Source organism: Staurois parvus, unplaced genomic scaffold, assembly GCF_062004578.1.
Source record: "Staurois parvus isolate SC_StPar_1 unplaced genomic scaffold, SC_StPar_1.0 ptg001116l, whole genome shotgun sequence".
Classification (NCBI taxonomy): Eukaryota; Metazoa; Chordata; class Amphibia; order Anura; family Ranidae; genus Staurois; species Staurois parvus.
The window spans coordinates 238,774-366,077 of NW_028318912.1; the positions used below are offsets into that span (position 1 = coordinate 238,774).

The window sequence follows — 127,304 nt, forward strand, 5'->3', positions numbered from 1 at the left end:
GATATAAGAGTAATCTGATGGGGATCCTGATGGGAACTTTGATGTAAGGGGGACTCTGATAGGGTCCGTGATGTAAGGGGGGACTTTAATAGCAACCCTGATGTAAGAAGGACACTCTGATGGGGACCCTGATGTAAGGAGGAACTCTGAAATAAGGGCGGCTGTGATTTAAGGAGGAACTCTAATGGGGACCCTGATGTAAGGAGGAATTCTTATATAAGAGGGCTGTGATTTAAGGGGGCACTCTGATGGTGACCCTGATGTAAGGGGGGAATTCGATGGAGACACTGATATAAGGTGAGACTCTGATAAGGATCCTGATGTAGGGCGGATCTATGGTGTAAGAGGGGTATCTAATGGAGACCCTGATGTAAGGAGGAACTCTTATATAAGAGGGCTGTGATTTAAGGGGGCACTCTGATGGGGACCCTGATGTAAGCGGGGAATTCGATGGAGACCCTGATGTAAGGGGAGACTCTGATAGGGATCCTGGTGTAATGCGGATCAATGGTGTAAGAGGGGTATCTAATGGAGACTCTGATGTAAGGAGGAACTCTTATATAAGAGGGCTGTGATTTAAGGGGGCACTCTGATGGGGACCCTGATGTAAGTGGGGAATTCGATGGAGACCCTGATGTAAGGGGAGACTCTGATAGGGATCCTGATGTAAGGCAGATCTATGGTGTAAGAGGGGTATCTAATGGAGACTCTGATGTAAGGAGGAACTCTTATATAAGAGGGCTGTGATTTAAGGGGGCACTCTGATGGTGACCCTGATGTAAGGGGGGAATTCGATGGAGACACTGATATAAGGGGAGACTCTGATAGGGATCCTGGTGTAATGCGGATCAATGGTGTAAGAGGGGTATCTAATGGAGACTCTGATGTAAGGAGGAACTCTTATATAAGAGGGCTGTGATTTAAGGGGGCACTCTGATGGGGACCCTGATGTAAGTGGGGAATTCGATGGAGACCCTGATGTAAGGGGAGACTCTGATAGGGATCCTGATGTAAGGCAGATCTATGGTGTAAGAGGGGTATCTAATGGAGACTCTGATGTAAGGAGGAACTCTTATATAAGAGGGCTGTGATTTAAGGGGGCACTCTGATGGGGACCCTGATGTAAGCGGGGAATTCGATGGAGACCCTGATGTAAGGGGAGACTCTGATAGGGATCCTGATGTAAGGCAGATCTATGGTGTAAGAGGGGTATCTAATGGGGATCCTGATGTAAGAGGATGGGGTCTCTGAAGGGGATCCTGATTTAAGAGGGGACTTTGTCAAGCATACAATGTGGCCACTCCCACTAAAACGTTTGGAGACCCCTGCTCTGGTGACTGAGTTTTTTGTGGCTCTTTATAGCTACAGTATACTGCTGAGGTATAGGTGAACCCCCAAGTCAATGTCTTAGCATGTTTGTCATCATTCCTTACTGTATACAGTTATCTTTATTCCAGGCTGACAACTCTAAGCCACTGCCTCACAATTATTAGCAGCATTGCCAGCCTGCCATGGGAGCTCCTTCAGTTTGCCATTGGGCTACTTCTCTGGTAGATCCAATGGGCAGCCCAATGGCAAACTGAAGGAGCTTGTCAAGCAGGTTGACCTCGCTGCTTCTAATGGCAAGGCTGTGACGTAGCGTTTTGAGCCTGTAAAAGAAAGTGCTGTTACTGGCAGAACGTCCAGGTAAGGAACCTTGCCACAAGTTCATAAAGAAAGGATCGGCTTAAGAAAATCATGCCAAATCAGAAAAAAAAAATCAATTTTGGGTGTACATATACTTTAAGTGAGTGTAAGGCCTAGTGCACACTGGGTGTTTAGTCCTGGCGCATGAGGATCCAGTGTTTAGCTGCAACTAAAGTGGCGCACAATCCAGCTCCATAGCTGCAACTAAACTGGCAGCCTGTCAGACTCTATGATACCTGCTGCAGTCGGACGGGTTGGGTGGTGCACCTAGCAGTACGTATGTCTGGTGCAGTATGTGCCCAGAGACGATTGCCCGAAACACAAGCAGTCTGCGTTTCGGGCATTCTTCCCACAGTGTGCACTGCTGTAAACCCATAATGTTTGACAGGGTGACAGGCTGATGGCAGCAGGGCTGGACGATGCATCGGAACCCTCCCTACATACCAGGGCCTAATGTGATCCTATTCCGCTCAACTTAGAACACAGCCAATTGAGGGGGGACATGCCCACCATCCTGTATAGACGATCAGTTAGAGACAGACATCCAAAATGTCAGCGAAAAGTCAAGTCTAGAAGTAAGTAAAGTAAGCTGCACCCTATTTACCAAGCTAAGTTAACCTTCAGATTTCAGACTGAACAACCTCTACTAGTAAGTTAACCTCTTCATGGTCATGGAAGCACTCATAGAAAGCTTATTGCTAGAATGAGGATTTTAGCACAAAATGAAAAAAATAAATAAATATATATACAGTTGCAAGAAAAAGTATGTGAACCCCTTGGGATTACGTGGAGTTTTGCATGAATTGGGCATAAAATGTCCTCTGAACGTCATCTAAGTCACAACAATAGAAGAACACAGTCTGCTGAACATAATACTACACAAACATTAGATGTTGCCATGGTTTAATTGCACATAACATGTAAACATTCACAGTGCAGGGAGGAAAAAGTATGTGAACCTTTGATTTAATAACTGATTGACCCTCCTTTGGCAGGAATAACCTCAACCAGACGTTTCCTGTAGTTGCAGATCAGACCTGCACAACGATCTGGAGTCATTTTGCACCACTCCTCTTCACAAAATTGTTTCAGTGTAGAAATATTCTTGGGATGTCTGGTGTGAATCGCTCTCTTAAGGTCATGCCACAGCATTTCAATCGGGTTGAGGTCAGGACTCTGACTGGGCCACTCCAGAAGGCGTATTCTGTGCTGTTGCAGCCATTGTTCTGTTGAATTACTTGTATGCTTTGGGTCATTGTCCTGTTGCATCACCCATCCTCTGCGGAGCTTCAGTTGGTGGACAGATGGTCGTACGTTTTCCTGCAAAATGTCTTGATAAACTCTGGAATTCATTTTCCCATCAATGACAACAATCCGTCCAGGCCCTGAGGCAGCAAAGCAGCCCCAAACCATGATGCTCCCTCCGCCATGTTTCACAGTGGGGATGAGGTTTTGATGTTGGTGTGCTGGGCCTTTTTTTCTCCTCACATAGTGTTGTGTGTTCTTCCCAAACAACTCAATCTTGGTTTCATCTGTCCACAGTATATTCTGCCAGTAGTGCTGTGGAACATCCAGGTGCTCTTTTGCAAACTTCAAACGTGCTACAATATTCTTTTTGGACAGCAATGGCTTCCTCCGTGGTGTCCTCCCATGTACTCCATTCTTGTTTAATGTTTTCCTTATTGTAGATGTGTCAACAAAAATGTTAGCATGTGCCAGAGATTTCTGTAGGTCTTTAGCTGACACTCTGGGATTCTTCTTTACCTCATGCAGCATTCTGCGCTGTGCTCTTGCATTCATTTTTACAGGACGACCGCGCCTAGGGAGAGTAGCAACAGTGCTAAACTTTCTCCATTTGTAGACAGTCTGTCTTACCGTGGACACATGAACATCAAGGCTTTTGGAGATACTTTTGTAACCCTTTCCAGCTTCATGCAAGTCAACAATTCTTGATCATAGGTCTTCTGAGAGCTCTTTTCTGCGAGGCATGGTTCACATCAGAGAGTGCTTCTTGAAACCAGTAAACCCAAAACAGGTGTGTGTTTTTTAAGGGCAGGACAGCTGTCAGCAACACATCCAATATCATCACACTGATTGGAGTCAAGGTTGGCTCACTCCTGGCTCCAATTAGCTCTGGGAGAAGTCATTAAGCTAGGGCCTCACATACTTTTTCCTCCCTGCACTGTGAATGTTTACATGTTATGTGCAATTAAACCATGGGAACATCTAATGTTTGTGTAGTATTATGTTCAGCAGACTGTGTTCTTCTATTGTTGTGACTTAGATGACGTTCAGAGCACATTTTATGCCCAATTCATGCAAAACTCCACGTAATCCCAAGGGGTTCACATACTTTTTCTTGCAACTGTATATATACACACAGTGAAGGAAATAAGTATTTGATCCCCTGCTGATTTTGAATGGTTACCCACTCACAAAGAAATGATCAGTCTAAAAATCGAATGTTCGGTGTATTGGAACACTGAGAGACAGAATAGCAACAAAAAAAATCAGCAGAAATGCGTCTAACAAATGATGACTGATTTGCATTTTCATCGAGCTCTTTGGCATCAACTCAACTCGCCGTGTTTGGATGAGGAGGAATGCTGCCTATGACCCCAAGAACACCATCCCAACTGCGAAACATGGTGGTGGAAACATTCTGCTTTGGGGGTGTTTTTCTGCTAAGGGGACAGGACAACTGCACCGCATCAAAGGGACGATGGACAGGGCAATGTACCCTCAAATCTTGGGTGAGAACCTTCTTCCCTCAGCCAGGGCATTGAAAATGGGTGGTGGATGGGTGTTCCAGCATGACAATGACCCAAAACACATGGCCAAGGCAACAAAGGAGCGGCTCAAGAAGAAGCACATTAAGGTCCTGGAGTGGCCTAGCCAGTCTCCAGACCTTATTCCGATTGAAAATCTGTAGAGGGAGCTGAAAGTTCGAGTTGCCAAACATCAGCCACCAAACCTTAATGACTTGGAGAGGATCTGCCAAGAGGAGTGGGCCAAAATCCCTCCTGAGATGTGTGCAAACCTGGGGGCCAACTCCAGGAAATGCCTAACCTCTGTGATTGCCAACAAGGGATTTGCCACCAAGTACTAAGTCATGTTTTGTGAAGGGGATCAAATACTTATTTCCCTCATGAACATGCAGATCAGTCATCATTTGTTAGACGCATTTCTGCTGAATTTGTTGTTGTATTCTGTCTCTCAGGGTTACAATACACCAAACATTTGATGTTTAGACCGATCATTTCTTTGTGAGTGGGCAAACATTCAACATCAGCAGGGGAGCAAATACACATTTCCTTCATTGTATGAACCTGTAAGTCAGCCTTTCTCAACCTTTATACCCCAGAGGAACCCTTAAAATAATTATGAGGTCTAAGGGAACCCCAGCCAAGAACAATTCAGTGGGGACAGTGGGTAAAATGCCACCATTACGGTGGTGGTCACAATGCCGCCCTTACAGACAGCTACAAAGATCATTGATGGAGTGCCACTGGCTCTTCCAAGTGGAATTGGCCCTGGGACTATGCGGTCAACAACAAATGGGAAGTCAGCCACTCACAGCTCAAGAAACCCCCAATCACCTCAGGAGGAACCCATGGGGTGCCACCAAACCCTGGTTGAGAATGGCTGCTGTAGACAATGCCATTATAGCTCCTGCCTAATATGTGAATACAGATGCAAACTCCTGTCAGTAATGTCGCCTCACTTCTTCCGTGATGCTTTTGTATAAGAGGTAAAGAGTTGGAGCCCCAATGTGGCCGTAGACATGCATGCATGTTCCACATGTTCTCAGGCACCACTATTGCCGTATGGGAGCGCAGACAATACAACTTGGCTTAGAAGAGTGTTTATTTCTATTAGAAAAGGGAGGTGGAAGGAGATGAGTGGCGCTGGCTGATGCGGTCGGCACCGCTGATTACCGGAGGGAACAATAGCAATCATTATGAGTTTCCTATCTTCTTGATTGATTGTTCTGCTTGTGAATGGCGGCTGGGTGCAGGTCTCATAAACAGGAGATCGAGAGACTGCAATCCCATGTTTATTGGCTAGACTAAATCGCCTTATGTTTTTTTGCAGCAATTTATTAAAAATCAACAACAACATCAGAACGGATTGGAAAAATTTTCATAAATTTGAAAACATGACAGAGAAATAAGCAAATGTTATCCGTTATTTCAATGTACAACAGGAAAGTAGAGTATAATAAAGAGTCATTTTATTACAATAGCTAAAAAAAATAATATATATACTGACTCATAATTAGTACATCCACAATAACGATCACAAAATAAATATTTATTAAATATATATTTATTTACGTATAATATTATACATAATTTTAATATAGGTAAAAAACCTAACTTTTGTTACCTATTAAATACAAAAAGTAATAAAATCAACATTAACTGTATATGTTAAAAAGAAAAAATGAACTGTAATATTGTATTATTTTATTAATAATTTTTGTTTAACATATTTACATTAGAATTTCTAACAGAAAATAATATTTGGTAACATTTAAAATTAATACCGAGTAAGAAATAATATTAAGTCTATATCAACTATGGGATGCCTTGTTTCTGCTGTAGATAAAAACTTCATCAATTGCAGAAATTCTGTTTTATATTTTATATTATTATTATTATTACATCGAGTTTATATAGCGCCAAAGGGTTTGCTCAGCGCTGTACAATAGGGGGGACAATACATGGCACAGTACAACAACAACAAACAACGTACGAGGGGTAAGAGGGCCCTACTCTTACGAGCTTACAATCTAGGAGGGAGGGGGTAAAGGTACAGTAGGAAGTGGCTGAGGGGGATGAAGTGGTGGGAGGAATGAGGGAGGATGGCCGTTAGGTGAGGGTGGGGTAGGCTTCCCTGAAGAGATGGGTTTTGAGGGAGCGCCTGAAATATTCCTTACAATTATATTTGGTTTACTTTGTTTTGTCACCCGCCCGCTTGCGGTTCTTGAAATATGGATCCTCTGTACTTATAAAACATTCTTGAATCTTGAATCAGTGGCTAAACTCATTACCCCACATCTGACAAGGAAGTCGGGAAAGGTTCAGGATGGCAGCCAATAACCTCTTGGAGATGGGGGGAAGGTGCATCCCATTGCCCAGCAATTGGGAAGCTAGCTGAACAGTGGAGAAGTGGAGGCCTGACCCATTGCCTAGCAATCAATATGCAAGTCACTGCTGGAATCAGACAACGAGAGCCTCTGGCAGATAGGTAAGTATATACGGTAGATTACCCAAGAAATGGTCACCAGGAGAAACAAACGAAGATACAGACCATATACTGAAAGGGATTTTAACACTTTTATTCTCCCCGAAAAATGTTTGGCTTTAGATACTCATGAAATGTATTTAAAATTATAATAAATACTTTGTTCAACATGCAGGCAAGTGATTCTCCCAGTATTGCTTGAAGCTCATCCAGAATTTCCTAGAATTTGGAAATTTTGATAGACCCTACAATGAATCCTCACATATTCTGCATCCTGATCAACGCTCATCTTAAGAAGTGGTAATATGTTTGCGTGGGTTTCCTCCAGCAAAACAAACAGGTAGGTTTACTATGTACTGTGTAGTGACAGTATGGTAGATAGATTAGATTGGGTGCTGCCTTGAAGGACAGGAAAGAAATGTGTAAGAAATTAAAGCTGAAGTCCAGACTTAACCTGGCCATAGATGGTTCGGTTTTTTTATTTAGTCAGGTGGCTGATCAAAAAAAAAAGAACATACAGTGCATCTAAAAAGTATTCCCAGCGCTTAACTTTTGCCACATTTTGTTATGTTACGGCCTTATTCCAGAATGGGTTCATTTTATTTTTCCCTCTGCATTCTACAAACAATACCCCATAATGACAATGTGAAAGACGTTCGTTTTGAAATCTTTGCAATTTATTAAAAATGAAAAACTACAAAAAAAACCCATGTACATAAGTGTTCCCAGCCCCCCCATGTACATAAGTATTCCCAGCCTTTGCTTAATCCTTTGTTGAAGCCCTTTAGCACCAATTACAGCCTCAAGTCGTTTGGAGTATGATGCTACAAGCTTGGCACATCTATTTTTGGGCGATTTGTTCCATTCTTCTTTGCAGGACCTCTCAAGGTCCATCAGGTTGGATGTGGAGTATCGGTGCACAGCCATTTTCAGATCTCTCCAGAGATGTTCAATCGGGTTAAAGTCTGGGCACTGGCTGGGCCACTCCAGGACATTCACAGAGTTGGCCTTTGTTATGTGGGCTGTGTGCTTAGGGTTGTTGTCCTGTTGAAAGATGAACCTTCGCCCCAGTCTAAGGTCCAGAGCGCTCTGGAACAGGTTTTCATCAAGGATGTCTCTGTACATTGCTGCATTCATCTAGTCTCCCAGTTCCTGCCACTGAAAAACTTCCGCACAGCATGATGCTGCCACCACCATGCTTCACTGTAGGGATGGTATTGGCCAGGTGGTGAGCGGTGCCTGGTTTCCTCAAGACATGATGCTTGGCATTCAGGCCAAAGACTTCAATCTTTGTTTTATCAGACCAGAGAGTTTTGCTTCTCATGGTCTGAGAGCCCCTCAGGTGCCTTTTGGCAAACTCCAGGCGGGCTGCCATTTGCCTTTTACTGAGGAGTGGCTTTCGTCTGGCCACTCTACCATACAGGCCTGATTGGTGGAGTCCTGCAGAGATGGTTTTTCTTCTGGAAGGTTCTCCTCTCTCCACAGAGAAACGCTGGCGCTATTTCAGAGTGACCATCAGGTGCTTGGTTACCTCCCTGGCTAAGGCCCTTTTCCCTTGATCACTTATTTTGGCCGGGTGGCCCGCTCTAGGAAGATTCCTGGTGGTTCCAAACTTCTTCCATTTATGGATGATGGAGGCCACTGTGCTCATTGGGACCTTCAATGCTGCAGAAATGTTTCTGTACCCTTCCCCAGATCTGTGCCTTGATACAATCCTGTCTCGGAGGTCTACAGACAATTCCTTGGACTTCATGGCATGGTTTGGGCTCTGACATGCACTGTTACCTGTGGAACCTTCTATAGACAGGTGTATGCCTTTCCTAATCATGTCCAAGCAACTGAATTTCCCACAGGTGGACTCCAATCAAGTTGTGGAAACATCTGAAGGATGATCAATGGGAACAGGATGCACCAGAGCTCAATTCTGAGTGTCAAGGCAAAGGCTGGGAATACTTATGTACATGTGTTTTTTTTCATTTTTTTATTTTTAATAAATTGCAAACATTTCAAAACAAACTTCTTTTACATTGTCGTTATGGGGTATTGTTTGTAGAATGTTGGGGGAAACATTAACCTAATCCATTTTGGAATAAAGCTGTAACATAACAAAATGTGGGAAAAATTAAGCACTATGAATACTTTCTGGATGCACTACATTCCCTCATCCATAAATGAGAGGTGGATGGGGGAGTCCTGCTTACTGCACTACTGTATTCTGAAAGATTAATGTACTCTGAAAGATGAATGTGACAGACTCCGGTCACCTCAACTGGGTATCTCCACCATGGAGCTGCTTTCCGAGCTCAGGAACACGAGGCAAGTGACTATAGCTGTAGCCATCCAAAAGAACTAAACAACACCAGTTTTTGGATTAGGAAGCCTCTGGCAGATAGGTAAGTTACAATGATGGTTCTCCTGCAGCCCCAAGTCCATAATCGGAGACTTCTCCACTGTCAGAATACACTGATCACCAATTGGCTGTAGTGCTGATCAAACTAAATATTCCAACATTGATGTTTTGAGGGAAGCCTTTCATTAGATCAGGTATATGTCATCACTCCCATACTGAATGATGTGAATTACTCAACTATTCTCTAGACCAGAGGTGTCAAACTGGATTTCATTGTGGGCAGCATCAGCATTATGGATGCCCTGAAAGAGCTGATTCTATCTTTAAGACTAGATATCAAGAGCACCCCATTCCTTCTTACATGAGAAATCAAGAGCTCCCCTATTATCAAGAGTCAAATCTTCCACATTTCCATATATCGTAGTGCATGAAGAAACTGGGGGCAAAGCTGGGAAGCAAATAGTGCACGGTCTGAAAGAGGACCAGAGGAGGGGCAGAGACGAGCCTCTCCGGGGCTTTATAGAAAGACTCATTAATGGTATTTTTTGCAGATCCTGGGACATAGCACTTGATGATTCTGCATTCTTTTCTATCTGATCTGCTTTGTGGCATTGTTTCCTATGGTGGACTTTTTTTCTTTTGTTCAGTCTGTTGTCTTTCATGAATGTCTAGCACAGATGGCTGTCGTTCCTGTACACTGAAGCCAATAGTGGGACCCAATCATGTGACCGGACTGGAGCAACTTCACAATAGGTACAGTGGGGCAAAAAAGTATTTAGTCAGCCACCAATTGTGCAAGTTCTCCCACTTAAAAAGACGAGAGAGAGATACTTATTTTCCACCATAATTTGCAAATAAATACTTTCCAGATCAGCCAATGTGATTGTCTGGATTTGTTTTCTCATTTTGTCTCTCATAGTTGAGGTCTACCTATGATGCCAATTACAGGCCTCTCTCATCTTTGTAAGTGGGAGAACTTGTACAATTGGTGGCTGACTAAATACTTTTTTGCCCCACTGTAAGTATAGGCATCTTTCGTTTAACAGGGTAGATGGAATAGGATTAAAATGGGCGTAGGAGTAGATTTAAACTTAGCTAAGTTTAGACTTGCCTTCCATATTAAATCCGACTTTTTTTTTATTGACTTGTGAATTTTGGAAAAATTAGGAAAGCACTGTTTATTACAATTCCCCTCTTTGCTCCACACAGTTTGGGGTTTGGTAGTCCTAATTATTGTTACAGCCCCATCACCGCAGTTTGATAAATGCCAAAACAAATAATGTGTGTTTCACTTTAAGCAAGCCTTCTAACAATCACGTCTACAATGCCGAAGAATGAAGGGGAGAGGTATCCAGACTCCACATAGCACAATGAATGATTGACGGGACTGTGAACATGGTGAGAGACGGCATAGCGAGCTACAAGTGGAAGATGGACAGCAGCAGGTGCCGTCACACCACAGGACATCGGACACATCTGGAGGAAATAAGGAGCGGATTTCTCACTTTTAAAAAGACCTCCACTAGAAAATAATAGCCGTAAAAATGGCAAGAAGATGTATGATCCTGTATAAAAAAATAAATTATCTGTGGCCCATATTCCTCTTTTTGTTAGATATTTGCAAAAGAGAACACTTCCAGAATCCTAGTTGTTTTCTGAAAAGCAGCATTCCCGATCTTCTGAAAAGCAGCATTCCCAATCTTCTGAAAAGCAGCATTCCCAATCTTCTGAAAAGCAGCTTTCCCGATCTTCTGAAAGCAGCTTTCCCGATCGTCTGAAAAGCAGCATTCCCGGTCTTCAGAAAAGCGGCATTCCCGATCTTCTGAAAAGCAGCATTCCCGATCTTCAGAAAAGCAGCATTCCCGATCTTCAGAAAAGCAGCATTCCCAACCTTTGAAAAGCAGCATTCCCGATCTTCTGAAAAGCAGCTTTCCCGATCTGAAAAGCAGCATTCCCGATCTTCTGAAAAGCAGCATTCCCGATCTTCTGAAAAGCAGCATTCCCGATCTTCAGAAAAACCACATTCCCAATCTTCTGAAAAGCAGCATTCCCGATCTTCTGAAAAGCAGCATTCCCGATCTTTGAAAAGCAGCATTCCCGATCTTCTGAAAAGCAGCTTTCCTGATCTTCAGAAAAGCAGCATTCCCGATCTTCAGAAAAGCAGCATTCCCGACCTTTGAAAAGCAGCATTCCCGATCTTCTGAAAAGCAGCATTCCCGATCTTCTAAAAAACAGCTTTCCCGATCTTCTGAAAAGCAGCATTCCCGATCTTCAGAAAAGCAGCATTCCCGATCTTCTGAAAAGCAGCATTCCCGACCTTTGAAAAGCAGCATTCCCGATCTTCTGAAAAGCAGCATTCCCGATCTTCTAAAAAACAGCTTTCCCGATCTTCTGAAAAGCAGCATTCCCGATCTTCAGAAAAGCAGCATTCCCGATCTTCAGAGAAGCAGCATTCCCGATCTTCAGAAAAGCAGCATTCCCGATCTTCTGAAAAGCAGCATTCCCGATCTTCTGAAAAGCAGCTTTCCTGATCTTCAGAAAAGCAGCATTCCCGATCTTCTGAAAAGCAGCATTCCCGACCTTTGAAAAGCAGCATTCCCGATCTTCTGAAAAGCAGCATTCCCGATCTTCTAAAAAACAGCTTTCCCGATCTTCAGAAAAGCAGCATTCCCGATCTTCAGAAAAGCAGCATTCCCGATCTTCTGAAAAGCAGCATTCCTGGCATTGAGCTGTAATTAAATTGCATCTAAAGCCAATACATATAAATTTAGGTTTGAATAAAGTGTCAGGTTTTTGTTGCCATGTACCCATTTCATAGATTTGTCCTTTCTGTTTGTCCAGGGGCTAGAAGTGATGGCAAAGCCAAAATCTTACAGTTGTCACTGGAACAAGAGGTAAAAGCAAATCTTCACTTTGGTTCTGCTGACAACTATCTAATATGGGAATTTCTCTTACTTTGCAGATAATTCCTATCACTTACTATTGTGTCTCAGGGACAGGAAGTGAAGGAAAATATTACCAATGGGATGAAGAAGTTAATGACCTTTGTAGCTGTAGTCTCTGTGGTGGGATTCATCTTCAAAGTTTACAGCAGAAGCACTGAAATTATTATTTGTAGCAGCTCAGTTCCTCCTTATGCCCCATAGCAGCTCATGTGTTCATGTTCTCCCTCCCAGCAGTGATGCAGGAGCCTTCTGGTCTTTAAAGCGAAGCTCCAGTCATTTTTGTAACAATTAAATTTTAATAAACAGACACTTTCCTGTCCCAGGATCCAGCAGTGTGCTCACCCAAGGTCCCCGGTGCAGGAATTTTAGCTGTTGGCAGAGCTTGCGGCTTCACAGCTGGGTGCCCACTGCACATGTGCGAGCTGTGCTGCGTATTGTGATTGGCCTTGCAGTCTTCTGGGACCTATGCCATGTCCCAGAAGACTTCAGGGAGGGATTATAGCTACGTGGGTCAGTGAGGGCCTGTTTGATAACTCATTTACTGCTTACTAAGAATATGTAAATGCTTGAGTGTCTTTAGCCTTGTCACAGGTTCACTTTAAAAAGAGGGTCCTCTCCTGTTGTATTCTTATATTGCTTAGTGACACCAGCAATGAGATCTCCATGTTGTAATTCCCAGGTTGGCTCCCTCCCAACAGGTGTGTCCCTACACCTGTTGTAAGTGGGACCCCTTGGTAATGGCTGCAACCAGTGTCCAGAGCTGGAGATCTATTAGTATCCATCAGTTGGTTTAACACTTTGTCATCTACCCAACACTAAAATCCAATTTTCTCGCATGGACCCAACCTTTAATGGAAAACTACAATGGCTTGGAAAATGTCAACATGAGATCTCCATGTTGTAATTCCTAGGTTTTCTCCCTCCCAACATAGTGTGTTCCTACACCTGTTGTAAGTGGGACCGCTTTTTAATGGCTGCAACCGGCGTCCAGACCTGGAGTCCTATTAGTATCTATCAGCTGGTTTAACACTTTGTCATCTACCCAACACTAAAATACCAATTTTCTCAAATGAACCCAACCTTTAATGCCAAAAAAAAATGGAAAACGACAATGGCTTGGAAAATGTCAACATGAGATCTCCATGTTGTAATTCCCAGGTTTGCTCCCTCCCAACATAGTGTGTCCCTACACCGGATATAAGTGGGACCCCTTGATAATGGCTGCGACCGGTGTCTAGACCTGGAGTCCTATTAGTATCTATCAGCTGGTTTAACACTTTGTCATCTACCCAACACTAAAATACCAATTTTCTGGAATGGACCCAACCGTTAATGGAAAACTACAATGGCTTGGAAAATGTCAACATGAGATCTCCATGTTGTAATTCCCAGGTTTGCTCCCCCCTATCATAGTGTATCCCTACACCTGTTGTAAGTGGGACCCCTTTTTAATGGCTGCAACCGGCGTCCAGACCTGGAGTCCTATTAGTATCTATCAGCTGGTTTAACACTTTGTCATCTACCCAACACTAAACTACCAATTTTCTCAAATGAACCCAACCTTTAATAGAAAACTACAATGGCTTGAAAAATGTCAACATGAGATCTCCATGTTGTAATTCCCAGGTTTGCTCCCTCCCAACATAGTGTGTTCCTACACCTGTTGTAAGTGGGACCACTTTTTAATGGCTGCAACCGGCATCCAGACCTGGAGACCTATTAGTATCGATCAGTTGGTTTAACACTTTGTCATCTACCCAACACTAAAATACCAATTTTCTCAAATGGACCCAACCTTTAATGCCAAAAAAAAATGGAAAACGACAATGGCTTGGAAAATGTCAACATGAGATCTCCATGTTGTAATTCCCAGGTTTTCTCCCTCCCAACATAGTGTGTCCCTACACCTGTTGTAAGTAGGACCCCTTGGTAACGGCTGTGACCAGCGTCCAGACCTGGAGACCTATTAATATCCATCAGCTAGTTTAACACTTTGTCATCTACCCAACCCTAAAATACCAATTTTCTTCTGGACCCAACCTTTAATGCAAAAAAAAAAAAAATGGAAAACTACAATGGCTTGGAAAATGTCAACATGAGATCTCCACGTTGTAATTCCCAGGTTTGCTCCCTCCCAACATAGTGTGTCCCTACATCTGTTGTAAGTGGGACCCCTTGGTAATGGCTGCGACCGGCATTCAGAACTGGAGACCTGTCAGTATCTATCAGCTAGTTTAAAACTTTGTCATCTACCCAACACTAAAATACCAATTTTCTCGAATGGACCCAACCTTTAATGGAAAACTACAATGGGTTGGAAAATATCAACATGAGATATCCATGTTGTAATTCCCAGGTTTGCTCCCTCCCAACATAGTGTGTGCCTACATCTGTTGTAAGTGGGCTCCCTCCCAACATAGTGTGTCCCTACATCTGTTGTAAGTGGGACCCCTTTTTAATGGCTGCAACTGGCGTCCAGACCTGGAGACCCATTAGTATCCATCAGCTGGTTAAACACTTTTGTCATCTACCCAACACTAAAATACCAATTTTCTCGAATGGACCCAACCTTTAATAGAAAACTACAATGGCTTGGAAAATGTCAACATGAGATCTCCATGTTGTAATTCCCAGGTTTGCTCCCTCCCAACATAGTGTGTCCCTACATCTGTTGTAAGTGGGACCCCTTTTTAATGGCTGCAACTGGCGTCCAGACCTGGAGACCCATTAGTATCCATCAGCTGGTTAAACACTTTTGTCATCTACCCAACACTAAAATACCAATTTTCTCGAATGGACCCAACCTTTAATGCAAAATAAACAAATTGGAAACCTACAATGGCTTGGAAAATGTCCAGATAAAAATTTTGGCGAGTTTATCAATAAGTAGATTGCATCTGGCGGTAGATTGCTTCACTTGTACGTGTTTATATAGAGTCTCGAGTCTCCTGGGGATGCTGACGTGATGTGATCTGCATTGTCTGCTTCCTCCGGTATGGCTAAATCTTCTTTCCTCAGGATATCCTCCCGTACAGACACATATATGAATTGGAAAGGGATCCTAAATCACAGCCCTGCAGCACCTTTCTCCCAGTTCCAACTGCTGGTGAAATATTAACCGTGACTGTCTGTTCTCCACGCTGCATTCCCACCCCGGAGCCAGGGACCTGCACCTTCACGGATCGCCTCCGGCAACCTCGTCCCCGTAGCCCGTGGCTTGGAATTATCAAATCTGCACCTTGGAGATTTTGCAATTGCCTCCTTGGTTTTTGGAATACTTGCCCTTGCTGGATTTAAAGGCTCTGCACTTCTCCTTGGCTTTTCCTTTTGGATTGAGAGCGAAGCTCCGACTAATGCAATGGAAAATGCGGGTGCCTCACATTTGAAGATTTGGATATGGGTGTGACTGGTAGGTAATTATTAGTGTGTTTGTGCACGGCGCTGACACCTGGACCAATGTATATTGGTTGTCATAATCCTCCCAGCCCTGGATCAAGTGCTCTGCAGCCCCTTCCAAGTGCAGCTCTCTATATATAGAGGGTCGTTTACTCCTGCACGGGTCCAAAGCAAATTTGTTTACTTCATTTTTAATACTGTGATCCCGATGTATAGGTGTGAACACGACCCCCGTAAAATGGTCTGACCCATAAAACCAAACCGTGCACCCCAAATCAGCCAGAGAGTATTGTGATCACTGACACTGGTACGAGAGGGAAAGTTGTGTGTGCACAGAGACGTACTGACACTGACCACATTCACTGGTGGTGAATACCCCCCCATTACTGGTGTATACTCTGTATTATTATACGGTGAGGTGTGATCGGTGTATACTCTGTATTATTATACGGTGAGGTGTGATCGGTGTATACTCGGTATTATCATACGGTGAGGTGTGATGTGATCGGTGTATACTCGGTATTATACGGTGAGGTGTGATGTGATCGGTGTATACTCGGTATTATTATACGGTGAGGTGTGATCGGTGTATACTCGGTATTATTATATGGTGAGGTGTGATCGGTGTATACTCGGTATTATTATATGGTGAGGTGTGATCGGTGTATACTCGGTATTATTATACGGTGAGGTGTGATCGGTGTATACTCGGTATTATTATACGGTGAGGTGTGATCGGTGTATACTCGGTATTATTATACGGTGAGGTGTGATCGGTGTATACTCGGTATTATTATACGGTGAGGTGTGATGTGATCGGTGTATACTCGGTATTATTATACGGTGAGGTGTGATCGGTGTATACTCGGTATTATTATACGGTGAGGTGTGATGTGATCGGTGTATACTCGGTATTATTATACGATGTGATGTGATCAGTGTATACTCGGTATTATTATACGGTGTGATGTGATCGGTGTATACTCGGTATTATTATACGGTGTGATGTGATCGGTGTATACTCGGTATTATTATACGGTGAGGTGTGATCGGTGTATACTCGATATTATTATACGGTGAGGTGTGATCGGTGTATACTCTGTATTATTATACGGTGAGGTGTGATCGGTGTATACTCGGTATTATCATACGGTGAGGTGTGATGTGATCGGTGTATACTCGGTATTATACGGTGAGGTGTGATGTGATCGGTGTATACTCGGTATTATTATATGGTGAGGTGTGATCGGTGTATACTCTGTATTATTATACGGTGAGGTGCGATGTGATCGGTGTATACTCGGTATTATTATACGGTGAGGTGTGATCGGTGTATACTCGGTATTATTATACGGTGAGGTGCGATGTGATCGGTGTATACTCGGTATTATTATACGGTGAGGTGTGATGTGATCGGTGTATACTCGGTATTATACGGTGAGGTGTGATGTGATCGGTGTATACTCGGTATTATTATACGGTGAGGTGTGATCGGTGTATACTCGGTATTATTATATGGTGAGGTGTGATCGGTGTATACTCGGTATTATTATATGGTGAGGTGTGATCGGTGTATACTCGGTATTATTATACGGTGAGGTGTGATCGGTGTATACTCGGTATTATTATACGGTGAGGTGTGATGTGATCGGTGTATACTCGGTATTATTATATGGTGAGGTGTGATCGGTGTATACTCGGTATTATTATACGGTGAGGTGTGATCGGTGTATACTCGGTATTATTATACGGTGAGGTGTGATGTGATCGGTGTATACTCGGTATTATTATACGGTGAGGTGTGATCGGTGTATACTCGGTATTATTATACGGTGTGATGTGATCGGTGTATACTCGGTATTATTATACGGTGAGGTGCGATGTGATCGGTGTATACTCTGTATTATTATACGGTGTGATGTGATCGGTGTATACTCGGTATTATTATACGGTGAGGTGTGATGTGATCGGTGTATACTCGGTATTATTATACGGTGAGGTGTGATCGGTGTATACTCGGTATTATTATACGGTGAGGTGTGATGTGATCGGTGTATACTCGGTATTATTATACGGTGAGGTGTGATGTGATCGGTGTATACTCGGTATTATTATACGTTGAGGTGTGATGGTGATCGGTGTATACTTGGTATTATTATACGGTGAGGTGTGATGTGATCGGTGTATACTCGGTATTATTATACGGTGAGGTGTGATGTGATCGGTGTATACTCGGTATTATTATACAGTGAGGTGTGATGGTGATCGGTGTATACTCGGTATTATTATACGGTGAGGTGCGATGTGATCGGTGTATACTCTGTATTATTATACGGTGAGGTGTGATCGGTGTATACTCTGTATTATTATACGGTGAGGTGTGATCGGTGTATACTCGGTATTATTATACGGTGAGGTGTGATCGGTGTATACTCGGTATTATTATACGGTGAGGTGTGATGTGATCGGTGTATACTCGGTATTATTATACGGTGAGGTGTGATGTGATCGGTGTATATTCTGTATTATTATACGGTGAGGTGCGATGTGATCGGTGTATACTCTGTATTATTATACGGTGAGGTGTGATCGGTGTATACTCGGTATTATTATACGGTGAGGTGTGATGTGATCGGTGTATACTCGGTATTATTATACGGTGAGGTGTGATCGGTGTATACTCGGTATTATTATACGGTGAGGTGTGATCGGTGTATACTCGGTATTATTATACGGTGAGGTGTGATCGGTGTATACTCGGTATTATTATACGGTGAGGTGTGATGTGATCGGTGTATACTCGGTATTATTATACGGTGAGGTGTGATCGGTGTATACTCGGTATTATTATACGGTGAGGTGTGATTGGTGTATACTCGGTATTATTATACGGTGAGGTGTGATCGGTGTATACTCGGTATTATTATACGGTGAGGTGTGATCGGTGTATACTCGGTATTATTATACGGTGAGGTGTGATCGGTGTATACTCGGTATTATTATACGGTGAGGTGTGATCGGTGTATACTCGGTATTATTATACGGTGAGGTGTGATGTGATCGGTGTATACTCGGTATTATTATACGGTGAGGTGTGATCGGTGTATACTCGGTATTATTATACGGTGAGGTGTGATGTGATCGGTGTATACTCGGTATTATTATACGGTGAGGTGTGATGTGATCGGTGTATACTCGGTATTATTATACGGTGAGGTGTGATCGGTGTATACTCGGCATTATTATACGGTGAGGTGTGATCGGTGTATACTCGGTATTATTATACGGTGTGATGTGATCGGTGTATACTCGGTATTATTATACGGTGAGGTGTGATGTGATCGGTGTATACTCGGTATTATTATACGGTGAGGTGAGGTGTGATCGGTGTATACTCGGTATTATCATACGGTGAGGTGTGATCGGTGTATACTCGGTATTATTATACGGTGAGGTGTGATCGGTGTATACTCGGTATTATTATACGGTGAGGTGTGATTGGTGTATACTCGGTATTATTATACGGTGAGGTGTGATGTGATCGGTGTATACTCGGTATTATTATACGATGTGATGTGATCGGTGTATACTCGGTATTATTATACGGTGAGGTGTGATGTGATCGGTGTATACTCGGTATTATTATACGTTGAGGTGAGATCGGTGTATACTCGGTATTATTATACGGTGAGGTGTGATGTGATCGGTGTATACTCGGTATTATTATACGGTGAGATGTGATCGGTGTATACTCGGTATTATTATACGGTGAGATGTGATCGGTGTATACTCGGTATTATTATACGGTGAGGTGTGATGTGATCGGTGTATACTCTGTATTATTATACGGTGAGGTGTGATCGGTGTATACTCGGTATTATTATACGGTGAGGTGTGATGTGATCGGTGTATACTCGGTATTATTATACGGTGAGGTGTGATCGGTGTATACTCTGTATTATTATACGGTGAGGTGTGATCGGTGTATACTCGGTATTATTATACGGTGAGGTGTGATGTGATCGGTGTATACTCGGTATTATTATACGGTGAGATGTGATCGGTGTATACTCTGTATTATTATACGGTGAGGTGTGATCGGTGTATACTCGGTATTATTATACGGTGAGGTGTGATGTGATCGGTGTATACTCGGTATTATTATACGGTGAGGTGTGATGTGATCGGTGTATACTCGGTATTATTATACGGTGAGGTGTGATCGGTGTATACTCGGTATTATTATATGGTGAGGTGTGATCGGTGTATACTCGGTATTATTATACGGTGAGGTGTGATGTGATCGGTGTATACTCGGTATTATTATACGGTGAGGTGTGATCGGTGTATACTCGGTATTATTATACGGTGAGGTGTGATGTGATCGGTGTATACTCGGTATTATTATACGGTGAGGTGTGATGTGATCGGTGTATACTCGGTATTATTATACGGTGAGGTGTGATCGGTGTATACTCGGTATTATTATACGGTGAGGTGTGATGTGATCGGTGTATACTCGGTATTATTATACGGTGAGGTGTGATCGGTGTATACTCGGTATTATTATACGGTGAGGTGTGATCGGTGTATACTCGGTATTATTATACGGTGAGGTGTGATCGGTGTATAGTCGGTATTATTATACGGTGAGGTGTGATCGGTGTATACTCGGTATTATTATACGGTGAGGTGTGATCGGTGTATACTCGGTATTATTATACGGTGAGGTGTGATGTGATCGGTGTATACTCGGTATTATTATACGGTGAGGTGTGATCGGTGTATACTCGGTATTATTATACGTTGAGGTGAGATGTGATCGGTGTATACTCGGTATTATTATACGATGTGATGTGATCGGTGTATACTCGGTAATATTATACGGTGTGATGTGATCGGTGTATACTCGGTATTATTATACGGTGAGGTGTGATCGGTGTATACTCGGTATTATTATACGATGTGATGTGATCGGTGTATACTCGGTATTATTATACGGGGAGGTGTGATCGGTGTATACTCGGTATTATTATACGGTGAGGTGTGATGTGATCGGTGTATACTCGGTATTATTATACGGTGAGATGTGATCGGTGTATACTCGGTATTATTATACGGTGAGGTGTGATCGGTGTATACTCGGTATTATTATACGGTGAGGTGAGGTGTGATCGGTGTATACTCGGTATTATTATACGGTGAGGTGAGGTGTGATCGGTGTATACTCGGTATTATTATACGGTGAGGTGAGGTGTGATCGGTGTATACTCGGTATTATTATACGGTGAGGTGTGATCGGTGTATACTCGGTATTATTATACGGTGAGGTGTGATCGGTGTATACTCGGTATTATTATACGGTGAGGTGTGATCGGTGTATACTCGGTATTATTATACGGTGAGGTGCGATGTGATCGGTGTATACTCGGTATTATTATACGGTGTGATGTGATCGGTGTATACTCGGTATTATTATACGGTGAGGTGTGATCGGTGTATACTCGGTATTATTATACGGTGAGGTGCGATGTGATCGGTGTATACTCGGTATTATTATACGGTGAGGTGTGATCGGTGTATACTCGGTATTATTATACGGTGAGGTGTGATCGGTGTATACTCGGTATTATTATACGGTGAGGTGTGATCGGTGTATACTCGGTATTATTATATGGTGAGGTGTGATGTGATCGGTGTATACTCGGTATTATTATACGGTGAGGTGTGATCGGTGTATACTCGGTATTATTATATGGTGAGGTGTGATCGGTGTATACTCGGTATTATTATACGGTGTGATGTGATCGGTGTATACTCGGTATTATTATATGGTGAGATGTGATCGTTGTATACTCGGTATTATTATACGGTGAGGTGTGATCGGTGTATACTCGGTATTATTATACGGTGAGGTGTGATGTGATCGGTGTATACTCGGTATTATTATACGGTGTGATGTGATCGGTGTATACTCGGTATTATTATATGGTGAGATGTGATCGGTGTATACTCGGTATTATTATACGGTGAGGTGTGATGTGATCGGTGTATACTCGGTATTATTACACGGTGTGATGTGATCGGTGTATACTCGGTATTATTATACGGTGAGGTGTGATCGGTGTATACTCGGTATTATTATACGGTGAGGTGTGATCGGTGTATACTCGGTATTATTATACGGTGAGGTGTGATCGGTGTATACTCGGTATTATTATACGGTGAGGTGTGATCGGTGTATACTCGGTATTATTATACGGTGAGGTGCGATGTGATCGGTGTATACTCGGTATTATTATACGGTGAGGTGTGATGTGATCGGTGTATACTCGGTATTATTATACGGTGAGGTGTGATCGGTGTATACTCGGTATTATTATACGGTGAGGTGCGATGTGATCGGTGTATACTCGGTATTATTATACGGTGAGGTGTGATGTGATCGGTGTATACTCGGTATTATTATACGGTGTGATGTGATCGGTGTATACTCGGTATTATTATATGGTGAGATGTGATCGGTGTATACTCGGTATTATTATACGGTGAGGTGTGATGTGATCGGTGTATACTCGGTATTATTACACGGTGTGATGTGATCGGTGTATACTCGGTATTATTATACGGTGAGGTGTGATCGGTGTATACTCGGTATTATTATACGGTGAGGTGTGATCGGTGTATACTCGGTATTATTATACGGTGAGGTGTGATCGGTGTATACTCGGTATTATTATACGGTGAGGTGTGATCGGTGTATACTCGGTATTATTATACGGTGAGGTGCGATGTGATCGGTGTATACTCTGTATTATTATACGGTGAGGTGTGATGTGATCGGTGTATACTCGGTATTATTATACGGTGAGGTGTGATCGGTGTATACTCGGTATTATTATACGGTGAGGTGCGATGTGATCGGTGTATACTCGGTATTATTATACGGTGAGGTGAGATGTGATCGGTGTATACTCTGTATTATTATACGGTGAGATGTGATCGGTGTATACTCGGTATTATTATACGGTGAGGTGTGATCGGTGTATACTCGGTATTATTATACGGTGAGGTGTGATCGGTGTATACTCTGTATTATTATACGGTGAGGTGTGATCGGTGTATACTCGGTATTATTATACGGTGAGGTGTGATCGGTGTATACTCTGTATTATTATACGGTGAGGTGTGATCGGTGTATACTCGGTATTATTATACGGTGAGGTGTGATCGGTGTATACTCGGTATTATTATACGGTGAGGTGTGATCGGTGTATACTCGGTATTATTATACGGTGAGGTGTGATGTGATCGGTGTATACTCGGTATTATTATACGGTGAGGTGTGATCGGTGTATACTCGGTATTATTATATGGTGAGGTGTGATCGGTGTATACTCGGTATTATTATACGGTGTGATGTGATCGGTGTATACTCTGTATTATTATACGGTGAGGTGTGATCGGTGTATACTCGGTATTATTATACGGTGAGGTGTGATGTGATCGGTGTATACTCGGTATTATTATACGGTGTGATGTGATCGGTGTATACTCGGTATTATTATATGGTGAGATGTGATCGGTGTATACTCGGTATTATTATACGGTGAGGTGTGATGTGATCGGTGTATACTCGGTATTATTACACGGTGTGATGTGATCGGTGTATACTCGGTATTATTATACGGTGAGGTGTGATCGGTGTATACTCGGTATTATTATACGGTGAGGTGTGATGTGATCGGTGTATACTCGGTATTATTATACGGTGTGATGTGATCGGTGTATACTCAGTATTATTATACGGTGAGGTGTGATCGGTGTATACTCGGTATTATTATACGGTGAGGTGTGATGTGATCGGTGTATACTCTGTATTATTATACGGTGAGGTGTGATGTGATCGGTGTATACTCGGTATTATTATATGGTGAGGTGTGATGTGATCGGTGTATACTCGGTATTATTATACGGTGAGGTGTGATCGGTGTATACTCGGTATTATTATACGGTGAGGTGTGATGTGATCGGTGTATACTCTGTATTATTATACGGTGAGGTGTGATCGGTGTATACTCGGTATTATTATACGGTGAGGTGTGATCGGTGTATACTCGGTATTATTATACGGTGAGGTGTGATCGGTGTATACTCGGTATTATTATACGGTGAGGTGTGATCGGTGTATACTCGGTATTATTATACGGTGAGGTGTGATCGGTGTATACTCGGTATTATTATACGGTGAGGTGTGATCGGTGTATACTCTGTATTATTATACGGGGAGGTGTGATCGGTGTATACTCGGTATTATTATACGGTGAGGTGTGATGTGATCGGTGTATACTCGGTATTATTATACGGTGAGGTGTGATGTGATCGATGTATACTCGGTATTATTATACGGTGAGGTGTGATATGATCGATGTATACTCGGTATTATTATACGGTGAGGTGTGATCGGTGTATACTCGGTATTATTATACGGTGAGGTGTGATCGGTGTATACTCGGTATTATTATACGGTGAGGTGTGATCGGTGTATACTCGGTATTATTATACGGTGAGGTGTGATATGATCGGTGTATACTCGGTATTATACGGTGAGATGTGATCGGTGTATACTCAGTATTATACAGTGCAGTATGATCGATGTATATTCGATGGTATTATAAATCAGTGTGGGAATTCTCGGCATGTTCTCCGTACTTCTCAGTATCTGGTGTACATACAGGCAGGACGACGTCCCGGTTTGCCGGTATAGAGTTAAGGTCTTTGTGGCGTCAGGAAACACGCGGTGACGTGACAATGGCATTTGCAGCTGGAAGGATCAGCTGGGATGGAGAAATCTCTTCCTCAGCTGTCTTTACCTTCAACTCCCAGCAGAAGATTCACACGTACGGCTCATAGTCACGTCAGAGCCAGACATCTGGATTCATAACTTGTAAGGTGTTGGAGCCAGAAGACCATCCAATGGCAGCCAGGCAACATGCATTTTCAGAAAGAATTCAATAGTAGTAGCCCCTACATTTCTCTCAGCATGTTTCCTTTAATATTTGTTTCACTAATAATTGTTGATGAGGACACGGGCCTCTTCCCCAGAACCCTGACCCGACGGTCAGCAGGTGGGGGTCTTGCTTGAAATAACAGCTCCCAGATACTTACTTCTGTTTGGCAATTAAGTGGTCAAAGATTCTCTTCATCTCCACTACACCCTTTTCCGAGATGAGGGTCTATATAAAAAGTCATGGTGTTCCTAAAAATACATACCAGACCCATATTCTTAATGAGGGTCTGGTATGGAAGTGAAGGGGGGGCTCCACATAAATGAAAAAAAAAGGAAATGCGGTGAAGTCCTGCCCAAATTCTATCATTCCAAATTCCATCCTGGTATGGGTTTTAAAGTGAAGCACATAAAAAAAATGTGCAGTCCACCCACCCCCTGCCTCGGAAAAATCCGTACCAATCCCTTATGTGAGAATTTTATCATTAGAGGGGTCACCGGCAGGAGGAAGGAGGTCCTGATTCCTCTCTATACTGTAGATCTTTATATTACTAGAGTGGTCACCAGAAGGAGGTCCTGATTCCCCTATATAGATCATTATTATCACTAGAGGGGTCACCAGCCAGAGGAAGGAGCCCCTCATTCCTCTATATTGATCTTTATACCTCTAGAGGGGTCACCAGCAGGAGGAAGGAGGTCCTGATTCCTCTATATAGATCTTTATTATCACTAGAGAGGTCACCAAGCAGAGGAAGGAGCCCCTCATTCCTCTATATAGATCTTTATACCTCTAGAGGGTTCACCAGCGGGACGAAGAAGGTCCCGATTCCTCTATATAGATCTTTATATCATTAGAGGGGTCACCGGCAGGAGGAAGGAGGTCCTTTTTCCTCTATATAGATCTTTATATCACTAGAGGGGTCACCAGCCAGAGGAAGGAGGTCCTGATTCCTCTATATAGATCTTTATATCACTAGAGGGATCACCAGCAGGAGGAAGGAGGTCTTGATTCCTCTATATAGATCTTTATATCACTAGAGGGATCACCAACCAGAGGAAGGAGGTCTTGATTCCTCTATATAGATCTTTATATCACTAGAGGGATCACCGGCAGGAGGAAGGAGGTCCTGATTCCTCTGTATAGATCTTTATATCACTAGAGGGGTCACCGGCAGGAGGAAGGAGGTCCTGATTCCTCTCTATACTGTAGATCTTTATATCACTAAAGTGGTCACCAGAAGGAGGTCCTGATTCCTCTATATAGATCTTTATTATCACTAGAGGGGTCACCAGCCAGAGGAAGGAGCCCCTCATTCCTCTATATTGATCTTTATACCTCTAGAGGGGTCACCAGCAGGAGGAAGGAGGTCCTGATTCCTCTATATAGATCTTTATATCACTAGATGGGTCACCGGCGGGAGGAAGGAGGTCCCGATTCCTCTATATAGATCTTTATATCACTAGAGAGATCACCGGCAGGAGGAAGGAGGTCCCGATTCCTCTATATAGATCTTTATATCACTAGATGGGTCACCGGCGGGAGGAAGGAGGTCCTGATTCCTCTATATAGATCTTTATATCACTAGAGAGATCACCGGCAGGAGGAAGGAGGTCTTGATTCCTCTATATAGATCTTTATATCACTAGAGGAATCACCAACCAGAGGAAGGAGGTCCCGATTCCTCTATATAGATCTTTATATCACTAGAGAGATCACCGGCAGGAGGAAGGAGGTCCTGATTCTTCTATATAGATCTTTATATCACTAGAGGGGTCACCGGCAGGAGGAAAGAGGTCCTGATTCCTCTATATAGATCTTTATATCACTAGAGGGGTCACCGGCAGGAGGAAGGAGGTCCCAATTCCTCTATATAGATCTTTATATCACTAGAGGGGTCACCAGAAGGAGGAAGGAGGTCCCAATTCCTCTATATAGATCTTTATATCACTAGAGGGGTCACCAGAAGGAGGAAGGAGGTCCCAATTCCTCTATATAGATCTTTATATCACTAGAGGGGTCACCAGCAGGAGGAAGGAGGTCCCGATTCCACTATAATGCTGCACCCCCTACCCAGAAATGCTGGTTCACGCACATGTACTTGATCCAACACAGTGGGGCCGCTCTGCCGGAGTAAAGCTGGTGGTCTACAAGTGGTTCAACAATCTTTGGCCACTTTGATGTGGGGCTTAAAGGACAGGTCAGAGTCTAGGATTACATCTAACACCCTGGCATGGGAGGGAAGGATATTTGTGCCATTGATTTTGATGGAAATGATGGGGCAGTGAGCACAGAGAGGGTAAAGAAATATTTTGAACTCTGTTTTTGAAAGACTGAGTTTTAGGAAGTGGTGTGACATCCATACTGATATGGCAGTTAGTAAATTAGTAATACGTAATGAGGCTGGAGGAGTGCCGAGATAGATGGGGTACATGGGAAGACATACTCCTGTCTCTGCGTTCCTACTCCACCATGTGCCTTTGACCCCTTCCACCTTGTATCTGATCTTCTCCTTTCTCCTTATTGTCTACTCTCCCTTGTCTCTCCTGGGCCATGGAGAGGCCAGAGTGCTTTAGATAAGAATGCATATCCAAGGACGACACGTGTGGACCTTTCCGCATTGCTGAGTAATTGTTTCTAAATTTAGGCTTCCTTTCCCTGACCCCTGCACCCTGTTCCAGCTGCACAGCTCGTTTTCACCAAGTCTACACAGTGCTGTGCACATCACACATTCCTGGATCTGTGCTGGCCGGGCTGCTGTCACTTCCAGGGCACGGTGGGAAAGATTGAGCATGACTCTGCACCCCACGTTACCTTCCAATGTTCCAATTCAAGAGCAATTTACCATTTTCTATGCGATCAGTCTGCATATTCGTGTTTTCAGTCTCGGATCGGGAGGGTTACCTATTGGTGGTGATAGTTCTGGCACCTGAAAAGGCAGGTGAAAATGCAATTCTAGCAAACAAGTGGAATCAGTCAGTAATCTACCAATTCTATCCAGTAAATGCTGCCACTGCATTTTTCCTTCATCTCACGATCCCCTGCACACACTGCTTCACAGAAGGTTAATAGGAGGACACCAGGAGTCTACTTTCCAAAACCCGTACTGTCCACTATTCTTCTCCAATCCATTTCTTCTTCTTCCCAGCCAGGCTTGAATCAGATTTGTAGCTGTTAGCACTGGAATTTTTTTTTTTATTAAGAGGCCGCATTACAAGCAGGCATTTTCCAGGATCACCAGGATCAGTTTCGACTGTACCCTTGGGTATTAATTTAGAATATCAGTTAGGGTTGGTGTCAAGGTTTTGGGTTAAGGTGAAGCTGGGGTTAAGGTTTTGGGTTAAGGTGAAGCTGGGGTTAGAGTTTCAAGCATATTTGGTTTTAACCATCGGGTTATATAACAGTTGTGCTCAAAAGTTTGCACACCCCCCCCGGCATAAGTGGTGCAATTTTGGCATTGATATTGAAAATATGACTGATTATGCCAAAAAAATTTCTTTAGAATAGTGATCATATGAAGCCATTTATTATCACTTAGCTTGTTGGCTCCTTTTTAAATCCTAATGATAACAGAAATCCCCCAAATGGCTCTAATGCAGGGGCGGACTGACAACTCATGGGGCCCCCGAGCAATAGGGGCCCCTGTGCCCTTGCCCAAACTCAAAAAAGCCTATGAAAAAGGTACTAGGGGCATCTCATGGGGCCCCCTACTGACCCCGGGCCCTCGGGCAGTGCCCGAGTTTCCAAATGGTCAGTCCGCCCCTGCTCTAATGAATAATTTCCCTCCCCTGGAATGTTTGGCCTTGGTACAGACACACAAGGTGACACACACGGGTTACAATGCCAATTAGAGGTTAATTTCCCACATCTGTGGCTTTTTAAATTGCAATTAATGTCTGTGTATAAGTAGTCAATGAGTTTGTTAGCTCTCACGTGGATTCACTAAGCAGGCTTGATGCTGAGCCAATGGGGAGAAGAAAAGAACTTTCAAAAGACCTGCAAGACAAGATAATGGAACGTTATAGAGATGGAAAAAGATATAAAAAGATATCCAAAGCCTTGAATATGCCAGTCAGTACTGTTCAATCACTTGTTAAGAAGTGGAAAATTTGGAGATCTCTTGCTACCAAGCCAAGGTCAGGAAGCCCAAGAAAGATTGCAGCCACAACTGCCAGAAGAATTGCTCGGGATACAAAGAAAAACCCCACAAGTAACCTCAGGACCTGTGGGTTTTTTAAGGTAACCTTAAGGAGCACAAAACGACAATACTTAAGCAAAAATGATCTGCATGGTTGAGTGGCCAGAAAGAAACCTTTACTGCGCCAGTGCCACAAAAAAGCCCAGTTACAATATGCTCAACAACACTTGACGCGTCTCACAGCTTCTGGCACATTGCAATCTGGAGTGACCAGACCAAAATAGAGCTTTATGGTCACAAATGTAAGCGTTATTTTTTCTATGTTTGAAGAGGGGTCAACAAAGTCTATAGTGACAAGAATACCATCCCCACTGTGAAGTGTGGTGGTGACTCACTGATGTTTTTTTTTTGGGGGGGTGAGCTCTAAAGGCAAGGGAAATGGGAAATCTTGTGAAAATTGATGACAAGAGGAATGCAGCATGTTGTCAGAAAATACTGGCAGACAATTTGCATTCTTCTGCACGAGAGCTGCACATGGGATGCTCTTGGACTTTCCAGCATGACAATGACCCCAAGCACAAGTCCAAGTTGACCCTCCAGTGGTTACAGCAGAAAAAGGTGAAGGTTCTATTCTATAGTTGCCATCACAGTCTCCTGACCCTAATACCATCGAGCCACTCTGGAGAGATCTCAAATGTGTGCTCCATGCAAGGCGACCACAGGCTTTGCATTACTTGGAGGCATTTTGCCAAGATGAATGGGAGACTCTACCACCTGCAAAAATTTGGGAGCCTCATAGACAACTATTGCAGAAGACTGACCGCTGTCATTGATACTAAAGGGGGCAATACACAGGATTAAAAACCAAGGAAATGCAGGCTTTTGAACAGGGGGCATTTCATCGGTTTACTTTGTTGCCATGTTTTGTTTTATGATTGGGTCACCTCCAGTTACAGAATATGAATCCCATAAGAAATACAAGAAATGGGTTTTGCCGGCTCACTCATGTTTAAATGTTTAAATTGAGTTTAAATGGTTCATTTTGATGGATTAGGATTAAAAGTTATGTTTATTTTATGTGTTAAGGGTTTATTTTATGGCTAAGGTTGTCATAGGGGCCAGGTGAGGTTTAGCATTAACTATTATTAACATTCCTTTTTCAGTTCAGGGGCATGGATGCATATACTTAAAATACAGATTTACTTCAGGTACTTACTGTAACAATTATATCACTAGAGGGATCACAGGAAGGAGGTCCTGATTCCTCTATATAGATCTTTATATCACTAGAGGGGTCACCGGCAGGAGGAAGGAGGTCCTGATTCCTCTATATAGATCTTTATATCACTAGAGGGGTCACCGGCAGGAGGAAGGAGGTCCCGATTCCTCTATATAGATCTTTATATCACTAGAGGGGTCACCGGCAGGAGGAAGGAGGTCCCGATTCCTCTATATAGATCTTTATATCACTAGAGGGGTCACCGGCAGGAGGAAGGAGGTCCTGATTCCTCTATATAGATCTTTATATCATTAGAGGGGTCACCGGCAGGAAGAAGGAGGTCCCGATTCCTCTATATAGATCTTTATATCACTAGAGGGGTCACCGGCAGGAGGAAGGAGGTCCCGATTCCTCTATATAGATCTTTATATAACTAGAGGGGTCACCGGCAGGAAGAAGGAGGTCCCGATTCCTCTATATAGATCTTTGTATCACTAGAGGGGTCACCGGCAGGAAGAAGGAGGTCCCGATTCCTCTATATAGATCTTTATATCACTAGAGGGGTCACCGGCAGGAGGAAGGAGGTCCCGATTCCTCTATATAGATCTTTATATCACTAGAGGGGTCACCGGCAGGAGGAAGGAGGTCCCGATTCCTCTATATACAGGTGAAACAAAAAATTTGAATATTGTGCAAAAGTTCATTTATTTCAGTAATGCAACTTAAAAGGTGAAACCAATATACGAGATAGACTCATTACATGCAAAGCAAGATCGTTCAAGCCGTGATTTGTCATCATTGTGATGATAATGGCTTACAGCTCATGAAAACCCCAAATCCACAATCTCAGAAAATGAGAATATTGTGAAAAGGTGCAATATTCTCGGCTCAAAGTGTCCCACTCTAATCAGCTAATGAAGCCATAACACCTGCAAAGGGTTCCTGAGCCTTTAAATGGTCTCTCAGTCTGGTTTAGTAGGAATCATAATCATGGGAAAGACTGCTGACCTGACACCATCATTGACACCCTCCATAAGGAGGGAAAGCCTCAAAAGGTAATTGCAAAAGAAGTTGGATGTTCCCAAAGTGCTGTATCAAAGCACATTAATAGAAAGTTATGTGTAAGGGAAAAGTGTGGAAGAAAAAGATGCACAAGCAGCAGGGATGACCGCAGCCTGGAGAGGATTGTCAGGAAAAGGCCATTCAAAAGTGTTGGGGACTTTCACAAGGAGTGGACTGAGGCTGGAGTCAGTGCATCAAGAGTCACCACACACAGGCGGATCCTAGACATGGGCTTCAAATGTCGTATTGCTCTTGTCAAGCCGCTCCTGAACAAAAAACAACGTCAGAAGCATCTTACAGTTTCAAGAAAAAGTATGTGAACCCCTTGGGATTACGTGGAGTTTTGCATGAATTGGGCAGAAAATGTGCTCTGAACGTCATCTAAGTCACAACAATAGAAGAACACAGTCTGCTGAACATAATACTACCCAAACATTAGATGTTGCCATGGTTTAATTGCACATAACATGTAAACATTCACAGTGCAGGGAGGAAAAAGTATGTGAGGCCCTAGCTTAATGACTTCTCCCAGAGCTAATTGGAGCCAGGAGTGAGCCAACCTTGACTCCAATCAGTGTGATGATATTGGATGTGTTGCTGACAGCTGTCTTGCCCTTAAAAAACACACACCTGTTTTGGGTTTACTGGTTTGAAGAAGCACTGTCTGATGTGAACCATGCCTTGCAGAAAAGAGCTCTCAGAAGACCTACGATCAAGAATTGTTGACTTGCATGAAGCTGGAAAGGGTTACAAAAGTATCTCCAAAAGCCTTGATGTTCATGTGTCCACGGTAAGACAGACTGTCTACAAATGGAGAAAGTTTAGCACTGTTGCTACTCTCCCTAGGCGTGGTCGTCCTGTAAAAATGACTGCAAGAGCACAGCGCAGAATGCTGCATGAGGTAAAGAAGAATCCCAGAGTGTCAGCTAAAGACCTACAGAAATCTCTGGCACATGCTAACATTTTTGTTGACACATCTACAATAAGTAAAACATTAAACAAGAATGGAGTACATGGGAGGACACCACGGAGGAAGCCATTGCTGTCCAAAAAGAAGATTGCAGCACGTTTGAAGTTTGCAAAAGAGCACCTGGATGTTCCACAGCACTACTGGCAGAATATACTGTGGACAGATGAAACCAAGATTGAGTTGTTTGGGAAGAACACACAACACTGTGTGGAGAAAAAAAGGCACAACACACCAACATCAAAACCTCATCCCCACTGTAAAACATGGCGGAGGGAGCATCATGGTTTGGGGCTGCTTTGCTGCCTCAAGGCCTGGACGGATTGTTGTCATTGATGGGAAAATGAATTCCAGAGTTTATCAAGACATTTTGCAGGAAAACGTACGACCATCTGTCCGCCAACTGAAGCTCCGCAGAGGATGGGTGATGCAACAGGACAATGACCCAAAGCATACAAGTCATTCAACAAAACAATGGCTGCAACAGCACAGAATACGCCTTCTGGAGTGGCCCAGTCAGAGTCCTGACCTCAACCCCATTGAAATGCTGTGGCCTGACCTTAAGAGAGCGATTCACACCAGACATCCCAAGAATATTGCTACACTGAAACAGTTTTGTGAAGAGGAGTGGTCCAAAATGACTCCAGATCGTTGTGCAGGTCTGATGTGCAACTACAGGAAACGTTTGGTTGAGGTTATTGCTGCCAAAGGAGGGTCAACCAGTTATTAAGTCCAAAGGTTCACATACTTTTTCCTCCCTGCACTGCGAATGTTTACATGTTATGTGCAATGAAACCATGGCAACATCTAATGTTTGTGTAGTATTATGTTCAGCAGACTGTGTTCTTCTATTGTTGTGACTTAGATGACTTTCAGAGCACATTTTATGCCCAATTCATGCAAAACTCCACGTAATCCCAAGGGGTTCACATACTTTTTCTTGCAACTGTACCTGAGCTAAAAAAAACAGACCTGGTCTGTTGCTCAGTGGTCCAAAGTCCTGTTTTCTGATGCGAGAAACTTTTGCATCTCATTTGGAACACAAGGACCCGGAGTATGGAGGAAGAATGGAGAGGCCCAAGGACCCCGAGTATGGAGGAAGAATGGAGAGGCCCAAGGGCCCGGAGTATGGAGGAAGAATGGAGAGGCCCAAGGACCCAGAGTATGGAGGAAGAATGGAGAGGCCCAAGGACCCCGAGTATGGAGGAAGAATGGAGAGGCCCAAGGCCCCCTTGTATGGAGGAAGAATGGAGCGGCCCAAGGACCCCGAGTATGGAGGAAGAATGGAGAGGCCCAAGGACCCCGAGTATGGAGGAAGAATGGAGAGGCCCAAGGACCCCGAGTATGGAGGAAGAATGGAGCGGCCCAAGGACCCCGAGTATGGAGGAAGAATGGAGAGGCCCAAGGACCCCGAGTATGGAGGAAGAATGGAGAGGCACACATTGCAAGATGCTTAAAGTCCAGTGTGAAGTTTCCACAGACTGTGTTGATTTGGGGAGCCATGTCATCTGCTGGTGTTGGTCCACTGTGCTTCATTAATTCCAGGGTCAACGCAGCCGTCTACCAGAAGATTTTGGAGCACTTCATGCTTCCTTCCACAGACAAGCTTTGTGGGGATGCTGACTTCATTTTCCAGCAGTTTTCTTGTACAGTTTTCCTTAAGATTTACCAAATCCACATAATATGAGATCAAACCTAAACACTTTCAATTTGCATGCAATCAGGCAGGCCTTTGCACTACATCGTTGAAGGTAAATCTAAAGGAAATTGAACAAGAAAATTGTATAATGTATGGCCGGCTTGAATCTGTGTTTATTGCAAACAACAATACATACATATAATACCAGGAATTGTATTGTTGCCAATCAGTCCTACTATTTACATAGCCCTGCCATGTTGGTGTTCCAAATTTTTGCTATTGGAGTTAAGTAATTCAGGAAAAGGCATCTCCTCACGCTCAATCTCTTACTAGCTAGTGAAGGAATTACAGCAGACTTTTGAGGTCATCACTTGGCGCTCTACTCTTGAGAGCATGGTTCTTGGTAGCATGGGGGACCAGTTCTGACTATAGAGACGTTTTGAGAGATACAGCACTGAGTGTTTATTCTCTTCACCAGCATTTCTCAAACTCTTACACTTGACCATGTTCAACCTGAAGGCAAAGAGGGGAGCCACCACACATACTACACAAGGCCTTGCACACCACAGCTCCAAGCCTAGTCCCTAGGAGTGTTCCGTTCTGCAGTGGGCCCTAAGATAGGAGCCCAACCTCTTGACAGAGTGCGCCACATGCCAGGCCAGTCTGCTTACGGAACCTCCATTACCAGCCACCACTGATCCCTCTCCCGAGCTGTTGCTCCTCCTACCTGTTACTCCTCACTTCATAACCCAAGGGGTAATTTGTAGTTGTTCACTTTGTTCCCCAGTTTGCATATGTACTGTAGAAGCACGCTCTCTTTATATCAAGTAAATCAGACCAGATGTTGTCTCTTAACCAGTAATTTCTTTTACTGATATATTTTGGCTGAACATTCAATCCTTTAGTAATTTCAAAGAAAAGATACACAATACAGTACAGTCTCTAGATAACAGTGCAATGTCCATTTTCCCTTTTTGTTAAGTATGGTACCTGGGATTTGCTGTGGTGCTCATACCTTGAGTTTAGGCCTCAGTTCTGCGACATGGTCTTACCGAGGGGCAGCCCCACACCAAGCAACAATTACATCTCTCAGATCTGGTCTTGCTTCCAGCTTCTCATGAGCCCAACCTTCTCTTACATATATCCTTTCTGAAAACAAGGTGACAAGGGGGAAGGCATATCACAGCATACCATTAACACCTGAATCACCATCCATTAACTCTTTGATACACAATACAAATAACTTTTAGGCACCTGCCTTTAAGCAAATGTATGCTGCAGCACACGCAGGGTCAGGACAAGGGGTGGGCAGGAGGGCCAGCTGTCCTGGGCACAGAGAAGCAAAGGGGCAAATAATAGATGCAGGGTGGTACACTCATTCTACAGCATGCATTAACAGTGGGGGAGGGGACGCAATTCTGGATCCTTGCCCTGGGTTCTGGATGACCCTGCCCCGTTACTGAGCACACCTTATTAGTTCCTAGTGCCAGGGCCGGTACAAGGGGTGGGCAGAAGGGGCAGCTACCCTGGGCACACTGGCATCATGTGAGATAGGGGGCGCTATTTGGAGAGTTCCTACTAGCTGACAGGAGTAATGACAGCAGTTTCACTACTCCTGTCAGCTTAGCACAGCCAGATCTGGAGAAGAGAACTGGGAGGAGGTGTGGGCTGTACTCTCTCCCCTCCAGCTCCTCCTGGATCAGGAGTGCCAGATTGCCACTGTGCAGTGTTTGTTTACCCACTTGCAAAGAGAATTTATGTTTGGAGGCAAAGTGTGCAGATTAGTGCTCACATTTTTTTTTAGGGAGGGATGGAGGTGATTTTTGCTGACACCTAATGTTCATACATTCTGGGGAGGGGGAGACGTATTTTGGCATCTTCGCCCTGGGTGCTAGATGACCTTGCCCCTTACAATCCATATTATGATTTCTTAATGCAGTGTTTCTCAACCTTTTTTCAGTCAAGTCACCCTTTAAAATTATGGACAGTCTTGAGACACCCCATTCTAAAATGGGGTGCCTCAAGACTGTCCATAATTTTAAAAGGGCACCCCCTTCTAAAATGTGAAAAACTATTCTAATGGTTTTATATAACGCAGCAACACCCACTCATGTAGGACACCCAACATTAGAGGGGATTTATTCTTCCAAAGCAAATACACTTTTGCACACTGGTACTGACTAGTATTCCAATGTTTCTCTTCTCCCTCAGTTTTTCCCCATCTCTGAGCTAATGTGATCCCAGCACTGATGGAGAGGGGCGGGGGAGGGTCAAACTAGGATGTTGTGCAGGCAGCTGACATCCTCCTTATCAACTGATGATGTCATTGGTTGTCAGGACACCGATGGCCAGAAGGTCTTAATGGTGCACAATGAAAACCTGTGGCTTTGTGTAACCAAAAGGCAGGCTTGTTCCACCCGCTGGCTTGTATACAAGTTTTGGCCAATTTTTAGACATTTTGCCAAGGCGCCCATGAAGAAACCTCAAGGCATCCCAGGGTGCCTGGGCACCCTGGTTGAGAAAGGCTGAATGAATACATACATACAATAGTTTTTGTCATATTTGCCTGAAGTTCGGCTTCAATTTCCACTTTGCACACTAAAAGCCCACACAAGATGATAGTAGATGTAAGTCACATTCATCTGCTCTTGTTCTGTCATTTTATCACTCACCCAAATGACTTCCTCAGTTCAAATGAATGTCAGGAGAGGCATGTGACATCAGAAGCCTAAATCCCAGGCCAAGTTCCTGGCATTCATTACGACTGAAGAGCTCTTTGGATAAGCAATGAAACATCTTCAACATTTACAGAGCAAGTTCAGTTGACTGTGACTAAGTGCTACTAACTATACCATGACCTTAATAAGTCAGAACCTTGACATACCTACTCACTAGAGAAGAATCATTCAGACCTGTCCATTCTTGTGTGATTTATGCAGTAATGTGTGTTACGTGAAGACTATTTATTTTAGGTGGGCTGCCCCCTACACAAACAGACCATAAGATGGACATGCAGTATATTTTTTGAAGCCATGGACCACAACACGTGCTTCAGAACTTTATTGCCTTGGTGCATGGAGGTGTCATTCAAAATGATTGGCACGACAATGTGCTAATGCATATGTAGCCGTGCCCCTGTAGGAGCCAGCAGTATTTAGAGGTCCCTTAGGTCTTTTTTGGAATTGCCCTGCAGCCAGGCAGTCAAAGTCACTCCTTTGGTTCAATGGATAGTCTAGGGGTATGCTTTTCTGATGCTTTAATGAAGAACTTGGATAGGAGTAGGGTAACTGTGGGATACTCCAGTACCTCTTGGTAGCAATTTGAGGACACTAAACTTTCTTCTGTAGAGCTATGAGCCAAGTCCTTGCACAAGTAGATTACAGACTGAGCTTTCTAAGAGCAACTTGAGTATATTAATCTTCTTCTTAGAGATCTGAGCAAAGTCCCTTCACTAGGAATGAAATAGATGGAGCTCTTCATGCAATGTCCCCTTTACACAGAGCTGACTCTAGCACCAGAGGGGTGGCAACAGCACACAGTCTCTAGGATCTTTTACACCAGTCTTCTAATGCCTTCCACACACATTCTCCCAGTGATACCAGACTAGATCCTCAAGCAAAATCCCCTCAGTCAGCTCCAGCAACTTTCAGGAAACTGAACCCACTTCGATGAACCACAAGCACATGGCAGAATTGCCTAGGGGGGCAAGGAGCCTCCCTCGGCAGTGGTGTATTTAGGTTTTGTGCTGCCTTAGGCAACATAAAGATCGTCTGCTACCACAGATGTGAACCAACACCACCCCCCTTCCCCCTCCCATGGAGAGAGCCTGACATTGACCAACAACACCCCCTGCTCCCCCCCTGCTTCCACTAACCCCCCCCTGGCAATAGAGAGAAAGACACTCATCTTCACAGCTCCGGACATCCCCAGGAATGAGAGTCAGGCCCTGCATACACCATCAAGCAGCCTCTCTCGGATCCCACCTTATTCCCATGGCGCACGTGTCCTTTCTTCCATCCCTTCTTCTGGGGGGAGGTACTGCCCCCCAGAAAAATGCCTCCCTAGGCAAGTGCCTTGTGGTAAATATGCCTCTGCCCGTAGGCTGTGATCGCCTCCTCAAGGACAAGGCACCTCTGTTCCAGGTCTTAGAGTATTTATACACATTCCCTGCCACCATCTGGGCAACACTTCCCAGGGACTGGCCAGGGCTACATACATATTCAGTTGCCAATTTGACTTCTCCAGCCCACTATCTTCTAGAATATTTCCAACCAGATGGGGAAACAGTCAGCTCTGCAGCCAATGAAACACAGAACACACCTAACTAATCACATGTAGCTTCACTGGTAACAGCAAGCCAAGACTAAATTTACCTAACCTAGCACCTGACTAGGAGGGTGCTACACATATTGCTTGGATTGGGCAAAAAGCCAGCCAAAAGATGGTTTGAATCCCAGGTGGTTCAGCAGGGACTGGCCGTGATTCAAATCATCTATGGGCAGGGTGACTGTACCCAATCAATTCTTGTATGTGCCCAGTGGGAGTAAACAATGTCTGAGGGCGAGGGGGGGGGGGGGTAGTTGGCTGTCAGTGGGAGGAATAGTGCCCCATTTTGTTGTCAGTGGAAGGAATTATGCCCCATCATTGGTGTCAGTGGAAGGATTAGTGCCCCATTGTTGGTGTCAGTGGCAGGAATAATGCCTCAAGGGCCATATAAAAGAAAGCAATGGGCTGCATCTGGCCCCAGGGCCGCAGTTTAGAGACCACGGTTTTAGAGGGTGAAAATACACTGCTGACTTATATAAAAGGACACTTACCTGTTCAAGGATGCAGCGCTGTCCTCACCCAGGCCAGTTCTTCACTGGTCTTCGAGTCCACAGACCCCCTGTTATCTGAGGGAAACCAGCTGTAACTCCTTGCGGCTTCACAGCTGGCTTCCCACCACTCATGTGATGTGTGAGGTGCATTGAACAGCCATGCAGTTTCCTGGGACCTGTGCCGTTTCCCAGGAGGTTATGGGTGGGGGGGTTGGAAAGGAGGTCCAGTGGAATCACCTAGGCAATTCTGGCGGAAGAGGGAGCCGGTACCTGAGAAAACTAGGTACCCCCTCCAAAATAAAAAGTGCCAAATGTGGTATAGCAGGGGTGTCAAACTGGTAGCCCTCCAGGTGTTGCAAAACTACAAGTCCCATCATGCCTCTGCCTTTGGGAATCATGCTTGTAACTGTCAATCTTGCAATGCCTCATGGGACTTGTAGTTTGGCAACAGCTGGAGGGCCACCAGTTTAACACCCATGTGGCATAGGAAGGGGGGAGGTGAACATAAAGTGGAATCTCCCGTTTAAGGGTGAAGTTCCGCTTTCATTTCCATGCATCAATTTTACCATATGAAAATGTTAAAGTTCAGTGTTCATGAATGGACAACTTCCTGATCTTCGAGTGTATGCTGAGTGGTTCAGGATCTCTGTTTTACAAAACACTCTTACTTGCTGACCTGGCATTAAGATGATCCAATAAATCAGAAACATCCCGTCCATTTTGTCTTCCCATTGGGCTTCGTCCTTCAGGAATTCCTTAAAACCCATTGCTGCTTTTACTGGCACCCTCACCTAGCCTGCGTCGTGTGTTTACACAGTGGCAGCCCTGAGGCACCGCGCCAGAGGATGTAAAGTCCTTGAGGATTAAAAATAGCAGTCTGGCTATTTATGAGTTGCACTTGTTAAGTGCCCTTGGGTGGATGCCATCTGGCCAAGGGCCAACTGCTGATTGTACAATACAGTTCAAAATATTGGAGGCATAATGAGCAAAAAAACCACTCCACTAACAAGTGCTCTTCTCCACTTCTTGTAGTCCTCTTATGGAAGACAAATCGTGAACCTTTATTCTTGTGTGATAATATGCTGTTATAGTATTATGACTTTTATAGCCTTGATAATGCTAAAAAGAAGCTAAAGAAGATGGAAACTCCAAAGGAATGGCATTTACTTTGCTATTTGCACTGCGTCTGATAAACAATTGCCGTCTTCTTTTTTTTTTTTTCCAAATACTTGTTTTTCTCGACTAATCAGGAATCCCTACAAGAATCAGGATATTCTCTACAAATCAGGAATCTTTCACCTAAATTACCTTCCTTAGACCAATGGTCTACTTCTTTGAGAGATAACAGGAGGCTCAAACAATGTCAGAAATTGTACAAATACATCCAACATCAGTTATAAGCCGATACATTGATTCCAAATATCATTTCAATACTGGCGTCATCTCAGTAAATGAATGCTTATCCTAACACATGTCCATCTACAACCTCTGTAGTAGTTCCCCCCCAGAGGTCTGGAATGGGGGTCTGCAGAGACCCAGGAGAAGCAAACCTCCATCCTTAGGCTGATTCTCGTAAATCTAGATTTATATGGAGGTACATGTGGAACAACTGATCCGTTTAAGTACTTTTTTTATTTTATTATTGATTTGGCTTAAAGGACACTTTTTTCCCACGCTGCCCACTCTCTGTCTCTCTGATTTACGAAGTGCAGTACCTCTCCTTACACCTAGTTAGGGGGGAAGTGGTTACGGCTTTCCCACCTGCTATATATTAAAGCGCCTGTGGTTTGCTGATTTATGTCCCTTGTGGTAGGAGTAGATTTAATATAACAAGAGCTGAAACAGAAGAAGTTGTTACAGTCTTAACTTACAGTAAGTGACTCAAAGCAGCAGCACGGCAAAATGAAGTACTGAAAATGGTGATATTAATGAGCTGATTTTGGAGCACAGCATGTTACACCTGGAACAGCAATTCATGGGTGAGTACCACTGCAGTAGATGAAAAGTTATTTGTTCAGAGAGGTTGAAAGCCTTGAGAGAAGTCTTTTGATTACTGAGTAGGCAGTCAGTGGGGTAGATGTGCAGGGTGGAAGGAGCAAGAACCCCCCTATGTGATAGCATGGTCAGGTAACAGGCACTCTTTATTGAGACATCCGGGGGTTTATTTACTAAAGCTGGAGAGTCCAAAATCAGACTCCCTTCTGCATAGAAACCAATCAGCTTCTAACCTCAGCTTGTTCAATGAAGCTTTGGCAATGAAACCTGGAAGCTGATTGGTTTCTATGCAGAAGGGAGTCTGATTTTGGACTCTCCAGCTTTAGTAAATAAACCCCCAGATGTCTATTAGACCACCCATTGTCTCCCTCACCCTCCACTGCAGCTAATTAAGTACAAATTATGCATAATTAATTGCACCCTTGGCTACAAGCCAGGGAATGACAGCTCTGAATCTGGAAGTGCTGAAATCCTTGCCACCTTGGGGTTCATTAGTTAGAGAGGAATTCAGGGAATAGATATTCCTTGATCTCCTCTGGATCCGTTGGAAATAAATGTCTGTAGTGTACTGTCCTTATAGCACAGAGAAAACACCAAGATGCATGACCATAAGTCCAATTCACCGGTAGACTCCAGTAAACTTCCTTTCACAAGATGCAGCTCCTCCAAAGAGACAAGAGATCTCTGACTCCAGACATAAAAACACACAGAGAAGGGCACCATCTGAGTGCAACATTTATAGCATGATAAAATCGAATTCATGAAGCACCTTTGCGAAGGCATGTAGAGCATAAGAAAGCAGGACATCCAAGGAACCCTGTAGCAGAGGCATCCAGTCAAGAGGCTTGACAAAGAGGCAGGGACACCTTGAAATGCATAGCTACGCCCCCCAGGATGTCCCCCAGCATCTGACATCATCCATTCCATTCCTTTGCAGTCTTCTCCCGACCAGGATGTGCTCTGAGTTTCTTTTGCCTATCTGGCTGGTGGAAGTGCTGCACAATCCCAGAACTGGATGCCTCTGCTGCAGGATTCCTTGGATATCTCGATTTCTTATGCTCTACATGCCTTCACAAACTTACAACATGTGAGTTGCCAATTTGATTTTTAATCATGCAATAAATGGTTTTAATCCTGCACTTAGATGGCGCCCTCCACTGTGTGTGTTTTTATGAGGAACTATTGAGCCAGAGCCTGAAAACCACTGTGTTTGGGGGGGGGAGGGGGCTATTTGGCGGGGTTGTGGCCTTTCTCAGTACTGTAAAAGTAATTGGGCAGCTTCACAGGATAATTGTTACTAAACATGCCATGATCTTGTTTTAACCACTTTAGGGCCAGGATGTTTTAAAATGGCCTTAAGTGCGAAAAGTGGTTAATATACATTGCCGAGATTCATATTTTTACTATCTTTACCTTACATGAATATCTGAAAAGAAATGTGAAAATAGTTAACGTTCCCTTAAACTAGTCTGTCCACTTATTGCTGACTTTTAACACTTCATTTTCACATCATGTGAGTTGAAGAAAATGGGAATATTGGCAATGATATAAATGCGACACAAGGAGAATTTATTTGGAAAAATCTTTAAAAATGGGAACTGTAACTTTACATTTAGACCACACTTCGATTACATAGTTACATAGCCTGGCTGAAAAAAGACAAAAGTCCATCCAGTTCAACCATAGAAAAAAAAAATCTGATAGATCTGGGAGCTCCAGTGGGCTCTCATGCGAGGGGCTAACGCAGATCTGGGAGCTCCAGTGGGCTCTCATGCGAGGGGCTAACGCAGATCTGGGAGCTCCAGTGGGCTCTCATGCGAGGGGCTAACGCAGATCTGGGAGCTCCAGTGGCCTCTCATGCGAGGGGCTAACGCAGATCTGGGAGCTCCAGTGGGCTGTCATGCGAGGGGCTACCGCAGCAATCAGCTCTGGACATAGACTGCCTACGTCCAGGGCCCATCACTTGCATATGATCACTGCATGAAAGATTACAAGCGAGTGGCCGTGCATAACTATGGCAGCAGTCTCCCATTGCTTTCAGTGTATCTGCCTCCCGTAGCTCCTTGAGGGAACCCCCACTGGGGTTCTCACATCTAATCTGAGTGCAAGTGCAATCGCAGGTGTGAATGCGCTCTAAAGTTGGCCATAAATGGCTCAGTTGTCAAATGGATTTTCAGCAGGACCATTCAACAGAAGCTGGTCTAACGGCACATGGTTTGAAATTCGGCTGGTTCCTACTGAACGGGCTGATTTTTACTCCATGTATGGCCAACTTTAGATTAAGGGTATTCTCTTTTTTCATTCCAGGCATCCTCTTCATCACAGTGGGGGACCCGCCAGCAGCATGGCTGACAGTGTGGTTATCTCGCTAGAGTCACCTCTGGTAATGACCCTGGCCAGCTAACAAACGTGTTCACTGCTCATATTTCTGGATCTGTTCCTGACCTGCAAGTGCTGTGTCACGGAGCGTTATCCTACTGGAAAAGCCGTCCGCCAGCATTCACACAGCTGCCATGAAACAATGCTTTTATCAGCATGGATATTGAAATAACCTGTGACATTTAGACATGGGAAAACACTTTTGTTGGGAGACAAAACCCAGCTTTGTTTAATTTTTTGGGCAACCTTCCAACCCTTAGCTGTCCCATGTGGACTTGTTTTACAACGCTGTAGTTAACCTATTGGTGGACGAAAAAATCGTGTAATGACCTAGCAATATATAAAAATGATATTTCTTTGGATAGAGTGGTGATTGGATTGGAAACCCCTCACCTCCTGTTTGATCTGACACTGATCACTTGTGTTTCACAGGCTAGGAGTTTGCTTCCTCCTGCCTCCGGAAAAATATTCCAAAGCTTAGGGATTGAGATGCAAATAAGCAACCTGAATATTTATCATGCTCCTGTCAATTCCTGGAGAGGAAAGTCCAGACGAGAGCTAGAAAGGTGATAAAGAGTCTGTAGCACTGGAGAGCTGAGTTCTCTCTCCTCAGGAGGGTTCCAAAGCCTGAGGGACTGCTGCCCTTGGGCAGCCCATAGACTATGCAGCTGATCTGGAGGCCTTAGAAGTGTCAGAGCTGAGGGCCTGGATGGATCTTCTTAGAAGCTGGTTGCAGGACCTCACTGCAAGGGATCTGGCCTGGAAAAGAACTGTCTCACTTAATGAACTGACTTAATGGACTGCATCTGGAGGAAGCTGGAAGGTGGTAGCTGTCCTGGGGACGTGTGAGTACTGACCCTAAACTGATCTCTGTGACTGTGTAGTGTTCTAGAAGTTGTACTGGATACCAGTGGTTGTGCATAGGCCCAAGGTAAGCAGATGCCCAAGAAGCTTGCCTCATGGTTCCCATCATTTAGGTCTTAGACTGTTCTGAAAGTTACCTCATGATCCTCAGCTGTAATGGTTTAGACTATCCAACATTCATGTTTACCTAAGGAGAAGATTGTCCTCTAATTGCTATGCTAATCATTTTGTAGTGCCCTAACCCCTCTACTATTAAGTTTCTTCAAGCAAGAAATCTTAGAAGAACATTGCCTAGACTGAGTTATGGGAGCCAATGTGAACAGACTGGTGCTTGTGGTGGTTGGCAGCCTCTGTACTATTAGGGAAGAACCAGCTATTACCAGTGGCCCCTACAGGGGTAGCGCTAAATGGGAAATAAGTTAGATCTATTCTGGAACCCTAGGGTTATCGTATTGGTGAAGGAATTCATGGAGGTATTTGGACACAGCATCTGGATTCTGGGCTGGCACCTTCTCCATGCCAAAGAATCTCTGTAGTGTCCTTTGCTTTTATCGAAATGGACCGAAGATTAATTGTCCCGTTATAACTTGATTCTACAAGGGGCATTCAAACTGGGACTTTTGAGTTTATAAAAGAACAAATTTCAAGGAATGGAAACTACATTTATTTTTCGACATACTCCCCTATCACATCTATACACTTATTCTAGCGTTTAACGAATGCCTGGAAAGCTTCGGCATAGAAAGAACCATCCTAGGATGGCCGGCTTCACTTCCTCATCATTATGTTCACCGTTCCCATAGTAAGATTCCTCTCTTGTGCAATTTCATGACAGATTATGCGTCGATTGTCGAGGATCAGGCGCTACAGGCGCAAAATGTTCACAGGAATGGCTGCTGTGGGCTGGGAACCACCATGACCGAGATTGACTCTGATGGGCATTCGGCTATCATTGAAACATTTACACCATTCAAAAGTCTTACTGCTGCTGAGCGTCTCATCACTGTACTGTGCTTGAAGTCTTCTGTAGATATCGGCGGGTTTTTCTCCTTCGTTAACCAGAAACATAATCACCTCACGTTGTTCCAAACACGCACTAACACTGCTGTCTGCCATTTTGATTAATGGCCTCTGGACTGGTCCGCGACATGTGTACTGCCTATCAGTAATAGGACACACTTGCCACTTACTACTGCATGTAGTACCGCCACACTAGCATCCCTTTTCATACCTGGAAAATTAAAATTCCTGGTTTGACTTTAACACCCCTCATAGTTTACATTAGGATAAAGGATAGATTCAGCGTGTTTTGGGGGGCCTCACATGTGCCCCTTCACCAGGGCTATAACACACACAAAAAAAATACAGTGGCTAAATGGTTAGCACTTCCTCCTGGCAGTACTATGGTCATTGGTTTGAATCCCAACCATGGCACCCCCTGCCTGGAGTTTGCATGTTCTCCCTGTGCCTGTGTGGGTTTCCTCCCAGACTCCAAAAGACATGCTGGTAGGTTAATTGGTTCCTGTCTAAACTGGGCCTAGTATGTATGAATGTGAGTTAGGGACCTTAGATTATACACTCTTTGAGGGTGGGGACTGATGTGAATGTACAATATATATATATACATATACATATGTAAAGCGCTGCATAAATTGACAGCGCTATATAAATACCTGGGATAAAATAAACTCTGATGTGAAATATATAAATTTACTGAAATCAGGGTTGTGAAATATATAACAAAAATATACAGTATAATTTAATTGGTGCAATTTACTAAAAGATCAATAAAAAAAAAAATTAATAAAAAAATGAATATGCTGTTGGTGAGCCAGTAACTATTTTTATTTTTCTACCATTTTTATTGATGTTTCTGTAAATGGGACATGTTGATATATATATATATATATATATATATATATAATAAATATATATATATATATATAATTTTTTTTTTTTATCTGGTTCAGCGTTTTTGTTTTTAAATAAATTTCATAAGGCCTCATGCACACTAAGCATTAGAAATGCTGCTTTTTAGGGGCATCTGGCGTTTTATTTTGTTTGTATGCCACTAAATGCCCCTCCATATTTACCCTAGGTGTCCATGCATACATAGGAAAAAAAAATACTGCTAGTGTGTCCAGGAGCAGCTTTGTTTTGGCAGAAAAAATGCTTGCTGCGTTTAAGTGGAAATGGGGAAGGGATTTAGAGCTGTAAATTGCTTGTTCTAAAAAGATAAAAGACCGGGGAAGAGATAGGTTTTCAGAGATCGCCCAAAAGTGGACAGAGTAGGCGATAGTCTGATAGATTGGGGTAGAGAGTTCCAGAGGATGGGGGAGGCTCTGGAGAAGTCCTGGAAATGAGCATGGGAGGAGGAGACAAGGGAGCTAGAGAGCAGGAGCTCATGGGAGGAGCAGAGAGGATTTGGGTGATATGTGGAGACAAGATTGGTGATGTAATTTGGAGCGGAGTTATAAATGGTTTTATATGTTATTGTTAATGTTTTGAATTTTATTCATTGGGCAATGGGAAGCCAGTGGAGGGATTGGCAGAGAGGGGTGGAGGACACTGAGTACAGGCCAGTTGAGGGATTGGCAGAGAGGGATGAAGGACGCTTGGTGGAGGCCAGTGGAGGGATTGGCAGAGAGGGATGAAGGACACTTGGTGGAGGCCAGTGGATGGATTGGCAGAGAGGGGTGGAGGACACTGAGTAGAGGCCAGTGGAGGGATTGGCAGAGAGGGATGAAGGACACTTGATGGAGGCCAGTGGAGGGATTGGCAGAGAGGGGTAGAGGACACTGATTAGAGGCCAGTGGAGGGATTGGCAGAGAGGGATGAAGGACACTTGGTGGAGGCCAGTGGAGGGATTGGCAGAGAGGGATGAAGGACACTTGGTGGAGGCCAGTGGAGGGATTGGCAGAGAGGGGTGGCAGATATAGACTTCACCTCAGTTACTGAAAAAGTAGGGGATTTCCAGACTTTAGCGAGCGTTTGTTTTGCCGCTGTAAGAACATAACCTAGAAGCTTTAAATTAACTTTGAATAAGCCTGGAGCTATACGCATAAAAGGGCAATTTTAGGAGCCAGGGAGTTGGATTGGCCCATAAGTCTAGTAAGGAAAGAAAAAAATCGGAACCACCAGGCATGTCCACTAAGTAAGGTAAACAGTCCCTGTTTGTCTGCATCCACCTAATCATAATAGAGAAGAGCCAGGTACATAGTAGGCATCTCTAACCAAATGTTATATTTTTTATTCACAACCATAATTTCAGTAGATTTAAATATTTCAGTTTTTTATATTTATATATGTTTTTGTTGTATTTTTATGAAAAAAGGAAAAGCTGAAATATCAGTATAAGTATTCAGACCCTTTGCGACAACACTTGAAATTTTAGCTCAGGTGCCTCCCATTTCTCTTGATCGTTGCTGAGATGTTTCTACACCGTGATTGAAGTCCATCTGTGGTAAATTATATTGATTGGACATGATTTGGAAAGACACACGCCTCTCTATAAAGGCTTCAAAGCTGACAATGTATACTGTATCAGAGCAAAAGACGTGAGGTCAAAGAAACTTTCTGCAGAGCTGAAAGACAGAAGTATTGCAAGGCACAGATCTCTGGAAGGCTACAAAAAAAGTTCTGCTGCAGTGAAGGTTCCCAAGAGCACAGTTGTCTCCATTATTCTCAAATGGGAGAAGCATGACACAACCAGGACTCTTCCAAGAGTTGGTCACCCAGCCCAACTGAGCTATCGGAGAAGAGCCTTAGTAAGAGAGGTGACCAGGAATTCGATGGTCAGTCTGACTGAGCTTCAGATATCCTGTGTGGAGATGGCCAAAGTTCCAGGACAGCCATCACCGCAGCCCTCCACCGATCTGGGCTTTGTGGCAGAGTGGCTAGACGGAAGCCTCTCCTCAGTGGAAAACACATGAAAGCCCGCTTGGAGTTTGCAAACGATTTTTCTTTTCATAAGTTTGCAAACATTTCTAAAACGCTGTTTTCACTTTGTCATTATGGGGTACTGAGTGTAGAATAATGAGAAAAAAATTATTTACAAAAACTAGTATCAGGCTGCAACATAACAAAATTGAAAAAAATGAAGGGGGTCTGAATACTTTATGAATGTTCAGGTTCATAAAATCAGGTGCTTATATAGCGTTGTCAATTTACACAGCACTTTACATATATATTGTACATTCACATCAGTCCCTAACCCTCAAGGGGCGTACAATTTAAGGTCCCTAACTTACATTCATATACTAGGGCCAGTTTAGGCAGGATCCAATTAACCTACCAGCATGTTTTTGGAGGGTGGGAGGAAACTGGAGTACCTGGAGGAAACCCAGGCACAGGGAGAATGTGAAAACTCCAGGCAGGTGGTGCCGTGGTTGGGATTTGAACCAATGACCCTAGCACTGCTAGGTGCTAACCATTTAGCCAGTGTGCTGTCCAGGTTGTTAGGTAATGGTAGTAGACTCCTCTGTAATCAGTGGAGCAGGGGTTGATTGTTCAGGCCTGTGCAGTGTCTCACAGACTGCTGCACTCATACTCCCCTGTGTTCTAGAGGATTCTCTAGTTATAGAGGGAGGAAGAACATAGTGAGCAGCCTGAATATTTATGGGGAGTCTAGCCAATCCCCAGGACTGTGTGTCCAGTAAGTGGCTGGAGAGCCCATAAATAGGCAGATGCCTGAGGCAAAGGGAAGAGTTCCTGGATCCATTTCTACTGGAGCAGGATTACTAGAGAAGCCATCCAGCAGACATTGAGCTCCTAGCTGAAGCTTTAACTGGGTAGCCTATTCGTAAAGCATAGTCCTGGAGGCTGTTTGGGTCCGGAGAAGCTCACTGGAGAGTGCAAGGAGGATGTTGAGGGAAATGTGTCCAATGGTGGTGTGAGTCTCTCCCTCACTTTAGAATGCTCTGTGAATATCGAAGGAAGGCAACTGCTGATCCTGTGTGAGTAGATGACTCTGGTGCTGGAAGTTAGCGACTATGTACAATTTTTGGTCTTTTGAAAAAAGTCCTACTCACTTGCCAGCTTTAGAGTTTCTGAGGAACATTTTGCCCAGCTCAGCAAGATAGAGGAGGAGTCCTCAAAGTGTTTAGCTCGCCAGTTTTTAGGGGGGTATCGCAGGCTCTTTTCACCCCATCCAAGTTCAAAGTTATAATAAAACCCTAAAAAAAATACCCCTACACTGTTCCTTTTGAGCCAGCAGAAGAATGAAGAAGATGCTGTGTGTGCTCTGACTGGGAAAAAGAGTCAGCGACCCCTTAGGGGGAGTGCTATAGAAGTAATTTACATCTGGTGACTGAGCAATTGGAGATGTTGGATGGATGATTTTCATGAAACTCCTCTGGAATTTATTTACCATTGTGTGAAATATGGATACATCCCAAGGGAACACACCCCATTCTATAAAATAGGCTTCAGATTTCACAGAGCAATCATGGAACTTAACAACTAAGAGATGGATGCCCATATTGGGATTAAACTCTATGGAGCCATATTTCAAAATTGCCATTATTGTTGTGGGTTGAAGGGATCTGTTGCCTTTCTAATCATAAACTCATCCATCTTGGATAGAAATTGAGTGAAAGGATGACAAATCTCACCATTGCACCTTTTTTTTTCCCGATTTACTCAGCATTGTACACCTCACACGGCTTGTTTTTGAGCACTGACCTTGGATATAAGTCGTTTTCAAAATTCCATCTTTGAAACTTTGATGACGTGTAGTTTTTTTTTTTTGCTGATTCAGTTCTGTTTTGGAGTTTGTACCTTCATGGAATGTAGCAGTTATCTTGTTAAGCCTTTTTGTCTATCCCCGTCAGTGAGATTTTACTTGCAATCACTGTCCCTTTTTGTAGATATAAAGATAGCTGATGCTGTCATTATTTGTGGGACTCTTGCTCTTCTCTGCACATTCCAACAGTCTGCAGTTTTCTTGAAGAGCCAACAATTTATACATTTAGTATAGGACGATATGTGACAGTGGTTGGGCTGCGTAACTGTTTCATCACTCGCTCAAGTCTTGGCAAAAACAAGGAAGGAATTGGAAAACCTGGATTTTCTTATAATACTATACAAAGGTATAACTTAAGCTGACCAAATTTGCTGAACCATCTGAATTTTGATCCATGTATGGCCCTTCCCGTTCATGAGAAGTCGATCAACTTATGAATGGGACTACTGGGAAATTTCAGTTCAATCAGTGCTGCAGCCAATAGGCTGCAGTGCTTGTAGGCAGTTAGCTAGTCTGCTACTAGATGACTCTTTTCCAAAACAGTGTCTGGTTTGAGACGATCATCAGGTGCTAGGCCCCTTTTAGTTAGAGCCCCCTGTAGTGATGTCGTGGGTGAGTCAGTGCCCTAATATAAGCCAGGTTGGGAGAAGCCCCAGTCCAGTTGGGGTATGGAAGGCAGATGTAGCAAGTGGATGCCCTGGACTGGTCTGGAGGCAGAGGTAGACCTGCACCCAGAGGAGCCGTCTGTAGACTTCCTTACACTTATGGAGGTTGGAGCTAGGTGGGTTGCAAAAGGCTTTTTAGGCCAGGCCAAGAGTGAGGCTACTCCCCTGGAGGGTCTCAGGCTACGGTATACCTATGAAGGAGGTGACTGCAGAGATCCCATCCCAGTGGATGGATGGAGAGAGATTGTAAAAGGAGGATCATCAGGTGCTAGGCCCCTTTTAGTTAAAGCCCCCCTTTAGTGATGTTGTGGGTGAGTCAGTGCCCTAATATAAGCCAGTTTGGGAGAAGCCCCTGTCCAATTAGGGTATGGGGGTCAAATACACCACATCTAGGCAGATGTAGCAATCTGATGCCCTGGACAGGTCTGGAGGCCAGGGAGAGGTAGACCTGCACCCAGAGGAGCCGTCTGTGTACTTCCTTACCCTTATGGAGGTTGGAGCTAGGGTGGGTTGCAAAAGGCTTTTTAGGCCAGGCCAAGAGTGAGGCTACTCCCCTGGAGGGTCTCAGGAAAGGTGTACCTATGGAGGAGGTGACTGCAGAGATCTAATCCCAGTGGATGGATGGAGAGAGATTGTAAAGAGAGGATGGCTTACTTTAAGGGCTGCATAAAGCTTTCACATGGGAATACTGCAGATCGTCCACTAGATGTTATGGACAATGTATTGTCAAGTGACCCCAGATAGTATGTCAGTATGATGTGATTGTTTATGCCATTTTCCAAGTGCCACCAATGAATTGCAGCAACCCTATGTATTTATGTGTGGACATTCCTTCCTTTGAGGATATAAAGACGATCATCAGGTGCTAGGTCCCTTTTAGTTAGAGCCCCCCTGTAGTGATGTCGTGGGTAAGTCAGTGCCGTAATATAAGCCAGATTGGGAGAAGCCCCAGTCCAGTTGGGGTATGGGAGTCAAACACCCCACATCTAGGCAGATGTCGCAAGTGGATGCCCTGGACTGGTCTGGAGGCAGAGGTAGACCTGCACCCAGAGGAGCTGTCTGTGGACTTCTTTACCCTTATGGAGGGTTAGCTAGGGTGGGTTGCAAAAGGCTTTTTAGGCCAGGCCAAGAGTGAGGCTACTCCCCTGGAGGGTCTCAGGAAAGGTGTACCTATGGAGGAGGTGACTGCAGAGATCTAATCCCAGTGGATGGATTGAGAGAGATTGTAAAGAGAGGATGGCTTACTTTAAGGGCTGCATAAAGCTTTCACATGGGAATACTGCAGATCGTCCACTAGATGTTATGGACAATGTATTGTCTAGTGACCCCAGATAGTATGTCAGTATGATGGGATTGTTTATGCCATTTTCCAAGTGCCACCAATGAATTGCAGCAACCCTATGTATTTATGTGTGGACATTCCTTCCTTTGAGGATATAAAGACGATCATCAGGTGCTAGGCCCCTTTTAGTTAGAGCCCCCCTGTAGTGATGTCGTGGGTAAGTCAGTGCCGTAATATAAACCAGATTGGGAGAAGCCCCAGTCCAGTTGGGGTATGGGAGTCAAACACCCCACATCTAGGCAGATGTCGCAAGTGGATGCCCTGGACTGGTCTGGAGGCAGAGGTAGACCTGCACCCAGAGGAGCCGTCTGTAGACTTCCTTACCCTTATGGAGGTTGGGGCTAGGGTGGGTTGCAAAAGGCTTTTTAGGCCAAGAGTGAGGCTACTCCCCTGGAGGGTCTTAGGAAAGAGGAGAAGGTGACTGTAGAGATCCCATCCCAGTGGATGGATGGAGAGAGATTGTAAAGGGAGGATAGCTTACTTTAAGGGCTGCATAAAGCTTTCACATGGGAATACTTCAGATCGTCTACTAAATGTTATAGACAATGTATTGTCAAGTGACCCCGGATAGTATGTCAATGTGATGTGACTGTTTATGCCATTTTCCAAGTGCCACTAATGAATTGCAGCAACTCAACGTATTTATGTGTGGACATTCCTTCCTTTGAGGATATAAAGGTCAGCAGCCAGGAATGTCTGGAGGCCTCTGGCAGGGAGTGGGCACAAGATGGTGGAGGGTACAGCCTCAGCAGGAGGGTCTCGGTTCTAACAGGAGAAGAGCGGGGCAAGGACTTGTTCTTTTGGCATTGAATTCCAGCCATTTGCAAGCCCCTCTTACACTCTGATCTGTGTATTCTGATGGTGGGGAGGCAGGAGGAGTCTCCCTGCTGTCAGAATACAGTGACACAGCAGGGAGGATTCCCCAATCACAAACAAAGAATTTCCTGGCAGCACTTGCCAGCAAGCCTGCAAAACAACCAATTTGGCCCTGTCTAACAGTTTGCATTGAAAACAGAGGGTTTTGTTTGCACACATTTGCAAATACATGCGTAAGCCACAGTCCCGCAACAATACTGTGGATCGAACTCTAAAATTTCCAGAACCTCCATAGTAGGAGCACAAATATTAATAGATAGGTTAAGGACAGGAGTGCCTGGAGGAGCCCATCCCTCCCTAAAGGTACGGGGATGCATGTGACGCCCAGCTAAAGGCTAGGATCCCCCCATTCACACATACGGCCTTAGAATGAATGTGTTTTGCCTATGCAGGACAGAGCTACAGGTTCACTGAGGACCATAGATTGCCAACACCGATTGGCCCAGTTCTGCCACATAGATGAATCACATGTTCTTCCATACCTAGAAGCTCCTTGAACTGAACCGGAAGGCATTGATGTGAATTAGGTAAGTTCTATGTCTAGAGGTTGAAGCAAACCTGTTGCCTTGTTCTGAATTGGCAAATTTTGATCCAGGTAATCATTTATTTTATCTTTCCTTATTTAACATAGCTGCATGTTTCTTTGTTATACATTCATTGTTGTCACATAGTCACATAGTTAGTCTGGCAGAAAAAGGACAAAAATCTATCCAGTTCAACCATTAAAAAAAAAAAGTTCTAATCCTACACCCACAGTTGATCCAGAGGTGATTTCTATTATTTGGCATATTAGTGTTCTTTCACTCTGATGTCCTTCCACTCGTTTCCATACTTGCGTGTAGTTTTGTTGTCATCTTCTATTCTCTCATATCACATTTTCTTTCACTGGGTACGGACTTTTCTTTAGAATTTGTGTATATAGTTTAGAGCAGTGTTTCTCGAGCCTTTTTCCAATCAATGCAACCTTTAAAATTTTGCACAATCTTGAGGCACCCCATTCTAAAATGTAAAAAAAAAACCATACTAATCTTTTTTACACAATGCAGCAACACGTAGAATATCCAACGTTAGGGGTGATTTATTCTTTCAAAGCAAATAGACCTTTGTGTACTGGTACTGACTAGTATTCCAATGGTTCTCTTCCCCCACAGATTCTCTTCCTCACTTGGCTAATGTGACCCCAGTGCTGACAGAGAGGGGTGGGGAGCCACAGACAAGGCTGCTGTGCAGGTGCCCGATGGCCTCCTTATCAACCGATGATGTCCTTGGTTGTTAGGATGCCGGCGGCTAGAAGGTTGTAATGGTGCACAATGAGAACAAAGAACCAGCAAACACAAATGCTCCTGCACTTGGGGATGGACTCAGTGTAGGCTAGAACAGGGGTGGGCAAACATTTTGACTTGAGGGCCGCAATGGGTTCATATATTGGACCCGGGGGCCGGACCAAGAGTAGATGAATGATGTGTATGTGTCATCCATAGTAAGTATAGTAATATTCCCCCATAGTAAGCATAGTAATTAATCCCCCATATAGTAATTCATCCCCCATAGTAATTCATCCCCCATAGTAATTCATCCCCCATATAGTAATCCATCCCCCATAGTAAGTCATCCCCCATATAGTAATTCATCCCCCATAGTAATTCATCCCCCACATAGTAATTCATCCCCCATATAGTAATTCATCCCCCATATAGTAATTCATCCCCCATATAGTAATTCATCCCCCATAGTAATTCATCCCCCATATAGTAATTCATCCCCCATAGTAATTCATCCCCCATAGTAATTCACCTCCCATATAGTAATTCATCCCCCATAGTAATTCATCCCCCATATAGTAATTCATCCCCCATAGTAATTCATCCCCCATGTAGTAATTCATCCCCCATAGTAATTCATCCCCCATATAGTAATTCATCCCCCATAGTAATTCATCCCCCATATAGTAATTCATCCCCCATATAGTAATTCATCCCCCACATAGTAATTCATCCCCCCTATAGTAATTCATCCCCCATAGTAATTCATCCCCCATAGTAATTCATCCCCCATATAGTAATTCATCCCCCATAGTAATTCATCCCCCATATAGTAATTCATCCCCCCTATAGTAATTCATTCCCCATATTAATTCATCCCCCATATTAAGTCCCCAAGTCCCCCCTGTGTCAATTCACTTACCTTTGCTCCGCGCGTTCCTCTCTCCGTATTCCCGCGCCGTTCCGGTGTAGCATGAAAATCTGTCTCCTATGAGGATCTGTCCCCCTCGACGTATCTGCGCATGTGCCAGTTTCAGGCATTAGCAGCCGATCGGCGATCTCCGGCACATGCGCAGATACGTCGAGGGGGACAGATCCTCATAGGAGACAGATTTTCATGGTACACCGGTCTTCAGGGCGGACTGTGAGAGGAGCCTAGCGGGAGCCTAGCTCCGCGGGCCGGATTAAAAGGTCCGCCGGGCCGTATACGGCCCGCGGGCCGTAGTTTGCCCATTGCTGGGCTAGAACCACATCATAAATGTCCAGGAACATGCACACCTTGCTGCCCTCAAAAGACCGGGGAAATCCAAATATACTGAATGAAGAAAGAACAAACAGAGGGCGCACGGCCCTAGCGCATTACCATAAAAAATGTTTCATAAGAAATGAAAGTGGGTGTTGTACTCACAAACGTCAGTAAACCCACATGGAAGGAAAATGTATATTAAATATATTTTAAAAATACATTCTTAATATAGTCTTCCCAAATATATTGACCTATATTTAAAATACTACAATTTTGGCCATATTCAATATATTTCAATATATTTGTGAATATATTATTAAAAATATATTCAGAACACATGCTGCAATATATATCAAAGTGTAATATATAATATTACATGTGTAATATTTAAAAATCTATGTTTCAATGCATTTTTTTAGATATTCAAAAATATCTGGAAAATATATTTTGAAAAATATTTTTTTAAATATATGCCTTTGGAAAATATATTTTAATTTACATTTTTGCAATACATGTTAAAATATATTCGTGCGGGCCAATATATTGTAAATATATGTCGCATGTATATTTTTTTTTTCTAAATATATTGAAAATATATTTCTCTTCCATATGGGAAGCCAAAGGCACGTCATAAAAGAACAGTGGCTCTGAGGAAGAGGCAGGTCCTCGAAACGCGTCAGGCTATGGCAGTGTTTCTCAACTCCAGTCCTCATGGACCCCCAACAGGTCATGTTTTCAGGATTTCCCTCAGATGAAACAGCTGTGGTAATTACTAAGGCAGTGAAACTGATCAAATCACCTGTGCAAAATAATGGAAATCCTGAAAACATGACCTGTTGGGGGTCCATGAGGACTGGAGTTGAGAAACACTGGTCTATGGGATGTCTACACTCCCTATTGTGGACAGTCACGTAGCGTGGTGTTGACCAAGCTGTTCTTTTATGACCTGCCTTTGACTTTACTGTCCTTTGTGAGTACAACACCCACTTTTATTTCACATTAAACATTTTTTATGGTAATACACTAGGCCTGTGCGCCCTCTGTTTGTTCTTTCTGCATTCGGTGCACAATGAAAACCTGTGGCTTTACGTAACTAAAAGGCAGGCTTCATCCACCCACTGGCTTGGGGCAATTTTTAGGCATTTTGCCAAGGCGCTCATGAAGAAACCAGAAGGCACCCCAGGGTGCCTGGGCTGGTTTAGATATCAGATGACCATTGGAGCTTTTTATTTTTACAGTAATTTTTCTTGGCCCTTAGGTCCCTGTGTGCATCCTCGTCCTCGTTGTTTGGTCTGACCATTTTTTGAGTCCCCAAGATGGGTTGTTTGTAGATAGTATAGGCTGACAAACACGCATGTCTCATTGACTTTGTAAGTGTTTAGGCTGTAATATCCTTTTGGATATAATGTTCTTTTTGTAGAAACTGTTGACTTGTGATACATATGGTTCTGTTTGCTTTCTACTCAAAACACGTTGGGATACTCACATTCCTTAAAAACATTAAATCTACCACCACCGGGTAAGTAGGGATTTTATTAAAAAAAAAAAAAAAAGGGGGGGGGGGGGTGAAAGTTCTCTTTAATTTTGTAACTAAGTTGAAAGTGCTCTGTTGGAAATTCAACGTGTAACATCTAGACCCACTATTTTTATAGATAATGCATAATGCCAGTGCTGGAACAAGGTACAAGGTACAAATGCCTGGTCAGGGGATCCAGTGCCTGCCACCTTAAGATGAACAGTCCCAGGCGAGGAGCTTCTTTCCCCTTAACTGGTCCAGGGGTGTAGGATTACTCAGTCCTGTTCCTATGAGCTGATGGGTTGGTAGCTGCTTTCAGGCCTTCCGCTGGGCTGGCTCCTTCTCTGCTGCACAGGCGGTCCTCGCTCTGGGGGCCGATGAGGTCAGAGCGATCCTCCTCTCCAGCACCACTGCCTGGAGGTGAGCCTCTTCCCATCTGAGCCCCCTCCCAGGCTCCTGCACCTCAGCCTTCTCACTCCATCTTCCACCCACACTCTCCTCCTGCTGAGCAGGCTCTAGCACATTTAAAGGCTGCCCTGGCCCCATGCCAAGCCTCCCACTCTGGGATTGGCTAGGGTCCCCTAAGTATGCAGGTCAGCTCCTCTTCACCCCCGCCCACTGCTTCTAGAATCTTCTCCAAGGTTCTAGAGCAGGGGGAGATGTCAAGGAACTGACCTGCAGATCCTCTCGGCCCAGACCTAAAGTAATCCTTGAACCCTGCTACTCAGCCTTCCTAGCTGAAAAAGCCTCATCTAGCGCCCCCTAGCTACCTCGGAGTTCGCTGCATATGTTTTACTCGACGAATAAGCCTATTGCATGCAAAACTGTTGGCCTGATGGGACTCACCTTTGCAAGCTTGTATTTGTGATTTAGTTAATTCAATGATATAATCCTTTTTTTATGGGATTTTACACAGTGATTGGCTTTTATGGCTATTACACAGCAGATTTCCCCTCAAAGTGTTGGACGGGAATAGCTGGGGCTATAATTATCCTACAAGAGGATATGGCTGCTGTCTCACTATGCATTCTTTGCTAAATATGTTCGTATAAATATGTGAGGCGGATGCTGTGACCTTACTTATTTGTGACTGCAGGAAAGGTCAGAAGTTGTCATATAGATTGCCGTTAATCTTCGCACGTTTGTCTGTTGAGCATGATACTGCATTTCTTAAAGTGAAACTAGAATATATTTTCACAATTTGGGTCTTCGCTTTAACCATTCACCATTTGGTAACATGTGGATATGAATTTAATTTCTAATGGAATTTTTACCTGTTTTCTGTTCCATAGTTTCCTTGTTTCATTTTATATACAATTTAAAGCAGAAATCCACCTAAAAGTGGAAGCTTTGCTTATCTGACTCCCCCCTTCCCCTCTCCACTGCCACATTTTGCACTTTTTTGAGGGGAGGGGGGAGTGAGTACCTGGATTTGACAGGTACCCGTTCCCACTTCCGGCTCAGTTTGCCACGGCAAACAGAGCCGGAAGTTTCCCCTGTAGCCCTTTGGAACATTTTAGAGGTCCCAGAAAACTATGGACCATTCACAAAGCTCAGCGTGATTTGCGCATGTGCAGGAGGGAACTGGCTGTGAAGCCGCAAGACTTCACTGCGGGTTTCCCTTAGTCAAGATGATGGTGCCAGCACCCAACAGCCGATTGAAGAACCGGCTCGGAATGAGGACACCGCTGGATCCCTGGACAGGTAAGAGCCTTATATTAAAAGTCAGCAACCACAGTATTTGTATCTGCTGACTTTTAATTTTTTGCAGGGGGGGTCCAGAACTCCACTTTAAGAATACACTCCCTCCAGTGACCTGGTGCCCAACCTATGGCCCAGGGGCCCTTTAACATTTTTTTGTGTGGCTGTCACAGTCAGGGGTCTGGCTTGGAGACCAGTAGCTATAGCAGTAGAGAGGCTCTCACCGACCAACATGAGAAGCGTACAAGCAGGTCACACTGGCAAACTTTGCAGGTAACGTGGGTATTGAGACACTGGAAGACACGGACAGGTGAGATCGTCTTTATATATTACTCACCACCCATACCTCCCAATGTGTAGGCTGCAGATCCTGTAGTACAGACTGGATGGATGGATACCTCCAACAAGCATTCAGGGGCAGAACATTCTTGCAGACACGGGAGAAGTGTCTCTATCCTATTCCATTACCCACACTATGTGTGTTACCTATGATTCTATATATTCCCCCTATCGGAGCCATACACCATACAATCCCATAATGCAGTGTCGCTTTCAGCTTTTGGCACCAACAGCAGCGTTCAATGTATGGATGGACACCTATTACAGCTGTTGGCTTTATGTCATACACATTCTAGAACTGGTATCGTTCATTTATGGTGACCTTCCTTTCAATTAGCCGCAATCATTGGAGTCTGCTGACGCCCGGACAGTCCACATTCTGATTAGCTCCATGTATCCTTGGTCCACTGTATTGTGGGCTATAATAGCATCGTAACCAATTACTGACCCTTACATACATTCTCCCTAGAGTCATCATTGAGGGACTGACGAGCTTAGTCAAGCTTCACATTCTGGTCCATCCAGTCCAGTTGTGTGTAGTGTACATGTTTGTTAGTCTAAGGGGGGGGGGGGGTGATGGTTGTGTGTATATTTACATTCTGGGTGGGTACATGCCAATTTAGTTCTTGATAGTAATTTCTTTTCTTAACAGGGGGTGGGGGGTTCTTTCCCCCCTTATATACATTTTTTTGGAGGATGATGTGGGCTCACCTGAGGTGTGCCAATAACCAGCAAGTGTGAAAGGAGACATCTGCACTGATAATCAGGGACAGATTATCAGTGCAGCCCCAACAGTGCCCATCAGTGCTGCCTATCAATGACAATCAGGGTCTATCAGTGCTGCCAATCAGTGCCCAGCAGTGTTGCCAGTGTCCATCAGTGCTGCCAATCATTGCCCAGCAGTGTTGCCACTCCGTGCCCATCAGTGCTGCCAGTCAGTGACACCTTTCAGTACCCTTCAGTGCTGCCTATTAGTGCCCATCATTGCCACCTATTAGTGCCGCATGTCAGTTCAACCTCATAAGTGCCTCCTCATGAATGCCCACCAGTGCCACCTCATCAGTGCAGCCTACCAGCAGGGCTGTGGATAAGGGGGTACTACTGGTCCTCCTGTATGGGGCCCAGACCAGCAAGGGGGCCCAAGCATCCGGGTGAATCAGATGTGGGCAGGGAGGGAGATCAGCACAGTGGGGGGAAGGGGGGCAATTACTGGAACTGATCCCCTGTATGTCTCTCTCTGCAGCATCTCCCAATGCACTATACATTTCCCCATGCTGCCCGTTCCCCCCACCACCCCTTTCTCTTCTCTTCTTCCCAGCTGCAAACACACTATAGGACCCCTAGGATGAAGAGTGGGGGAATAGTCCATAAATATGTCACATTTACCAGCCCTTCCTTTCCTGAATGAACACAATGAGTGATTGGTACCAATTAATCACTGTGTTCATTCATAACTGAAGCATAGTAAACTTTGTTGATTTGGGGGCCCTGTCACGTTGGCTGTACGAGACACGTTTCTGACAGCAGCCCTGCCTACCAGTGTGCTTCATCAGTGCCCATCAGTGCAGCCTCATCCACGCACATCAGTGAAGGAGAAAAATGACCTGCTTCCAAAATTTTGAAATAGAAACTAAGAAACCTTTTTTTTTTTTTCAAAATTTTCAGTCTTTTTTTCATTTGTTTAGCAAAGAATAAAACCCAGTGGGGATAAAATACCGCCTGAAGAAAGCTCTATTTGTGTGAAAAAAAATGATACAAATGCCATATGGGCGCAGTGTTGCATGACCGCGCAATTGTCATTCAAAGTGCGACAGCTCTGAAAGCTGAAAATTGGCCTGAGCAGGAAGGGGGTCAGGGAAGGGGTTAATGTTCGTATTCAAAAACTATTTTTGAGTACACAAGAATGCAAAGCCAGCAGAATGTTGCTACTAGTAGAGTCTGTGCTGTACTTGTTCTACTACGATTTTACTTTTACTTCATGTCCGTGCATTGGTCACCGTCAGTCAAAAAAGAAGACCCTTGACCCCTTTAGATTTCATCATCAATGATGAGAATCCCAGTTCATAGACACCAGAGTTCATCCATCTTCCTTCAGAAATCTGGGAACTATAAGGTCTTCTAGGAAATATCGGGATGCTACGTGGGGCTATTAATGGTGAAACCTTCAGGAAAGGACGAAAGCAAACACCATGTCAGCAGTTCTCAGAAAGTTTCCTGGAATCCCTCTACACGCTCTCATATTCATGCATACTTAGGAGATCCAGTGCGCATTTTACTCAATTTTGCGACAACATTTTCCTTGGATTTGAAATGAAATGTTGGCCGTGCCGGAATGAAGTGTTTCCTGCAGTTCTGCCTGTTGGCAAAGCCGCTCCGGGAATTCTGCCCGCCAGATAAACGTAACCCATCTTTATTTATTTCGTTTTACAAATTCATGAAAAATTCCCGCCTGTTTTTTGATTGTAATATTTGCTAACTAGAGATGAGCGAATTATTCAAAAATTCGATTCCGCCGATTCGCCGAATTTCAGGAAGAAATTCGATTCGATGCGAATTTATTCGCTACGAAGTTAACTTATAAAAAGGGTTTCTAGGCTTCAGAGAGCCTTTAAATTAGTGCAGAACACTGTACCTTTAATTTAAATGCCCTTGGAGATGAGGAAGGAGAAGGAGAAGGAGAAGGATGAGAAGAAGGAGAAGGAGAAGGATGAGAAGAAGGAGAAGGATGAGAAGAAGGAGAAGGAGAAGGATGAGAAGAAGGAGAAGGAGAAGGATGAGAAGAAGGAGAAGGATGAGAAGAAGGAGAAGGAGAAGGATGAGAAGAAGGAGAAGGAGAAGGATGAGAAGAAGGAGAAGGATGAGAAGAAGGAGAAGAAGAAGGAGAAGGAGAAGGATGAGAAGAAGGAGACAGTTCTGTGACATTCACTCCATACAGCGGTTTCAACAACATTCACTCCATACAGCGGTTGAAACATTGTATCTATTTGTTTCCATAAATGGAAACAAATAGATACAATGTTTCAACCGCTGTATGGAGTGAATGTCACAGAACTGTCAGAAATAGCGGAGCTCTGCAGATACACTTAGCGGAGCTCTGCAGATACACTTTTTGCCGGCTTGGAATTATTCTTATTTTCATCCTACTTCTTCTTCTTCTTCTTCTTCTTCTTCTTCATCCTCATCCTCTTCTTCTTCTTCTGAGGATGAGGATGAAGAAGAAGAAGAAGTAGGATGAAAATAAGAAGAATTCCAAGCCGGCAAAAAGTGTATCTGCAGAGCTCCTCTAAGTGTATCTGCAGAATAGAGGAGCTCTGCAGATACACTTTTTGCCGGCTTGGAATTATTCTTATTTTCAACCTACTTCTTCTTCTTCTTCTTCTTCATCCTCATCCTCAGAAGAAGAAGAAGAGGATGAGGATGAAGAGGAAGAAGAAGTAGGATGAAAATAAGAATAATTCCAAACCGGCAAAAAGTGTATCTGCAGAGCTCCTCTATTTCTGACAGTTCTCTGACAGCTCCTTCACATGTACAGCGGTTGAAACATCTGTTTCCGAATAAAAACATCTGTATCCTAAATGGAAACAAATAGATACAATGTTTCAACCGCTGTACATGTGAAGGAACTGTCAGAAATAGCGAAGCTCTCTGCAGGGACACTTTTGCCGGCTGATCGGGAAAAATCCGATTCGCGCACCCGAAGTAGGCAAATATTCGGATTCGACGCGAATCGAATTTTTCCTGAAATTCGTATCGAATTCCACTTCGCCTGGTTCGATTCGCTCATCTCTATTGCTAACGAAAAAGTAGATCTAAACTCCCAGTACAACTTTTCTCTACACCCCCCCCCCCCCCTGTCTCCTAATGAGCAATGGTCTAATGAAACTTATCTATCAACCATCCTGGGTTGCCTCCAGCTCTTAGTTCCAACGTTAACCACTTCCCCCCAGCCTGGCGCATATAAGCGACGTCTCCACGGGTGGACTTTAATGCAAAGCGGCTGCATATGTGCGGCCCAGTGATGAGAGCATGCTCCCTGTGCACTTCCAGCACAGTAACAAGCGGGTACCAGAAAGCTCTGGATGCATCATACTTGCGATCATGAACTTTCTGATCATTTGGCCACTGTGACTAGCAATCCGGTGAGGTTGAAGGGGGGGGGGGGTTGTACTGGTGGTCAAATTGAACATATGTCCAGAGTAGTCACACCAAAGTATCACTCAGCCGGGGAGGCCAGGGAAAGATCCCAACTTTCAAGTCGGAATCCATCCCAGAGTCTGAAGTGGCACTTGGCTCAGCCTCCCCTTCTACAGCCCAACGCTCCAATGAATGCTGGGGGGGGGGGGGGTGGGGAGCAGAATGCAGTGACAGCGCTCTCCTCTCAGAGTGGCTGTGAGAACTCATCGGTCATGCGATCGCTGAGTTCTCACCCGTACATCCACCCAGGTAAGTATGATTTTGGGAAAAAAAAAAAAACCCTACTTCTTTTAAACAAGCCCTCACTCTCCTCTTAGCACCCTGCCAGTCTTATCACGTAAACACACAGCATGTGTTTCTAAGCCAGGTATAGGCAACCTAAGGCCTGCATGCCATGGAGGACACCTGATATAATTTTCATTGGCACCAAAATATAGTCAAATTTTTGGGGGTAATCTAATGTGTGAAGGTGCAGGAGTTGGGGTGATCTGAGGTGTAAAGGTGTAGGAATTGGGGTGATTTGAGCTTTGAAGGTGCAGGAATTTGGATGATCTGAGGGGTGAAGGTACAAGAATTGGTGTGATTTGAGCTCTGAAGGTGCAGGAATTGGGGTGATCTGAGCTCTGAAGGTACAGGAAATGGGGTGATCTGAGCTCTGAAGATGCAGGATTAGGGGTGATCTGAGGGGAGGAGGTGTAGGATTGGGGGTAATCTGAGCTCTGAAGGTGCAGGAATTGGGGTGATCTGAGGGGAGAAGGTGCAAGAATTGGAGTGATTTGAGGTGTGAAGGTGCAGGAATTGGGGTGAACTAAGGTGTGAAAGTGCAGGAATTGGGGTGATCTGAGGTGTGAAGGTGCAGAAATTGGAGTGAACAGAGGTCTGAACGTGCAGGAATTGAAATGACCTTCGGTGTAAAGATGCAGGAACTGGGTTGATCTTAGGTCGGAAGGTGCAGGAACCTGAGGTGCGAAGGTGCAGGAACCTGAGGTGATCTGAGGTGTGAAAGTACAGAAATTGGGGTGATATGAGGGGTGAAAGAATTGGGGCTGATCTGAGGTGTGAAGATGCAGGAATAGGGGTGATCTAAGGTGTGAAGGTACAGGAATTGGGGTGATTTGAGATGTGAAGGTGCAGGAATTGGGGTGATCTGAGGAACAAAGATGCAGGAACTGGGATGATCTGAGGGATGAAGGAATTGGGGCTGATCTGAGGTGTGAAGGTGCAGGAGCTGGGGAGATCTGAGGTGTGAAGGTGCAGGAACTGGGGTGATCTAAGATGTTAAAGTGCAGGAATTGAGATGATAGGAGGTATGAAGGTGCAGGAATTGGGGTATTCTGATGGGAGAAGGAATTGGGGCTGATCTGAAGGTACAGGAATTGGGGTGTTCAAAGTATGAAGGTGCAGGAATTGGGGTGATCTGAGGGGTGAAGAAATTGGGGCTTATCTGAGGTGTGAAGGTGTAGGAATTGGGGTGATCTGAGGTGTGAAGATTTCAGAATTGGGGCTAATATGAGGTGTAAGGGTGCTAGAATTGAGGCAGATATAAGGTATGAAGGTGCCAGAACTGGGGTGGTCCGAGGGGTGAAGATTTCAGAATTGGGGCTAATATGAGGTGTAAGCGTGCAGGAATTGGGGTGATCCAAGGTGTTGGATGAAACATGGTGTTATTCACTGGTATCCTGGTTGCCTAATCCTTGTCTCTATATCAAAAATGAAGAGGTTACTCAACTTACAAAAATTCTCATGCTACTGAAAAGAATTTTGAAAGCGATGTCATGTATTGTTTTGCATTTGTATTGTATTTTCAGACGACTACTGTACTGATTAAATGAAAATCATACTTTCTGGTATCATACGAGAACAATTTTCGTGCTCGTCCCTTTGGATATTGCCGCATGAATTGTCCTGATCAGCTCTCTAAGGCTGTTTACTAATGATCATCAGATTATCAGTCGATTGGTCGTCGTACAAATATTTTCATACAATTTTCTTATCGTATGTATGGACCATTAGGCTTCTGCTTGCCTTGCTTCTGATGGTCTGTTAGCTGCTGGATTTATTGTTGCTGGATGCCAGTTGGACTTCTTTAGGAACAAGACGAATGCCAGTTGGACTGCTGGTGAACAAGACGAACGCTAGTGTTTTATAATGTGTGAACACCTTACACTTTGCTTGGGTTTCGGTCATACAGTTCTTCGACATGTATGGCCCAAGCCCCCTATGAGAGGAGAGCAATGCGTCAGAGGGCGTGGCCAGAGTGACAGCTGAGGCCATCCTACCACATCCCGTTCTTCTCTGACTCCTAGGGTTCGGTTTGAGTGGCATCCATCCTCATCTACATATGGCCCGTGGCTTTATAAAATGGGCTCTGTTTTGCTTTGTGCACGGATTGCTGTTATTATCTTGCACCCTAGGTGTCTACAAACCTTCCTTTATGTGCAGGGCAGAGATTAACACCAACAATGGAGAACGTGACACGTTTCGGGATTGTTGCACATGTAAACCAAGTGACCTATCACTCCTTGAAGTATACCATGGAAGCAAGCAATAGCTAGCGATAGCTAGTCACTTACCTTAAACCAAAGGTGTCAAACTGGCGGCCCTCCAGCTGTTGCGAAACTACAAGTCCCATCATGCCTCTGCCTTTGGGAGTCATGCCTGTAACTGTCAATCTTGCAGTGCCTCATGGGATTTGTAGTTTTGTAGCAGCTGGAGGGTCGCCAGTTTGACACCCATGCCTTAGAGCATCTAAAAAAAAAGTCAATGAACCATTTTTTTTTTGTACAATAAAATGTAATGCTTTTTTTTTGCTCACTGCGCATTGACCAAGCTGACGCCAACAGCTCTCGGGCAAGGCTTCTAATTGGGGGGCCAGCAGGACTACATCCGATCATCTGACCATCACATGGTCATTATTCAGACACTATGTGCAGCATTAAAACATTTATTTTGTGATTAAAAAAAACAAATTGGCTGCTCACATGAAGTACGTTTGTGAAGGCATGTAGAGCATACGAAATCAAGACATCCAGGGAACCCTATAGCAGAGGAATCCAGTCCTGGGATTGTACAGCACTGCTGAGATCTGGGTCAGACACAGGGGGATGTCCTGGGGCCGTGGCAACCTTGCTTTTGTTCCCTCACCATATGTGATTCTGCGGGTTGGAATTTTATCTACTAATAATGTGAATCTGTTGGAGTGCAGCCAGACAGGATTTTCATTGTTTACTGGGCGTGGCTATGCATTGCAAGGCTTTCCTGCCTCTTTATCAAGCCTGTGGCCTGTGGCTTGACAAAGAGGCAGTAACGCCTTGAAATGCGTGTGACATCATCCATTGGGTTCCTCTGGAGTCTCCTACCAACCAAGAAGTACTCTGAGCTTCCTATGCCTACCCAGCCAGTAGCAGTGATGCACAGCAAGTCACATGTACAGTACATCACTGAGCATCAGGCTCGTGTTGTGGTGTGAAGAAGGGTAAAACAATTAGGAGAAACATTTCTCAAATTGTGTTACATTGGGGGGGGGGGGGGGAGTCCTTTCTCCAGCTCCTCCCACCATTAAAAATAGTGCATGTTTCCTGGTTTGATCGTTATGCTACTTTGGGGGAAAATTCTTTCTGCAGTCCCTTCCTCTTATTGAAAGTAATGGATGATTCTTGCTTGATTGGCGTGCTCCACCCCCATTGAAAGTAATTGATAATATCTGATTCTTTCTTTGTGAATTATGACACCATGGGGAAAGTCCTTTCTCCAGCCCCCCATCCCCCCGTAAAAGGTAATAAACAATTCCTATCTTCATAAATTATGCCACCTTGGTAGAAGTCCATCCCCTCCCTCTACTGAAAGTAATGGATGATTCCTGGTTTGATCTTTATGAATTGTGCTTCCTTGGGGGAAGTCCTTTCTCCATCCCCTCCCTCTACTGAAAGTAATAAATGATTGCTGGTTTGATCTTTATGAATTGTGCTTCCTTGGGGGAAGTCCTTTTTCCATCCCCTCCCTCTATACTGAAAGTAATGAATGATTCCTGGTTTGATCTGTATGAATTGTACTTCCTTGGGGGAAGTCCATTCTCCACCCCCTCCCTGTACTGAAAGTAATGGATGATTCCTGGTTTGATTAGTATGAATTGTGCTTCCTTGGGGGAAGTCCTTTGTCCACCCCCTCACTGTACTGAAAGTAATGGATGATTCCTGGTTGGATCTTTATGAATTGTGCTTCCTTGGGGGAAGTCCTTTCTCCATCCCCTCCCTCTACTGAAAGTAATACATGATTCCTGGTTTGATCTGTATGAATTGTGCTTCCTTGGGGGAAGTCCTTTCTCCATCCCCTCCCTCTATACTGAAAGTAATAAATTATTCCTGGTTTGATCTTTATGAATTGTGCTTCCTTGGGGGAAGTCCTTTCTCCACCCCCTCCCTGTACTGAAAGTAATGGATGATTCCTGGTTTGATCTTTATGAATTGTGCTTCCTTGGGGGAAGTCCTTTCTCCACCGCCTCCCTGTACTGAAAGTAATGGATGATTCCTGGTTTGATCTTTATGAATTGTGCTTCCTTGGGGAAATCTTTTCTCCATCCTCTCTCTCCATTAAAAGTTATGAATGGTTCCTGCTTTGATCCTTATGAATGATGCTCCTTTGGGGTAAGTCCTTTGTCCATCCCTCCCCCCTATTGAAAGTAATGGATGATTCCTGATTAATCTCTATAAATTATGCTACCTTTGGGGAAGTGCTTTCTCCAGCCTCTCTCTCCATTAAAACTTACAGATGATTCCTGGTTTGGTGTTTATGAATTATGCTCCGTTAGGTGAAGTTCTTTCTATATCCCCTCCCTCTATTGAAAGTAATTAACAATTCCTGGTTTGGTCTTTATAAATTCTGCTACCTTTGATGAAGTCCTTTCTCCAGCCCCTTCCTTAACCACTTGCCCTCCAGAGGACCCCTCCCCTCCTGACCAGGCCATTTCTTTACCGGCGCTGCATTACTTTAACTGAAAATTGCATGGTCATGCAACGCCGCATCCAAATGAAATTTACGTCCTTTCAGAGTGCTGGTGCTGACAGGGTAGAGATCTGTACTGTTTATATACAGACCTTCCCCTGTCACTGTTCCTCGGTGATCGGCGGGTGCCGGTGGACAATCTCTGATTGGGAATCGGTGATCGACAGCTAAAGCCACCAACGGCGGCATGGGTAGGGCAGTGTGCCCCCTACCCGGAAATACAAAATTACATATATATACATGACTTTGAGCAGCCCTACCGCCCTGTAGCAGTAGTTCTGCTATAGGGCAGTCGGGAAGTAGGTAATTGAAAGTATTGGACCATTCTTTGTTTGATCTTTATGTATTATATTTATATATATTGTGGGATTAGCTCAGGTGGGGGATCACCTTCCCTGGGAAAAAGGCAGACCGCAGAGCAGGCTTTCTTTAAAATCTGACTGGTCGTCAGTTTTATTAAAGGTTGCAAGATATCAAAACCAAACAAAACACAAAATAAATCCTTGCCATCCAGGCACTAACTAAAACATGGAAGTTTTCCTCTCTCCCTGGTGAAGGGCTTCTCCCTGTCACCAACAAAACAAACCAATAAGCCAACCTTTTCCTCGTTGGTATGACACACACCTTCATGCACAGCTCTCTCAGGAATGGCTCTCTGAGTCCCAGGCCATGAGCAGTTCCTTGCTCCAGCCCTGCCTTTATTATAGCACCTGCTGGTGGTCATTAGTGGACCACAAAATCAGGTCCGGAACCACCTCTGCCATTGTGGCCCCGAAAACCCGGAGTGGACTCCACCTTAACTTCAAGGTATGATCGCATGCAAGGTGAAAAATAGTGTCCATCGATCACCTCACCGTTCATACTGTCACAATATATAGTATGTTACCGTAAGGGAATTGCTTTCTCCAGTCCCTCCATGAAAAGTAATAGATGATTCTTGGTTTGATAGATATGAATTTTGATGCCTTGGAGGAAATTCTTTCTTCAGCCCACCATGCATGGAAACTAATTTCTCTCATCTTGTTTGGGGTTTATGAACTGATAGGAAGGTCTTCAAACCTGATGTGGCTGGTTGTTAGGATATCATAGGACCCGATGGGGACATCTCCAGGGTATCTCACGGTCTGCTTTCTGTTTTCCAGGTTTACTTATCCTGCTACAAATGTTGCTGGTTAATGTGAAGCTTGTTACTCCTCAGCCGGTCTGTGACAGAAAAGTTCTGGACAATTATATCAGAACTGCTGTGGATGAGGATAACGTGATGGTGAGTTACTGGCAAGGTAATGTGGAAATGACAGCATTAGAACATTCTAGCTTTCTTTTCAGATACATTTTAAATGAGATTGAAACCGATCACCAAATTGCATGCATGTGTTAAAGAGACACTGCCACCTTGCCCACACAGGGTTCCCCTGCCGTCAAAGGTTGGAGCACTACCCGGGTATGAAGGAGCGTGTGACCTCCTCCCCAAGATAGATCAGACAATTTCTAGGCCTGAGCACCGGGGCCAGGAGAAGGGGTGGGTTGGAGGGACAGCTGCCCTGGGCGCTGTGGTATCAGGTGAGGTGCGTGTGTGTGTGTGTGTGTGGGGGGGGGGGGGGTGCCACTTAAAAAGATACAAGCTGACAAGAGTAGTGACGGCAAAATCAGGAAAGCAGAAGAGAGCCAGGAGGAGGTGCAGGCTGTGCTCTCTCTCCCCTCCAGCTTCTCCTTCTTCCACTGCAGTGCTCCTGCATCAGGACTGTCAGATTGGGACTGTACAGGGTTTCCTTACCTGCTCCCAGCAAAGGAGATGGGGCGGGTTAGGAAACCCTGGGGGTCAAAGATTTGTGCTGGGAGTGGGGATTTCAGCAGCATGGAGATACAGTCATGGCCGAAATTGTTGGCACCCTTGATATTTCTCCAGGAAATCATGTATTTCTCACGAAACGTATTGCATTAACACATGTTTTGCTATACACATGTTTATTCCCTTTGTGTGTATTGGGACAAAACAAAAAAAGGGAGGAAAGAAAGCAAATTCGACATAATGTCACACAAACCTCCAAAAATGGGCTGGACAAAAGTATTGGCACCCTTTCACAACTGCGGATAAATAAGAATGTTACAAGCATGTGATGCTCCTGTAAACTCACCTGGGGCAAGTAACAGGTGTGGGCAATATAGAAATCACACCTGAAAGCAGATAAAAAGGAGAGACGTTCACTTAACCTTTGCATTGTGTGTCTGTCTGTGCCACACTAAGCATGGACAACAGAAAGAGGAGACGAGAACTGTCTGAGGACCTGAGAACCAAAATTGTGGCAAAATATCAACAATCTCAAGGTTACAAGTCCATCTCCAGAGAACTAGATTTGCCTTTGTCCACAGTGCGCAACATTATCAAGAAGTTTGCAACCCATGGCACTGTAGCTAATCTCCCTGGTCGTGGACGGATGAGGAAAATTGATGAAAGATTGCAACGCAGAATAGTCCGGATGGTGGATAAGCAGCCCCAAACATGTTCCAAAGACATTCAAGCTGTCCTGCAGGCTCAGGGAGCATCAGTGTCAGCGCGAACTATCCGTCGACATTTAAATGAAATGAAACGCTATGGCAGGAGACCCAGGAGGACCCCACTGCTGACACAGAGACATAAAAAAGCAAGACTACAGTTTGCCAAAATGTACTTGAGTAAGCCAAAAGCCTTCTGGGAAAACGTCTTGTGGACAGATGAGACCAAGATAGAGCTTTTCGGTAAAGCACATCATTCTACTGTTTACCGAAAACGGAATGAGGCCTACAAAGAACAAAACACAGTACCTACGGTAAAATATGGTGGAGGTTCAATGATGTTTTGGGGTTGTTTTGCTGCCTCTGGCACTGGGTGCCTTGACTGTGTGCAAGGCATCATGAAATCTGAGGATTACCAAAGGATTTTGGGTCGCACTGTAGGGCCCAGTGTCAGAAAGCTGGGTTTGCGTCCAAGATCCTGGGTCTTCCAGCAGGACAATGACCCCAAACATACGTCAAAAAGCACTCAGAAATGGATGGCAAAGAAGCGCTGGAGAGTTCTGAAGTGGCCAGCAATGAGCCCAGATCTAAATCCCATTGAACACCTGTGGAGAGATCTTAAAATTGCTGTTGGGAAAAGGTGTCCTTCCAATAAGAGAGACCTGGAGCTGTTTGCAAAGGAAGAGTGGTCCAAAATTCCGGGTGAGAGGTGTCAGAAGCTTATTGATGGTTATAGGAAGCGACTGATTTCAGTTATGTTTTCCAAAGGGTGTGCAACCAAATATTAAGTTAAGGGTGCCAATACTTTTGTCCAGCCCATTTTTGGGGTTTTGTGTGACATTATGTCATATTTGCTTTTCTGCCTCTGTTTTATATTTGTTCCAATACATACAAAGGGAATAAACATGTGTATAGCAAAACATGTGTTAATGCAATACCTTTTTTGTGTGAAATACTTGATTTTCAGGAAAAATATCAAGGGTGCCAACAATTTCGGCCATGACTGTATGTACTGGGAGGAGGGGGAATTTTTGTTTGTGGACAATTTTGGCTTGCAAGGGGATTCATGCTTGGGGGTTAGCGTGCAGACTAGTGGTTCTTTTTGTACACATCTTGAGGGGGGGAGTGCAGTTTGGAATCTTCGCCCCGGGGCGATAGATAACCTTGTCCCAGCACTGCCGAGCACTGTCACATGATGGAAGGATTGATGTCACCACCCCCCATGGTCACTGGTATTGGTGATTTCAGTGTTGTTGGTAATGGAGGAGCATAGAGATGAATATATGGGGGTTGTAAAGGCGACAAGGTGACAGCATCTCTATAACATGCTAAAGTGTATCTAAAGCCAAAGCTTGTTTTGTTTTGGATAAAATGTAAAGGGAATTAGAACGCCTGTCAGGATTTCATTGCAAATAAATGTGAAGAAAAAGTGTTCCGCTGATAACCAAATACCAACTAAAAACAAGTTAATACAAACATAAAGTCCATTCATGCAAAAAAAAGAAAAAGTCCACTTTATGAAAAAGACTGAAATAGATGAATAAGTGTGTCCAAAGAAATCCAATTGATGAGCCTACACTGACTGGAATCCAATTGGTGAACCTACACCGACCAGAATCCAAATGGTGAACCTACACTGATTGGAATCCAGTTGGTGAACCTACACTGACCGGAATCCAATTGGTGAACCTACACTGACTGAAATCCAAATGGTGAACCTACACTGACTGGAATCCAAATGGTGAACCTACACCGACCGGAATCCAAATGGTGAACCTACACTGATTGGAATTCAGTTGGTGAACCTACACTGACCGGAATCCAAATGGTGAACCTACACCGACCGGAATCCAAATGGTAAACCTACACCGACCAGAATCCAAATTGGTGAACCTACACTGACTGAAATCCAAATGGTAAACCTACACCGACCGGAATCCAAATGGTGAACCTACACCGACCGGAATCCAAATAGTGAACCTACACCGACCGGAATCCAAATGGTAAACCTACACCGACCGGAATCCAAATTGGTGAACCTACACTGACTGAAATCCAAATGGTAAACCTACACCGACCGGAATCCAAATGGTGAACCTACACCGACCGGAATCCAAATAGTGAACCTACACCGACCGGAATCCAAATGGTAAACCTACACCGACCGGAATCCAAATGGTGAACCTACACCGACCGGAATCCAAATGGTAAACCTACACCGACCGGAATCCAAATTGGTGAACCTACACTGACTGAAATCCAAATGGTAAACCTACACCGACCGGAATCCAAATGGTGAACCTACACCGACCGGAATCCAAATAGTGAACCTACACCGACCGGAATCCAAATGGTGAACCTACCCCGACCGGAATCCAAATGGTGAACCTACACCAACTGGAATCCAATTGATGAACATACACCGACTGGAATCCAAATGGTGAACCTACACTAACTGAAATCCAAATGGTGAACCTACACTGACCAGAATCCATATGGTGAACCTACACTGACAAGAATCCATATGGTGAACCTACACTGACCAGAATCCATATGGTGAACCTACACTGACCAGAATCCATATGGTGAACCTACACTGACCAGAATCCATATGGTGAACCTACACTGACCAGAATCCACATGGTGAACTTACACTGACTGGAATCCAAATGGTGAACCTACACTGACCGGATTCCAGTTGGTGAACATACACTGACCGGAATCCATATGGTGAACTTACACTGAACAGACAGACCTTCTACTATCGAAAGTTCATGAATGTAGGCTTATTAGAAATGCCTCAGTCTCTTTCTACAGAGAAGTCATGGACAGCGTGTGGTATCCGTGACCCTACATAAGCTGAATCTTCCACTCAGTATCCCAAGTATGACGACTAGCCCACAGTATTAATGCCTATATATCTCCTCCACCATTTCCGCATGTCCCAGCATGCTCAGAGAGAAGACAGGAAACAGATGTTCCACATAGTGAGAAATCCTATTTAGAATATTTATTAAAAGCTAAAATGCACTTACATAAAAAAAACCCCAAAGCATTGCGAAATTTGAATGAAAATTCTTAGAAAAGATTTTTGAAAGAAAATTATTTCAGAATTCAACACATGCATTTATGCTTTATGCAGGCCATCCATGTTTCAAATTCCAAATGAATTTTCTTTAGAGAATCCAAAATTTTGTGCATTTTGTAACCCGATGGCGCCACCATTGATTCAAATTTGGCCAACCAAGCCTTCAATTTCACCTCATGTTCCTACAGAAAAGAATTTTCATGGCCAAGAATTTTCTTTTCTTTCCAGGTCACCGCTCATTTCTTTTTTGTTTATTTCCCGCACCATTCTCCCATCATTGATTCAAAATTTGTTCATTTTTCAAAAAATTTCCAACCTGCCCGATTGCTCAAATTCGATGGTCGCACAAAAATCAGCCGTTTTTGTGACCCAATAATGGTGCAAAATTTGAACAAAAAAATCTTAGAAAAGATTTTCAAAAGAAAATTATTTCGGAATTCGACCCGTGCACGGTCGGCTTTAGGAACACTTGTTCTGATGAAAATATTCCTCCTTTGCTACCTGTTGTGTGTTCAGGACAGGAAGTAAAGGAACATTTCACATAGATACAAATGGCCCAAAAAAAAAAACTGACGGTGGGGGTTTTAATGCTTTCAAAATTAAAAAAAAAAAAAAGTTTAGGCTTTACATATAGTTGAATCAAAATGGTTGTAAAGGCTAATTTTTTTCAAATTAAAAATAAAAACAGGTTGTTATACATCCCTGCTTTGTGTAAAGATATCGCACAGAGCGGTCCCTTACCTCCTCTTTGGCGGTTCCCCCGCTGGCCCTGTCCACTCCCCCTCTCCAGAGGGCCCCAATAGCAAGCCATAAAATGTATTTCTTTAACCTCCTATTAATCTTAATTTAATAAGTATATGGAAAGGAGCCAAGTCCATTGAAAGGGTGGAGATCCCATAGTGGAAATGTAGCAATAAGGCGTATGCAGGTATGAGGGCTGAAGTGCTTGCGGAAAGGAGCTAAGCGCCATTCTCTGGGAAGCCCATAACAAAGGCCTGAAAGGCTGCAAAATTAGTGATGCTATAAAAAAAAATGTAAACCTATATTTTTTTTTTCAATAAAAGTCTTTCATCCATAATGTCTGATTAACCCCTTGTTTAGATCTTACTGACACCAATGTACTAATTTCTCTCTCCTCATTTTTCTTTCTCTGTGAAATGTTTTGATTTTTTATAATTTATCTCTAAAGAAAATGTTAATTTGTTGCATTATTTTGTAAAAAAAAAAAATCAACAAAATGAAAACAAAATCCATCAATTGATGGAAAGGAACTAAGCACCATTTTCTAGGAAGCCTATAACTTTTAAGAAAATTGTTACTGGTGTTTTCATTTGTTCATTTGTTGCATTATTTTGTAAAAATTTAATAAAAAAAAAAAATCCATCAATTGATGGAAAGGAACTAAGCACCATTTTATGGGAAGCCCAAGACAAAAGCCTGAAAGGCTCCAAAATTAGTCAAGCTTTGAAAAAAATAATAAACCTATTTTTTTTTTCTACTTTAAATAAAAGTCTTTCATACATAACGTCTGATTAACCCCTTGCTTATATCTTACTGACACCAATGTACTCATTTCTCTCTCCTAAGTTTTCTGTTTTTGTGAAATGTTTTGTTTTATTATAATAATGATAATAATAATAATACATTACTTGTGTTTTCATTTGTTCATTTGTAACATTATTTTGTAAATAAATAAAATCAGCAAAATGTAAAAAAAAATAAAATCAGCAAAATGTAAAAAAAAAGAAATCCATCAAGTGATGGAAAGAAGCTAAGCACGATTTTTGGGAAGTCCATAACAAAGGCCTAAAAGGCTTCAAAATTAGTGAAGCTTTGAAAAAAAAAAAAATAAAACTAATTGATTTTTTTTTTTACTTTAACCTCTTGCCGACCGCGCATAGCTGAATGACGGCTTCACCGCGGCCGGCCAGTTCTGGGTGGACGTCATATGACGTCCTCCCAGAACGCGCTCTCCTGGGGCGCGCACCCGGCGACCTCCGTGATCGCTGTGTCCTACGGACACAGCTGATCACGAGATGTGGTAAAAGGCCAATCACAGCGGCCTTTTACCACGTGATCAGCGGTGTCCAATGACACGCTGATCACAGGGAAATGCAAGTGCCGGTTCTCGGCTGCACTTTCCTCACGCTGTCAGATCGTGAGGAAAGTACTGCCGAGAACCGGCAGTTGTCAGAGCGGGGATCGGCACCGATCATCAGGGCACTGATGATCAGTGCCCTGATGATCGGTGCCCAGCAGTGACACCCGCAAGTTCCGCCCAGCAGTGCGCCCACTAGCTCCGCCCACCCGTGCCCAGCATTGCACCCACCTGTGCCACTCTGCAGTGCCACCTACCTGTGCCCAGAAGTGCCACCTACATGTGCCCAGCAGTGCCACCCACCTGTGCCCACCCACCTGTGCCCACCAGTGCCACCCACCTGTGCCCACCAGTGCCACCCACCTGTGCCCACCCACCAGTGCTGCCCACCAGTGCCACCCACCAGTGCAGCCCAGCAGTGCTGCCAGTCAGTGCCACCAGTCAGTGCCCAGGGGTTGTGCCAGTCAGTGCCGCCAGTCAGTGCCCAGCAGTGATGCCAGTCAGTGCCGTCTATCAGTACCCATAATCAGTGCCACCTATCAGTGCCGCCTATCCGTGACCCCTAATTAGTGCTGTCTATCAGTGCCGCCTATCCGTGCCACCTCATTAGTACTGCCTATCAGTGCCCTTTGGTGCTGCCTATCAGTGCCCATCAGTGCCGCCTATCAGTGCCCATCAGTGCTGCCTCATCAACGCACATCAGTGAAGGAGAAAAATTACCTGTTTGAAAAATTTTATAAAAGAAACAAATAAACTTTTTTTTTTTTCAAATTTTTTGCACTTTTTTTATTTATAGCGCAAAAAGTAAAGCGCCCAGTGGCGATTAAATACCACCAAAAGAAATCTCTATTTGTGAGAAAAAAATGATCAAAATTTCATATGGGTACAATGTTGCATGACCGCGCAATTGTCAATCAAAGTGCGGCAGCGCTGAAAGCTGAAAATTGGCCTGGTAAGGAAGGGGGTATAAGTGCCTGGTAGGCAGGAAGGGGGTAGAAGTGCCCGGTAGGCAGGAAGGGGGTAGAAGTGCCCGGTAGGCAGGAAGGCGGTAGAAATGCCCGGTAGGCAGGAAGGGGGTAGAAGTGCCCGGTAGGCAGGAAGGGGGTAGAAGTGCCCGGTAGGCAGGAAGGGGGTAGAAGTGCCCTGTAGGCAGGAAGAGGGTATAAGTGCCCGGTAGGCGAGGGGTTAAATAAAAGTCTTTCATACATAACGTCTGATTAACTCCTCTTACATCTTAATGACACCAATGTACTCATTTATCTCTCCTAATTTTTCTTTTTCTTTTTTAGAATTGATCTTTTAAGTAAATGTTACTCGTGTTTTCATTTGTAGCATTATTTTGTAAAAAAAAAAAAAAAATCAGCAAAATTTTTTAAAAATCCATCAATGGATGGAAAGGAACTAAGCACCATTTTCTGTGACGCCCATAACTTTTAAGAAAATGTGACTTCTGTTTTCATTTGTTCATTTGTAACATTATTTTGTAAAAAAAAAAAAAAAATCAGCAACATTTAAAAAACAAATCCATCAATTGATTTGTAAATTGTGCCAAAGCTTAATGCTGTGTTGTGGGAAAAAAAGGGATATCAAAGAATTAAATTACGAATGTATACTAAAGGTACCACCAACTGAATTTGCAAAAAAAACCAAAACTGTAATGACAGGAAGGGGATGAGAAGATCGATGTGCGATTCCCGCACAATTAGTTGTGATCGTCAGCTGATCAAACGACTTTCAGTTGGATGTGACAGGCTCCTCCTTGTTCTCCTCTCTAGAATGTGGCGTGTCAGTTCCCCGAGGATGTGGTCCTACCAGAGCCGAGTATGAACGCCGCGTGGCGGAAGCTGCAGGTAGGAAGCCCGGGCCGGATGGCTCGGATCCTTTGTATAACACGTGTGTAACATTCCTATCATTGTCACATGATCCAGGTTTGCTGCTTAAAGGGGATGTCTAGTATTTTGTGTGTCTTTTACTGTATATCAATGATTTTATTATCTTGGTATACAGTATATCCAATCTTAAAAGTCAATATTTCATCTTTTTTGTCAGCAGCTGGGAAGCTCTAGTGTACTTTTCATAGGTTTACCGGGCTAAGCTTAGCTGCTTCACTGACGAAAGCCTGTTGTTTGTGGAGTTTAGTGACTGAAACTCAGATTAGACACAGAGCTGACAGAGCGACGCTCCTGCGGAGAGGTACATTACTGCAGGGAGATCTCCCCATTGTGGGAGGGGCAGAGACACAAACTACTGCAGGGAAATATTCCCATTGTGGGAGGGGCAGAGACACAAACTACTGCTGAGAAATCTCCCCATTGTAGGAGGGGCAGAGACACAAACTACTGCAGGGAAATATCCCCATTGTGGGAGGGACAGAGACACAAACTACTGCAGGGATATCTCCCCATTGTGGGAGGGGCAGAGACACAAACTACTGCAGGGAAATATCCCCATTGTGGGAGGGGCAGAGACACAAACTACTGCCGGAAATGTCGACATTGTGGGAGGGGCAGAGACAAAAACTACTGCCGGAAATGTCGACATTGTGGGAGGGGTAGAGACACAAACTACTGCAGGGATATCTCCCCATTGTAGGAGGGGCAGAGACACAAACTACTGCAGGGAAATATCCCCATTGTGGGAGGGGCAGAGACACAAACTACTGCAGGGATATCTCCCCATTGTGGGAGGGGCAGAGACACAAACTACTGCAGGGAAATATCCCCATTGTGGGAGGGGCAGAGACACAAACTACTGCCGGAAATGTCGACATTGTGGGAGGGGCAGAGACAAAAACTACTGCCGGAAATGTCGACATTGTGGGAGGGGTAGAGACACAAACTAATGCAGGGAAATCTCCCCATTGTGGGAGGGGCAGAGACACAAACTAATGCAGGGAAATCTCCCCATTGTGGAGGGGCAGAGACACAAACTACTGCAGGGAGATCTCCCCATTGTGGGAGGGGCAGAGACACAAACTCCTGCAGGAAATCTCCCTATTGTGGGAGGGGCAGAGACACAAACTCCTGCAGGAAATCTCCCTATTGTGGGAGGGGCAGAGACACAAACTCCTGCAGGAAATCTCCCCATTGTGGGAGGGGCAGAGACACAAACTACTGCAGGGAATCTCCCCATTGTGGGAGGGGCAGAGACACAAACTACAGCAGGGAATCTCCCCATTGTGCCTTACTAAATCTGAATCCCCTAATAGGGAGTATTTGACTTTTATCCTAAAACATATTTCCATTGATGACTTAGACTTTAGTAGAGTAATAATTGTACAATAAGTAATACAGAAATGACTCCCGAATCCCCCACACCGGGCAGGCAGGACTGCTGTCTGGAAGAATCACACATGTTAGGACATCGACCTCGTACGTTGCTTGGTGTTATGAGGTCGATCAGCACTTCCTTCGATGACAACCACGCGGTGACAGGAAGGCATCTGACGTAACCACTTCAAAGTCAATCGAATCATCACCAACAGCTGGAAGTTTGAACTTCCAAGAAAACAGAACCCAGTGACCTCGCAACTCATTTGGGTGCTTATTGAAGCCACCGCCAGTGTATCCCAGGAAAAGTGTATTAGGGCTTGTAGATTTCTCTTTTCTCCTCTGATATATGTGAACTGACCAGATTTTATACCTGTAGATGTCTCAGCAGAGGGATGAAGTTCTGGAAGGACTTTCCTTACTTCTCAGCGCTGCCCCGAAGATTACAAAGTTCATCTCGGAATGTCAGTTGGAGCTCCCGCTACAGAAGTATTCCAGCAAAGTGCGGACCATGAAGAACATCCTGGACAGAGCCGTCGTGAAGGTCAGAAATGTTTCGTAACCGTAGACTAGATCTGGTACCCATTTTCATCCTTCTGCTGGTGGACTGATGACAAAAACAAAGTTACATAGGTTAGAAAACACATTCATGGAGATAAACAAAACCCCCTTTTGCGTCCATAGAACCATAAACCTGCTGATCTGTAGAATGGCATAAAGTGTTAGAAATATGGACCAGCAAGTAGATCCTTCATGATCCTCCAAAGTGATCGGAGGACTTCCATTGGCTGGGAACACCCATTTGGACTCCTGTTCCTCTGTTTGATCCTCCCCAACCTATTTATTTCATGTACACCATTTTTTTTTTAACCAGCTGTGGATATTGGACATGCTACACCACACACCCCAAAACGTAATCAAAGAAAATGGGGCATGTGTAGCACGTCTTGTCCTTCTGCCTCATGACCACTCCCTCCTCTCACTTGCCAGCAATTCCTGTCAAAATGAAAGCTGGGAGTTGCTATGCTAAAAACAGCCATTCTCACACAGTGTTTATAAACATTGTTGAGGTGCAAGATCAAGAGATACCTAGTAACATTGTTTATGAACATTGATCAGGTGGGGATAGAGAGATACAAAGTAACATTGTTTATGAACATTGATCAGATGGGAGATAGAGAGATACAAAGTAACATTGTTTATAAACATCGATCAGATGGGAGATAGAGAGATACAAAGTAACATTGTTTATAAACCTCGATCAGATGAGAGATAGAGAAATACAAAGTAACATTGATTATAAATATTGTTGAGGCGCAAGATCAAGAGGTACAAAGTAACATTGTTTATAAACATTGATCAGATGGGTGATAGAGAGATACAAAGTAACATTGTTTATAGACATCGATCAGATGGGTGATAGAGAGATACAAAGTAACATTGTTTATAGACATCGATCAGATGGGTGAAAGAGAGATACAAAGTAACATTGTTTATAGACATCAATCAGACGGGAGATAGAGATACAAATTAACATTGTTTATTAACATTGATCAGACGGGAGATAGAGATACAAATTAACATTGTTTATTAACATTGATCAGACGAGAGATAGAGAGATACAAAGTAACATTGTTTATAAACATTGTTGAGGTACAAGAACAAGAGATACAAAGAAAATGTTTATAATCAATGATCAGATGGGAGATAGAGATAAAAAGTAATATTGTTTATAAACATCGCTCAGACGGAAGATAGAGAGATACAAAGTAGCATAGTTACCTAGAGTTGGGACCTTCGCTCAACAGAGACACAAACAGCAATAGTTATTATTATTATACTAAAGGATTTATTTGGCGCCAACAGTTTGCTCAGCGCTTTACAATATAACGGGAGACAATACAGCAACAATACAGTTCAATACAAGAGGGATAGGAGGGCCCTGATCCTTGGAGCTTCATCAGAGTGGTTCACTGTTGCCATAGTGACACTGCATTACACAGGGGGGAATCGGGGGGGAATCATGGATTTTTATAGCTTATAAAAGTGAAATTCACTCATAAAAGTTTTAGCTGTCATGAGTGGTTTAACATTTATGACAGCTTAGTTACTGTGGGCATGCTGTGATTGGCTACAGTTGATAGGATGGTACAGGTAGCCAGGTACCATGTGATAGCTGTCAGCCAATCACAGCTTCACAACACTAAGTTAAATCTACTGAATGCAAACCATTCATGACTATTTTGTTTGCATTGTGACCATGTGATCGCTATGACCAATCAGAATGATCACATAATACCCGGTTACTGGTAACAGTAATCCACTGGTCACAGTAGTGAGGTGCTGCCCCTAGTCCAGCACAGGCTGGGTGACGTAGCTGTGACCGCCCGCCTGCAGTATATGTGCTGTGGGTACGAGAGAAGTGGTTAAACATTGACATATTTTAGTTAAGGAAATATCAGATGTTACACTTTAATATTCTCCATTTACCACACTCAGCCAAGGGTTTGGTGACTGCAAATCTTCTTCAGCCTATTAATCTTTGTACTTTATAGTTACATAGTTTTATACTTTGTTGCATAAAGTGAACATCATACAATAATGAATTTCCTAATCATGGATAATAGATGATTTTCTTACAATAAATGGTAGGAGCAGAATTAAATCCTAAATGATAATACAGAAACACGGAGGGGGGGGGGGGGGGGGGAGAGTCAGAATTTAGTTCACTGTTATCTATGGGCCCCTATAGGGTGCATACTATGAACAATAGGTCACTATTATCAGATTTCCTGGTGAGATGTGCAGAGTCACTCTCAGCCTGGTTTGCCATACATGAGGTCCCATCCTGTCTTCTATCCCTTTGTAACATATTTTAGGAATTGTGTCCAGAGCAGAACTTCCCTTTCTCCCCTGATAATAGCAGAGTATTATCTGTGTCACAGTATACAGGGGTCACACTTCTTTCTTCTGTTGTATACAGTGAACTACGATTATTTGGTATACAACTCCCATTTGGTATACAAATTGAAGCAAGCCATACCTGTAAGAGAGGACATTAAATACTCACCTTTGTCACTGCATGCCCTGAAAATAGCAGAAGTTTTTTCTTTGCAAGTCAAAAGTTGGGGATTGCTAATCTCAGAGTGGCAGCAGGTGTCAGGCTGTGGACTGCAGAATGCCTTTGTACCTGACAGTTTGATGTAAGGACTATCAGGTCTCCTGCACGATGATGCCAGTAGGGTCCTGGCAATGATATCACCACAATATGTAGAGCAGAATATGGAGCCTGCAAGGTAAGTACTACTGACCACCAATGATGGGGTCACATTCCTTCCACTGGCCACCAGTTATGGCGCTGAATTCCTTCCACTGACCACCAGTTATGGGGCTGAATTCCTTCCACTGACCACCAGTTATGGGGCTGAATTCCTTCCACTGACCACCGGTGATGGGGCTGAATTCCTTCCACTGACCACCAGTGATGGGGCTACATTATTCTCGTTGACCACCATTGATGGGGCTACATTCCTTCCACAACCACCAATGACTGGGCTAGATTCTAATTACTTGCCACCATTGATGGGGCTACATTCCTTCCACTGAACACCAATGATGGGGCTATATTCCCTCCACTGGCCACCAATGATGAGGCTCCATTTCTTACTGTGATAACTAGTGATGGGGCTACATTGCTCTTGTTGATCACCATTGATGGGGCTACATTCCTTCCACTGAACACCATTGATGGGGCTACATTCCTTCCACTGAACACCATTGATGGGGCTACATTCCTTCCACTGAACACCAATGATGGGGCTGCATTCTTCTCATTGACCATCAGTGATGAGGTTACATTCCTTCCACTGACTGCTAATAATGGGGCTACATTCCTCTCATTGACCCCCAATGATGGGGCTACCTTTCTTTTACTGACCATCAGTGATTAGGTTATATTCCATCCACTTGCCACCAATGTTCCTTCCACTGACTACCATTGATGGGGCTACATTCCTTCCACTGACCACCAGTGGTGGGGCTACATTCCTTCCACTGACCACCATTGATGAGGCTATATTCCTTCCACTGAACACCAATGATGGGGCTACATTCTTCTCATTGACCATCATTGATGAGGTTACATTCCTTCCACTGACTGCCAATAATGGGGCTATATTCCTCTTGTTGACCACCAGTGATGGGGCTACCTTTGTTTTACAGACCATCAGTGATTAGGTTAGATTCCATCCACTTGCCACCAATGATAGGGCTACATTCCTTCCACTGACCATCAATGACGGGGCTACATTCCTTACATTAACTACCAATGATTGGGCTTGATTCTGTCCCCTTGCCACCAATGATGGGTCTGCATTCTTTTCACTGATCACCAATAATGGGGCTTTACTACCAATGATGGGGCTATATTTCTCCCATGGGCCACAAATGATGGAGTTGCATTTACATCTGTAACCACCAATGATGGGGATATTTTCATACCTCTGACCACCAATAATGGGGCTTCATTCCTGCTATCTACCACTGAAGCCATAGCATGTATTACTCCTAATGGCCACTTGCCCTTGGACTTTTTTATTCCCATTAATCACTTGGTATCAATGTATTTTTTACTCCCATTGACCACCTATGCCAGGGCATTATTTTTAATACACAGACCACAGTCTCGTCCACCAACAGTCTGAGAAACAGTGAACTGGCCCTTTATTTAGAAAGTGTGGGGACCCTGGTTTCAACTATTCTTGTTCTTAGTCTTAGAAGCAACTCAGAAGAAAATAAAAAAAAATACTTAGAAATTAAAACCAGGATACTAGCGTTTTAGGAGATCATCAGTGGCATATATGTCTTTCATGACACGTTTTAGGGGAACGCTTCCTAATGAGGATACGGCAATAAAAACCAGGCAAGGGTTCCAGCCCTCCTCTTTTTCAGGTATAGACTGACTACTTTAAAGAGATGATTAGACTTGGTTTTGATTGAGAAATAATACACAATTTTATTTTGTTAATTTCCATTAGGCCGAAACAATATATCCGGATAGAGAACCAAAGACTTTTGCCGCAAGGACTTTAAAACAATTCTACAGTGTTTACAAGAACTTTTTACAAGGAAAATATAGGACTGTTGTTATTTCCATTTGCAGTAGTGTTAAGCTCAGATGATGGGCTACATGGACAAACATCATTTCTCACCATTACTCCACTCCACCCCGCCAGGACAAGGACTCGATGGACATGACTTGTGTTTTTTTTAATGTTTGATTATTCACAGCTGAAAACAAGGTGACAGAGGTATGAAGATAGTTTATATTTGATATTAAGTTAAGAACGAAAATATTTCTATATATTTATCTTTTCTGGGTCAAATAAATATATTTTTCTCGTGCCTCTGTGGTGTATTTCAAAGACAAAATGCAAATATGGTAAATGCTGGGAGACTGGTGGGTTCGTTTTTTCCAAGTGTAGATCCTAAATTTCTTGTAAATGTCTCCAACTTCATAATGTGCTAGGGGAAAATCTAGAAATGTTATTTGTCCCTAAGCCGTACCCATGAGACTCCACCTTTTGCCTTTAATTCTTCTTGAAAAACAGCAGTGCACTTCCTGTGCCTAGGCACCCCTTTTCTGTAGACTCATAGTTGTATATCTGTAGTGTGAGATCATCTAAGGCAGGGATGTCAAACTGGTGGCCCTCCAGCTGTTGCCAAACTACCAGTCCCATCATGTCTCTACCTTTGGGAGTCATGCTTGTAACTGTCATTCTTGCAATGCCTCATGGGACTGGTAGTTTGGTAACAGCTGGAGGGCCACCAGTTTGACACCTGTGATCTAAGGCAATGCTGCTTCTCTTAGGAGATTTGGTGATGCCATTACTGTACTGCTGACTGTTCTCCTTGCTGGAGAGAAACCTGTATCTTAAGACCTGCAATGTAAGGCTCCCTCTGCTTCTGTTTCATTCATTCTATAGATCTGTACTTCCTCCAACCTCTTTTACTGTTTTTTCATCATTTCCCCATCAGTTATCAATTCACCAGTCATCAGCTCCCCAGTCATCAGGAGGGTAGCTCTGACTTGAGGAAGCAAAACCCTGTCTTTACCAAGATGGCCACCTCTAAACAGAGACACACTTCAGAATAAAACATGCTTCCCTCAACCTCTCCTGCTGTTTCAACATCATTACCCCACCAGTCATCAGATCCCCATTCATCAGGTGGGTAGCTCTGTAATGAGGAAGCAAAGCCCTGCTTTTACCATGGCCACTTCTAAGCAGAGACACACTGCAAAACAAATGATAAGTTGGTAATGGGGAAAATATAAGCTGCAGGGAGACCGCATGCACTACTAATAAATAGTCTGTCATCGGTTTTCCTTTTTTGACCACAGCATCCACAATATAGGTCTTCTTTAACCCATTTACGACCACCTGACACATATGTGTGTCGGCAAAAGGATGGGCTTTAATGCTCACATGCTGCACATATGCGTTGCTAGGTGGCTCACTGCACGCTGTCACCGCAGACCAAGGTGTCACAGACAGCTCTCGGTCCGGGCTACAGATTGCTAGCCAGTGGGACAGCTTCTGATCATGTGACTACTGTTATAGCCAATCACAGTGGTCACATGATCACCAGTCCTTCCCCTCCCCGGGCATTCCAAATTGTTTAAAGGAGTAGACTAGACTGAGTAACGAATAGCAGCCAGCAAACAGAATTTTTTCTAACCCCTCCATGCTTCTCCAGTCTAGTGTTGGAGCTCATTAAAATCCCAGTATCACTAGATATGGGGAGGAACATGTGACATGTCACTCTGAGCTCCAGTCCAGTGACTTTGCCTAGGCTGAGTTGATGTCATCTGTCTGCTGCAGTCAGGGGTAAGCATTTCCTCAGTCTCCCCTTCCCCTGCAATCAGATGATAGAATGTAAGTTTGCAGCAAGTCACAAGGTGAGAGCCTGCAGTGAAAAGCCTTCCAAGAAGTGTGGAAGCTGTTATAGCCACGAGGGCAATTCCATAATAATTTCCATGGTTTCAGATGTCCAACGAGCTCCTAGAAGTGTGATGGTCATGTGCCTACAAACCCATGATCATATAGTATATATCAGTCAGTAGGTCCACTTCACTTTGACCTATTTAACACTCACCAAATCCTAATACTCAACCTAACCACCAAAGGGAGTTTTACCCCCCAACCTAATCCCCAACACAAATAATTACCCAAACCCATCCCCCCTGCTGAAAAGTAAAATGGTCCATCTAACAAAACATATACACCCATAGGAAGAAACAGTTAATGAAAAGTGATTGAAGGCCTCCTGTGCGGTTTAGCCCTGACTCATTCATCTTGTTTACAACACTTCCAGTTTAAAGTAAAAACAAGGAAATACAAAAAATGGATGACGTCTCAAAACAAAAGGCCCAGCAGATCCCTGGCTCCTAAGAAGCCAAGCGAGATGACGCCAAGTGTTTGCCGAGGAACTTCCTATTTTGCCAGCTAGTTTTTTCCTGCCTTCGAGACGACCCCCTGTCTCCTCTTTCCATGGTGCCACTTCCCAGCAGATGGACAGGAACAGTTACATAAGAGCCAGGAGCGGAAAAACCAGCCGCCTGGATGGCCTTGCAACCTGAAGCAAAATGAAATATTTAACATTTTAATTTTGTTAAAGCAACACATGTAAATGTGATCGACTTAAAGTGGACCTGAATTATTTAACTAAAGCCTTTATTTTCCATTTATAACCCAACGCGGGCTCTGTAGCATGGCACATGGAGGCTAAATAACATCCAATGGTCCCAATCAGGGATTGTACCCAATTTCTCATTATGTCTCTAGAACTGAAGGTGAGGAAAAATCTCCCTTTCTAACAAGAATGAAAATTCCCCTTTAATGCTACCATCAAAACCCTTGAAAAAAAGTCTAGTGGTCCAAAGCTTGACCACTTAGGCTGCAATCTGATTGTACACTTATAGCAACAAAACCCGAGGGCCTACCCTACAAAATGCATTTTGATTTGTATCCAGATCAAGCGGGCCTTGGCACTACAAAATGGATGGTGGATCCAAAGGAGATGTTACAATTAGATTGTGACGTCTGAATTTACCTTTATGCTAAAACAGAATGATAACCCCTCTTCTGCCCAATCTACTTTCCCAATATTGTGCATCTAAGCTCACTTTGGGGTTGATTTGCTAAATATTTTGCCACCTTTTTCTTTTTGCTGCACAAAGCTTCCGCACAATCAGCAGAACTGAGAGAGTCTTGGCGGGGTTTCTTCTTCAAATCCTGCAGTCCTCTGAGAGTGATAGGAAGCAAAATATGGGAGCAGAAGGATGTGGAATCCAGGGAATCAAGGCTTATAGAGTCCTTCCTTACATCAAGGTCCCCATCAGAGTCCCCGTTACATTAGGATCCCCATCAAAGTCTCCCCTTACATCAGAAGCAGGGACCATAGGCAGTTTCCACTGACCTTAATCCTCGATCTGTGCACATTGGGGAAAACCACTGGTGCTGGATAAAAACTTGTAGCAGGGGTGGCCTAGGCCATTGTTTACTTTTGCTTGCTCCTACAGAGTGCTTTCCAATAGATAGAGAACGAAGATACAATGTTATGGGTCGTGAATATTTATTTCACTCTGACAAATCACCAGGAGAATTATTGCCAGTGATTTGGCTGGGGAAAGTGATAAATATTCGGGAGCTCTTCCAGAAGAGCACTTCCCTCCCAGGCTGTAAGGACCTGGGTGTGAACCTGTGGCTTCTGCTGTGTCTGGTGATGTCTCTTGCTGAGCTACCTGGGATGCTGGACAGTACCTAGACAATTCATTGAATGATCTTGCTAACTTCCTATTTTAGCCATGCATTTGCACTTCCTGATTGCCAGCTTATTGTGCAACTCTCTCCAGCCAATATTCCTCTCTTGTCACTCCTCCTGCTGTCCATATCTCTGCTACCACTCATTTCCTACCTTTGGCTTGTTCCTTGACCTCGCTTCTGCTTAATCCCAGCCCGTAACTACTTGTTACTGACCTTTTGGCTTCTTATTTCCTGATATATCTGCTTTCTCACCTCTTGGTTGGGCAATCCTGAGGACTGCAACCTGGTACTAACATGGAACAAAACCCATCTCCACCATCAGGAGCTCTGCTGAATGCCACTTAGTGGTAGACCCCGCACTTTGAGCCACTGTCATCAGTCAGGTTGACCTGCTGCTGTACTTAGCCAGCTTGTCGGAAGGTGCCTCTCTAATGCTATAGCTACTGATCTTCGAGCCTGACCCCTGACAATGATACAGGCTTTGCCTGAAGAGGATGCCAATGTGAGGGATCCAGCCATATCCTTCAAGGCCTGCTGCCCCAGGAGGGAACCGGTTCAGAGCCAAGTCCCAAGGATTAGGTTTTGGCCAATGCTAAGGCCTGAAAGACAGAAATATAACTATTTAAGAGGAGCAACTCCAGAAAACGTTTCCACAGCCCACTGCCGATTTTGACTTATGGCACAATAATAGTTTGTGAGAGGGGCTGAAGTCAGTTGAACATTGAGTACTTTGTTGCTATTTTAGGTATCATGCAATCCTTAACCCTCTCTCCCCTGGCCAATAAATCCTTGGACCCCTCCTCTTCTCCATCTACACCTCCTCCCTTGGCCAATTGATAAACTCCCATGGCTTCAACTACCATCTCTATGCCGACAACACACAAATCTATCTACCCCTCACCTCACCCCCGCAGTCTCCAATCGCATCACCAGCCTACTAAGTGACATATCGGACTGGATGTCACTCCACTTCCTCAAACTCTACCTTTTCAAAACTGAGCTTCTAGTATTCCCCCCAGCCCATGCCCCCCCCCGACTTCTACATCAAGATCAACAACACTACCATCAGCCCCACGCCAGGGTACTAGGTGTAATCCTAGACTCCAATCTGTCCTTTCAGCCCCAGGTCCAATCGCTGACAAACTCATGTAGATTTCACCTCCGTAACATCTCCAAGATACGACCGTTCCTAACCCCGGAAACCACTAAGCAACTTATTCACTCCCTCATTATATCACGCCTTCACTACTGTAACTCCCTCCTCACTGGCCTGCCTCACCACAGGCTATCCCCACTACAGTCCATCATGAATGCTGCTACCAAACTCATCCATCTTACTAACTGCTCAATATCTGCCACCCCTCTCTGCCAATCCCTCCACTGGCCTCCATTCAGTGTCCTCCACCCCTCTCTGCCAATCCCTCCACTGGCTTCCATTCAGTGTCCTCCACCCCTCTCTGCCAATCCCTCCACTGGCTTCCAATTGCTCAATGGATAAAATTCAAAACGCTAACACTGACGTATAAAGCCGTTCATAACACTGCCCCTAATTACATCACCGACCTTGTCTCTAAATACCACCCAAACTGTACTCTCCGCTCCTCGCATGACCTCCTACTCTCTAGCTCCCTTGTCTCCTCCTCCCATGCTCGTCTCCAGGACTTCTCCAGGGCTTCCCCCATCCTCTGGAACTTCCTACCCCAATCTATCAGGCTATCGCCTATTCTGCTCACCTTTAGGCGCACTCCGAAAACCCATCTCTTCAGGGAAGCCTATCCTGCCCCCAGCTAATACTGGAATCCACTACTCCTCCTACCACTCCATCCCCCACAGCTAATTACCTCTTGTACCACTATCCCCTCCCTCCTAGATTGTAAGCTCCAAGGAGCAGGGCCCTTTAATCCCTCTTGTATTGAACTGTATTGTTACCTTATTGTCTCCCTCCATAATGTAAAGCGCTGAGCAAACTGTTGGCGCTATATAAGTCCTGTATAATAATAATAATACAGGAAAAGACTGACAGAATGAATATCAGTCATTCTGTTCCTACTGGTGGGTTGAAGAGTGCCTTGGGCCATAACACCAATAGAACACCAATAGAACTGCTAGGAAGGCCCATACAATCCAGCCGCTCTATAGGGGGTTAGTGCCTCATGTACATTCAGACACCTGGAGGGACCATCATCCTAGAATCATTATAAAGGCTTGTGTAGCAATTGTATATACATTATCTATCAAGTACAATTAGTAGATGGGAAACCTACAAAGAGCAAAAACAGCATCTCCTCTGCTTTACTTAGCCAGCTTGTTGGAAGGTGCCTCTCTAATGCCATAGCTACTGGTCTTCGAGCCTGACCCCTGCAATGACACAGGCTTTGCCTGAAGAGGATGCCAATGTGAGGGATCCAGCCATATCCTTCAAGGCCTGCTGTCCGGGGAGGGAATCAGTTCAGAGCCAAGTCCCAAGGATTAGGTTTTCACCAATGCTAAGGCCTGAAAGACAGAACTATAACTATTTAAGAAACGTTTTCACAGTCCACTGCCAATTTTGACTAAGGCACACTCATGGCCTGTGAGAGGGGCTGAAGTCAGTTGAACATTGAGTACTTTGTTGCTATTGCTGCTATTTTAGGTATCATACAATCCTTAACCCTCTCTCGCCTGGCTAATAAATCCTACAGGAAAAGACTGACAGAATGAATATCAGTCATTCTGTTTCTACTGGTGGGTTGGTGAGTGCCTTGGGCCAGAACACCAATAGAACACCAATAGAACTGCTAGGAAGGCCCATACAATCCAGCCGCTCTATAGGGGGTTAGTGCCTCATGTACATTCAGACACCTGGAGGGACCATCATCCTAGAATCACTATAAAGGCTTGTGTAGCAATTGTATATACATTATCTATCAAACTGAATTTTTCTTCACAAAGTGGAGAAACTGATTTGCAAAGTACAATTAGTAGATGGGAAACCTACAAAGAGCAAAAACAGCATCGCCTCTGCTTGTGGCTTTGAGTGCGGTATATTGCCGGCTTTCTTTAGAAGCTATTATGAATGGCTTTCCCTCCACTTCCTGGAGCCATGGGAGCTTTAATCAGGACATTGTAAACAGACATCTACCATCGTATGCAAAACACATGACAAATCTGGACAGTCTCGATGGCGTTCATAACAATGATCCTGTTTACTTTAGAGACGCGGGAATACAGACTAGCTTGTTACACAACAAAATATTCCTAGACTCCGATGGAGATCATGGAGCCTGATGACGCCTCCTTATGCCATGCTGTTTCCCATTGTCTTGGCCATCTCTTTCCTGCTTGGAGACCAGGGATTCCTGTCCATCTAACCATCTGTGCTTATTAATGAGCTGTGACTAAACATCCCAACATTGAGCGGTGCCATGCTAATCTGCCCATCAGATCCAATCTAAAGAATACGGATGTACAAAGTCAACAACAAGGCTGAAACAACATCTCAAGAACTTCATCGGTTTTCCTCCGAAAGAAAGACAACAAACCCTTGGGCAATGGCCAGATGTACTTTGGGAGGGGGTTCCTTCTTGGCTCCACAATGGCAATTTGATTCATTCCCTGAATCAAAATGGCATTTTAATAAAACTTTTCTGTGTTCATTACAAACCTTGTTGTAGACCCAGTGATGTTCTCACTAGGCCTCTGTGCTTGTCTTTGCAATACAGGAAAAGCATGGTTGGTGGGAGGGGCCAGCAGGTTGCTGTACATAGCTTTCTGTCCTCCTGTCAGCCCTGATGCAAGCAGTGATCCAAGATGAGATGGGGTGAGGTGCTGGACATGAATCCTCTACCAGTGGAAAAGACCCCCCCCCCATGTAAGTAAGTAAGGGGTATACAGTACAACTGCTCATTAATGAAAAGTGAAGTGAAAATGAAAGGCAGACACAGTTTTTGATAAGTTTCTGTAAAAAAAGAAAAAAAATGCACCATGATGTAAATTCATCGTCAATTACATCAAGTAATGCAGAGCCATATCAATCGTGATATCTGATGCCCCAGGGTTGTAGGGAAGAAGCCCTTTTTTTCAGCAACATGGGGACAAGGTGTTTTTCTGGGTGGCCCCCTGGCAAGGTGCTCACACCTTATGTTGAGGGCATGTGGTTTGGTATGGTTCAGGAGTGGGGGGCACACGCTTGTTCCCCCCCTTTCCAGGCTGCATGCTTGGATAAGGGTCTGGTAAAGATTTTTAGTGGGACCTCATTTTTTTTCTTTATATTTGCATAGGGCTCCTTCTTAAAATCCCTACTAGACCTGCAGGGCCACGTATACAATTTGAGGGGGACCTCTCGCTGTGTTTTTTTTTTTTTTTTGCTTGAGGTCCCCCTTAAAGTTCCTACCAGACCTAAGGGCCTGGTATGAAATATGGGGGAACCCCCACACAGTTGTCCTGTATAACAGTGATAGTCATGCTGCAATATACATAATGTTATCAGGTAAATGTTCCGATGTGAATGACCAGTCAAGATTCTGTCCACACACAAGTCACAAGCCTTAAGCTCATCCCTAATCTGTAGTTATGCGCCTTGGGATACAGACTGATACGTCAATCACTAGGAAAACCCTTCCTGGCTGGGGCCCACTTTAAGGCCCCCTTACTTTCCTTCCATTGTAGATCTCTGCACTTCTCTTTAGCTCATCCATAATCTGTAGTTATGCCCCTTGGGATACAGACTGATACGTCAATCACTAGGAAAACCCTTCCTGGCTGGGGCCCACTTTAAGGCCCCCTTACTTTCCTTCCATTGTAGATCTCTGCACTTCTCTTTAGCTCATCCATAATCTGTAGTTATGCCCCTTGGGATACAGACTGATACGTCAATCACTAGGAAAACCCTTCCTGGCTGGGGCCCACTTTAAGGCCCCCTTACTTTCCTTCCATTGTAGGTCTCTGCACTTCTCTTTAGCTCATCCATAATCTGTAGGTATGCCCCTTGGGATACAGACTGATACGTCAATCACTAGGAAAACCCTTCCTGGCTGGGGTCCACTTTAAGGCCCCCTTACTTTCCTTCCATTGTGGATATCTTCAGATCTCTTTAGCTCATCCATAATCTGTAGTTATGCCCCTTGGGATACAGACTGATACATCAATAACTAAGAAAACCCTTCCTGGCTGGAGCCCACTTTAAGGCCCCCTTACTTTCCTTCCATTGTAGATCTCTGCACTTCTCTCTAGCTCTTGTGGTTACAGTCTGTGATTTGTCTATCACCCATGCAGGTTTTCTGTCCTCTGTTCTATAGCACCATGCAGACAGTTTAAGACAGACCTGTTGCTAGTATCTTGTAGGCAGGTGCAGTTAGCTAGTTTGCCACTAGGTGGCGCTGGTCTAGAATAGCGTCTGGTTACAGCAGGTAGTGTCATCAGGTGCTAGGCCCCTTTTAGGTAGAGTCCTCCTACAGTGCTGTGTTGGGTGAGTCAGTGCCCAGATATAAGCCAGGTTGGGAGGAGCCTTAGACAGATGGGGTATGGGAGCTGGACACTGCATACCTGCTAAGATTTAACCAGAATGTAGAAGCCCTGGAGAGGGCTGAAGGCCGGGGAAGAGTAGACTTGCACTCAGGAGAGCCGGCTGTAGACTTCCTGACCCTTCTGGAGGTGAGGGCTATGGCGGGTTGCAAAAGGCCTTTAGACCAGACCAAGAGTTCCATAAGTGAGGTTATTCCCCTGGAGAGTCCTGGGAGAGGTGTACCTATGGAGGAGGTGTCTACAGAGAAAGCAGCCCTGTGAGTACTAATGACCCAGGGTGGAAGGAGAGTCTGTTAGAGGGAGATGGCTGCTTAAATTTCTGCATATGCTTTCACATGTGAATACTACAGACCATCCAATAAATGTGATTGCCTGTATATTGTCAAATGACCCAGAATGTATATCAATGAGATGTAACTTTTATGCCATTCCCTGAATTCCATCAGTAAAGTGCAGCGATTCTACTCGTGTGTGTGGGCATAGCTTCCTTGGGATATAAAGGCCAGGAATGTGTGTTGCGGCCTATGGCATTTAGTGGTGCACAATATGGCGGGAGGTTTGGTTTCAGCAGGAGGGATAGTGTTCTAGCAGGACAAAAGGAGGGGGTAGAGACTCGTGCTCTTGATGCCATTAAGAGCCAATCACGAAGCCTCTCTTATACCCTGGTCAGAGGTACAGAAGACAAAGTGTCTGGTAACAGTCCTACAATGTCCATAGGCAGAAATACAGAACTCCAGCCAAGAATTTAGATCTTCTCAGATTGCCAGAAGGGAAATTCCAATATTTATTTGGAAAGTTTCCCTTTCCTTTGGATGAGGTCTTCCTTAGATATGATTCTAAAGAACTGTAACTCACGCATTGTCATTGTGCCAAGTGTGTAAGAGAAAATCCCCAGAAATCTCTGGAATTGACCAGGAAGCATGACCTGGACATCTATCAGTCCCACTTTCACACAAAGACAGGGGACACTTGAATAAAGCAGATTAGATATGGACACACTGACTATCCACCATTGACCTTTCACCGAAACGGAAACTACTTCGCACACAAGGAAGAAATAATATTGCCTTAAGGTTATCTATTTTGTACAGAGGCGATTTTAGAAGAGAAAGCACTCTGGAAATGAGTGTAGGATGTCTGGGAACGGTGTTTCCCAGCGTGTGGCACGTCAATCATTGGTGGCATCCAGAAAATGACTGGCTGTGCTGTACAGGGTCTAAGCAATCTACACTCAGGTTAGAGCTGGACCACAAAGATCAGTATGACTAATAAAGAGGATCTCCAGTGAAAGCTCTTATTTTCTAGTTTAGATACATTGTAGCAGTGTTATAAAACCCCCCTTCCAGGTTATTGTTGCTAAATGAGAAATCTGGGATTGAAGCGCCATGCCGCTGGTTAATAGTCCAAATACAGATTTATTCCAATGTAAGATCAAGTAGAAGACTATATGAAAGGGCCAACATGGGGTCAGAGCTCACTCCTTCATCAGGGCGGGAGGATAGGGTATAGGGTGATGAGGATGGGTTCTGGCCCCCAAAGCATGTTGGCCTTTCATATATTCTTCTATCTAATCTTACATTGGACCAAATCTGTATCTGGACTAACATCGTGCAGTGCTTGCAGATCCATTTAGTCGTATCACAAACCAAGTTAACTGTGGAGATCCTTAGGCGTGTAGAAGCCACCACCTCTAATTGTTGGGTCTATCGCTGCTAATTATTCATGCTTCCAAGGTTACTATTGCTGTCCCCGCTGAGGCAATCCACCCTATTAGTCTTGGTGGTCATTGTCCACAGGGCAAGATAGTGGTGGTATGGTTACATTTTTCACTAAAACAAGAAGTGATGATAAATCTTCCAGTCAGAACCCTTGTTCCAGTACATGTCCAAGAGGGGACTTTCCCTCACTTTTGAGGGATGTTATGCCATTTCCTGTAGTGTCAACTGAGAAAATGGCAACCACCCCAAACTTGCTTTGTTTTGTTTGCTTTGTGCAAAGCCCTCCCATATGCACCTTTCTTTATACAATAGTTATAAATTGGGATGGTTGCCATTTTTGTTAGGTTTGTGGGGGACACATTGAAAGCTTTCAGCTGCAGGGCTTCTGGTGTGTCCCTGCACCTTTAAGGGGTAAGGGTGTCTTGGTCAGGGGTCAGGCTTGGAGACCAGTAGCTTTAGCTTTTTAGAGAGGCTCCCACCAACCAGCCAGATAAGTGTACAAGCAGGTCACCCTGGTGGATGATGTGGGCTCACCTGAGGTGCGGAGTCTAAGCACTAACCAGTATTCACCAGAGCTCCTGATGGTGGAGATGGGTAGTGTCAACTGGGAAAATGGCAACCACCCCAAACTTGTTTTGTTTGCTTTGTGCCAAGCCCCCCCATATGCACCTTTTTTTAAAAATGAGTTATAAATTAGGATGGTTGTCATTTTTGTTAGGTTTGTGGGGGACACATTGAAAGTGTTCAGCTGCAGGGCTTTTAGTGTGTCCCTGCACCTTTAAGGGGGAAGATGTCTTGGTCAGGGGTCAGGCTTGGAGACCAGTAGCTTTAGCTTTTTAGAGAGGCTCCCACCGACCAGCCGGATAAGTGTACAAGCAGGTCACCCTGGTGGATGATGTGGGCTCACCTGAGGTGCGGAGTCTAAGAACTAACCAGTATTCACCAGAGCTCCTGATGTTGGAGATGGGTAGTGTCAACTGAGAAAATGGCAACCACCCCAAACTTGCTTTTTTTGTTTGCTTTGTGCAAAGCTCCCCCATATGCACCTTTTTTTTTAAAAATTAGTTATAAATTGGGATAGTTGCCATTTTTGTTAGGTTTGTGGAGGACACATTGAAAGCTTTCAGCTGCAGGGCTTCTGGTGTGTCCCTGCACCTTTAAGGGGGAAGGTGTCTTGGTCAGGGGTGAGGCTTGGAGACCAGTAGCTTTAGCTTTTCAGAGAGGCTCCCACCGACCAGCCGGATAAGTGTACAAGCAGGTCACCCTGGTGGATGATGTGGGCTCACCTGAGGTGCAGAGTCTAAGCCAGGGGTGGGCAAACTTTTTGACTTGAGGGCCGCAATGGGTTCATATATTGGACCCGGGGGCCGGACCAAGAGTAGATGAATGATGTGTATGTGTCATCCATAGTAAGTATAGTAATATTCCCCCATAGTAAGCATAGTAATTAATCCCCCATATAGTAATTCATCCCCCATAGTAATTCATCCCCCATATAGTAATTCATCCCCCCATAGTAATTCATCCCCCATAGTAATTCATCCCCCATATAGTAATTCATCCCCCATAGTAATTCATCCCCCATATAGTAATTCATCCCCCATAGTAATTCATCCCCCATAGTAATTCATCCCTCATATAGTAATTCATCCCCCATATAGTAATTCATCCCCCATAGTAATTCATCCCCCATAGTAATTCATCCCCCATAGTAATTCATCCCCCATATAGTAATTCATCCCCCATATAGTAATTCATCCCCCATAGTAATTCATCCCCCATATAGTAATTCATCCCCCATAGTAATTCATCCCTCACATAGTAATTCATCCCCCATATAGTAATTCATCCCCCATATAGTAATTCATCCCCCATAGTAATTCATCCCCCATATAGTAATTCATCCCCCATATAGTAATTCATCCCCCATAGTAATTCATCCCCCATACAGTAATTCATCCCCCATATAGTAATTCATCCCCCATATAGTAATTCATCCCCCATAGTAATTCATCCCCCATATAGTAATTCATCCCCCATAGTAATTCATCCCCCATATAGTAATTCATCCCTCACATAGTAATTCATCCCCCATATAGTAATTCATCCCCCATATAGTAATTCATCCCCCATAGTAATTCATCCCCCATAGTAATTCATCCCCCATATAGTAATTCATCCCCCATATAGTAATTCATCCCCCCCATAGTGATTCATCCCCCATATAGTGATTCATCCCCCATAGTAATTCATCCCCCATATAGTGATTCATTCCCCATATAGTAATTCATCCCCCATAGTAATTCATCCCCCATATAGTAATTCATCCCCCATAGTAATTCATCCCCCATATAGTAATTCATCCCCCATATAGTAATTCATCCCCCCCATAGTAATTCATCCCCCATATAGTAATTCATCCCCCCCATAGTAATTCATCCCCCATATAGTAATTCATCCCCCATAGTAATTCATCCCCCATATAGTAATTCATCCCCATATAGTAATTCATTCCCCATATAGTAATTCACCCCCCCCCTATAGTAATTCATTCCCCATATTAATTCATCCCCCATATTAAGTCCCCAAGTCCCCCCTGTGTCAATTCACTTACCTTTGCTCCGCGCGTTCCTCTCGCCGTGTTCCCGCGCCGTTCCGGTGTAGCATGAAAATCTGTCTCCTATGAGGATCTGTCCCCCTCGACGTATCTGCGCATGTGCCAGTTTCAGGCATTAGCAGCCGATCGGCGATCTCCGGCACATGCACAGATACGTCGAGGGGGACAGATCCTCATAGGAGACAGATTTTCATGCTACACCGGTCTTCAGGGCGGACTGTGAGAGGAGCCTAGCTCCGCAGGCCGGATCAAAAGGTCCGCCGGGCCGTAGTTTGCCCATTGCTGGTCTAAGCACTAACCAGTATTCACCAGAGCTCCTGATGGTGGAGATGGGTTTTGCTACATGTTAGTACCAGGTCACGATATCCAGGATTGCAGGAGGTGAGAAAACTGGGGTCCAGTAGAAGACATAACAGGTAGGGATCAAGCAGAAGTATAGTCAGTAAACAAGCCAAAGGTTGGTAGCAAGTATTTGCAGGTTGGGATCAAGCGGAAGCGTAGTCATGAAACAAGCCCAAGGTCAGTAACGAGTGGTAGTGAAGATAAGGACAGCTGCAGGTACACAAAGGTGCAAGGGGCAGCACAGTGGCTAAATGGTTAGCACTTCTACCTGGCAGTACTAGAGACGTTGGTTTGAATCCCAACCGTGGCACCACCTGCCTGGAGTTTGCATGTTCTTCCTGTGCCTACATGGGTTTCCTCCGGTTTCCTGCCACACTCCAAAGACACACTGGTCAGTTAATTGGCTCCCGTCTAAATTGGCCCTAGTATATGAATGTGAGTTAGGGACCTTAGATTGTACGCCCCTTGAGGGTTAGGGACCTTAGATTGTACACCCCTTGAGGGTTAGGGACCTTAGATTGTACACCCCTTGAGGGTTAGGGACCTTAGATTGTACGCCCCTTGAGGGTTAGGGACCTTAGATTGTACACCCCTTGAGGGTTAGGGACCTTAGATTGTACGCCCCTTGAGGGTTAGGGACCTTAGATTGTACGCCCCTTGAGGGTTAGGGACTGATGTGAATGTACAATATAAATTGCATAAATTGACAGCAAAATAAGAAGATATCAGCCAGAGAGATCCCAATAATCAGGGAAACAGGAAGTGCAGAGACATGGCTTCAATAGGAAGTTCATGGGAGGAGCAAAGAATTCAAGGTTCCTTGTGGTACCGTCTTTGTTTGCTCTACTATAGCCGGTTAGGGATTTGGCCTTGTCATTAACTCCTTTCTGTCTGCTGCACAGATATGTGCGTGCAGCTGAGAATGCGCTCACTCGGGGCCCCCGACACTGGCTGTGCTGTCACTGACTGATCCCCGTCACTATTCACGAATGGGAGCTGACAGGATGGGCTCCAGATCATGTGACCACTGTGACAGCCAGTCATAGAGATCACAGGATCAGGAGCCCACCTACTGGCCCCAGGCATGAAGACCGCCTTAAGCGGTTAAAAAAAAAAAAGGATATTACACAATTTTTAGTTCTCTGCTCTTTACACTGGAATCCTGTTGAAATACAGTATGGCCCAATCAAAAGAGATTTCAGGGAACCGCAAACAAAATATTAGGTTTACAAAAAGGATTGCACACCTAGAATTTGCAACATATAGCTAGGGACTACAAGTCCCAGCATGGCCTCTATACACTGTATAATTTGTGACAGGTAGTACAGGTCCCAGCATAGCCTGTATACATCCTATAATATGTAACCAGGTAGTCCTGTCATGGCCTGTATAATATGTGACCAGGACTACAAGTCCCAGCATGGCCTCTATACACTGTATAATTTGTGACAGGTAGTACAGGTCCCAGCATAGCCTGTATACATCCTATAATATGTAACCAGGTAGTCCTGACATGACCTGTATAATCTGTATAATATGTGACCAGGACTACAAGACCCAGCATGGACTGTATAGTGTAGGATTGTGGATTACAAATCCCAGCATTTTCTGTATACACAGTGGAGAGAACATGACAGTGTTGCACTCACAGTCCAATAACCGCTCCAGAAAAGCGCACTCCAGATTGCGGGTACCCATAGTCAGGCTGCAAGCCATATCTGGCTCACCTGTCCGTCCTGCAGCGGGGGAGGGGGAGAGAACAATTTGTATTCTATTAAAATTGCATCAATAGCGTTTTGCTGTTTGTTTAGGCAGATTGGAAGCTCTGACCTTTATATTAGCCGCTTCACCGCCAGCCTCACACGCCAGATTTATCTTTTACTCGAGTCTCTGAAAAAAGGAACGGAACTGTTGGTGCGGCAAGAATCCAAATCCATTTCCTCGATGTTCCTGTATACATTTACCTAAGACTTCCATCTTGGCTGCGGGCATCGCATTCCTTCTGTGACCATCATCACGTACACATGAAAGGGACAGAGAATGGGAATCAAGGTACCAGAACTTTGGCCGATCCTTCACTTTTTCATTTTCCTGAATATTTTTGAGTAGGTCCATTGAAAAATGATCATGGGTAATGGTCATGTTCATGGTTCATAGCTATGGTTATGGTTCACAGTCATGGTTATGGTTCATGGTCACAGTCCTGGTTATGGCTCATGGTCATGTTCATGGTCGTGGTTATAGTTCATAGTCATGGTAAATGGTCATTTTCATGGTTCATGGTTATGGTTCATGGTCATGGTCATGGTTCATGGTCGTGGTTATGGTTCATAGTCACGGTCATGGCTCATGGTCATCTTCATGGTTCATGGTCATGGTTATGGTTCATAGTCATGGTCATGATTCACAGCAATGGTTATGGTTCATAGACATGGTTATGGTTCATAGTCATGGCTCATGGTCCATGGTCATGGTTATGGTTCATGGTCATCTTCATGGTTCATAGTCATGGTCATGGCTCATGGTCATCTTCATGGTCCATGGTCATGGTTATGGTTCATGGTCATCTTCATGGTTCATAGTTATGGTCATGATGTTTCACAGTCATGGTTATGGTTCATAGTCATGGTTATGGTTCATAGTCATGGTTAAGGTCCGTGGTCATGGTCCATGAGTTGTATGACTCTCCACAGACTCTGTAGTTCTATGACAACATTTAAGACATTTACGAAACACCAATCTGACTCACTTGGTCTTCAAACCCATTTACTCATCACTAGTTGATACAGTGTTCTACTTGGCTACTAACAAGGAGCCTCTCCCCCCCCCCCCAAGGTATCCTTTAGAGATGAGTTCATCTTCCATTAAGCAGAGGAAAAAAAGGTGCTGGAAACTAACCACTGAGCAGGAAATAATGTCTCTCCACTACCGGTGTAGATTTCTGTCCTCATTAGTTCACTTCAAACTAGGCAATGACATGACTACAAGAATGACAGTTATACACACTATATTGCCAAAAGTATTGGCCCCGCCCTCCAGATCATTGGATTCAGGTGTTCCAATCCCCTCCAGATCATTGGATTTAGGTGTTCCAATCACCTCCATGGCTACAGGTGTATACAATCAATCCCCTAGGCATGCAGACTGCTTCTTCAAACATTTGTGAAAGAATCGGTCGCTCTCAGGAGCTCAGTGACTCCAAGCGTGGTCCCGTGATAGGTGGCCACCTGGGCAATAAGTCCATCCGTGACATTTCCTGACTACTAAATATTCCACGCTCAACTGTTAGTGAGATTATAACAAAGTGGAAGCCACTGGGAACAACAGCCACTCAGCCACCAAGTGGTAGGCCACGTCACATGACAGAGCGGGGTCAGTGCATGCTGAAGCGCACAGTGCGCAGAAGTCGCCAACTGTCTGCAGAGTCAATAGCTAAAGCCCTTCAAACTTCATTAGGCCTTCAGATTAGCAAAACAGTGCGTAGAGAGCTTCATGGAATGGGTTTCCATGGCCGAGCAGCTGCATCCAAGCCTTCCATCACCAAGTGCAATGCAAAGCGTCAGATGCAGTGGTGTAAAGCACGCCGCCACTGGACTCTAGAGCAGTGGAGACATGTTCTCTGGAGTGACAAATCATGCTTCTCTATCTGGCAATTTGATGAACTTGTCTGGGTTTGGCAGTTGTCAGGAGAACTGTACTTGCCTGACTGCATTGTGCCAATTGTAAAGTTTGGTGGAGGGGGGATTATGGTGTGGGGGTTGTTTTTGAGGGGTTGGGCTTGGCCCCCTAGTTCCAGTGAAGGGAACTCTTAAGGCGACATTTTGGACAATTTCATGCTCCCAACTTTGTGGGAGGAGTTTGGGGATGGCCCCTTCCTGTTCCAACATGACTGCACACCAGTGCACAAAGCAAGGTCCATAAAGACATGGAGGAGCCAGTTTGGGGTGGAGGAACTTGACTGGCCTGCAGAGTCCTGACCTCAACCCCATAGAACACCTTTGGGATGAATTAGAGCGGAGACTGCAAGCCAGGCCTCCTCCCCCGACATCAGTGCCTGACCTCACCAATGTGCTTCTGGAAGAATGGTCCAACCTTCCCATAGACACCCTTCTAAACCTTGTGGACGGCCTTCCCAGAAGAGTTGAAGCTGTTATAGCTGCAAAGGGCGGGGCCAACTCAGTATTGAACCCTACGGACTAAGACTGGGAGGCCATTAAAGGTCATGTGCGTGTGAAGGCAGGAGTCCCAATCAGTGGTGTATGTAGGTTTTGTGCTGCCCTAGGAAACACAAAAATTGTCAGGAAATAAATCAGGAAATCACATTGTATGATTTGTAAAGAATGTATTTGTCTTGCACTGCTGAACAGAAGTATTTGAACCCCTGAGAAGATCCGTGTTAATATTTGGTCCAGAAGCCTTTGTCAGACGTTTCCTGTAGTTCCTGACCAGGTTTGCACTGCAACAGGGATTTTGGCCGACTCCTCCACACAGATCTCCTCTAGATCTGTCAGGTTTTGGGGCTGTAGCTGAGCAACACGGAGTTTCAGCTCCCTCCAAAGATGTTCTATTGGATTTAGGTCTGAAGACTGGCTAGGCCACTCCAGAACCTTGATATGCTTCTTACGGAGCCACTCCTTGGTTATCCCGGCTGTGTGCTTCGGGTCGTTGTCATGTTGGAAGACCCAGCCACAACCCATCTTCAATGCTCTGACTGAGGGAAGGAGGTTGTTGCTGAAAATCTCACAATAAATGGCCCCATTAATCCTCTCCTTAATACAGTGCAGTCGTCCTGTCCCCTTCGCAGAAAAGCACCCCCAAAGCATGATATTACCACCCCCATGCTTCACAGTAGGGATGGTGTTCTTGGGATGCAACTCATCCTTTTTCCTCCAAACACGACGAGTGAAGTTTAGAGCAAAAAGTTCTCCTTTGGTCTCATCTGACCACATGAGTTTCTCCCATGTCTCCTCTGACCACATGAGTTTCTCCCATGCCTCCTCTGGATCATCCAGATGGTCATTGGCAAACTTCAGACGGGCCTGGACATGTGATGACTTGAGCAGGGGAACCTTCCGTGCAATGCGTGATTTGAAACCATGACGGCGTAGTGTTCTACCGACAGTGACCTTTGAAACTGTGGTCCCAGCTCTCTTCATGTCATTGACCAGCTCCTCCCTTGTAGTTCTGGGCTGATTTCTCACCTTTCTGCTCATCAGTGATACCCCACGAGGTGAGATCTTGCATGGAGCCCCATTCCGAGGGAGACTGACAGTCATCTTTAGCCTCTTCCATTTTCTAACAATTGCTCCAACAGTTGATCTATTTTCACCAAGCTGCTTGGCAATTGCCCCGTAGCCCTTTCCAGCCTTGTGGAGGTCCACAATTTTGTCTCTGGTGTCTTTTGAAAGCTCGTTGGTCTTGCCCATGGTAGTAGTTGCTGTCTGACTGACTGTGGGGTGGACAGGTGTCCTTAAAGAGCTCAGACAGGTGCTACTAAGTTAGATTAATGAGTGGAGTAGAGGTGGACATTTTAAAGGCACAGTAACAGGTCTTTGAGAGCCAGAATTCTTGCTGTTTATTAGGTGTTCAAATACTTTTGTTCAGCAGTGCAAGACAAATACATTCTTTACAAATCATACAATGGAATTTCCTGATTTTTTTTTTAAATTCTGTCTCTCAGAGTGGGAATGCACCTACAATGTGAATTTCAGACCCCTCCATGATTTCTAAGTGGGAGAACTTGCAAAATCGCAGGGTGTTTGAATACTTCTGTTCCTCACTGTATGATGAAACACCACAGAGACACGTGATTAGCATTGCTGACATGCTACCAATGAGGAAAAACAGATCTATAGGTGGGCTCCAGTCCTGAGTGACAAGCTCTGCATCACCAACTAGGACAGCAGACTGAGAGTATATGGTGAACATTTCTTCTCCTTATCAGTGCACAAGCTTACAGTCATGGCCAAGAATATTGGCTCCCTTGCATTTCTATCATGGGTCTAACAGCAGGACAATGACCCAAAGCACACTTCAAAAGCCCCCAGAAATGGTTTCAGACAAAGCGCTGGAGAGGACTGAACTGGCCAGCAATGAGTCCAGATCTCTATCCCATAGAGCTCCTGTGGAGAGATCTCAAAACAACAGTCAGGAACACTCAGCCTTTTCAGCATGAGAGAACTGGAGAAGTTGGCGAAAGAAGAGTGGTCCAAAAAATTTCAGTGGCCCAATAGAAAAGGTGTTTGTAACAGTTCAAAAAAAGAGTCAAATACAATGTGAAAAAGTAAGTACGCCCTGTGGAAATTGTTGACTTTTTCAACACATTTGAACATGCAAAAGTCATTAAGTATTGATTTGTCACATAGAAAAAGTAAGCCCACTTCACCATTTCCCACCACTTCAAATCCATGAAATTAGAATTGGGTGTTCCAGATTAGGTGCCAATGATTGGGACCTCCATAGAGAGTATGAAGGTGGAACCGGTCTTATCTAATGCTTAGACATCTTGAAGCTGATGTTCTCTTTGCTCTTGATGTGCAAGATCAATACAGTTTTCTATGGTTCTTAGGAAGAAGGTTGTGGATGCCTAGCAGCCCGACAAAGAATCACCAAATTGTTTGAACTAAATCATTCCGCTGTAAGGAAAATAATCTGCAAGTGGCATCATTTTCAAACATTTACTAATTTGTCATTGACTGGCCAGCCCAGAAATGAATGTCAACCCAAGAGATGACCATCTGATGCAAGGTCTACAACAATGCTAACATTTCCTTGCAGGGTGGTCAGGTAACTCTTTCAACAGTTGGTGTCAAAGAGCATCTACAGCTAGAAGAGATTGCATTGACATATCATGCATTGGATATGTGCTAGGAAAAAACCTTGGTGGTCCAAAAGAACATTAGGGCAAGTCTACAGCTTTCTATTGATCATATAAGCAAAGACCTGGCCCTCTAGAACGAGTCTCCAAACTTTCTAATGAATGGGTCAGATTACTGTCCTTCATCCTTTAGGGGGGCCAGATTATTGTCAGTGGGAGTTTGGAAAATGCCCCAGCATCAATGGGAATAAACAATGCCTTAATCTGGGCGGTCAATGGGAATAGAAAAGTTACAAAGCATTTGTGTTCAGGTGGAGGAGGAACTGTGCCTCATCACTGGTGTCAGTGGGAGCAAATATGACCCATTGCTGATCTTAGTGGAAGGAATTATGCCCCATCATTGGTGTCAGTGGGAGGAAAAGTGTTCCATTGTTTATACCAATGGGAGGAATTATGGCCCATTGCTGGTGTCAGTGGGAGGAATTATGCCCCATCATTGGTGTTATTGGAAGGAATAGTACCCCAATGTAGATATCGGTGAAAGGAATACTGTCTCATTGTTGGTGGCAGTGGGAGGAATTATGCCCCATTGTTGTTGTCAGTGAAAGGAATGGTGCCTCATGGTTGGTGTCAGTAGGAGTGCCACAAGAACCACATAAAGGCAAACAAATGGCCGCATTCGGTCCATAAGCCACAGTTTGGAGACTACTGTTCTAGAACATTGTGCCATGCACTAACGAATCAAAGAATCAACATTTGTCACAGCAACAGCAGAAATGTTTGGTGCAAACCAACGACACCAGTTTAGAAGAACTTCATTCCAACCATAAAGCATGGTGGTGGGAATGTTATGGTTTGGTGATTGAGGGCCTGGAGAGCTTGCATCATTGAGTCAGCTAGGAATATTGCCTCATATCAAAGCATGATCAATGAGAATCTGAGGCCATCTGTTCCATGGAACAGAACTGGAAATTGACAACAGGATAATGATCCCAAGCCCACTAGTAAATCCACCAAGGAATGGCTCAAAAGAGAAGCAATGGGGGTTATCAACTGGCCTAGTCAAAGCCTGGGAATATATTGTGGAGGGATTTAAGGTGGGCAGTTCATGTAACCCATAAACATTTTGGAACTGAAGGAATTTTGTATGGCGGTGGCCAAAAAATTTCCCAGAGACTAGTGGGCAGTAATACAAAATATCTACAAGAAGTCATTTCTGCTAAAGGGACAGTGCTAGCTTCTGGGACCTACCTACCTACCTATCTATCTATCTATCCATCCATTCATATATCTATCTGTAACGGAACTGGACCCCGACTGCACTAGGGTATTTCCGTTAGACTCCTGCTTCCCAGTCCGAACACAGATCCACGGACACCACCGCTGGCCATACAAGACTAGACAGTACCAGACTTGAAGGAAACCAGGAAATAGACTGCCTTATTTTAATACAGACACAATATATAAACATCAAGGGAAAAACCCCCCTCCCTGCATATGGACACAGGGCGGGGCAAACCACATCTAGCAACCAGAGACACCCCCCACCAAACCAATACACAAACACATGCATCCCATAATTGCTTCCAAGCAAGACACACAATAGAAACAATCAGATACAACCACATGGCATTAAACAATCAACAACCCCCCACCCCACCTATCTTCTAGACATGTCTACACACAAGGACATATCTCCCTGCACCCCTAACAGGCACAGGGTGACTTACACATAAGAGGGATATGGGGAGCTGAGACAGGGGTGAGCTGTGTTCCATGGGCCCCCCACCCAAAGTGACTATCTATCTATTATCTATCTATCTATTATCTATCTATCTATCTATCTATCTATCTATCTATCTATTATCTATCTATCTATCTATTATCTATCTATCTATCTATCTATCTATCTATCTATCTATCTATCTATTATCTATCTATCTATCTATCTATCTATTATCTATCTATCTATCTATTATCTATCTATTATCTATCTATCTATCTATCTATTATCTATCTATTATCTATCTATCTATCTATCTATCTATCTATCTATCTATCTATTATCTATCTATCTATCTATCTATCTATCTATATATCTATTATCTATCTATCTATCTATCTATCTATCTATCTATATATCTATTATCTATCTATCTATCTATCTATCTATCTATCTATCTATCTATCTATCTATTATCTATCTATCTATCTATCTATCTATCTATCTATCTATTATCTATCTATCTATTATCTATCTATTATCTATCTATCTATCTATCTATTATCTATCTATTATCTATCTATCTATCTATCTATCTATCTATCTATCTATCTATTATCTATCTATCTATCTATCTATCTATCTATCTATCTATCTATCTATCATCTATCTATCTATCTATCTATCTATCATCTATCTATTATCTATCTATCTATCTATCTATCTATCTATCTATCTATAATCTATCTATCTATCTATCTATCTATCTATCTATCTATCTATCTATCTATATATCTATCTATCATCTATCTATCTATCATCTATCTATCTATCTATCTATCTATCTATCTATCTATTATCTATCTATCTATCTATCTATCTATCTATCTATCTATTATCTATCTATCTATCTATCTATCTATCTATCATCTATCTATCTATTATCTATCTATCTATCTATCTATCTATCTATCTATCTATCTATCTATCTATCATCTATCTATCTATCTATCTATCTATCTATCTATCTATCTATCTATCTATCTATTATCTATCTATCTATCTATCATCTATCTATTATCTATCTATCTATCTATCTATCTATCTATCTATCTATCTATCTATCTATCTATTATCTATCTATCTATCTATCTATCTATCTATCTATCTATCTATCTATTATCTATCTATCTATCTATTATCTATCTATCTATCTATCTATCTATCTATCTATCTATCTATCTATCTATCTATCTATTATCTATCTATATCTCTATCTCTCTATCTGGCTAACACCACTTTTCAAAATCTGTTGATAAAATTTCACTCTTTTTATCCAAATTCTAAAGTCTTGATGCAGACATGTGTGAGACTAAAGTATTGTGCACCAAAATGTTGCCAAAAATATAGTTTAGGAAAAAATTGTGCAAAATGTATCAAACATGAACATAAAAAATGTCCACGTTGAAGGGAGCGCTGTCTTTATACACAGGTAGACCTTTCTGCATGGACATCCCCCTTGGACAGAACGGTCGGAATATCGATGATCATAAATTGCTCGGTCAGCCTGGTGATATTAAACGTTTTGTTGTAGAATTCTGTGAAGCCACTTGGCTTCCCCTCCGAGAACCTGGAGTTCTGCAAATATTTTCCTTGTTGTGCGTGTAGCAGCATTTGGACTGGACTCGGCGGGGCCCCAGAATAGTCCAGCCGGGTGTTTGCTCACGTCCAGTGGAGCCGGAGAGTCGTGTTTGCTCTTGGGGTCAGAGGTGGCAGCGGTCAGAGGTGGAAGTACTTTCAGCTTGTCAGGTTTCCCAGAGACGTGCAGAGTGTGCGAGGTGTGTGCCAAGACCTGCTCTGTCATCCCGCCAAGGTCTGACCTGCTGTCCCTCCCAAAGGCCGGGCCGCCCGCCAATGCAAACAGATAAATATTAATATCGCTCGTCATGATTTGTGAGAGAGGAGAGAGAGACGCGGCTCCCCATGAAGGACCGAGATCAGAGACGTCAGCAGACTGCAGAGAGGTTCACACTAGCCTGCGCTGCGGGATGGAGGTGCGGGAATCGACGCGTTTCCCACACCCGCGTCTTGTTTTTGGAGGAGCCATTCATTCATTATCGTCCTGCAGCTCGATCGTAGTGTGATTGCAGGCGCATGAAGATCGCCATGCGGTTTGTGTGAGGAGGCGTATTGGGAAAAGTGCATGAAACGCGGACACAGCAGCCAATCAGATCAATGTGCTACCGTGCCCACACAAACGTGGGCCGTGTGGCCTGCACTAGTGTGAACCACGCGTGAAGTCATGGGAATACATATTCAGTCTGATAGACATTGAACACTCAAATGTGAAGCCTGCCAAGCCCACTTATTTGGCAATAAACCCACATACTTGGTGATATACCCACTAAGCCCGCCTACTTAGCAACATACTCACTAAGTCCACTTACTTGGTGATATACCCACTAAGCCCGCCTACTTGGCAACATACTCACTAAGCCCACTTACTTGGTGATATACCCACTAAGCCCGCCTACTTGGCAACATACTCACTAAGCCCACTTACTTGGTGATATACCCACTAAGCCCGCCTACTTGGCAACATACTCACTAAGCCCACTTACTTGGTGATATACCCACTAAGCCCGCCTACTTGGCAACATACTCACTAAGCCCACTTACTTGGTGATATACCCACTAAGCCCGCCTACTTGGAAACATACTCACTAAGTCCACTTACTTGGTGATATACCCACTAAGCCCGCCTACTTGGCAACATACTCACTAAGCCCACTTACTTGGTGATATACCCACTAAGCCCGCCTACTTGGCAACATACTCACTAAGCCCACTTACTTGGCGATATACCCACTAAGCCCGCCTACTTGGCAACATACTCACTAAGCCCACTTACTTGGTGATATACCCACTAAGCCCGCCTACTTGGCAACATACTCACTAAGTCCACTTACTTGGTGATATACCCACTAAGCCCGCCTACTTAGCAACATACTCACTAAGCCCACTTACTTGGTGATATACCCACTAAGCCCGCCTACTTAGCAACATACTCACTAAGCCCACTTATTTGGTGATATACCCACTAAGCCCGCCTACTTAGCAACATACCCTCTAAGCCCATCTACTTTACAACATACCTACTAAGCTCCCCTACATGGCAATATAATCCCACTTACTTGGCAATATACCCACTAAGCCCGCCTATTTGGCAACATGCTCACTAGGCCCACTTACTTAGTGATCTAGCCACTGAGCCCCACTTATTTGGTGATATTCCCACTAAGCCCCACTTACTTGGTGATGTACCCACTAAGCCCTGTTACTTGGCAATAAACTCAGTAAGCCCACTTGGCAATAAGCCTACTAAGCCCACCTACTTTACAACATATATACTAAGCTCTCCTACTTGGCAATATAAGCCCACTTACTTGGCAATATACCCACTAAGCCCACCTACTGAGCAACATGCTCACTAGGCCCACTTAGTGATCTAGCCACTGAGCCCCACTTACTTGGTGATGTATCCACTAAGCCCTGTTACTCGGCGATCAACTTACTAAGGCCACTTGGCAATAAGCTTACTAAGCCCACCTACTTTACAACATATCTACTAAGCTCCCCTACATGGCATTATACAGTAAGTCCACTTACTTGGCAATATACCCACTAAGCCTGTCTACTTAGCAACATACCCACTGAGCCCACTTACTTGGCAATATAATCATGGGGGTTGATTTACTAAAATTGGAGAGTGAAAAATCCGGAGCTGCAGTGCATGGTAGCCCACTAAGCCCACTAAGCCCACCTACTTTACAACATATGTACTAAGCTCCCCTACATGGCATTATACTCACTAGGCCTACTTACTTAGTGATCTAGCCACTGAGCCCCACTTACTTGGTGATGTACCCACTAAGACCCATTTACTTGGTGATGTACCCACTAAGACCCATTTACTTGGTGATGTACCCACTAAGCCTCATTTACTTGGTGATGTACCCACTAAGCCCTGTTTCTTGGCGATAAACTCAGTAAGCCCACTTGGCAATAAGCTTACTAAGCCCACCTACTTTACAACATATCTACTAAGCTCTCCTACTTGGCAATTTAAACCCACTTACTTGACAATATACCCACTTAGCCCACCTACTTAGAAACATACCCACTAAGCCCACTTACTTGGCAATATAATCATGGGGGTTGATTTACTAAAATTGGAGAGTGAAAAATCCAGTGCTGCTGTGCATGGTAGCCCACTAAGCCCACCTACTTTACAACATACCTACTAAGCTCCCCTACATGGCAATATAATCCCACTTACTTGGCAATATACCCACTAAGCCCGCCTATTTGGCAACATGCTCACTAGGCCCACTTATTTAGTGATCTAGCCACTGAGCCCCACTTATTTGATGATGTCCCCACTAAGCCTCATTTACTTGGTGATGTACCCACTAAGCCCTGTTACTTTATCTAGTGTAATTGTCAGAATCTGTTCTTATTCTGTATGGATGGACTCTGCACAGTCCCACTTCTCCTGTCCTGGATGCCGGGTGTCATCCTCTGTATCTGTCCTTATTCTGTATGTATGGACTCTGCACAGTCCCACTTCTCCTGTCCTGGATGCCGGGTGTCATTCTCGGTATCTGTTCTTATTCTGTATGGATGGACTCTGCACAGTCCCACTTCTCCTGTCCTGGATGCCGGGTGTCATTCTCGGTATCTCCTCCTATTCTGTATGGATGGACTCTGCACAGTCCCACTTCAACTGTCCCGGATGCCGGGTGTCATCCTCGGTATCTGTCCTTATTCTGTATGTATGGACTCTGCACAGTCCCACTTCTCCTGTCCCGGATGCCGGGTGTCATTCTCGGTATCTGTCCTTATTCTGTATGTATGGACTCTGCACAGTCCCACTTCTCCTGTCCTGGATGCCGGGTGTCATTCTCGGTATCTGTCCTTATTCTGTATGGATGGACTCTGCACAGTCCCACTTCTCCTGTCCCGGATACCGGGTGTCATTCTCAGTATCTGTGCTTATTCTGTATCATGGCCGGATCTAGGGGGGTGCTGGGGTGGGCTGTGCCCCCCCCAGATTTCAGTTTTGCCCCCCCCAGACTGCTGAGCTCCCCCCCCCCACACTCAGAGCCGGGACAAAGGAAAGGGAGCCTGGAGCAGTCAAGTCCAGAAAGTGACGAGCGAGCAAGGAGTAGCGGTTCTGTGCTGCGCCCCCTCCTCCTGTCAGAACAGCACTGCTCCATATAGCTGATGATACAGGATGGCTCCGCCCATCGGACTGCACACATTTTTAGTTCCCGCCCCAATCTCCTCCGAGGACCGCTTATGTCCCACAGCAGTTAATGTAGATCGGGGTGGGTACTGAAACTGTGTGCAGTCCGATGGACGGAGCCATCCTGTATCAACAGCTATATGGAGCAGTGCTGTTCTGACAGGAGGAGGGGGCGGAGCACAGAACCGCTCCTCCAGACTGTAATTTGGGGGGAGGGGGGCTTACAGGCAAACTGTACATAATGAGGAGGGAGGTGTCGGGGGAAACAGTCATTTGTACTTGGGATGAGAAGGGGCTATCTGTGCTGGAAAGGGTAATGACGATTTGGGGGGGGGGGGGAGATTTCTGCTAGGAGAAGGATTTTGGGGGGATTTAAGCCAGGAGGGGGCATGGGGGAAATTGTTGTGCCTATTTGTGCTAAGAGGAGGCGGGGGATTTGGGCTAAGTGGGGGCAGAGGATTTGGAAAGGGAGAGGATCTGTGCTGGGAAGGGTACTTTAGAAAGGGTTGGGCTAGGAGTAGGAATTTAGAGAAATTTGTCATAGGGAGGGGATTGGAGGATGGGGATTTGGGGGAGGGGGTGGGGATTTGTGCTAGAAGGGGGATGGGGGTTTGTGCTAGAAGAGGGGATTAGTGGGGGGATTTGTGCTAGGAGGGGGGATTAACGGGGAGATTTGTGCTAAAAAGGGGGATGGGGGGTTGTGCTTGGTTGGGGAATTAGCGGGGGGGGGGGGGATTTGTGCTAGAAGGGGGGACTGGGGGGGATTTGTGCTTGGAGGGGGAATTAGCGGGCTAGTGGGGGGGGGTTTGTGCTAAAATAGGGGATTGGGCAGTTTATGCTAGGAGGGGGGATTAGTGGGGGGAGTTGTGCTAGGAGAGGGATTGGGGATTTGTGCTAGGAGGTGGTGAGGGAATTTGGGTTAAGAGGGGGAACTGGGGGGGGGGGGGGGGAGATTTGGAGATTTGTGCTTGGATGGGAAATTTGAGAGGAAAGTGGAAGTGTGCATGGAGGGATGATTTTTTTGGGTGAGGGAGATTGGAGGGCATTGGAGGCGGAAATAGGGGCAAAGATTTGTGCTGGAACAGAGTTTTTACTGGGAGGAGGGGGAATTTTTGCATTGTTGTTTGGGAAGAATTTTGGCTTGCAGACAGAAGATATGCTTGGGGGGAGCATGCTGATTCGTTCTCTTTTTTCTTTTTTGGGGGGGGGGAATTTATGCTGAGACTGGATGCTCACATATGGGGGGCTTAGTTTGTCAACTTCGCCCTGGGAGCTAGTCAACCTTGTGCTGGCACCACACACAGGGCACAGTCAATAGATCTCGTCCTGCCCACGTAACACATTGCTGAAATCGGATTCCCTTACAGACACAGCCTCGATCTGCAGTGTATAGCTGGCTGCTATGTTGCAGTTCTGACCCTGTCCTCTCCTCTTCTGACCCCTGTCCTCTACCCAGCTGACCTTTGTCCTTCATCCTGCTGACCCTTGTACACTGCCCTTCTGACCACTGTCATCTGTCCTGCTGACTCCTTTTTCCTGCCCTGCTGCCCTGTCTTTGCCCTGATAACCCCTGATGACCTCCCATCCTCTGCCTGCTGATCCCTATCCTGTGTCCCACTGAACCTCTGTATACTGCCCCACTGACTCTTGTACACTCCCCTGCTGATCTCCCATCCTCTGCCCTGCTGACCCCTATTTTGACCACCTATACCGGGTGTCGGCAACCCGCGGCTCCAGAGCCGCATGCGGCTCTTTTTCATCTTTGCTGCGGCTCCGGAGCACACTGCCCACCAGGTGACAGGCAATAGGGTTTCAGTGGTCGGCAAGCCGCGGATCGCAAGCCACATGCGGCTCTTCTGTGTGCCGGGCGCCCGCTCCCCTCCCTCCTCTCGGGCGGCCGCCTCAAAAGTCAGGACTCTTTTAATCCGGCCCGCGGAGCGTGGAACATTAGCTGTCAGGATGTAGGCGGGGCAGCCAGGATGTAGGCGGGGCAGCGTGACGAACTCCTCTCACAGTCCGCCCTGAAGACCGGAACACAGCGCGGGAACACAGCGAGAGGAACGCGCGGAGCAAAGGTAAGTGAATTGAGACAATATGGGGAATTAATTACTATAGGGGGGATGAATTATTATATGGAGGATTAATTACTATGGGGGATGAATTACTATGGAGGATGAATTACTATATGGGGGATGAATTACTATGGGGGATGAATTACTATGGAGGATGAATTACTATATGGGGGATGAATTACTATGGGGGATGAATTACTATATGGAGGATGAATTACTATATGGGGGATGAATTACTATGGGGGATGAATTACTATGGGGGATGAATTACTATGGGGGATGAATTACTATATGGGGGATGAATTACTATATGGGGGATGAATTACTATATGGGGGATGAATTACTATGGGGGATGAATTACTATGGGGGATGAATTACTATGGAGGATGAATTACTATATGGGGGATGAATTACTATGGGGGATGAATTACTATAGGGGGGATGAATTACTATGGGGGATGAATTACTATAGGGGGGATGAATTACTATGGGGGATGAATTACTATATGGGGGATGAAGCTAACTGCACGATCCTGTATATAGCATTAAGGTAAGAAACAATATATGCAGTGTCGGATTTGTTTTAAATGTTGCAATGGTTTTGCGGCTCCCAGTCTTTTTTTTCCCTTCGGAAACGGGTCCAAGTGGCTCTTTATGTCTTAAAAGTTGCAGACCCCTGACCTATACATTGCCCTACTGAGTCTTATAGTCCCCTGCTGACCCCTCATCCTCTGTCCTGCTGACCCCTCATCCTCTGTCCTGCTGACCCCCTGCACACTGCCCTGCTATCCCTTGTACACTGCCTTGATAACCCACTGTAAACTGCCCTACAAACTGCTGTTCCTATCTCTCTGCCCTGCTGGCCCCTCTGTACACTGCCCTACTGACTTCTATACACTGCCCTGTTGACCTCGCATCCTCTGCCCCCCTGATGTTTTTTACTGCACCCCCTCATCAGACAGGCTAGATCCAGCCCTGTCCTGTATTTATGGACTCTGCACAGTCCCACTTCTCCTGTCCCGGATGCCGGGTGTCATTCTTGGTATCTGTCCTCATTCTATCTGTATTGGTCCTCATGTATGTATGGCGCACAGAACCCCTCTGTACTCTTGGTATCGCTCTTCATATCCCCTGGAGATGGATGCATTGTACTCAGTTTCCTCTGTCTCCCTCTGCTGGCCATTCCAGGAATACTCTCTATCGGATTCCCTATATTAATCTCACACATGGGATGGATGATCCTAGTTCTATGGGACGGTGAATATTTGTTGTGTGGAGATGTAGGAGGCGGAATTCTCAGATCAGTGTGGGAGGGGCTAGATTCTTATTTAAAGGACAACTCCAAATAAAACAAGGATATAATTGTCTAAATTGTGGGTATAACTCTGCAGTGTCACTTCCAGTGTACAGTATCTCCCAAGATGGTAGGAAACCAATGCAATTCATTAAGCATTCTATATTTCTGGCACAATAATCTATGCGGGCTATTTATAAAAAAAGATTGACGTGTGAATGTCTCAACATTCGTGAAAAAAGAATGAAAAAAAAAATCCTCTTAATGTTTGTAATATGATTTCTATTTGGTCCTTTTCGCAGGGCGAATGCAATTTTCCCCGGCAATCATTCGTAGAACAAAAAAGATGGAAAAAAATTAGAACAATAGAGAAAATAGCCTAATGCTATAGTCTAAGAACATTCAACCAGAAGAGGAAGAGAACATTCGATGAACACAGAAAATAGTCTAACAGTAGTACTGGGACAAGGACACCGGGTGCCCAGGGCAAAAAAATGGCAAACTGCACAGCATTGGTGCCAGTCTCCATAACAATAACCCTCAGCATTGGTGCCGGTCTCCATAACAATAACCCTCAGCATTGGTGCCGGTCTCCATAACAATAACCCTCAGCATTGGTGCCAGTTTCCATAACAATAAAACTCAGCATTGGTGCCGGTTTCTGCACTAATAACCTCCATCATTGGTGCCAGTTTATGCAATAATAACCCTTAGCATTGGTTCCAGTTTCCACAATAAAACCCACCAGCATTGGTTCCAAATTCTACTATAATAACATCCTGCATTGGTGCAATTTTTATGCATTAATAGCCCCCAGCACTGGTGACAGTTTCCACAATAATGACCCCTAGCATTGGTGTCAGTAGCAGCAATAATAACCCACAGAGTTGGTTCTAGTTTCTGCATTATTAACCCCCTACATTTGTACATGTTTCTGCAATAAACCCCCCCAGCATTGATGCGAGTTTATGCAATATTACCTTCTGCATTAGTGCCAATTCCTGCAATAATAACCCCCAGCATTGGTGCCAGTTTCTGCAGTAATAACCCCCAGCATTGGTGCCAGTTTCTGCAGTAATAACCCCCAGCATTGGTGCCAGTTTCTGCAATAATGACCCCCAGCATTGGTGCCAGTTTCTGCAGTAATATTCCCCAGCATTGGTGCCAGTTTCTGCAATAATAACCCCCAGAATTGGTGCCAGTTTCTGAAAAAATAACCCCAAGCATTGGTACCAGTTCCTGCGGTAATAACCCCAGCATTGGTGCCAGTTTCTGCAATAATAACTCCCAGCGTTGGTGTAAGTTCCTGTAATTAAAATCCCCAGCATTGGTGCCAGGTTCTACAATAATAACCCAACAGATTTGGTTCTAGTTTCTGCAATAATAACCCTTAGAATTGGTGTCAGTTTCCACAATAAGAACTGCCAGCATTGGTGTCAGTTTCTGCAAAAATAACCCCCAGCATTGGTGCCAGTTTCTGCAATAATAACCCCTAGCATTAGTTCTAGTTTCTTCAATAATAACCCCCAGCATTGGTGCCAGGTTCTGCATTAATAACCCCTAGCATTAGTTCTAGTTTCTTCAATAATAACCTCCAGCATTGGGTCCAGTTTCTGCAATAACAATCCCAGCATTGGTGCCAGTTTACGCAATAATAACCCCCAGCATTGGTGTCAGCTTCTACAATAATAATCATCAGCATTGGTGTCAGTTTCCACAATAATAACCCCTAGCATTGGTGCCAGCTTCTGAAATAATAACCCCGAGCATTGGTGCCAGTTTCTGCAATAATAACCCTCAGCATTGGTGGCAGTTTCTGAAATAATAACCCCCAGCATTGGTGACAGTTTCTGCAGTGATAACCCCCAGCGTTGGTGCCAGTTTCTGAAATAATAACCCCCAGCATTGGTGCCAGTTTCTGAAATAATAACCCCCAGCATTGGTGCCAGTTTCTGAAGTGATAACCGCCAGCGTTGGTGCAAGTTTCTGCAATGATAACCCTTAGCATTGGTGTTAGTTTATGCAATATTAACCCCCAGTATTGGTACCAGTTTCTGCAATAATAACACCCAGCATTGGTGCCAGTATATGCAATAATAACCCTCTGCATTAGTGCCATTTCCTGCAATAATAACTCTCATTATTAGTGCCAGGTTCTGCAATAATAACCTCCAGCATTGATATTAGTCTCTGAAATAATAACCCCCAGCATTGATGCCAGTTTATGTAGTAATAACCCTCTGCATTAGTGCCAGTTTCTGCAATATTAACTCCCAGCAGTCGTGCCAGGGTCTGCAACAATAACCCCCAGAATTGATGCTAGTTTCTGCAATATTAGCTCCCAGTATTGGTGCCAGGTTCTGCAATAATAACCCCAACTATTGGTGCCAAGGTCTTCAACAGTAACCCCCAGCATTGGTGCTAGTTTCTGCAATAATAACCCCCAGCACTGGTGCCAGATACTGCAATAATAACCCCCAGTAAAGGTGCCAGTTTATGCAATAATGACCCTCTGCATTAGTGCCAGTTCCTGCAATAATAACCCCCAGCATTGGTGCTAGTTTCTGCAATAATAACCCCCAGCATTGGTGCCAGTTCCTGCGGTAATAATCCCCAGCATTGGTGCCAGATACTGCAATAATAACCCCCAGTAAAGGTGCCAGTTTATGCAATAATGACCCTCTGCATTAGTGCCAGTTCCTGCAATAATAACCCCCAGCATTAGTGCCAGTTCCTGCAATAATAACCCCCAGCATTGGTGCCAGATACTGCAATGATAACCCCCAGCATTGGTAGCATATTGCTCAGTAATAACCCCTGGCATTGATGCCAGTTTACACAATAATGACCCTCTGTTAAAGCTCAGCCAATTTATTGACCTCTTTGCATCCCACATGCTCCCTCCTGGCACCACTCTCTTTCTTCCCGACCCCTGAATGACAGCATGTCAGAGTCTGGGACTAGCAATCTGTCGGGTTTTATGATCACTCCACCTAATAGGAAAGTGTGATGTTTTCTAGTGCCGGGAGCGCTCCAGCACTTGGCACCCCACTAGCAGTCTGCAAGTGCAAGGTGCTCTGTGCAGGGCTCCCTATGACAATAGAGATCTGGCAATCTGTGTTGTGCATCATCATTCCCTCCCCCCCAGCCACACTTTAGATCAGGGGTCTCCAAACTTTCTAAGCAAAAGGTCAGATTACTGTCCTTAAGGCTTTAGGGGGCCAAACTGTGGCCAGTGGGAGTAGAAAAAGCCGCAACATCTGTGGGCGTAAGCAATGGCCCATCATTGGTTTGAATTAAGCGAAGAATACCCCATTGTTGGTATCAATGGGAAGAATAATGCCATTAATATTGTCAGTGGGAGGAGGGGTGTCCCATCATTGGTGGAATACTGCCCCAGGGTCAGATAAAGGCAAGCAAAGGGCCACATCTGGCCCCCGGGCCGCAGTTTGGAGACCAATGCGTGAGGTGCCATAGACCTATTCCATTCCAGCTGCATCCCTTTCCTCTTGAACGGTTGGCTCCTTCCCCTTCTGCCCCCCACCTTGTCCTCGCTCTGCCTAACACTGCGGACTAAGAACATCTGACCATTAGAGCAAAAAGCCAAACATGATGGGCTGGGAACATTCGATAAGAAGAGGAAGAAAGCCTTACATTCGACCAGAAGAGGTAAAAGGACATTCGACCAATAGAAAGAACAGCCTAACACTGCGGACTAAGAACATTTGACCATTAGAGAAAAAAGCCAAACATGATGGGTTCGGAATATTCGATACGAAGAGGAATAAAGCTTTACATTCGACCAGAAGAGGTAAAAGAACATTCAACCAATAGAAAGAAGAGCCTAACACCACAGGCTAAAACATTTGACCAGAAGAGGAAATGATTTGAGGAAGGCCTCTGCTCAGTGTATGGAGATTCCTGTGTTCACCACAGTGTAATGACTGTACTACAGAGAGAGAGAGCTGCTATACTGAACTGATACAATGTTACAGAGGCGGCACTCCCTTGTTTACCTTAGGTGACCTGTGAAGGGATTCGGTCAACTACAGAGTTTGTATCAATTCTATACAGCTGTTCAGTAGCTGATTCCTCACACTTAAAAATGTATTTCCTGTGATCCTCAGCTCCATCTAGTGGCCTTAATTCAGTATTTTCCTGATTCACTCTATTCTTATAAATGAATGACATTTGAACTGGAGAGAAAGTAGCCTAATAACATTCGTTCTTGCTTCCAGTTTGCAGAAAACAAAAATACATACAATTATGGTGAATACATTTTGAGCCCACCACCAATGATAGGTGCCAAAAATAAACAGCTGCAGTACCTAAAGTCCAAATGAACTTTACCGAATGGACATGTAGTTTCACAGGACCGATAGCGCTGCCATATTTTTTATAAACATGCCACTTCGTTTTTAGTGGAGGGGTATTCCTCATGTTCTTTCCTCTTCTGGTTGAATGTTCCTAGCCTATAGTGTCTATTTTCTCCGTTGGTTGAATGTTCTTTCACTCTTCTGGTCGAATGTTCTTATGGCTATTTTCTTTTAGGTTTGAATGTTGGGGGATGTTACATTTGCCCTGCGGAAGGAAACAGGTAGAGACGGACATAAGAGCATGGAGGAGATTCCAGGAGACAGGATGTTACTCTAGAAGAGCTGGACAGGGCCATAGAAGGTCCTTAACCCATCAGCAGGACTGGTATCTGCTCCTTTGTGCAAGGAGGAACAGGATGAGCCCTGCCAGAGCCCTACAAAATGACCTCCAGCAGGCCACTGATGGGAATGTCTCTGACCAAACAATCAAAAAAAGACTTCATGAGGGGGGCCTGAGGGCCCAACATCCTCTAGTGGGCCCTGTGCTCACTGCTCGGCACCATAGAGCTTGATTGGCATTTTCCATTGAACACCAGAATTGGCAGGTCCACCACTGGCGCCCTGTGCTTTTCACAGATGAGAGCAGGTTCACCCTGAGCACATGTGACAGATGTGAAAGGGTCTGGAGAAGCCGTGGAGAACATTCTGCTGCCTGTAACATCATTCAGCATGACCATTTTGGTGGTGGGTCAGTGATGGTCTGGGGAGGCATATCCATGGAGGGACACACAGACCTCTACCGGCTAGGCAATGACACCTTGACTGCCATTAGGTATCCTTGGACCCATTGTCAGACTGTACGCTGGTGCAGTGGGTCCTGGGGTCCTCCTGTTGCAGTGGGTCCTGGGTTTCTCCTGGTGCACGACAGTGCCCGGCCTCATGTGGGGAGAGTATGCAGGCAGTTCCTAGAGGATGAAGGAATTGATACCATTGAATGAGCCCCACATTATCCTAACCTAAATCCAATAGAATACCTCTGGGATGTCATGTTTTGGTCCAACGCCTCCAGGTTGCACCTGTCCAGGAGCTCAGTGATGCCCTGGTCCAGATGTGGGAGGAAATCCCCCAGGACACCATCCGTGGTCTCATTAGGAGCCTCCCCCCCGACGTTGTCAGGCATGCATACAAGCACATGGGGGCCATACAAACTACTGAGGACCATTCTGAGTGGCTGTAATGAAATTTCAGCAAAATGGACTCGCCTGCTGCATCATTTTTTCACTCTGATTTTTGGGGTGTCTTTGAATTCAGTCCTCTGTAGGTCGATCATTTTCATTTCCATTCCAAACGATGGGGAGTCCTTACATTCCTCACACCTCACCCCGTTCATGTCAGTATAGAGATCCAGCAGGAGATTTTTCCTCGTTGAGATCTGATGGGTTTTCAAAGTCTTCCTTCATTTTTTTGAGCCGTGTATAATCTTGGCTGTATAACTGAACCTGTAATGCTGGGGGCAGCCAAGACACAGGAGCCCCAAAGCACCAAGCTGCTTTCCTTCAGACTATCTCTTTGATTGAAATCCAGAAAGGAGCCATATGAACAAAGTCAAGTGGACAGCAAGGGGAGGAGTCGCTGCTCTGAACCATTTAGTTGTGTATACGGATTGCAGCCTGAACTACTGTGCTCTGTACACACAACAGGTTTTTTTACAATAAAGGAGGTACTGAGAGCCTGGAGAACATATTAAAAAAGAGCTGAGGATGCCACCTACTGGTTGTATAAGGGAATATACATTTTCAAATACACTACTTCTTAGCCAAACAAATGTTATTTTTACTTTCATTGTACATCTCCTGATCACAAAAAATATGATCCATGATACATTTAATAATCCTTGAGATCTATTGGTGATATGGAATATTATGTCTTCTGATGTGTATTGGTCAGATGTGTTGCCCTCCAGGGGCTGACTCCTTTTTTCCCCTTTATATGGACAGATCCCTCCCCGGTTCTTGATACTTACAAGTTTGTGTAGGAATGTGATGGACCCTTTTGTGTAGAAATGTGATAGACGCTCTTGTGTAGGAATGTGATGTACCCTCTTGTATAGGATGTGATGGACCCTCTTGTATAGGATGTGATGGACCCTCTTGTATAGGATGTGATGGACCCTCTTGTGCAGGAATGTGATAGACGCTCTTGTGTAGGAATGTGATGTACCCTCTTGTATAGGATGTTATGGACCCTCTTGTGTAGGAATGTGATGTACCCTCTTGTATAGGATGTGATGGACCCTCTTGTATAGGATGTGATGGACCCTCTTGTATAGGATGTGATGGACCCTCTTGTGCAGGAATGTGATAGACGCTCTTGTGTAGGAATGTGATGTACCCTCTTGTATAGGATGTGATGGACCCTCTTGTGTAGGAATGTGATGGACCCTTTTGTGTAGAAATGTGGTGGACCCTCTTGTGTAGGATGTGATGGACCCTCTTGTGTAGGAATGTGATGGACCCTTTTGTGTAGAAATGTGATGGACGCTCTTGTGTAGGAATGTGATGGACCCTCTTGTGCAGAAATGTGGTGAACTCTCTTGTGCAGAAATGTGGTGGACCCTCTTGTGTAGAAATCTGATGGACCCTCTTGTGTAAGAATGTGATGGACCTTCTTGTGTAGAAATGTGATGGACCCTCTTGTGTAGGAATGTGATGGACCCTCTTGTGTAGGATGTGATGAACCCTCTTTTGTAGAAATATAATAGACCCTCTTGTGTAGGAATGTGATTAACCCTGTTGTGTAGGAATGTGATGGACCCTCTGGTGTGCAGTGGTGTATTTAGGTTTTGTGCTGCCTTAGGCAACACAAAAATTGCCCCCCCCCTTCCCTGCAGAGATATCCTGACATTAACCAACAACACCCCTGCCCCCCCCCGAGAGAGCCTTCCACTACCACTGCTCCCCATACACCAGCCACCATCCACCACAGCGAGACAGAGACACTCACCTTCACAGCTCTGGATGTCCCTGGGAACAAGAATAGGGTAGTGCATACACTGTCATGAAACTTGCAGCCTCTCTCGGAACCCACCAAGTCCCTATGGCACGTGTGTCCCTTCTTCCTTCCCTTCTTCCGAGGGGAAGTGCTGCCCCCTCTTGAAAAATGCCGCCCTAGGCAAATGCCTTGTTTGCCTTGTGGTAAATACACCCCTGCTTGTGTAGGATGTGATGAACCCTCTTGTGTAGAAATGTGATAGACCCTCTTGTGTAGGAATGTGATGGACCCTCTTGTGTAGAAATATGATGGACCCTCTAGTGTAGAAATATGATGGATCCTCTTGTGTAGAACGTGATGGACCCTCTTATGTAGAAACATGATGGACCCTCTTGTGTAGGAACGTGATGGACCCTCTTGTGTAGGATGTGATGAACCCTCTTGTGTAGAAATGTGATGGACCCTCTTATGTAGGAATGTGATGGACCCTCTTGTGTAGGAATGTGATGGATCATCTTGTGTAGAAATGTGATGGACCCACTTGTGTAGAAATGTTATGGACCCTCTTGTGTAGGAAGGTAATGGACCCTCTTGTGTAGGAATGTGATGGACCCTCTTGTGTAGAAATGTGATGGACCCTCTTGTGTAGAAATGTGGTGGACCCTCTTGTGTAGGAATGTGATGGACCCTCTTGTGTAGAAATGTGATGGACCCTCTTGTGTAGAAATGTGATGGACCCTCTTGTGTAGGAATGTGGTGGACCCTCTTGTGTAGGAACGTGATGGACCCTCTTTTGTAGAAACGTGATGGACCCTCTTGTGTAGGAATGTGATGAACCCTCTTGTGTAGGAGCGTGATGGACCCTCTTGTGTAGGAATGTGATAGACCCCAATCCACTGACCCACATGCTCACCTTCTTGGGCTGTCAATGTCCATCACCACACTGTGAAACCCACCATAACCTCTCTATCCCAACAAAGTCTCTCCCACCCACTATTCAGTGTACAGTATACTACCTGAATATTTCTACACTCAGACACATCACAGAGTTCAATACACAAAGTAGAAGAACCGTCCAAGAGATTTAATGGTTTCTTGACCCAACATCCAAAGAGTCAACCACAGTCCAAGGACATCAGTGATAGAAAAACTTTATTGTTCCGAACAAGATTGTAGAAAGTCCACCCAGACTGTTTCTCATGCTGATGCATTTCACCCAGGAATGGCTCAGTTATAGACTGCAGGTGCAGCCATACCCTCATCGCAGTGATGCATTTCACCTGGAAAGGGTGTAGTTGTAGACAGAAGGTCCAACCAGATCTTTTTCACACTGACCCATTTCACTTGAAAACGGCTTCATTATAAACAGGCCTGCCCACAGCCTCCTCACACTGCCACATTTCACCTTAAAGGGGGTTGGTTTTAGACAGAAGGCCCAGACGGACCCGCTTCAAACTGATGATTTTTACCTGGAAAGGGTATAGTTGTAGACAGACGGTCCCCACAAACCCTCTCACACTGATACACTTCATCTAGAAAGGGATTAATTGTAGACAAAAAGCCTGTCCAGACCCTCCTTGCACTGCCACATTTTACTAGAAAAAGTTGTAGAGAGAAGATCCACCTCACACTGCCGCGTTTTTAGTTGTAGAAGGTCCAGCCAGGCCCCCTCAGTTCACACATTTTGCACAGAAAGGACTTCATGGTAGATAGAAGGCCTGCCCAAACCCTCTTCGCACTGCCACATTTTACCTGGAAAGGGCTTAGTTGTAGACAGAAGGTCCAGTCAGACTGTATTCACACTGACCCATTTCACCTGGAAAGGGTTTAATTGTAGACAGAAGGTCCAGTCAGACTCTTTTCACACTGACTCATTTCACTTGGGAAGGGCTTGGTTGTAGACTGGTCTGCCCAGAGCCTTCTCACACTGACCCATTTCACCTGGGAAGGGCTTGGTTGTAGACAGTAGGTCCAAACAGACTCTCCTCACACTGACGCATTTCACTGGCAAAGAGCTTAGTTGTAGACAAAAGGTCCAACAACCAAAACCTTCTCACTTAAAGCATTTCATCCAAAAGGGGTTTAGACAAAGAGAGAACTATACTCACCTGGGAAGGGCTTGGTTGTAGACTGTTCTTCCCAGAGCCTTCACACACTGACCCATTTCACCTGGGAAGGGCTTGGTTGTAGACTGTTCTGCCCAGAGCCTTCTCACACAGACCTATTGCACCTGGGAAGGGTTTGGTTGTAGACTGTCTGCACAGAGCCTTCTCACGCTGTCCCATTTCACCTGGGAAGGGTTTGGTTGTAGACTGGTCTGCCCAGAGCTTTCTCACTCTGACTCATTGCACCTGGGAAGGGTTTGGTTGTAGACTGGTCTGCCCAGAGCCTTCTCACACTGACCCATTTTACCTGGGAAGGGCTTGGTTGTAGACTGGTCTGCCTAGAGCCTTCTCACACTGACACATTTCACTTGGGAAGGGCTTGGTTGTAGAATGATCTACCCAGAACCTTCTCACATGGACCTTTTCCACCTGGGAAGGGCTTGGTTGTAGACTGTCTGCCCAGAACCTTCTCACACTGACACATTTCACCTGGGAAGGGCTTGGTTGTAGACTAGTCTGCCCAGAGCCTTCTCACACTGACCCATTTAATCTGGGAAGGGCTTGGTTGTAGACTGGTCTGCCCAGAGCCTTCTCACACTGACCCATTTAATCTGGGAAGGGCTTGGTTGTAGACTGGTCTGCCCAGAGCCTTCTCACACTGACCCATTTCATCTGGGAAGAGCTTGGTTGTAGACTGGTCTGCCCAGAGCCTTCTCACACTGACCCATTTCATCTGGGAAGGGCTTGGTTGTAGACTGGTCTGCCCAGAGCCTTCTCACACTGACCCATTTCATCTGGGAAGAGCTTGGTTGTAGACTGGTCTGCCCAGAGCCTTCTCACACTGACCCATTTCACTTGGGAAGGGCTTGGTTGTAGACTGGTCTGCCCAGAGCCTTCTCACACTGACCAATTTTACCTGGGAAGGGCTTGGTTGTAGACTGGTCTGCCCAGAGCCTTCTCACACTGACCCATTTTACCTGGGAAGGGCTTGGTTGTAGACTGGTCTGCCCAGAGCCTTCTCACACTGACCCATTTCACTTGGGAAGGGCTTGGTTGTAGACTGGTCTGCCCAGAGCCTTCTCACACTGACCCATTTTACCTGGGAAGGGCTTGGTTGTAGACTGGTCTGCCCAGAGCCTTCTCACACTGACCCATTTCACCTGGGAAGGGCTTGGTTGTAGACTGGTCTGCCCAGAGCCTTCTCACACTGACCCATTTCACTTGGGAGGGGCTTGGTTGTAGACAGTAGGTCCAAACAGACTCTCCTCACACTGACGCATTTCACTGGCAAAGAGCTTAGTTGTAGACAAAAGGTCCAACAACCAAAACCTTCTCACTTAAAGCATTTCATCCAAAAGGGGTTTGGACAAAGAGATAACTATACTCCCCTTTGACAATATTGCCTTGCAGAAAATAAAAATTAACATTTTTATGTAATCTATAGACAAAACATATATTAAAAACTGCATTTCTGTTTTCTATTTGGACCAGTGTTAGTTAAAAAAAAGTAATTTTACCATAAATAAAAAGTATACAATTTCTGGTACAAAGCATGGTTATGTGCAAATTAAAAAAAATATGTTTTTTTCTTTTTTTTTTTTAATGTGCATTTTTACGTGATACTAAAAAACAAAGTTTATTAATGGTAAAAAAAAAATAGAAATAACAAAAATCAACAGTAAAATGGATAAAAGGGTTGATAAGGGTTACTAAGGGGTTAAATGGAATTTCTTTTTATTTAATAACTTTTTTTTTGTTTCTTCTTTTATGTTCTTTGCAGATAAAAGTCTACACCTTTATTCTACATGTGAACGACATAATACATACAATGTAACAATGTGAGGTTGCACTGCATTACTCCGTGACTCCTACAGATTATCTACAAGTGTCATGGTAGACACCAGAGGCTGCATTTGGGCAGCTGCTAATAGAGGTGACCAGAGGCTGGGCGTAGGAGATACATCCTAGAAATGTCCGGCCAAAAGAGGTCTACTATATTCCAGGTCCCTACTCTACTGGAGACCACTGTCACCAAAACAGAAGGTGATGGGAATCCCAACATCTTCTAGTTGTCACTGCAACAAAGCCTATTGGCCACTTATCCAAAGGGGACAAATGTTCAGATGGCAACTGTCTACACTGGAACTGGCCCTCACTTTGGGGAGATTTTCTACCACTTCCTGTTGCATGTCTAGAACAGGAAGTGAAGCAAAACCTCCCCAGCGGGACACAGGCAGCTAAAAAAACCAAAGGGGTTAAGGAATATTGTCTAAATCCTTTTGTCATGTGCAATTCTTCCTTGAATCTTGGCGTGCTTTTGCAGATTTCATCCAGATCTCTGCAGTAATCATTGGAGCTTCCTGAGTTAAGACCACTCACTGCTGCTCTGTCCCCTTGTGCTGGGTGACTTGGTCTTGTCTCCACCCCTTCCTGTAGTTTTCTGTAGTGGGTGGTCCCTCCTACAGCTCTGCTCTCTGCACAGGCTAGGTGCAGGGCATAGATGATGTCACCACTACTTTTGAAAGGTAATATCTGAGTTTGAAAAGGTTTTTTTTATCCCTTGTAACTATTAACGAATATATTTCAATGAAGGTTTTTGTGCCTGGAGTTCAGCTTTAACCCTTTCTGATGCCATTGATACATATCATGATTCAGCAGCAGCGTGGGGGGTCACTCCTGGCAGCTACAGCACTGACTGTTGGCTGTGAAGCGGAAGTGACCTGGCGGTTGTACAGCCACTGGATCGTTTCTGGGTTCATTTACCCCCACATGCCCCTGCTATGATTATCAAGCATGGCCGGATCTAGGGGGCTGCTGGGGTGGGCTATGCCTCCCAGATTTTAGTTCTGCCCCCTACCAAAGCCCGCCCTAACATGCCACTATACTGCACTAATCTGATGCTATACCACCCTAATCTGATACTTTACTGCCCTAGCCTGACACTATACTGTCCTCGACTGACACTATATACTGATCTCAGGTATGGAGAGGAAGAGTTCTGCTGCCTGTGCCCAGGCTGTGTGCAGTGCAGGGATGGGAGAAAGAGCTGTGCCCCTGTCCTCTGCCCTGCCAGCAGTGACCCCGTCCTCTGCCCCGCCAGCAGTGACCCCCCTCCTCTGCCCTGCCAG

The 127,304-nt window shown here is 44.5% G+C and overlaps 1 protein-coding gene across 2 annotated transcripts; it reads left to right on the forward strand.

Annotated features, from left to right (window-relative positions):
• The first annotated feature begins 15,213 nt into the window (after window positions 1-15,213).
• Window positions 15,214-83,949, forward strand: EPO (erythropoietin). 2 transcript variants are annotated; one of them, XM_089658969.1, is made up of 5 exons: window positions 15,214-15,640; window positions 68,740-68,861; window positions 77,052-77,126; window positions 78,925-79,089; window positions 83,582-83,949. In XM_089658969.1, exons 1-5 carry the CDS (start codon window positions 15,628-15,630, stop codon window positions 83,723-83,725), a joined length of 519 nt encoding a protein of 172 aa, XP_089515095.1. In that variant the 5' UTR covers window positions 15,214-15,627; the 3' UTR covers window positions 83,726-83,949. The 2 variants fall into 2 exon arrangements, with proteins under 2 accessions (XP_089515095.1, XP_089515096.1); XM_089658970.1 differs by lacking the exon at window positions 15,214-15,640 and adding an exon at window positions 43,568-43,693.
• Window positions 83,950-127,304: the final 43,355 nt, after the last annotated feature.

Excerpts from the sequence above, each read along its gene's own strand:
- EPO (XM_089658969.1), top strand. Across the intron at positions 77,127-78,924 it reads CCGCGTGGCGGAAGCTGCAG|ATGTCTCAGCAGAGGGATGA; the intron begins GTAGGAAGCCCG and ends TTATACCTGTAG. Across the intron at positions 79,090-83,581 it reads TGGACAGAGCCGTCGTGAAG|GCCGAAACAATATATCCGGA; the intron begins GTCAGAAATGTT and ends AATTTCCATTAG.